The sequence below is a fragment of the Pezoporus flaviventris genome, unplaced genomic scaffold (assembly GCF_033815535.1).
Source record: "Pezoporus flaviventris isolate CSIRO_AGI_PZ_B2104156 unplaced genomic scaffold, CSIRO_AGI_Pfla_v1 ptg000135l, whole genome shotgun sequence".
NCBI lineage: Eukaryota > Metazoa > Chordata > Aves > Psittaciformes > Psittacidae > Pezoporus > Pezoporus flaviventris.
In genome coordinates, this window is record NW_026892683.1 from 187,920 (window position 1) to 332,098 (window position 144,179).

General features: G+C 49.0%; 1 long non-coding RNA gene across 1 annotated transcript; it reads left to right on the plus strand.

The window, feature by feature from the left end:
• Positions 1–145: 145 nt before the first annotated feature.
• LOC133282708 (uncharacterized) lies at positions 146–1,369 on the plus strand. The gene is made up of 3 exons (XR_009747698.1): positions 146–261; positions 1,042–1,102; positions 1,283–1,369. It is a non-coding gene; the product is annotated as an uncharacterized LOC133282708 (long non-coding RNA).
• The last annotated feature ends 142,810 nt before the right edge of the window (positions 1,370–144,179 follow it).

Below are 144,179 nucleotides of genomic sequence, written 5' to 3' on the forward strand. Positions count from 1 at the left end.
ATGCTGCAGTAAGCATTACTGAAGGCAATTCCATAGAACAGGGCAGTTTGGCAGGTGGCCTTTTTTCTTGCTTTCTGATTGCCCTGACTTTCCTTACCCTTCTCTACCCCCAGTGTGTCTTCTTTCCTTACAGCTTGGGTCTCAAAGTGCCCAGGCAGGTTTGTGACCTGCATTGATATTCAGGCTTCCTACAGATACAAACCCGATCAGTGGAATTACTTGAAGCAGTTCTGCAGACCTGGTTTTAAGAGTCCTCACAAGGTCTGTGTGTATCAGGAGGAGATGGAATCCATTTTGTTTCTTCAAGCAATGTGTAATAAGCATGATTTTACTGAGCTACAACAAAGCTTTGAATTATTCTGATCTCACCATATAAGGAGTTGTCCCATACATACGCTTTGACAGTGATTTGGTCGGGGATGAAGGTCTTGTATGCACATCCCATCCCTAACTCTTTCAGTGATTACTGTTTCCTTAAAGAGTATCTGCAGCTACCCATGTGGTTGCAGTACTGTTAGAAGTATCCTTTAGTACTTAAGTACCCCGCAGCAGTCGAGCAGAGTGTCTCAAAGCAGTTCTTAAGGCTCCTGTTATGTAGAGCTCCTCAGTAATTTAGCTAGGCAAAGAAGTCTTGTCTTTCGTGGAATTGATTTTGGACTCAAATGTACTGTGTGATTTCTCCCATCTCTAAACCGCCTTGCACTAAAGCTGTGTTAGTTGTGTTAAATTCTTACTCTTCTTTAGGAGAAAAGTAAGGGGGAGGCAAGGAGCAATTGCCCAGTCATTGCTGCTTTACCTGCCGATCCAAAGTGAAGAGGTCTTTTCTTTTTTGTCACTAGAAAAGTAAAGAATAGTCTTTTCCCAAATCTCATTGAGAGGCTGGATTCTCACATCATGAATGTGTCTTGCAGCTTCAGCAGTCAAATTTGGGGAGGAGGCTACAGAGTCCAGTTTGGGGCATTTTCTCAGAGTGGGTGGGAAACAAAACCCACGTATTTAATTCTGCTGTGTATTCAGCATTCCCGGTTTTCCCCTTTTCAGTCTGTTGCTCAAGCTCTACGTGATGAAGGTTGTCCTTTGATGATCATTCCAAGCAGGCCTTGTGAGTGGTTCTGTATCTTACACACATCTTAGCAGACTGTAAGCGTTCACATGAAATCACAACTCCAGCCTGAAAAGTGTTCTGTGGCAAGGTCACGAGGAGCTGGCTCTTACCTGGCAGTGGCCTCCATTCAGTTTTAAACAGTTTGAAAATATGAAGCTTTATCATCATTTTTTCTAGAGAGCCATCCATGGACACTTGGAGTGTGATTGGGTCAAGCTGAGCTCTTTCTTGCTCTTGAATCATTCCTGATAAGAAGCGGTTTACGGTGCAAACTGTTCCTTCCAGAACATGTGAGCACCCAACCAAACCCAAGCCAACCTGTTGGCAGGAAGGAAATGCCACGACTGCAGGAAAGCTCCTCTGGGCAGCTGTTGAAGTTCAGGTGGTACTTGAGCCCAGTTAACCGGGCAGCTTGCTTTTCAGGGCTGCACACAGTGCTGCCTATGGAGGGTGGCAGAGGAATTAAGGGGACAAAAAGCTGGTTTCGTCACTGTGGTCAGCAGGTGCTTTTGAGTAGACAGGCAGAGGTCTCAGAGCTCAAGAGTGTCTGTCACTGACCTAGAAGCTCATGCAAATAAGGAACTGCTGTTATTTTTTTCCATGCTTTAAAATAGAGATTGTGTAAAGCAGGCCCAGGCTGTCAAAAAGAGAAAATAATGGATGAAGCACTAAAGAATTAAAAATCTGTATGAAAAATGATGTACTGACCCAAAAGACAGAAAATCATTTGCAAAGAAGTTCTTACCTTCTTTTTGCCTACAGCCAGAGGTGAAGATCAGAGAGGGAAGAAAAGAGACAGGTTAGTTAAGTGTTTCCTGAGAATAAGTGGGGGAGTAGATATTGCAGACTGAATATTGAGCCCAGGCATCAGTGCTTATTGGAACCTGATAAGGAAAGTGCAGAACCAGTAGATAAAGGTGACGTACAGCTGGTAGGAGGACTGACCTACTCTTCCCTTTGGAATGAAACCAAGGATTTGGTGCCGCAAAGTGCAGGGCAACATAAATGAGTATGTGAACATCTGTCCTTGTCTCTCTCTTTTATAAACTCCTCCTCTCTCTGTCTTACCCATAGTTTCTGTCTTTTTTTCCATTGCTTTCCATTCCTGCTTTCTTTTGGTATTTTGAATAGTTCTGAAGAGATGCTTCCTGGACTTCTCCATGAAGAGTGGTGTGCTGGCTGTGGCAAATCAGACTACCTTCAAAGACGGAAGAGGGAAAACAAGAAACATAACCGACCTCAGGAGAGCTGCAAAGTAGGTTTTACCCTTCTTAAGTGCTTGTGTGTTGGATTCTGAGACTGTGAAATAATTTAGGAATTGAAAAACAAAGATCAGAATCTGTTGTATCAAATGGCTGAGGGTACCCGGACGAGACTTCCTGGTAGATGGTTTCTGTGCCTGAGCACTTGCAAAGTTCCAGTAGGGAAAACCAGCACTGTGGTATGCAGAAATGAACAAGGAGCCACAAGCTTTAGTGTTCCTCAGAATGACTGTCAGTTTTGAAAACATTCCACTTGGTTTTCCTAGCCAAAATTAATAGCAAGGGAAGTTAAAGGAGGTTCAAATTGAAGTCTTCATGCAGCAGGACTCAGGCCAGCCAGTGATGGCCTCAGCTCTTCCTTCCTACAGCAGCCTTCCTAGTACTGTGGATTGTCCTAGTACTTTTGCATCTCACCTCATCAGCATGCTCCTGGTTTTAGCACACGTCTGAAGGTCAAAAGGCAACGTCCTGGGCTCTGATGCCAGACAGCACCTCCCTTGCAGATGGACAGCAAGCATCTCCAGTGCTGGGTAGCAACTCTCCATCCTCAGGCAGTCTGGAGCACAGGGGTACCTTTTCTTACCTCTGGATCTGAGGCTGCCGCATTCTAGCACCTTCCCAGCAGTGCTAGCACCCGCACCTTAGGAAGTTTCCTTCTTCTGGCATCTACAACTACATTGTTTGTTCTTTGACAAGATGATTCTTCATTTCTTCTGAGGAAACGTTAATATGGGCAAGCACTTTTCAGGATAGGAAAACAACTCCAAGAAGTCCTCCTTTTGCTTCACTGAGCTGTTTTCTGCTTCTCTGCTATTAGCAGTCTTGTCTTTTCTCAGCAGCTTCAGTAATATCCTGGATGCAAGATCAATTGGAGTAAAGGGTTTTGAAGACTATGCTATTTCTTGGTACTGGATTTTAATGTAAGATTCTAATGGGTAATTTTATGTTTTTTCCAAACTCACTATGGAATGTGTAGGGAATTGAAGAATTGATCACGTACGTGTTTGTTACCAAACCTACTTTTAAGCTTTGCCATAATGTTGTTATGGTTCTGTATGTGAGGTAAGGATAGCACAGCATACATGCATACAGTATGGTCTGGAGTAGCTTTTTAATATCCTGCCAGGCAGAAACCCAAGAGGTGCTGCTGTGTTCTGTTGCAGGACCCATCTGCCTGGTAATTCCAAACCTAAAAATTCTTGATTACGAGACTTTCAAACCAATTGCAGTTGCTAAATGTCATGAATATCTATATAAAACACATCCCAATTTCCAAATTGATACTAGCAATATGTAGTTAAATTCATTGTAATACACAAATCCAGTGCAGCAGGCAAAGCAACTTAAAGAATAAAACCTACTGAACAGAGTTAGCTTTATCTTGCAATTCTTACTCAATAATGAGCAATTAGTAAAAATGCAGCACCAAAACAAAAGAAGTAGCTATTTTGCTGCAGCAGATCTGTGAGTATATATGCCTAAATGACCGTTCTCTCTAGATCTGTTATTGAAATCAGGCTTACGGTGAAGATTCTCTCAAAGGAGATACTGCTCAACAGATGGGCTGGCAAGAGAATTGACCATATTCTGAACAGACTTTCTCCATACTGAAGCCAGTTTCCACATTTCAAATAGGATACTTTTATAAGGGATTGTTACTTTTAAAGTAGTTGTGTAGAATTTTCCTCACACTTTTCACCAAATGACAGCATGCATCCAGTGATTTCTGGGCAAACATATGAAAGTGCCAGAGTTTGGGTGATGAGAGTGAAGGCCTGATGGTGAAAGGAGGTGGGATTAAAAATCTAATATGGAATTGCTCTGTTCTTTTTATCCTACTCCCAAAGAACTGCTGCTTTCAAGGCTCACTTTAAGGGAAGCACTCTATTAATGACAGTTGTTACCATGTATTCATTCAGTTTTGGTGTTACTAGAGCAAATCTGAAGCTAACCTTAGATAAAGGTATCTTACTACCTTGAAGAAGAGAGTCAGGAACTCCAAAATGGCAGTGCTTTTTTTGAGGAATGCATTCTGAATTTCAAACAAGCCATTCAGAAAGGGAACACGCATCATGCTGGGAAGCCTCTAAGGGGCTAGGACTTAAGACCAGTTTACAAAGGCTTAACTAAATAAACTGATGTTCTTTTTCTTGTCCCTCTGCCTGTCTGGCTTAGTTTGCCCAAGACATCCGGTTTTGATTGTTTGTGGTCAGGCTGACCCGTTTGTTATCTTTAGTCACTGGCTAAATAAACTGGGAACGTTCAGAAGAGAAGTTCCTGACCACAGGGAAGAAAAGGGTTTCATTTCTTTTGAGTCTGTTCTAACACAAAATTCTGATGTAACACCTCAGAGTTCTAGAGAAATGAAATGTTCTGTGAAGCGTCTAAGCTGGATCTTTGTTGGATGGAACCATTGTTCCCACTGCTTTATTTGCATTGCTTTAGAAGAAACCCGCTGAGTAAAGGCCTTTTGCAGTCATTCTTTCCTTTCTGACTTGCTTTCTGGGAGTGAAATGAAAGCAAATGTTTCCTTAGCACAGACTTGATAAAGACACTGGAGATGTCCATCCTAGGGCTCCCACTGATGGCTCTGAACAGGTTCTTTTTATGCATCACTATGCCCTGATCATTTTCTTCTCCGATGGGTAGAAAGGATCACTGGTTTTCCTCCTAAAATGAATTCTTTTTTTTCTAGGAAAGCTCCTCAAATGTTACTTTCATAATACTGTTTCTGTGCAAGCAGGGATTTTAAATGGAGGACATAAACCAGTAACCTCCCCACACACAGGTATGTCTCCCATTTAAGTTTGTGTGCTGTAGACTAGGCCATGGCCTGGAAAAGGCAGTGAGTTGGTCAGCCAGTGTAAATGACCAAACCAGACGTGTGCTGGTCCCATTCAGACACCCTGAGAACTCGGTGTACGCAGACAGTTCTGGCTGTGTCCAGATCATCATATATAATCTGTCTGTTTCTAACAGCAGAGAGCCGTGAGGAAATATTTCATAAGGAAGATTTTGAAATACATTTTTGCAAACCGTTCTCCTACACGAGACGAAGGGACCCTCATTTGGAGTAAGAGGCGTGCAAGAAAGATGCTCACACTTGTTCTGCCTGGGTTTCTGTTTCTTGTCTTTCTAGTGGGCTGTTCGTTGCAATGATTGTGAGCCTGCTCTTCCTTGTGTTATTGAGGTTCACAGCTGGGATTCTCTTCTGGATTTTCATCTTTGGCGTGACTGGAATTATAGGTTATGGTAGGTGTAATCCTCCAGGCTCTGAGGCTGTTTTTCCTTATTGCTTGATTTTGGGCAAGGAAAGCAAGTGATTACATCAGTTAAATGCTGTAGTTGGGAGAACTAGTGCCTAGGTTTAGACTCAATTAAATGAGAAGGGCCTAAATGGCAGCAAAATTTCGTAAGAATCCAGCTGTGCTGATACTTAGCCCCAGATGTAGTAACCCGAACTATTTACCCCCAGTGTACTTAGTCCACTTTCACTTGTACTGATCTTTCTTATCTGTAGATGTGATGTTATAGCTGGCTAGTCTCGCAGTAACGCGTGTTTAGTTTTGCTTCCCTGACATGCTGAGGACAAAACGCTTCACTTGTCAAAGATTTAAATAACCCCAACCTTGTCTTTGCACTCTTCAAAAACGCTCATTTGATATTGATTGATTTTTAACAGGCATCCGGCATCGTCGCTGGGAGTACGACCATCTTAAAGGAGTACCTGGATCTGAGCTCACTGTTTCTGGTGCTGGATTCCAGACAGACTTGAGAGTGCACCTGCAGCTGAGGCAAACATGGTTAGCATTTAGTAAGTGCCCTTTAAACTTGGTATCTGTTAAGGGATGTTCAGAAGATTCAGTCGCTGTCTTGCTACAGTTTCTGCCTTGTTAAATCTCCTCCTCTACATATGTTGCTCGTAGAAGTAATCAGAATTCACTTTCTTTGTATAGTACAAAAATCTACTTTTTCTGCAAAGTGACTGTGTAAGGGGCCAGAATGCAGTCGCACTAGTGATGAGAGTGAAAAAGGCTTGTGTTCCTAGCATTCTACTTCCCGTGTGTTCAGTCTTCCCAATGGGGAAGCAGAAGGCAAGAACTAAGTCCCGATGAAGATAAGGAGGGGCATTTTTGTCTCTCAGTCTGTTTATGCCCCCTCCTGGAGGGCCCCAGAAATGAGATGAATAACTCTGTGCATCTTTTGTAGACCTGTTTACATTCAGGTGACTGCATTTTCTTGGAGGCTGTCCTGAGGCTGTGTAATGAACCATCACAAATGTCATCACTTCTGGTTTTCAGAAGTGCTTCACTGCTTTCTCTTACAAGGGCAGCGTATTTAAAACAATCCTACTGGAACAAAAGACAAGGAGGGGCACAAGAGAGAACAAATACCTGTCAAACACTATTTGTGCTGCTGTTACTACTCTATTAGAAGGCACTAACTGATGATGAATGGCACATAGCCTAAAGCAGTGCTTCTCCCTATTGGTAGCTAAATGAATTGGTCATTAGTTTACTCCTTTAATCTGCTTCCTCTGCTTTGTGTCTTCAAGTAACTGTGTTGGATCATTGAGCTCAGGAGCATCTTTGCATATTGTTGAGGCAGAGCTTTTTAGCATGCTGGCCCTAGAGAATATTAGGATTTTCTTACATCTTTCCGTGTAACTCCCCTGCCTGATTCTTAGCAGCCAATGTACAGTTTATCCAGAGGTTAGTGTCACTTTCAGATGAGTGAATTGAGGTACTACTAATGGGGACAAGCTACGTTAACTTAAGAGATCTGAACTGGCCTGAGACCAACCGCAAAGCAACCTGCCTATGTATTCCTTCATGGAGAACCATATCAAAAATAGGTGCTGAAATGTGTGTAACAAAACCTTTGTTCTGAAGAAAGTCTGTGGCTCTGAGCACCCCAGGGGTCACTTGCCACGTGCGGTTCTGATGGCTAGGGGTACTGCTATCAGTACTGGGGATCGCAACTGAACATCATCTCTGACTATCTGGGTCTGGATTCTGAGGCTGTGTCAAAGCTGTGGGACCTGAAGCCAATTCCCCTGTCCCTGTGCAAACCTCCAGATGCCACGGCTGAGGGATACCTTCCCTTTGTCTTCCTCTCCCTCCACAGAACTCTTGGTTTCAGCTGGAGGAGACAGGGCCTGCTGTGTGTAACCATCCACCACCGCTGGGCTGGTTTAATTGTTGTCTAACCCTCTGAGGCACCCAGAATTAAGGGATGTGTCTCAGGGTGAGAGGAGGTGTGCTTCAGGCATTTAAGACTCTGCCTTCTCGAGGTGGAGTCCAGAGAATTCTTTTGCTTCCTATTGCAGCAGTAGGATTTGAAGTGACACAAATAGAAATCAGAGAGAAGCCAACTCTTTAAACAAGATCTGGGTTATGAATCAAACACTGCTCACAACTAAGAGAGGAAATGTTTCGGGACATGGTGCTCTCAGCTCTCTAACCTTAGAGCAAGTTTGTCATAATCATACTGATGCTGATCTTCCTAAGGAATCGGATCCTGATCGCCATTGCATTGTGCTTATAAGAGCTCTCTCGTTTGCAGTAAGACATTTCTTATCTCCCAGCTCCCTGCCTTAAGAGTACAGACGCTGTTAGCGGCCCCATGTATCCTGGGTGCAAGGAGGTGTGTGCCCAGTGTGGGGCACTGTTAATAGGAGCCTAAGAGCTACAGCTGCCAGCTTTGCTCTGTCATTGGATTGTCTCCAGAGAGACATATACTAGTGGTAGAGGAGTGGTGTTGTTTTAGCTGGGGCTTTTAATTTAGGAAAGACCTTTTTTTCTGGAAATGCATAAGTCTGCAGAGGGAAAAGGAGAATTCCACGACCAGACATTGTGATGTGGTGTGGTCCAAGGCTCTTCTTTTCAGCTCTGCTTACAAAGGAAAGCAGAGCAGGATGTGAGAGTTGGGAGGCCTCTTCATTTTGTGTTTTCTGAACTCTGGATAGGCTTTATTCACAGTGGTTCCTGGTTTGTCCAGTGCCAACTCTTAGTTGTGGTTTGAGTTTGGTTTGGGTTTGTTTTAATGGGAACATAAGAAAGGAGAAATGGACTTAACACGCCCTTGGATTTAATTGCAAATAAGCTAAGGCCTTGAGGGCCTCGGAAGTAGAGCTGTGTTAGAGCACATGGAGTTAGCTCTGAGTTTCTCTGTGTGCACTTGCTTGTAGTTTTCTGCCCTCTCTGTTGATGTTATGGTTCTCAGGAGTCAGGGTTTAGGATTTTTGTAATGGGATTGGGAAATGCTGAGGTTCTGCATTCAGCCAGGTACCTGTTTCCTGTCTTATGCTCCTGTGCAGTTAAAGCATTGCAATTAATTAATTATCTGTGTACCTCTCTGGAGGAAGAGTCTTCTGGTCTACAAGACCGGTTAAGTCTCTGCTTTCACCTTAGCCAAACCAGCGTTAAAAGGGCTATTTGGTCACTTGGCACTTGCTGCACCGGTGCACTCTTCCTCAGTGGCCATTTGCGTGTGATGTACCAACTGGATAGTGAATTCAATGTCATTAGAAAGAACTGGACTAAAACCCATGCCAAGGTAGAGGATCATACAAGGTCTTTTATACTACATAAGGTTGGCTTCAAGGGGTGAAAAAGGAACCTCAGCAAAGAGTGACTATGCCCTTTCTCGGCTGTATGCTCTGTGAACCTGCTGTTAATGGTCGCTTAGTTAGCTTGGGTGGGCTCCACGTGTGTTTTGTACAGAATAATGTAGGGAAGGAGTGAGAGAACACAGAGCGCCCGGAGTCCTCTGAATTGCCTGACAGCAGCCATTGTCTGTCCCTGGAAAGGCAAGGCTTTGGTAAAGTGTCAGAAAGGGGACAGTCACGTTTTGCAAACAAATTGTTCTTTGTCATGCAAAGAGGGCCATGGCATACAGCTCTGGGATGAAGTCTGCCTGAGTTCTGTAAGTAATGAAAGTATTCAGTCTTGTCTGTGGCCCTTCATACACATCTCTGCATAGCAAGAGCGTTTTTCTGTGAGCGGCACAAGTGTTTTAGAGCTTGTGGTTACCCCCTGCAGACTCCTGAGTTGCTCAAAGCCCACAGCTCTGGGATTCCTCCTTGAAAAACCTCATTCAGTTTTCTGGCTACATCAGGAGAACCTGTGTATAAAGTAATGGCTAATCCAACACCATGCAAGTATGCAAAGCTGACTTGTGACCCAGAGGGAGGTGTTACAAATACTTCCCTGCTGTGAGAGCTATCCTAATTGTATTTCTTAATTGCTGTTAAATGCAATGTGAGAAAGTGTGCGTACTTTAAGTAATGATTCCTCATGTTAAATCTGAAAATAGTGCTTCGTGTTCAGCTAAGACTCCTTTGTTCAAAGCAGTTTAGAGCTATGAAGCATTTTCTTTGTGCAGTGTCCTGTTAGCAGGTGAGTATCAACCAGCCTCATTTTCTGGGTGAGAAAAGAAGACGCAGAAATAGAGGTTTATTTGGAAAAGTGTTCCTGAATCCATGAGGATTTCTGGTTTTGTGGTTCTCAAAAGGCAGTGGAAGAATTTGAAAGCTGTGCCTCAGACTTGCCCAAAGAGCAGCCAGGTTTCAAAGCAGAGGCTTGGCTGCTTTTGCACAGTGATGACCTTTATGGAGCTCCAGAAATACTTGTCTTTTGACTTGAGTGTGGGGTTGAATTGAAGTGTTTCTTGAAAACTAGAATTATTTATCAAATGTTATAGCAAGGTTATTTTCAGGTGTTTAAATGTCAATGCACTGCTGTGGTTAGGTACATCCCTGACAATTCCCCAACATCCTGATACACGAACTCTAAAAAGAAAGGGATTAGGAACTGACTGGTTTTATTTAACGCCCAAACTGAGCAAACGCATGAATTGAACAAGAGAAGTGAGGAAGAGTAATTTCATGTAAAGACTGCTCCTGTTTTAATACCGTGAGATGGGTAAGGGAAGCTGTGGCAGCTTGTACAGAATGGCTCAGCTCAGTTGATTTCAGGTCGGTTGTGGTGATTTGCACAAGCCTCTGGTTTTGACTTACCCTCTGGTTTTCAATTGTTCTTATTTCCTCACTATTACTTTTTATGTGAGCAGCTTTTCTTTAATGAAACGGAAGCGTTTGTGTATCTTAAAAGTATATTTCTGACATTCAGATTCCATATCTCTAGGTTTCAGTCGTGTGGTAAGCAGCCCTGTTTGCCAACCGTATAGTTTAAAGTTAAACACCTGCACAGGACATGAGTCCTTATATATGCAAACAGGTTACATAGTACTGGAGTGCAGTGTTGAATGATCTAATGAGACATCAAGCAGAATGATGTGATTTGTATGAAGCTGCTAAATTTCAGAGCCTGTGAACACAGGATTCAGTGCTTATCATTGTGGTGTTGATTTCTCTTCCCGGACAGGCTTTTAGCACAACCAAGGTGACTGAACTGTGTGCAGGTGCTCAGCGTACTTTTGCTTTTTATGGAGGAGAAAGCCCGTACCTGAGTACCTCTTCATCTTCCAGGTAGCCGATGCCTTTGTCTTTCTCTGGCTGGTGAACTTTGCAGTTGCGCTGGGTCCACGGACCCTTGCTGGTGCCTTTGCCTCTTGTTCCTGGGCCTCTGGCAAACCAGCTGATGTTCCACTATGGCCACTCTTCATTGGAACAAGCAATGCGGTGAGACTGTGGGGCTGGACGTGAGCCCTGTCACATATCCAGCAAGTGCAGGTTTTACATGTAGGGAAGCCATTCTGCAGATGCTGCAGCCCCCCCGACCCGACTGCCGCCCCCGCAGCACGCGCACACACACGTGCGCACCTATGGTCTGAGGTGTCATGAGCCCAGAGGGCTGAAAAGCATTTCTCTTAGACTGTATGATTTATAATGGTAAGAGAGATATATAAGCATTTCTATTATTATTATGGATAATTTTAATTATGTATATTTTTATATAATTATATATATTTTATAATTATAAAACCTTCCTTACGTGTTCATGTGAAACTTTGAGCCTTGAGACTTTTGTTTGCATTTCATGATTTTTATGAGGGCACATTTCATTAAGGAGCCAACCCAAACCAGACTGGGATTCTGAGATTCTGTGATTTTGTTCCATACCTTTAGCACTGGATGTAATTCTTAAATAATGGGCAAAATGAACCACAGATTCCTTCCAGTGCCAGTTATGTTAGTAGGGGTAAGACTGGAAAAGTAAATTGTGTTTTCTTCACCGGTGTCAGGAAACATGACCAAATTCAGGTTCCTCTTCATGCTGCAACAACAACAACCACCGCATCTTCAGGACCTGCGCATGCATCTTGTTCCAGTGCTAAGTAGTGCAGTTAGTAACTACTGCTTGTGTCATAGCTACAGAAGATCCATCATGCCTGAAACCTTAAATGGTGGCAGGTGTGGGCATATATGTAAGAGCACCAAGTTTTCACAGTGATGCCTCTATCTTCTCTCTGGCTTTTTAATTTTACTGAGAACTAACTTAGTACCTTTCTGGCCTAGTTTTAGTTGTCAGTAAAGTCACTCTTTCCAGTTGTCTTCCTATTTTCTCAGTAGCCTTTGATCTGTAAGGATCCGTACCAGCAGCTGTGGCTATCAGCTTCAGTGTTTCTAGTGACTTTGCTGCTGCAGACTCTAACCAGGAAAATACTGAAAACCTCTTGATAGCCTTCATGACATGATGTGATGTGGCTTGTTCTTCAGGTGGCACCATGTCTTGAATGCAGACATCTGCTGCCAGTGACTACACCCACTTGCATTGGATGGGAGTCACCAATAGCTCCACAGGTGCAGCCCCAAAGCAACATCTGCATAAAGGTAATTGAGAATAAATCTAACAAAAGAGCAATTTACCTCCTGGCATGCATGTTTCTAACAGGTGACTTCTGTAAAAATAGTTTGATCCAGCTGGGGTTTCTCTAATTGCATTGTGAGAGCTTTAAGGGTTAATAGGATTCAAACCACCTTGAATAGAAATAAGCATTAAAGGTAAACCACGTAAGCTGAGGAAGGCATCTTGAAGAGCACAGGAGGCAGTTGTGTGAAAGACAGGACACGTGCACTTGTGTTCAGTAGGGAGGTATTCTGTGATTCTGTCATTTATGGCCTTAGTAGTACTGAGCATTTCATTAAATGCGTCCTCATTACTCTGCTTCCCTCAGTTGATTGTAAGTGCTTGGCACAGATGGGCTGGCAGGACTGGGGCAGTGGGGAGATGCCCAAAAGGCTCAAGCGCCGCAGTAGTCAGTGATCCAAAAGTGCTGGTGGGCTTAACTAGACAAAATCTACCCTCCAGAATGCTCCTTACCCAAGGAGCAGACTCATGATTCTCAGCTCTGGTGGAATCTGGCTTGTGAGATACAGTGACTGTGCTCGGGCACCCTCTTGAGGATATGAATCATTTTCCTTGCAGACAGTGGTCTTGCTGCTTTGTGTGAGTGCAGTGGCTGTTCACAGTTTGCAGATACCATGTGAAACGCATTCTTTCTCTACTCAAAAGGGCAAAGTAATTTGTCAGGCGTGTGGCACGTGAAATCTTCACCATAAACACTGTGTGACTTGTGCAAGCAGGCTGCCTGAAATACAGGCGCTGAGGCTTCTTGCATCAATCACAGCTGGGTTAATCAAATCAAAGCACAACATTCTTTTTCTCTGGAAAACTGAAGTCATAGCCCTGTGTCCCTGTTATAAAAGCAGAGATGGCCTCCCTCATGGGGTATTCAGGGCCCATACTCCCACAGAACCTCCATCACAAATGTCCAGCTCAACAGAAGCGTACCTTTGAGTTCCTCCTGTGGAAGTCAGGACTGTGTGTGCCACTGTGAAAGCTGAGAAGGCTCTTAGAAAATGGGTAGTCTTGGCTCCAAGAGTTTTGTTTTGTTCAGATTATTTTCAATTGCAGTAGAAATCTTGAGTGTCTGTATCAGGAAGACAATTTTGGTTGTTTTCCATTATTTTGTGAAAAGAAAATATTCTTTTACATTATTTTTCTTATCTCCATTTTCGTCTCCATCTCTATGTGCATACCGCTCCTGTGCTTGGATTTGGCTGTGACTGTAACGGATGGGAACCTCGCTGAGAGTTGATTCCCTCTCCTGACTGAGAGACAACCCAGTGTGGGTTTTTCACAGTGTATTTGGCAGAGTCCACGTGTGTCTGTTCATGGTGACTGTTTGTCGGAAAGAGGCAGGAAACCATGAGGGTGCAGCTGTTCCGTGAGCTTCCTGCTTGGGCACGCTGGGCCACCTGGCCAGTGCTGTCAGTGTGACCAACACTGAGATGATGAGGAACTGCACGGGCCCACGAGTAAACAGTGGCAGAGCTGGCATAAAGCCCCTTGTGTTTCTAAGGGTACAAAAGCAGGAGCCTCTTGTAGCTGACTCCGAGGCCTCACCTATGTGTGGATGGACCTCGTAGGAACTTTCCTGATTACCTGAGTCTCCCGGCAATGGCTGCAATGGGGCTTCCCAGCTGAAGTGTGGGCCTGGAGGATGGTTTGATGATGGCTGGTGATGTCTTTCTTCTAAGTCTCTGGTCTCTCTCTGCAGTATTGATTGGATGCACTGCTAATTGTCATCTGTACTTTACTTATATACATGTACACAATTTGTTTTACTGTACTTACTTACTGTATAGAATTATCTACCCACTTTGCTTTACTGTGCTTGTTTGCTTTAGTGTGCTGGTTTAATCCACTGTGCATGTTGTACAGCGAGTGTGTGATCATTTTGTTGAGTACCCTGCCTGTCAGCAGAACACTTGTGTACCCAGCAACCTCCCTGCCTCTCTTACAGACACCAGGTCCTGCTGCTTTCCCCAAGGTGGAACTGGACGTCTACGGAAAAGGACCTACCATGTACAGGATGGAACCAAAAGCAGCCTTGGAGGAGACAAAACAGCGAAGGGAGGGCCAGCAGACTGCCGCCCAGGCAAGGTAAGGCAGCCTGCCCACCTCTCCTCCTCTGCTTCGCAACTACCAGCCTTTGAGCATCCCCACCTTCTGTTGGGGCTTCTGAGAACACACGACCACCTTAGTGGAGTGACCAGGGACAGGACAGCAGGCCTGCTCCCCTGCCTTGGCCCAAAGCTGAGCAGAGGGAGGCCAAGCAACATATCTTTGCCTCTCCACTAGCTCAGCTGTTAATTAGTCTCAGCTATAAACATCATGCAGGCATGGGCTTAACTTTATTGAAGTTTGCACATAGACCTGCAACAAAATAAAGTGATTGAGATTGAGTGAAGTTTCCATCGAGTGACAACAAAACATAAAATGAAGCAGTGTGAGGAGGGGCATCTGTAGCAAAGATGGATTTTATTGTTTAAGTGAAAATTGGATGTTCTGGGCCAGTGGTGCCCTGTGGCAGCTTCTCACAGCTGCAGCTACATGACAGCTGACACAAAGGGCTGTGAGCAGCTGTAGCCTGTTAGGAGCAAGTGGAAGTGAAGCCAGAGTTAGTGTATGTAAGGAATGGAAGGAGAGCAGAGACAACTCCTAATTCAAGGGTATTGCCAAAGGTTAATGTTGCTAATTCAGGCTGTGGCTGATGACAAAAGGCCATGGAAGCAGTCCTGGCTCAGCTGGAGGAGTTCACCCTCTGGTTGCTCAAATGCATGGTGTATTTGGGTCACTGGTAATGCTGTCTTCTGTAAAGCCTGCTTGTTTCAGATGTCAAAGGGAGAAATAGAAATGTATGAGGACTTGAAAGGTGAACAGTGGCAGGGAACTCAAATTATCTACCTGTGAAAAAGATGAAAAGGTAAATATTAAGGTAACAAAAGATCCAAGAGATCTGAGGCTTTTTCTTTCTCCACCTGTGTTTCTCTGGGCAAATCATGTACTCCCCAATCTAGAGGTGTGATTGCACCAGTGAAAAATCCTAAGCTTGAGACAGTCAATGGTTAGTTGAGAAGCTTTCAAAGAAGTGTGTTGGTTAGCCAGTGCTTGGAACCAGCTGTGGAGTGTGGCAGACATGCAGGTATGACTAGCATAAGCAACTGTGGTTGATCAGAGAGTTTACTGTTTCTGCTTGAGTCATTCTTCTGGGTACTGTGAACCCAGGTGTAGCAGGGATGCTCTGTTGATATGAATCAACCCTACCAGTAGTTCAGTTTTATTAAAAATGAAGGTCACTGGACATTTGATGGTCAAGGGAATATTAGCTTCAAACTTGTCCAGACCTTGGGAAAACTTAGAATCATAGAATAGTTAGGGTTGGAAAGGACATTAACATCATCAAGTTCCAACCCCCCTACCATGGGCAGGGACACCTCCCACTAAACCATTCCACCCAAGGCTTCGTCCAGCCTGGCCTTGAACACCGCCAGGGATGGAGCATTCACAGCCTCCCTGGGCAACCCATTCCAGTGCCTCACCTGGAATTTCTTCCCTATATCCAGTCTAAACTTCCTCTGTTTAAGTTTGAACCCGTTACCCCTTGTCCTATCATTACAATTCCTACTGAAGAGTCCCTCCCCAGCATCCCTATAGGCCTCCTTCAGATACTGGAAGGCTGCTATGAGGTCTCCACGCAGCCTTCTCTTCTCCAGGCTGAACAGCCCCAACTTCCTCAGCCAATCTTCATAGGGGAGGTGCTCCAGTCCCCTGATCACCCTCTTGTCCCTCCTCTGGACTTGTTCCAACAGTTCCATGTCCTTTTTATGTTGAGGACACCAGAACTGCACACAATGCTCCAGGTGAGGTCTCACAAAAGCAGAGTAAAGTGGCAGGATCAGCTCCTTTGCCCTGCTGGTCACGCTCCTTTTGATGCAGCCCAGGATACGATTGGCCTTCTGGGCTGGGAGTGCACACTGAAGTCGGCTCATGTTCATTTTCTCATCGACCAGCACCCCCAGGTCCTTCTCCACAGGGCTGCTCTGAATCTCTTCTCTGCCCAACCTGTAGCTGTGCCTTTACTTCATAAGTAGTGATCAAATTCTTGGCCGGTTCATATTTGCATGAGTGTACTGAACTCCCCAGCTGCAGGTCTATCCATAAATTACCCCTTGAGCTTTCCTTGATAATGAAATCAACACTTTAAATGTGGACTTTTTAACCATACCATATTGATGTTGTCAGATCTAACTGATATTCGTACACAAAGTGGATAGTTAGATAAAAACTGAGAGGACTTATTCTCTATTACTGGCAGTTTTTCCAAAAAAGGTTTGCTGGGTTTCTAGTGTAAGGAAAGCAGTAGAAAACACTGTTGGCATATGTTGCCCCTACTTTGCAGCACGTTGAACCCCCAGGCAACTCTTAAACGTCAATAGCAATAGAAATTACTACTAGAAAAACAGCACTAAGAGCCAAGTAGTGGTGTATGAAACCCTCTTGATTCCAGAAACTGGTGATGTTTTCTCAAAGTTTTTAAGGTTTCCAGCAAATAATATATCGGATACCACAAATTGAGGAATGATAGTAAGGTAAATGTGGATTCCTGGATCAGAGAACCTGCAGTGTCTTGCAGGGCATGGAGAACTTTAATTTTGCATCCAAAAGGGATAGGAAGTTTTATATTTATTTTTCTTGAACTTTGATACAAATTGTTATTGTTCCAGAGCTTTTTTCCGGATCATATGGTACCTTTTCCAAGTGAGCCCCATGCAGCTGTAAGCCACTCTGGGATATTACAGGTGTGTAATCTTTGAATGCAGATGAGCCAGCATAGCTTAGAATTTCCCATTGCCTGTTTTTTTGTGAGCATAATTCTTTGCCACTGTTGGATCTGTTCCTAGGTTATGAATACCTCAAAATATGGTTACTACTTTTTTCCTTATGAGGTATGAGGTGGTGTGTCCCTGCCAGACAGTTACTGTATGACCGCACTTGGAAACTTAGGCATTCTTTCGGAGTGTCAAAACAGAAGATGAAGTAAAAATGGTTAATGCCTTTCTTGGGTATTTCAGGTGAAAGACCCTGTTTCCTTAAAAAGGTGGAGTGCTGCAGTACTTGGCACATACTTAACAGCAGGCATTGGGAGGATAATGAGGAAATGGGAATGTGATACAACCCGCTAAAAAAAAAGGCTTAAAAGGTTAAACTTAATGAGTAGAAAATTCAGAGTGACTAGTATGATTTGTTAGCTGGAAGGCTACTGTAGCCTTTGGGGAAAAACAAGGTAGGTCACTCAGTGTTAGTCATCTTTAAGTGGACACAAGATTTTAACTTACAGTGGGAATAGATTCACAGAATGACCATATCAGGGATCATGGTCTTACTTCCCAAAGAGGGGAAAAATGAGTAATAAAGGTGGAAACATACTCATCACTCTTGCTTGCTTGTCACTAGAAAAATTAATTAATAGAAGAACTTTCAGTGGTCTTAAGACAACAAGCTTATGTGTGAGTTTTGGGGATAAAGACTGGTTGGAAAGGCAACATAAGAACACAGGATTTTAAAGGTAAAACTGAAAGAAATATTAAAGCTAGGTTGTTGAGGTTTTTTTTTTAATTATATAATAAATTCTACTCTAGCATCCACCAGTAAAGGAAAAACATTAAATAAATAATTCTCAAAACATTCTTCTGTATTAAAAAGTTATATCCTTATAAAAATGGATGTTTAGTAGTCAGGAGGTTAAGCTAACCCCCAATGGATTAAAAATGTTTCAAATTAAATATAATTGACACATACAGAACTAGATTCTGTAAATAATTTTTACAAACCTAAATAAAAAGAATTAATTTCTACAGATGCTGCATATCCAATGAAAATTGGTTCACTTTTGCTACCCAAATATCAAGTAGATTTTGCAGTGTAACATAAACATTTGATTTGGATGCTCTTGCCCATATACGATATACAGCGAATGTGCAGAGCTTGTGGGTAAGATTAAGAATCATTCTAAAGAGGTAATGGTTACACCCCATTTTGATAGATGGAAAAATCTGTTGTGAACGCTCCTCTGTTGCTGTTTTATGGTGTATTGTCTGTTTAATTGTATTTTGTTCAATAAAACTTAGGAGGCATGAGGCAGAGAATACCTTTGTGAACTGTGCAGTCCTCACGCACGTTTCAGCAGGAGCTGTTGGGTCAGTTGTTCACAGCCAGTCGCTATATCCTTGGAAACTTTCATTAAGACAAGTTAACAGTCTTGGTTATTCTTTGTGATGTGCTTGGTCAAGTAGCAAGAGAGACATTAGTTTTAACAACTCAGTGCTTACAAGTGATTAAAAAATCACTTCTGATACTTTTATAGTTTTTTGTGGATTGAGCAGTGAGCGAGTAAAATATTTTTCAAGTATGTTTTTCTTGACTTTCATTGAAAGTGAGTATTTTGGCTGATGGCTTTAAGTCAGAACATCTGAATAACCTCAGAACAAAAAAACAGTTTAACTGCCTGCTATCCATTTAGCATGTGCTAAGTGAAATTACTGGGTCTGACCTACACCAGATGTCTGTGTGTACCGAAGAGAGGTTTGACCTATAGCCTAAAAATAAAGTGTGTCACTATTAGAATTAGAAGCCATATTTATTAGAATATGGTTTCTCTGAGACAACACTGTATGTACATGTCTAGTGGTAGGCAGTGTGAATAATCTGGAAGTCTTGCTGTAGGCTATTTAAGCAAATCGGATGCTTAAAAGCATTTCAAGAAGGAAGGTAGCATGAAGCTCTTTATCTGAGGCCTCTCTTACTCATGACAGCATTTCCAGTGAATAGACTGCATAGCCTAGAGTGTTGACAGAACTGAGTCGTTAGTAGGTGATATCCTACCCTCACTGAAGTCAATAAGGTGTTGGTGGGGTTTTTTTTTTAAAATTCCTTTGAAGGGTCAAAATTTTATCCTAGATTTCTTTCTTTTTTCTCCCCCCCCCCCCCCTTTTTTTTCTTTTTTTTTTCTTTTGGTTTGGGTTGTTTTTTCTCTGTGAATACCATTTCTCAAATTTTTAATGTTGGAGTTTTTTATATTTAATTGTATTTGTAACAGATTTTTTTCACTATGCAGTATGTCAGTGTTTTAAATTTAACAGTGACACCTTCAAAAACAGAAGATTGAAATTACTTGGGTAATTACAGTTCTTTCTGGTTTTGTTTTTAAGAATAAACCTATTCCCCTCCCACTGCCCACTGTTTAATAGATGCAACTGTTTGGTCAGTAGACTTGAAGTTCAGAGTTCTGTTGGCCAATTTCACAGCTTCTTTCTAATAGCTTTTTACATGTAATGTGAATACGTTAGAAAAACCTATTGTAGACAGCACACGTCCAGCCTGTCTTCCAGAGGAATAAAAAGAACCTTGCACCTGATGTAGGATATATTAAAGAAGAGAGCACATGCCTTTCCTAAATAAGCATAACAAAATAAATCTTATATATGCAAAAATTAAGTTAAAGACACAGCGGGCTTACCAAGACAGGCACTCATCCTTTTGTGAAAGGTAGAATTCCTGGTAGTGACTTTTCCTTTTGGCCTTCCCCATTGCCATCTCTTGCCCCACTCCCCCATGTTCTGAGTTGTTCTCATTCTCTGCCTTCACAGATTTCAGAGTTAAGCTTTCTTTCTCTAACCATTTTGCCACAGAAAGTCTCTCTGTCCCTGAGCAGTTTCCCATCTGATTCTGTTCCAGATTTCAGGCTGAAATAGCCGTGCACAGAACTTCAGTCTCTTGTCAATCTCCTCGGCATGTTCCAGTCTGCCTTTCCTCATTTTCCCTTCTAGGTTTTTCTGGCCTTTCTGCCAGTCTAAAGCTCTCAGACTGACTGAAGTCAACAGGAGACAATACTGAGAGTCAGTAACAGCTCTTCACTGGCACTGCTTGGGGCCCTAGAATTTGTCAGCAGGTTCAGGGCAAAATCCTGCTCATTCCCAGCAGCATTGGGCTGGATCACTGCCAACTGTCGTCACATCTTTGAAGAAATCAGTCATCAAATTCAAACTGGATTCACAGAGCCTTGGGAAAATGTTGGCTTCTTTGACTGTCAGAAATAGTGTGTAATGCTTGAGAAGCATCCACCTTAGCAAATATTTTCCATGCTACTGCAGCCAGTCTTTCATTCAAAATGTTGCAGATGCAGACAGAAAAAGTTTCTAGTTAAGAGTATGGCTCTCAAACTTCATTGCATTTAGTGACATCTAGAGTTTCTGATTTTTGTTGTATTAATCTGAGACAGTGCAATGTTTTTTTCCTGTTCTGTTTTCTCACCTGTTGATTGATTTGGTTTTTTACCAACAAAAGGCATTTATTTTGCTTTAGTTTTTTGTTCAGATTGGTTTTCATTTGTTGGCTTCACAGTTAAGCAAATCATAATTGAGTCCTTGGTGCTGTCATAAGCTACTCTCGGAAAGACATGGTGACGTTTGACACCAGCCTACAAATCATGTTATATATTTCACTGCATGGGAGAGAGGGTGCAAGTTTGTTTCTGTGTACCGTGTGACTGGTAATCCCTGCCTGCAGCATACCATCATTTAACTCTGCAATTCATCTTCCTATATTAAGGACTTATTTTTCTGATATTAGGCATATATTGGTTATCTGTTTGAAGAGGGATCCATTCCCCCAGTAGTAAATTTGCACGTACCTCCGTTAAATAAAAACAACCAACCAAGGAACAACCAAAACAACAACAGAAAACCCTTCCAAAACCAAGCCAGAACAAAAATCCCGAAGAAGGGATCTTTTCTCCTATCCTTAGTTCTAGGTGTTTGTTGCATTCAGTTCTGACTCTGAAATATTTTTACTGCGCATTCCTTCTGACGTTTACTAGTTTAACTTCAGCTTGCTCAGGTTGTACTTTCTCACACAGTCCTCAGCTGTCTTAGAAAGAAAAAGATGGATCTGGGATTGCGTTTTTCCTAGCATTATTGCTCCTTTATTTTAATTGATAGCATGGGCACAACGATGGCTGTTGAAGCTGAGCTTTGTATTTTGTATTCCACTTTGGTCTGCTGAGTAAGAAAAGCGTTTTTCATGACAGCACTTCTGGTTTGAAGCTCTTATGGCAGAAATCCTGGGAAAGACACTTGTGCAGGCTGCGAGCCAAGCACTCCTTTCGTGTTAAGCAGAGATACTAAAACCCAAAAAGATGCTGTTCTTTTTTTACATTGATTGACTCGTTTAGATTTTCGTAAAGCTTCCATTTGACGTTGTTTATGGAGTTAAAATACTTCTTCAACTCAGCCTTTATATTTGCTACCAGTGAACCTGTTCGTTCGTGGCAAATGGGGAGATGAACAGGCTGGAACACCTACCAGAACCTCCCCTTCTGCTTCAGTGTGGCTGAAATAGCTTAAACTGCATTTGCACCCAGGTATCACCCTGAAAAGCCTTTGTTGCCTATCTCTGTAGAAGTCTGGATAGAATTGATAATAGTACAGAGCAGCCTGGGGCAATTTTCCTTTAAGAGCTTAGTAATGACGTTGGTTCCTTTGCGTATATGGAAATTGAAGGATTCTAGGTTAGTATGCTTAGATGTGAGTCATTGTTCTGAGCAGTTTTATTGGAAGAAGAGGAATAAAAATGAATAATGCATTTCATGGAATGAGCATAAAGTTAATGTGGTTGCCAGCTTTTAATGGGTACTTCTGCAGTTTTGTCCTGCAGACTGAGTAGAACTGTGTACTTGCTCTTTGCTAAGATAACAGTGTCTTGCTAGGTAACAATTGTGTTGCGCTCTGACAATGTCTGGTTGAAATGGCTAAAGCAAAGCCATTGAATATCTCGAGCAGCTGTCTCGATGATTGGCCCAGCTTCTGCTTTTGGCTCCTAAAGCTCCTGCTCAGGCACCCCTTCAGGTGGCTCCTTTGTCTCCTCCTTTTGAAAATGGTAACATCTACCTGACCTGCATGGGTTTGTGATTCAGTTTTTGTGAGTTCTTTGCCGAATTAATTTTAGCTCAGATCGGTTCCTTTACCTGGTTTGTAACACAGGAGGAAGGAGAGGTAGCTTTGTTTTGTTTCTTCTTCATCTGTTGGTAGCGTTCATTTGCAGTTTTCTATACGTAGGGTCTGAGGCATGGGATCAGAACTTCTTAACACTGGTTTTGTTGCTGAAGTCAACATATTGCATAGTTAATACTCTCATTTCAAACCATACGTTCTATATAAATATGTAACTTGCTTAGCATACCTTGGAGCTGTGTGACATTCTACACATCTTAAGTCAGAAGTACTCTTAATGGGATTAGATGCAATCATAATTGAATTCCTGTGGTGTGATACTGGATTTAGGGGTTTATTCCCCTTAGTTCTGTCTGAGTATGTTAGTGAAATAGAAAGCTGGTTTCAGGTGGAAGGAGAAATGCATATCTGATGTTTTCTTTCAGATGTTCCTAAGCTCCAGCACATCCCCTGAGATTCACAGTTATTTGCATGCAAAGGAGCAGGGGGAAAAATCCCAGACAGAACTGTACTTTCTTTTGAGAAGATCTGGCCTTTATTTTTCCACTAAAGGTACATCTAAGGTAAGGGAAAATAAAAAAGGGAGAACATAGTAACATAACGAAGTTAGAGCAAAGGTGTATGTATTTAAAATCTGTTCTAATAAGAAAAAATTGAATTTCAACTTCCAACGATAAAAAGGAAGAAAAATATTTATTCTGGATAAAATGTAGAGCGATATAAAATTGGAAAAGTATTGTCTTAGAGTAATTTCCTTTTGCCTAACTTTGCTTCATTCTGATCAATATTTTTCCAGTCAGTTAACAGCGTACTCTTTTAAAATCAATTTTCAGCTGGTAGTTAAAATGCTGAAGTGGAAGTAGGTGCTTTGAAAAGGGGTTGTCTTACTTCATGATGTAAAATAAAAAACCCCTGTGTATAAAGGGATTTTACAGGAAGATTTTGCGAGTTCTCACGTTCTGTCACTGTACAGTTTTCCATTTTACTACTTCAACTTTTTGGTGGCGGTTCTTGAAACCTGATAATGTTAAACAGGATACACTGGAGTTGAGACACCTTTTACGTAAAGCACTTAAAGATTTTTCTTGTTCTGAATTTTCTGTGCTAACTGCCAGAGTAATCCTTGAGCTGCTTTTGTATCCTTCAGCAAACCTCTTTTGTTTTCTTCCTTAACTTGGTTCATCTTAGAGGATGGAGAGAATGGTTAGAAAGAGGAGTGGACAGTTTTCAGGTTATGAAAGTACCTTTTATTTTGATGTTTGAAATGCATACAGCTCTCAAAACGTGACTCCTACTGTAATATTATTGTGGCTTGAATTTAGCGGATGCTTTCCCAGAAGTGTCATCACTTGTACTTCGGTTTTTCTCCCTCTCTGACAGAATGAGCTCTTTGACTAGTTTGATGTGGTTTTTCTCTGCATTATGAAATTGCTGCTGAGTTGTCTCTTTCTAGATTTCACAATGTCAAACGTACAGTATGTTAAGACTATTTTGGACCAGGATAACCACTACATCTCCTGATTTTCTTATCTGGAGGGGCTGGCTAAAAATAGTCTAACTATAGTACATTGCTCTTCTTTTTAGGAGCCAAGGCATCTGCAGTTTTTCTGTGAATTCAGCCTTAGTGCTACGTACATGTCTTTGACAGGCAAAAAGATTTCTGGAGCACCAACAAACCATGGATTCTGCTTTAAGGTACAAGCTTATTATTCGGATACAGATTAAAGTAAACCACAATTTTTAAGTAAGCTGAAGATTCTTTAAGGTTTCTGAAAACAATATTCAGCTGTCTCTTATAAAATAGGACAATTAGTGGCTTTTATTTCAACAGGTATTGTGTTCAAGGTATGCATTAGTGCTAAAAAAATGTGCTGTGGCCGCCTAGCCTAACAAATCAGGAGGAAACCGAGACCTGAAACAGCTCTGTGCAGATGAGGAACAAAGTAGGACCTGATGGATGACAGCAATTTGGTTGCTGAAGGTAATTTTTCTGTGTGGAGTTAGCTTCTTGCCTAAGTTTACTCTGTGAAATGTTGCTGTTGTGTGGTAGAGGAGTATCTAGGTTCCCATGCAATCGCAATCTCAACTTTAGTCGTGGTTTAAAACCCAGTCAGCCACGCAGTCTCGCTCGCTCACCTCCCCCCCCTCCTTCTTCCCTTGCCCCCGCTCCTGGAGGGATGGGGAGGAGAATCGAAAGAATGTACCTCCCCCGGGTTGGATAAGAACAGCCCAGTAACTGAGGTGTAACACAAACCACTGCTGCTACACCAATAATAATAACAATAAGGGAAATAACAAGGGAAGAGAATACAATACCACCCGCCGACCGAGCCCGACCGAGCAGTGAGTGCCCTTCTGGGTAACTCCCTGTTACCTCCCGGGCATGACGTGCTGTGGTATGGAATACCTCTTTGGCTGGTTTGGGTCAGGTGTCCTGTCTCTGCTTCCTCCCGGCTTCCCTTCCTCCTCCCTCCATGTCAGAGCATGAGGCTCACAAAGTCCTCGGTCAGACTGAACATTTGAGCAGCAACGAAAAGCATCGGTGTTATCAGCGCTGTTCCCAGGCTGAAAGTCAAAAACTCAGCCTGCACCAGGTACCAAGAGGGAGAAAAAATGACTGCTGCTGCTGAACCCAAGATAGATGCCCTGCTTGTGGGATGCTCTGAACACCTATGGGATGCTCTGCTTGTGGGATGTTGTGAATCCCTGTGGGATGCTCTGCTTGTGGCATGCTCTGGAGCTCCCTTGTGCCACCAGCTCCTCCCTAAGTTCCCTACACCAGGGAACATCCACACTGCAGCACAGAGGTGTGGGATCATGGAGTCATGGAATCACGGAATGGGTTGGGTTGAAGGCACCTTAAAGCTCATCCAGCTCCACCCCCTGCCATGGGCAAGGACACCTTCCATGGAGCGGGATGCTCCAAGCCCCATCCAACCATGCCCACTTCCAGGAATACCACACAAACCCCATTCCTTCTGCACCAATCCCTTTCCAATCCCTTCTTTTCCCCATCCTCCCCCTCCTGGGCAAATTCCCTGGATTTGGCACCATTTGAACTCCCCCCCCACCCCCCCCAAAGTGGCTTTTAACAAGAACCTGGGCCCCATTCCACCTCTTTTTGGCCCAAAGAAGAAGCTGGGAAGCTGCTTCTGGGGCAGCAGCCATGTCCTTGGATCCGGGCCTGCACGGAGGCTCCTGCTGCCAGATCCCGCTTCCAGGCTCTGGGATATAAGGACAACCCCTTCACCACTCCTTGCCCACCAAATCCCAGGATTTTGGGTGCTTTTGAGGGGCAAACAGTGGTGGTTTTGGGATCAATGTGGGATAAATCCTCACCAGGGACCTTGCTCCATGGGGATGCTGCTTCTGCCCCCTGCATCCCTCATCCTTGCGGTTCCTTGGGCACCTTCCTGGTCCTTTTGGCGGGCTCCCATGTGCTTGTTTGAGCCTTTGGGTGCCCCCATCTGCTTCCATTGCCCTTTGGCGTGCCCCCATCCATTTTTGGGTGCCCCCCATTTGCTTCCATGTTTTGCATCCCACAGAGCTCCAGAGCATCCCATAGGGATTCAGATCATCCCAAGCCCATCAGACCCCCTCCATCTCCCCATGGAACCCCCCATGGAATCCCCCATGCCCCTCCCCCCCCCCCCCCCCCCCCATGAAACCTGCCTCTCTATGACATCAGCCGCAGCACCAAGGGACCTGTATGCAGCACCCGTATCCCTGGGGCAGTTGCGCTTTGGGCGCAGTGGTGGTAGCAGCTCCTTGGTGGCAGCTCCTTGGTGGCAGCTCCTTGGTGGCAGCTCCTTGGTGGCAACTCCTTGGTGGCAGCTCCTTGGTGGCAGCTCCTTGGTTGCAGCCCGCTGGTAGCAGCTCCTTGGTGGCAGCTCCTTGGTGGCAGCTCCTTGGTGGCAGCTCCTTGGTTGCAGCCCGCTGGTAGCAGCTCCTTGGTGGCAGCTCCTTGGTGTCACCCTCAGTGGTGGTGGCAGCACCTTGGTGGCACCTTGGGGTCACCCTCAGCGGTGATGACAGCGATGGCTTTGCTCCATGTCTTCATCCTGCTGGCATTGGCCTGGCTGGTGCATGGCTCCTGGGACAGCTGTGGGTGAGTGGCACCAGGCTCCGGGGCTCCTGGTATTCCATAGGGAGATGCTGCTGCTCCCAACCATGGTCACACCAGTGGGGTGGTGGGAGTGGGAGAGCCCCGCTTCCTCGCCATCACCCCATGCGGTGGCACAGCACAGCTATGGGGCACCCCATAGGGTCCCTTGTCCCTGCGTCACCCAGTGGGGCGGGATGATGCCCGCCCTTCATCCCTAACCATCCAGTGTTGGGCTTCTGCTTCCAGAGGGACCTGCGGTACCCGTCCCATGGCTGATTCCTATGGGGTGTCGCGCATCGTCGGAGGCGTGGATGCGCACCAGGGCGCCTGGCCATGGATGGTCAGCATCCAGTTCCCCACGGCCACCGGCTTCTCGCACATCTGTGGGGGGTCCCTCATCACCCCACAATGGGTCCTCACGGCCGCTCACTGCTTCGTCGGGCAAAAGTAAGGGGGAGAAGGGATTACAGCCATAGGGAATAGCCAAGGAGCAGCTCCCATCCTGTCCCCTTCCCCATCCTGGATGCACTTGGAGGAGCGCTCAGGAGAAGGCTGCTTCCAGCTTGACAGCCCTTGAGCCTAAGGCGAGCTGGGGCAGTGCTTTCCTTTGGGCAGCAGCAGGAATGTGGCTCCTTCCCACCCCTCCATAGAATAGGATGGGATGGGATGGAATGGATCATGGAATGGGTTGGGTGGGAAAGGAGCTTGGGATCATCCAGTTCCAAGCCCTTGCCATGGGCAGGGATGCCTTCCATAGAGCAGCTTGCTCCAAGCTGGCCTTGAGCACTACCAGGGATGGAGCATCCAAACCTTCTCCATCCATCCCATCCCAGTGCCCTCATAGGGAATCCCTTCCTTATCTCCAACCTGCAATTCCCAGTCAGAACCCATCACCTCTTGTCCTATGGCTCCAATCCCTGCTCTTCCGCTCCCTCCCAGCTTCACCACGGATTGGTACGTGATGGTCGGAATCACAGACCTGGCTTGGGCCAATTCCGAGACCCAGAAACGTTGGATCCAGAGGGTCGTGGTCCATGAATATTACACTAACGTCTCCGGCGGCTTCGACATTGCCTTGGTGGAGCTGGACCAGCCGGTGCAGTGCGGGTACCACGTGCAGCTCGCCTGCCTGCCCGATGCGACGCTCAGGGTGTCCCAGCTCTCCGAGTGCTTCATCAGCGGATGGGGCGCGAGGGAGGCCAGAAGTGAGTGCCCGACGGCCCCTTTGGCCTTGGGAAGCCGGGTCATGGATTCATGGAACGGGATGGAAGGGAGGGTAAAGCTCATCCAGGTCTATTGGATGTTGCTCCGACTGGGGATGGAGCATCCCGACCTTCTCCATGCAACCCATCCCAGTCTCCCACCACTTCCTTCTCTCCAACTTGAGCATCCCTGGTTCAGTTGGAACCCATCACCCCTTGTCCCATCGCTGAAGGTCCCTCCATGTCCTCCTTATGTTGAGGATGCAGAACAAAGGGGATGCAGCCCATGCCATGGGGCGGTGTTGATGGCTCCCATTGATCTTTTCAGCCCCAAATACCCCCATATCCGTTCCTTCTCCCCCCAGTCCTGACCCCCTTTGTGTCCCCACAGCAGGGGCATCGTCCCCATCTGCCCTGCAGGAGGCCAAGGTCCGCCTCATCGATGCCAAGCTCTGCAACAGCAGCCTATGGTACCGAGGGGCCATCAAGAGCCACAACCTGTGTGCTGGGTACCCGCAGGGTGGCATCGACACCTGCCAGGTAAGGATGTGCCACTGGGGCTCCCTTCTCCTCTCCCATCTGCAGGGCCTTGCTCTGCATCCCCCTTTATCCCAGCTTTGGAAGCGCATCCAGCTCCTGCTCCATCATCCCTGCGCAGGGACCATAGAGGTTGGAGCTTTAAGAGCATTGAGATTCCACCACTAAACCATGTCGTGAGCATGGATTCATGGAATGGGTTAGGTTGGGAAGGAGCTTAAAGCATCCAGTTCTAAGCAAGGGGCAAGGATGCCTTCCATTAGAGCAGGTTGCTCCAAGCCCCATCCATCCTTCTCCATCCAACCCATCCCAGTGTCCCACCGCCCTCATAGGGAACAATTACTCCTTATCTCCAACCCATAGTCCCTCGTTCCAGTGGGAACCCATCACCCCTCGTCTCCTATGGCTCCAATCCATGCTGAAGGTCCCTCTCCACACCCAAATGATGAAGGAGAACCCTTCCATCCACATAGGGTAACAGCAGTGGTCCCCTCCGGCATTGTCATAGCGACCCATCCCCATCCTCATCCTCTCCCGTTCTCCTCCATAGGGTGGCAGCAGTCGTCCCCTCTGCTTTGCCATGGCGACCTATCCCCATCCTCATCCTCTCCCGTTCTCCTCCATAGGGTGGCAGCAGTTGTCCCCTCTGCGTTGCCATGGCCACCCCTCCCCATCCTCTCCCGTTCTCCTCCAAAGGGTAGCAGCAGTGGTCCCCTCAGGCGTTGCCATGGCCACCCATCCCCATCCTCATCCCCTCTCTGTTTCTCCTCCATAGGGTGACAGTGGCGGTCCCCTCATGTGCCGGGACAACCATGCCAACTTTTTCTGGGTTGTGGGGCTGACGAGCTGGGGCCGCGGCTGCGCCAGGGCCAAGCAACCGGGGGTCTACACCTCAACAAGGCACTTCCATGAGTGGATCCTCCACCAGCTGGGGAGCTTCCACTCCGCGGGAGCCTCCGCGACGCCCTCGACATGGAGCCACCAGGACGTCTCGCATGCGTCCATCCAGCAGACGATGCCGGCTCCGACGGCCTCGAGCACCGGTGACATCTGCTCCTTCCCATACCGGGTGCTCCTGGAATTTGTCAGTCGGGTGCAGGAGTTGCTGCAGGCTCTAAGGGGGAAGAAGCCTTGAGGAGCGGCGTCGCTTGAAGTTGGCTTCAGCTTCAATACAGTTGCCTTATTTTCCCATAGAGAGGATGCTTTGCGTGCCCACCTCTTCTTCTGGTCCGTGCGCAGGGATGGGGATGAGGGATGGAGGGCAGGGAACAGTGGGAAGCGGGAGCTGGGAATCAGGGAATCAACCAGTTTGTGAAAGACTTTCAGGAGCATCAAGTCCAATCATTGCCCCACCATTAAAGCATGGCATGAAGAGGCAGGGGGGACAGCTTCCATTAGACCAGGTTGCTCCAAGCCCATCCGTTCTTCTCCATCCCACCCATCCCAGTGTCCCAGCACCCTCACTTCCTTATCTCCAACCTGAACTTCGCTGTTCCAGTTGGAACCCATCACCCCTTGTTCTATGGCTCCAATCCATGCTGAAGGCTCCTCTCCACACCCAAATGATGGAGAACCCAAACTTCCATGGTTCTGCTTCATCCCTGCATCCAGCTGGAGCATCCCACTTCATCCCTGTATCCAGCTGGAGCATCCTGCTTCCAGGCTTGGGATCTTCCCTTAGGACCTCACAAGCTTCAAGGTTGTATCCATCCCAGCTCCCAACACCCATCCCAGCACTCTTTGGACCTCTCCCAGATGCCAGCACTGGGGTCCCCAGTGCCTGGAGCAGGGACTGGGGCCAGGGCTCACAGCACCCAGTACACCCCCAGCACCCATAGAACCCACAGCACCCATAGCGTGCATTGCACCCATACCACCCCCACCACTGCCAGCAACCACAACAGCTCCAGTGCACCCAGTCAGCCCAGCACCTATAGAAACCCCAGCACCCACAGAACCCCCAGCACCCTCAGCACTATATAGCTCCGGTATCGGGGTCCTAGTGCCCGCCCGCTGCCTCCTCCCTGTCAGGAGCCGGTCCCAGTGCCCGCCCCCTCTAGCGCCGGAATCAGGGTCCTAGTGCCCGCCTGCTGCCTCCTGCCCCCCCCCCAATAACTCCGTGCCGCAGAAAACACATGGACTCAGTCAGAGATCAATATGATCAGACAAAAGCCATTTTTTACAAAGCCGTAACTCCTTATATACTATTTCTTACATGCACTTACAGTGATTTGGCATATTATGATTGGAGACATGTCTTGATTTGGCATATTATGATTGGATACATGTCTCAAAGACCCTTTGTAACTAACATAGAATTGGTTAAGCACAGGTGTGAGAACTTGACCTCGAAAACTTGCCAACAGTCCACAGTTCTCATTACCTCAGTGAATTCCAGCTTCTTCTTATCTTGCTTGTTCATGCTTCCTCGGGCCTCTCACGGCCTTGCTGCATCTTTCAGGATTATTCAGAATTTATGTACCAATTATCCACTCTCCTGTGAGAACACTGCCTCCACATCTCCCCCTTTTTGTTTTATATATGTTTTGGGTGACCCTACTTGAGCAGGGATTTGCCCTAGATCATATCTCCAATATATGCCAACTACAGGCTGCTGGGCCTGCCCCTTTTTTCTGCTGTATGGCTCTCTGGTAACAGGGGAGGCCATCCTTCACATCAAGGTCTGGCATGGCATGTGTCCCCACTGCCAACAGCGGAGCCCAAACAGCCCAAAAGCAGGACAAAAACACCCCAAAACCACCCCAGAACGGCCCCAAAACCACCCTGTCCTGCTTCTCCTAGGGGATACAGGGTCAGAGCCCCAAACTAGCCCCAAAAGAGGCCACAAATACCCCAAATACACCCCAAAACACCCTAAAACCACCCCCAAAACCACCTTGTCCTGCTTCTCCTATGCAATACAGAGTCAGAGTGCCAAAACAGCCCCAAAACAGAACAAAAACACCCAAAACCACCTTGTCCTCCTTCTCCTACGCGACACAAGGTCAGAATCCCAAAACAGGACATAAACCAAAACCACCCTAAAACCACCCCAAAACCACCTTGCCCTGATTCTCCTATGGGATACGGGGTCAGAGACACAAAACAGGACAAAACCAGGGCAAAAACAATGCAAAACATCCCCAAAACCACACCCAAAACCACCCTGTCCTGCTTCTCCTATGGGATACAGGGTAGGAGACCCAAAAGAGACCCAGAACAGAACAAAAACACCCCAAAACACCCAAAACCACTCCCAAAACACCCCCAAACCACCCAAAAAACACCTTGCCCTCCTTCTCCTAAGGGACACAGGGTCAGACCCACAAAAAGCCCCAAACCAGGCCAAAACCAATGAAAAACCAACTCGAAACACCCAAAACAGCCCCAAAACAACCCAAAACCACCCCAAAACCACCTTGTCCTGCTTCTCCTTTGGGATACAGCGTCAGAGCCCAAAAACAGGACAAAAGAATGCCAAAACATCCAAAACTCCCCAAACCACCCCAAAACCACCTTGTCCTGCTTCTTCTGTAGGATACAGGGTCAGAGTCCCAAAAAGCACCCAAAACAGGCCAAAACCAAACCAAAACCACCCGCAAAACCAGCCAAAAAACACCTTGTCCTGCTTCTGCTATGGGATACAGGGTCAGAGTTCCCAAACAGCCCCAAAACAGGACAAATCACTCCAAAACCCCCAAAACACCCCAAAACCACCTTGTCCTGCTTCTCCAATGGCATACAGGGTCAGAGCCCCAAAACAGGACAAAAACAGGAGAAAAGCAGGCCAAAACACCCCAAACAACCCCAAAATCACCTTGTCCTGCTTCTTCTATGGGACACAGGTCAGAGCCCCAAAACCACTCCAAAACCACCCCAAAACCACCTTGTCCTGTTTCTCCTGTGGGACACAATTTCTGAACCCCAAAACAGGCTCAAAAAAGGACAAAAACAACAAAAAATATTCAAACCCATCCCCGAAACAATCCCAAACCACCCTAAACCCACCAAAAAAACCCTTGTCCTGCTTCTCCTGTGGGACACAGGGTCAGAGCCCCAAAACAGACCCAAAACAGGCCAAAAAGAGGAAAAATACACGCCAAACCATCCCAAACCAGCCCTAAAACAGCCCAAGCCAACCCCAAAACCACCTGGTGGTCATGCTTCTCCTATGGGACACAGAGTCAGAGCCCCAAAACAGCCCTAAAACAGGACAAAAACAACCCAAAACACCCCAAAACCACCTTGTCCTGCTTCTCCTATGTGATACAGGGTAAGAGGCCCAAAATAGCCACAAAACAGACCAAAAACAGGTGAAAACCAGACCAAAACACCCAAAGCAAACCCCAAACCATGCCAAACCACCCCAAACCCCCCTTGTCCTCCTTCTCCTAAGGGACACAGGGTCAGAGCCCCAAAACAGACCCAAAATAGCCCCAAAAGAGGCCAAAAACAGGCGAAAACGAGGCCAAAACACCCAAAGCAAACCCCAAAACAACCCCAAACCACCTTCTCCTCCTTCACCTATGGGATACATGGTCAGAGCCCCCAAAAAACCAAAACAGGCCAAAAACAACCCAAAACCCCCCAAAACCACCTTGTCCTGCTTCTTCTAGGGGATACAGGGTAAGAGGCCCAAAGACCCAAAACAGGCCAAAACCACGCCAAAACACCCAAAGCAAACCCCAAAACACCCCCAAACCACCCCAAAACCACCTTGTCCTGCTTCTCCAATGGCATACAGGGTCAGAGCCACAAAACAGGAAAAAACAGGAGAAAAGCAGGCCAAAACACCCCAAACAACCCCCAAAATGGGCCAAACCCACCCCAAAATCACCTTGTCCTGTTTCTCCTGTGGGACACAAGTTCAGAACCCCAAAACAGGCTCAAAAAAGCACAAAAACAACCAAAAACTATTCAAAACCACCCCCAAAACAACCCCAAACCACCCTAAACCCACCCAAAAAAACCACCTTGTCCTGCTTCTCCTGTGGGACACAGGCTCAGAGCCCCAAAACACGCCAAAAAGAGGAAAAAAACACATCAAAACACACAAAACCACCCCTAAAACAGCCCAAGCCAACCCCGAAGCACCGGCTCGTGCTGCAGCTCTGCCTCATTCCAGAGCCTTGGATCATCTGGGAGCACGGGATCCCATTGGCATCACAGCTCCTGGTGCTTGGGAGCAGATCCTATGGGATCTGGATCCAGATCCGGATGCTCCACACATGGACACGGATCCAGGTCCGGATCCGATTGTAGGGGGGAGCGCGGACACGGAATTCCATGGGGCTGGAAGAGCAGAACTGGGCTCCCGGACGGGGGGCTCTGGGGTGGGGGGGAGAGACACCATTGCCCACCATTGTCTCCATTGACCCTATTGGCCCCCATTACCCCCTTTGCCCTCCCCATTAACCCCATTGCCCATTACCCCCAATGCCCCCATTACCCCCATTGCCCCCCATTGCCCATGTTACCCCATTGCCCCCCCATTACCCCCCATTACCCCCATTGCCACCCCTTACCCCCATTCCCAACTCACTTCCCACTGCTCCGCACTGGATCCAAAGATGGGGCTGGGGATGCCCCGGTCCCGCCGCACATCCGGTCGCGGCTCCCATTGAGGCTCCCGGGGCCGCCGGTTCGAGCCCCGAGCTCCCGGGTTCGAGCCCCGGTGCCCCCGGAGCAGCGGCGAGAGCCGGGGGGGGAAGCCCCGGTGCCCCCCCCCCCCACGGAGCCGCGCCCCCAGCACCGGGCGGCACCGCTCCCGTAGCAGCACCGGGGCCCGGTGCAACAGCGCCCCCAAGCGGGCGGCCAGGACCCGCGCTATTGGGTGTTGGGGGGCGGGCATTGGGACCCCCAAGTTATGGGGCGCCCCCTTTGTGCCCCCCAAGTTATGGGGCGGGGTCTGGGGGTCCCCCTTTGTGCCCTCCCCCAAGTTATGGGGCGCCCCCTCTGTGCCCCCCTCAAAGTTATGGGGCACCCCTATAGTGCGGGGGGTGCCGAGGCCCCGCCCCACGTGACCCGAGGTGACCTGGAGGGCGAAGAGCCCGCGGGGGTGGGGCAGGAGGCGGTGCTGGGTGATGACCACGTGACGCGGGGGGGGGAGGGGACTGCGGGGGGCGCGCAGGGGCCAGGATCGGGCCCGGGCCCCGCCCCCTCCCCCCGCGCCCGCCCCAGTTTGGTCCCGTCCGGTTCCCGCCAATTTCGCCCATCATGGCGGAGCTGGAGCTCCCCTCCGATCCCGACCTGCGCAGGTTGGAGCCCGCGGGACCCCCCAGTGGGGGCTTTTGGGGTCCTGGGGGGGTTGGGGTGCTCCTGACCCCCTCTCTTTGTCTCCCCCCCACCTCCAGGCTGTGCACGGGGCCCTGTGCCCCCATCCGGGAGTACATCATGGGCCACGTGCGGCACCCGCGGTGAGGGGGGCACCCCAACATCTGGGGGGGAGGAACTGCAACATCTGGAGGGACCCCAAACCTCGGATCGGTCCCTAAAATACATGGCGGGGGGGGGATTGTTCCTATAGGAATGTGAAGAAGATCAAAGGGAACCTGCTGTGGTATCCGCTGCACCCCAAAGTGGGGGCGGGACACCCAAGCTCATTGGGGAGCCTCCAAAAGCCCTCAGGACCCCCCCAAACCCCTTTGCTTGTTAGGACCCCCCCAAAATTGCATTGGGATCCCAACAGCCCCCAGCACCCCCCAGTTCCCCCTTGTGACCCCCTCCAACCCCTTTTCTTCTCCCAGATCCATGCACAGGAGCCCAAATTCCTTTAGGACCCCTCCAAATCCCATTGGGATCCCCAGGAACCCCCAGTTCCCTCCCATGATCCTCCCCGACCCCCCCCCAACCCTTCCTTTACCCCCCCCCCAGGTTTCCTCCTTAACTCGGGGCTCAGGTACCAGCACCTCAAGGAGATTCAGGTTTGGGGGGCAGGGTGGGGAGCGTTAAGAGGGTTTTGGGGGGGCTCTGTGGGGTTTTGGGGGATCCCACAGGGACCAAAACACACCTCTGCACCCCAAAACCATCCCCCCTGCATCCGAAAACACCCCCTCTGCACTCCAAAACCATCCCCCCTGCACCTCAAAACAACCCCCTGCATCCCAAAACGCCACCCCCGCACCCCGAAACCATGCCCCCTGCACACCAAAACACAACCCCTGCACCCTAAAACCACCCCCATGCATCCCAGAAGCCCCACGGCACCCCAAAACCTCCCCCTGCACCCCAAAAGCACCCACTGTGCACCCCAAAACAACCCCTCTGCACCCCAAAACCACCCTATGGATTCCCTCATGCACCCAAAACCCTCTCAAGGACCCCCCCCGAATACATCCTGCAGCCGGGTTTCCCCCCTTGCAACCCAAAACTGCCCTGGGCCCTCCCCCATGATCTTTTCCTCCCCACTCCTGAACCCCAGAACCCTTTAGGGACCCCCTCTATACTTTAAACCCCCCTGGGTTTCCTTCTGAAGTGGGTGCTGGGCTCATAGGGGTCCTTAAAGACCCCCCCCCACTCTCCCTAAACCCAGTACTGACACCTTTCGGGGTGCCCCCCCCCCAACCTCCATGGTCCCTGCAGCCCTTTTGGGGTCCCCAGAATGGGATCTGGACCCCTTTAGGCCCCCAAAACTCCCCTCAACGTTTGGCTTTGGGGCCCCCCTTGCCACCAGGTTGATGCTGGAGGCCGCGGGGCTCTCAGGGGCTCGGGGGGCCCAGATCCAGCAGGGCCCAGAGCTACGGGGCAGCCCCATGGACTCCCCAGAAACTGCCCTGGGGCCACTGAGGAGGCAGCTGCAGGAGGGGAAGCAGCGGCTGGTGGGTGCCAACGGGGGAATATGGGGATTTGGGGGGGTCCTGATGGGCTTGGGGGGGTCTGGGAAGTGGAATTTGATGGTTATGGGGAGGGGTTGGGGTCCCTAAAGGGTCCCAGCGCCGATTTTTGGGAGGGATGAGGGATATGTGGGGGTCCTGGAGGGGGATTTTGGGTCTATAGGGGATGACATGGGGGAGTTTGGGGCTTTAGGGGGAATTTTGGGGGTGCTGGGAGGGGGATCTGGGGGTTATGGATGGGTTTGGGGTTAAGGGAGAGGCTTGTGGGGAAATATGGGGCGATATTTAAGGTGTTTGGGGGTCTTGGGGGGTATTTGGGTCCCTCCCATGGCTTTGGGGGTCCCTCATTTCCTTGTGTCCCCCCCTCCATCCCTTCCAGTCCTGTCGCTGGATCCAGCTCCGGGCTCTGGGCGCATCCAATGGGAAGCTCCAGGCGCAGCTGCGCCCCCTGCAGGCCCAGGTGAGCAAAGACGGGGAGATAGAGGGAGGGGCGGGGGGGCGTGTCCTCATCCCTTTGGCCACGCCCCTTTCAGGCCCTTGGGAGAAGGGCGGGGGCTGCTGGAAGCGCTGAGCATGCTGGACTAAAAGGACACAAATTAAGTAGGCCCCACATTAATAACATGTAAATAAGGAAGTAACGTGTAAATAAGGTCAGCCCTACATGAAGTGCGTGTGGATAAAGCAGGTCCTACGCTAATTGCATAATAAATAAGGGGGGGGTAACGATGGTGGGATGAGAAATGGGGAGGGATGGAGAGAGAGGGGGAGAAATGGCAGGAATGTGGGGAATGGGGGTGGGAAAAAGGGGGAGGGGGAATGGGGGGCATAAGGGGGGGAGGGGAGAAAATGGGTATGCGGTGGGGGAGGGGAAGAGGGGACAAATGAGGGGGAGGGGCGAGGAAAGGCCCCATATTCAGCCCCATGGGCCGTAGCCTGGCAACGCGCAGGAAGCGGTACGCGGAGACCCTGTTGCTAGGCAACAGAGGCAACAAACCCGGAAGTGCGGAGAGCATCGCGGAACAGGGATGGGGAAAGGCCGAAACACGTGGGGGAGAGGGGGCCTCGATTTCCTGTGAAATCTTTATTTATTGGTTAAGTTTACTTTTTATACATTCTTAAGGTGACCCCTCCCCTCCCCCCCCCTGCGCTATTTACATCGGTGTCAATAAGGCTTTGGATAGACCCCATCCCCCCTTTATCCTCCCCTCTCCCATCCGGGGTATAAAGAGGGGGGGAGGTGCCACCCCCCAACACCCCCTGGTGGGGGATGGGAGGTTGTGTCCATTGGGTACCCTCCCCCACCCCCCTCGTTTTGGGGTGCTGGGGGGGAGGTGAGGCCCATCGCCCCCCTCCCCCACAGACAGCTCATCAGCAGGCACTTAATGATCCCCCCCCCACCTTCCCCACCCCCGTTTTTGGTTACATGAAGCCCCGAGGGAGGGGAGGGCTCTCCTCTGCACCGGTTACTGCAGGGCTCTCCCTCCTTAAAGAGCCCACGCTCAGCGTGGGGGCCCCGTCACAATGGGCAAATCCACAGCGACCGCCAGGGCTTTGGGATGGCGGCAGCATCGTGCCCATGGCCACTGGGCACCCAGGGGTGCGCCGGGAGTGGCTGCGGGGGGACCAGCCTCTGCCCAGCCGGCTCGGGGAGGTCCCTCACGGGCTGCTCTTCCTCAGTGCCTTTGGTCCGGAGGTGGAGCATGCGAGGGGTCACAGCTCAACGTGGGCCATGGAACAGGGCGTCACGGCCACCTACGAGGAGTGGAGAGGGACCGACGTTGGCACAGCAGAGAATCATGGAATCCCAGAGTGGGCTGGAAGGGACCTTAAAGCTCACCCAGCTCCAACCCCCAAAGGCACGGGCAGGGACACCTTCCACTAGAGCAGCTTGCTCCACGGCCCTGTGTCTCTGTGCACTCCCAGGGCATCCTGGGGATACCCCTAGAGAATCCCAGAGAATGCCTGCAGCACCTCCAGAGCACCCCATGGACCCAGTCAGAGCTCATGCGTCACAATGACCTTGGGGACATGGAGACCACAGGGGTGGCTGATTCTGGAACTCCCCGTGTTCAGGTGTGTGAGGTCACAGAACCCCACAGAACCCTCCAGCAGAGGCACCGGGAGACGACAGCTGCCCCACGGAACACAAGCTACCGGTGGAGGAGGCAAGAGCAGCTCCTCTGGTGGTTCCCGTCTTGGTGTCTCGGAGCCGGTGCCGCCTGTGGACACAGGAGCGTGGAAGGAGGTGGGTGGCGATGGCGATCTTGGGGTGCTGTAGGAGTTGCCAGAACACCTCAAGAGACTTCCCCAGAGTGGCTGCTTTGGACTCGGTGTGTGAGTTGGGCTGGCTGAGCCGGCAGCGGAGCGCTGCGGCTGCCGAGGGATGATCCTGGGATCTGCCCTCATTTCTTGTGGGGAGAGCAAGGGCCTGTGGGGATGGGCCAAGGGGGAACGATTTTAACGTGACAGAGAGGGGAGATTGAGATGAGATCTTAGAAGTTGTTCCCTGTGAGGGTGGTGGGACAGTGGCACAGGGTGCCCAGAGAAGCTGTGGCTGCCCCATGGCTGGCAGTGTTCAAGACGGAGCTGAAAATGCTCTGACTCTTTCCTTGGTACATGATTGAGTTGCAGGTTTTATTCCATTGTTGGCTAAATCTGAACTATTTATGGAAGTTTCTAGCCTATTTTAAGCTTTTCCTAGCTATTTCTTAACTGGTTCAGGCTGTTTCGAACCCTTTTTTCCCCAATTCTAACACTTTTTGAACCATTTTGACCTTTTCCAAATGTTTTTTTGTCCATTTCTTACTAATTTCTTGCCATTTCTAACCAATTTTTGCTCTTTCCTGACTCAGTTTGAGCCATTTTTGGCCATTCCTAACCCAGTGTTGCCAATTTCTAACCCATTTGAAGTCTGGCTATTTCGAAAAGAATTATGGCCATTTCTATCCTAATTTTGGCCATTTCTTACCAGTTTGAAGCTTTTTTTTTGGCTATTCCTAGTCCATTCTTGCCTGCTTGTCCCCTGTTTGAAGCATTTTTTACCACTTCTAAACAATTGATGACCATTTCTATCTTATTTTTGCCCATTTCTTACCAGTTTTAAGCCATTTTTGGCAATTCCTAAAGAATTCATGGCCATTTCTAGCCTGGTTTCAGCTTTTCTTAGCTATTTCTTAACTGGCTTGAGCTATTTCTTGGCCCAATTCTAACTCTTTTTAAGCCATTATGGCCATTTCCAAACTGTTCTTGTCCTGTACTTACCAATTTCTTTCTACCCCTTTTTTTGGCCTTCCCTAACTTGGTTTAACCCATTTTTGGACCTTTCTGACCCACTTTAACTTTTTTTTGGCTATTTCTAAACAATGGGTGGTCATTCTCACCTTATTTTTGCCCATTTCCTACCTGGTTTATGCCGTTTTTAGCTAATGCTTCCCTTTTTTTTGGGCATTTCTAGCCTGGTTTAAGATTTTCTCACCTATTTCTAAACTGGCTTGAGCTATTTCTAACCATTTTTTGCACAATACTGACTCTAACGTCATTTTGGCCATTCCCAAACCATTTCTGTGCAGTTCTTAGCAATTTTTTTTCTGTTCCTAACCTGGTTTTGCCCTTTCCTGACTTGGTTTAAACCATTTTTGGCTTTTTCGAACACATTTTAGGTCTTTTTTGGCTATTTCTAAACAATTGCTGGTCATTCTTATCTTATTTTTGCCCATTTCTTGCCAGTTTTAAGCCATTTTATGGCAATTTCTGATTTATTTATGGAAGTTTCTAGCCTGGTTTAAGCTTTTCTTACCTATTTCTAAACCGGCTTGAGCTATATCTTACCCGTTTTTGCGCAATACTGACTCTTTTTAAGTCATTTTGGCCATTCCCAAACCATTTCTCAACATTTCTTACCAATTTATTTCTATTTCTAACCTGGTTTTGCCCTTTCCTGAGTTGGTTTAAACCATTTTTGGTTCTTTCTAACCCATTTTAAGTCTTTTTTGGCTATTTCTAAGCAATTCCTGGTCATTCTTGTCTTCTTTTTGGCCATTTCTTGCAGGTTTTATTCCATTTTTGGCTAAATCTGAACTATTTATGGAAGTTTCTAGCCTGGTTTAAGCTTTTCTTAGCTATTTCTGAACTGGCTTGAGCTATATCTAACCCTTTTTTTTGCACAATACTGACTCTTTTTAAGCCATTTTGGCCATTCCGAAACCACTTCTGTCAGGTTGTTACCAATTTCTTTCTATTTGTAACCTGGTTTTGCCCTTTCCTGACTTGGTTTAAACCATTTTTGGCCCTTTCTAATGCATTTTAATTCTTTTTTTGGCTATTTCTAAACAATTGCTGGTCGTTCTTACCTTATTTTTGCCCATTTTTTGCAGGTTTTATTCCTTTTTTTGCTAAATCTGAACTATTTATGGAAGTTTCTAGCCTGGTTTAACCTTTTCCGTGCTATTTCTAAGCTGGATTGAGCTATATCTAACCATTTTCTTGCGCAATACTGATTCTTTTTAAGCCTTTTTGGCCATTCCCAAACCCTTTCTGTCCAGGTCTTACCAATGTCTTTCTATTTCTAACCTGGTTTTGCCCTTTCCTCACTCGGTTTAAACCATTTTTGGCCCTTTCTAACCCATTTTAAGGCTTTTTTGTCTATTTCTAAGCAATTGCTGGTCATTCTTATCTGATTTTTGCCCATTTCTTTCCTGTTTTAAGCCATTTTATGGCAATTTCTGAACTATTCTGAACTATACTGAACTGAATATTCTAAACTGGCTTGAGCTATATCAGACACTTTTTTTGCGCAATACTGACTCTTTTTAAGCCATTTTGGCCATTTTCAATCCATTTTTCAACATTTCTTACCAATTTATTTGTATTTCTAACCCATTTTGGCCCTTTCCTGACTTGGTTTAAACCATTTTTGGTTCCTTATAACCCATTTCAAATCTTTTTTTGGCTATTTCTAAGCAATTGCTGGTCATTCTTATTTTTGTCCATTTCTTGCAGGTTTTATTCCATTTTTGGCTAAATCTGAACTATTTATGGAAGTTTCTAGCCTGGTTTAAGCTTTTCTTAGCTATTTCTAAACTGGCTTGAGCTATTTCTAACCCTCTTTCTGCACAATACTGCTGATCAGATGAGGGCCTTCCAACAAGCTGTAGAGAACTTAATGGCCTTTTCAAACCAAAGGAGGACAAGCTTGAGAAGAGCTGGACTGAGGGCCCTGCAGTTCAGAAGCCTCAGTTCTGAGTGGCAGAGCCAGGAGAAGGGTGATGGGAGCTTCTGTTCAGTTGGAGACTGAAGGCAGTTTAGTTTAATTTCTTTTATTTCTTAGGACGAGAATGTGTTGAATTTTTCTTGCTTGCTAAATCAATAGAATCTCTCCTGATGCTGCTGAGACCACAGTTCTGCTATTGCACTGGAGGCACCTTGCTTCAGAGCTGGGCTCTGATTTTCTAACTGTGTCCTGTGTGAGTCCAGCAGCTGTGGGATCCCAACACCTTTGCTCCCCAAGATTGGTCTGAGCTTTTGTCAATGACTGGTGATGTGTTTGCCCACGGTCATTGTTTTTTTTTTCACTGGCATTAGTACAGCTATAAAATAAAGAGCCATTCATTTCATTCGTAGGAACAAAGCGAAGGCTTGGCAAGGAGTGGCAGTGACTTTGGTCTCCTCTTTGTGTGCATCATGGTGCTGCTGGGACCAGTGGAGAGGTTATAGGGGACTGGTTCAAAACATCTTTTCAGTTTCAACTCTGAAGGCTGCAGTGTGGCAGGGAGCCTGCAGTGTGCTGCAGAGCAGCCGCAGCACTGTTACAACCTTAGATTTCTTGTTTATTCCTTTATTTAGTTACTAGTGTCTGTGTTTGATCCAGAAGTCTCATTGTTCTGCCTGCCTGCAGGCGGTTGAGGGGACTGGTGGTTCTGGCAGGCGTGGAGTGGGCTGCTGGAGACAGGGCTGTCTAGAAGTGGGCAGTGGGGAGGAAAGCGTTCTTGTCTGCAGCAAGTCCCCTGCTTCTTAGGTTGGAGGGGCTGCTGCCCCTATGGAAGGGTGCACCAAGTCCCCCCAGGCAGCTCAGGTGTTGCTTTGCCACACAGGGGCCCGAGATGGGCTGGTGAGACTGCCCTGGCTGTTCTGTGGTGCAGGGTCTGTGCTGGCTCTGCGTTGTGCCGTGGCAGTCACAGGGGTGTTTCACACTGGTTCACTTTCTGACCGCATCTGTATTGGTTTGGTTTTGGGCAGTGAATGAAACTGTGCTTTTCTTATGGTCTGTAGAAGTGGCCACTTGGAGAAGGAGAGCAATGCTGGAGGGATGTTCACCTTCCTACCCTATTTTTTTTTGACACAAAGGGCAGCTCCCCAGAGAAGTTGTGATGTTCCAGGGACAGAATTCATTATCCTAAAATCATAGAATCCCAGCCTGCTTTGGCTTGCAAGGGATCATAAAGCTCATCCAGTTCCAGCCCCCTGCCACGGGCAGGGACACCTTCCACTAGAGGAGCTTACTCCAAGCCCCATCCAGCCTGGCCTTGAGCACTGCCAGGGATGAGGCAGCCGCAGCTTCTCTGGGCACCCTGTGCCAGTGCCTCAGCAGCCTCACAGGGAAGAACTTGTGGCTAAGACCTCATCTCAGTCTCCTCTCTGGCAGGTTAAAATGGATATTAAAAAAACTTCTAGAATGTCCCTCTGAAAATTCTGGGGGAAAAAACCACCTCACCAAGAAGCTAAATTGAAGCCTGTTTCTAGTTTTCCTAATCTATTGATTTCTGAAGGAAAATATTCATCACCTTGGTCATTGAACAGAATGAGTAGCTGGAAATTTGATTAAAAAAAAGCATTTCTGGGCTTTGATCTCCTTAAGAGAAATGGTGCAAAGTGTCTGAAGTCAATCAGCAGCAAAATGAAGAGGAATCCGCATGAATGTGTACGTGAGGCATCATCAGAGCTACTTTTGCATGAGCACAACTTTCACTGTGTGGTGAGCAGCCGGCAGTGCTTAGAGGGCTAAATAATCCTTATTGAGGACGAGCAGTTCTGAAGAGCATGGTTCATGTCCGCCTCAGCTCTCTCTTATAATATAGATAAATCAGTTCTGATGTGATCGCAATTGGAAAGAATCGTGTGCGTTATTTTCAAAATGATGAGTCTTGTTTTACATCAACCTCATCTTTATCCAAAATGCTCTGTAAACGGTTGTTTGGGGCTCTTCTCTTCTGCAAGAAACCTTGCAATATAATCTTTTCGGAAAATTGAGGGATAATCTGCTTCATTCAAGAGCTAGGTTTGCTTCAGCGCTCTGTTTTTCTACTTTGCCAAAACCCATGTGTGAATGATTATCGCATGATACTCTAAAGCCTTCTAATGTTGCATGTACACATATATGCTATTAGCTGCAGCAATGACATTTTTATGACCTTTAGGTGAGGTAGTTCATATCTTCACAGATTTGGGAAAACAGTAATGATGCTTTTCTTTCACTTGGCTTAACTACCTTTTTAACTGTGAGCCGTCAGCACATTCACTGAATTATGGCAGTAGAAAAGTATGCAGAACTTTGATCCTGGACTAGACAGTAATTGAGAAAAGCTAAAAGAGCTCTTCTGCAGTCACAGGGTATTTTTAAGAAAGGATGCATTCATGCCTGTCTTTCCTAGAACCAAGTATGAAGATGAAATAGAGCACTGTGGGCTTTCGGGAAAATAAGCAAGCCTGATGTTTTATCATCTTTCTTGGGTTTAATACATATCTCTACAAAGTCTGAGTCAAACATTTATTCTGACATGGGTTTAAATTATCTGTTAGTGTAGAAATAGCAGATAGTACACACTAAAGTTCAAGCCCTGCTGTTAAGCAGGTTTGATGCTTGAATGCTTCATGTAACCTTCAGGACATAGGTAATGTTTTAACACAAAAGTACTTTTGGGGAATACAAAAGGAAAGAGAAAAAAAAGCTTATGAGTGTTATTTTTGAAGGGTGTTATTTTTTTATCAGTAGACTGTTTTCACTTAAAGGGTTATTTTTCAAAACGCCCAAATAGAAGATGCCTTTTTGTTTGTATCCTGCATTTTTTTGAGTAAAGCTCTAATTACCTTACAATCCAAGGTTTTGAATTTAGTTTCACGTAGCTGAATTTCCATATGTCACAGATGAATCACAATTTTTATTGTTGAATTTGGTTACTACTCCTATATTTTCCCTTCTAAAGTGTAAGAGATCCTTCTATTCTGAGACTTGTACAAACAATTGAGCTCTCTTTGTTTTAAATAATAATGAACAAATATTTTCTTAATTTTGGTAACATTTATGTTTCATTGTCAGTTGTGTTTAAAGTTAATTCCATTTCCTTTTTTAATGCCATCTCTTATCCGGGCTTCATAAAAAGAAGTGTGGCCAGCAGGTAGGGGTGATTCTTCCTCTACTCTGCTCATGCAAGATCCCATCCAGAGTGCTGTGTTCAGCTCTGGAGTCCTCAGTACAGGTCCGGAGCAGAGGGCCACAAAAGTAATCACAGGGATGGAGCACCTCTGTTACGAGAAAAGGCTGCGAGAGTTGGGCTTGCTCAGCCTGGAGAAGAGAAGGCTCTGGGAACACTTTATTGCCCTTTTTCAGTACTTAAAGGGGGCTTATACAAAAGACAGAGGCTTTTTGATGAGCCTGAAGTGACAGGACAAGGGGCAATTTGTTTTTATCTGAAAGAGGGTAGGTTTAGATTGCATATAATGAAGATGGTTTTTACAAGGACCTACACACACCTTTTCACAAGGTGTTACAAGGTTTTTTCACAAGTTTGTTTTTTTTTTTACAAGGTTTTACACACACACACCTTTTTACAAGGGTGGTAAGAAACTGGGAAAGCTTTCCCAAAAAGCTGTTGATGCCCCATCTTTGGAAGTGTTCAAGGTCAGGTTGGATGAGCTTTGCACAACCTGACCTAGTGAAATGGTAAGCTCATGGTAAGAAGGTTGGACTAGATGATCTTTAAAAGCCCCTTCAAACACAAATCGTTCTTTGAGTCTACAATTTTGGTTGTTGTTTTTTTTTTTTTTTATATATAAAATGATGACCTTTTTTTTAGCAGATTAGTAAGGTGAAATCCCCCCTGCTTTAAATCTGGAAATCTGTAGGTGAAGTTGTCACCTCAGGTCACTTTATACTCAAAAAGGCAATACATGTCTTTTTGGCTCTGATTCATAGATTTTATTTTGTTATCTGTATAAAGTCAGTCTGCTTGGTTTGTTGTTATTTTTTTTTTTAGGTATCTAAATAAGAAAGTGGGCAAAAAAGAACGATTGCACTGCCATGGAGTCTGGTGGAATCCCAGAATCACACAGTGGCTGAGGTCGGACGGGAGCTCTGAAGGAAGTCTTGTCCAATCATAGACTATGTTTTTATTAATTTTATCTGATTTCACTGAACCATACCCAGCCAGCTTTAGAGGATCCGAGGATGGTTTCCACAACGCCTCTGGGCAACCTGCAGCAGTCCTCAGTCACCCTCAGGTTACAGAAGTGTTTCCTTTTCTTCAAATGGAGCCGGTGAGATTATTACCTTGTAAAAATACTCACTTTAAGTAGATCCTGACTAGTGATTGCCTATTTAACACATGAATGTATTCTAAAGTCTTTCATTGTTACGGCAAATATATTGTAATAATTTCTGAAAGATTAAATAACATGCAGAGTTAAAAGCTGAAGTATCACCTTGGAAAACATTTAAGAAAACTTCAAACGTTACCTGCAGGTTGTTACTTGTTTGAAATTGCATGGGGTTTGTGAAGAATTTGATCAAAATTTAAATATAAAAGCAAGATCACAAAGGTTTACTTTTTAAAGGTTCCGTGCACTGGAAATTCATTAGCTTTTTTTTTTAAATCCGGAGTTAAAATAGGTAAGGATGTATTTAAAGTACAGTGTGTGGCTGAAGTTAAACACATACTTCAGGGATCTGCTGGACTTTCACCTAAATCTGTAATCAGATTTGTGAAAAAGAATAGTTAAAAACCAGCTAGTTACAAGTGTCAATTTCAGGGGGCTTTTTTATTACTGTTGAGTAATCTCTTCCTCATACTATTCTCACTATTTCCTTTGCTTAATAAAAACCACGTGTTCATGTTATTAACGTTCAAAGCCCTCTTCTGCAGAACTCTCCTCTCCTCTCCTCTCCTCTCCTCTCCTCTCCTCTCCTCTCCTCTCCTCTCCTCTCCTCTCCTCTCCTCTCCTCTCCTCTCCTCTCCTCTCCTCTCCTCTCCTCTCCTCTCCTCCCCTATCTCTTGCCATCTCATGGCATCTCATTGCATCTCAAAGCATCCCATTGCATTGCATCTCAAAGCATCCCATTGCATTGCATCTCATCTCGTCTCATCTTTGCATCCCACCCCACCCAGGCCCACTCCATTCCATCCCACCTCAACCCATCCTAATCCCATTCGATCCCACCCCTTCCCATCCCATGTCAATCCCACCTCATCCTCTTGTGAGTGACTGAACTGGACTGAGCCTGAACTGTCCATGGTTTGACTGATTGCTGTGAGGAGCGGCCCTGGGACTCTGAACTATTAAATTGGACATGATTACAGAATTTGTTTGTAATAGACTGATTTGTGTTTGGACCCTACAAGGGTTTCAGTGGTTCAGTGCTGCTCTTCACAATGGGCTTTCAGCATTACAGATGGGAAAGTAATAGGAGATGAGGCTTATGGAATCTATGTGTATTCATTCATCCATTCATCCGTTATCCATCATCCATCCGTCATCCACCCATCATCCATCTTTCATCATCCATCATCCTTCCACTCATCCATTCATCCATCACCCATCATCCATCCATTCATCCATCCATCCATCATCCGTCCATCACCAAGCCATCATCCATCCATTCATCCATCACCCATCCATCCATCCATCTATCCGTCCATCTGATACAGGGTTAACAGTGTACAGGGGGGTTGTACAATGGGGTTGTACAAGGGGGTTAGAGGAATTCACTTGCTAAAACAAAAGTATGGTCTGTACCTATCATGCCTACTAAGCAGAACAAAGGCACTAACCATTGATAAGGAGAAGCAGACACCTGGTTTAGGGTGTTTTGGGTCTGTTTTGAATGATTTTGGGTTGCTTTTATCCTGTTTTGCAGCTGTTTTGGGGTTCTGACCATGTATCCCACAGGAGAAGCAGGAAGAGGTGGGCTTGAGGTGGTTTTTGGGTTGTTTTTGGCCTGTTTTGGGTCAGTTTTGGGGTTCTGACCCTGTATACCACAGGAGAAGCAGGACAAGGTGGGCTTGGGGGTGATTTTTGGGTTGTTTTGGAGCTGTTTTGGGTCTGTTTTGGGGCGTTGACCCTGTATCCCACAGCAGAAGCAGGACAAGGTAGTTTTGGGCTGGTTTTAGGTTGGTTTTGTCCTGTTTTGGGGCTCTGACCTGTGTCCCATAGGAGAAGCAGGACAAGGTGATTTTGGGGTGGTTTTGGGGGTTGTTTTGGGTGTTTTGGCCTGGTTTTGTCCTGTTTTGGGTCTGGTTTGGGGTTGTTTGGGGGCTGTGAATGTGTACCCCGGAGTAGAAGCAGGACAAGGTAGTTTTGGGGTTGTTTTGCCATATTTTGGTCATGTTTTGTGTCTTTTTGGGGGGCTCTGACCCTGTATCCCATAGGAGAAACAGGACAAGGTGGTTTTGGGGTGTTTTGGGTTGTTTGTGGCCTGTTTTGGGGCTCTGACACTGTATCCCATAGCAGAAGGAGGACAAGGTGGTTTTGTCCTGGTTTTGGGGGTGTTTTGGTGTGTTTCTGGCCTCTTTTCGGTCTGTTTTGAGGCTCTGACCCTGTGTCTCATATGAGAAGCAGGACAAGTTGGTTTTGGGGTGGTTGGGCCTGGTTTTGGCCTGTTTTGGGGCTCTGACCCTGTGTTCCATATGAAAAGCAGGACAAGGTGGTTTTGGGTTGGTTTGGGGGTTTTAGAGCTGGTTTTGGGGTGATTTGGGTTGTACTTGGCCTGTTTTGGGTCCGTTTCAGGGCTCTGACTGTGTATCCCACAGGAGAAGCAGGACAAGGTGGTTTTGGGGTGGTTTTGTCCTGTTTTGGTGTTTTTTTGGGTCTGTTTTGGGGCTCTGACCCTGTATGCCGTAGGAGAAGAAGAAGAAGGTGGTTTTGAGGTGTTTTGCGGCTTTTTGGGGGGTTTTGGAGTGTTTTTGTCCTGTTTTGGGGCTGTTTTGAGGCTCTGACCCTGTATCCTGTAGGAGAAGCAGGACAAGGTGGTTTTGGGGTAGTTTTGTCCTGTTTTGCGGTTTGCTTTGGGTGTTTTGTCCTGGTTTTTGCATGGTTTTGTCTTATTTTGGGGCTGTTTTGGGGCTCTGACCCTGTATCCCACAGCCGAAGCAGGACAAGGTGGTTTTGGGGTAGTTTTGTCTTGGTTTTGGGGTGTTTAGGGCCTCTTACCCTGTATCCCATAGGAGAAGCAGGACAAGGTGGTTTTGGGGTGTTTTGGGTTGTTTTTGTCCTGTTTTGGGTCTGTTTTGGGCCTCTGACCCTGTATCCTATAGGAGAAGCAGGACAAGAAGGTTTTCAGGTGTTTTGGGGGTTTTGGAGTGTTTCTGTCTTCTTCTGTGTCTGTTTTGGAGCTTTGACCCTGTATCCCATAGGAGAAGCAGATCAAGGTGATTTTGGGCTGGTTTTAGGTTGGTTTTGTCCTGTTTTGGGGCACTGACCTGTGTCCCATAGGAGAAGCAGGACAAGGTGATTTTGGGGTGGTTTTGGCCTGTTTTGGGGGTTGTTTTGGGTGTTTTGTCCTGTTTTTGTCCTGTTTTTTTCCTATTTGGAGGCTCTGACCGTGTACCCCAGTGTAAAAGCAGGACAAGATGCTTTTGGGGTGGTTTTGTCCTATTTTTGTCATGTTTTAGGTCTTTTTTGGGGCTCTGCCCCTGTATCCCACAGGTGAAGCAGGACAAGGTGATTTTGGGGGGGGGTGGCCTGTTTGTAGTTTGCTTTGGGTTTTTTGGCCTGGTTTTCGCCTGTTTTTGTCCTGTTTTGGGGCTGTTTTGGGGCTCTGACCCTGTACCTCATAGGCGAAGCAGGACAAGGTGCTTTTGGGGTGGTTTTGCCCTATTTTGCATTTTTTTGGGCCTGTCTTGGGGTTGCATCCCTGTATCCCATAGCAGAAGCAGGTCAAGGTGGTTTTGGGCTGGGTTTTTGGGTGTTTTGTTTTTTTTTTGCATTTTTTTTTGGCCTGTTTTGGGTCTGTTTTGGAGCTCTGACCATGTATCCCATAGCAGAAGCAGGACAAGGTGGTTTTGGGCTGGGATTTGGAGTGTTTTGGGTTGTTTTTGGCCTATTTGGGTCTTTTTGGGGCTCTGACACTGTATCCTATAGGAAAAGCAGGGCAAGGTGGTTTTGGGGTGTTTTGGGGCTGTTTTGGTGTTTTTTGACTGTTTTTGTCCTGTTTTGGGGCTGTTTGGAGGCTCTGACCCTGTATCCCATAGGAGAAGAGGACAAGGTGATTTTGGGGTGTTTTTTTGGTGTTTTGGGTTGTTTTTGTCCTGTTTTGGGGCTCTGACCCTGTATTCCATAGCAGAAGCAGTACAAGGTGGTTTTGGCCTGGGTTTTGGGGCTGTTTTGGGGTGTTTTGGGTTGTTTTTTTCCTGTTTTGGGTCTCTGACCCTGTATCATATAGCAGAAGCAGGGCAAGGTGGTTTTGGGCTGGGTTTGGCGTGTTTTGGGGTGTTTTTGGGGTGTTTTGGGTCTGTTTTGTACCTCTGACCCTGTATCCCAAAGGAGAAGCCGGACAAGATGGTTTTGGGGTGGCTTTTGGGGTGTTTTGGGTTGCTTTTGGCCTGTTTTGGGTCTTTTTGGGGGCTCTGACCCTGTATCCTGTAGGAGAAGGAGGACAAGGTGGTTTTGGGGTGTTTTGGAGCTGTTTTGGTGGTTTTTGACTGTTTTTGGCATTTTTGGGGGCTGTTTGGAGGCTCTGACCCTGGATCCCATAGAAGAAGCAGCACAAGGTGATTTTGGGCTATTTTTTGGGTTGTTTTAGGTTGTTATGGTCCTTTTTTAGGGCTGTTTTTGGGTTCTGACCCTGTGTCCCATAGCAGAAGCAGGACAAGTTTTTTTGGGGGCTGTTTTTTCGGGTGTTTTGAGGCTGTTTTGTGTCTGTTTTGGAGCTCTGACCCTGTATCCCATAGGAGAAGCAGGACAAGGTGGTTATGGGGTGGTTTTGGCCTGTTTTGAGGTCTGTTTTGGGGTTCTGACCCTGTATCCCATAGCAGAAGCAGGACGAGGTGGTTTTGGGCTGGGTTCTTGGGGTGTTTTGGGTTGTTTTTGGCCTGTTTTGGGTCTGTTTGGGGGCTCTGACCCTGTATCCCATAGCAGAAGCAGGACAAGGTAGTTTGGGGGTGTTTTGGGGCTGTTTTGGTGGTTTTTGACTTTTTTTGGCATGTTTTGGGGCTGTTTGGAGCCTCTGATCCTGTATCCCATAGGAGAAGCAGGACAAGGTGGTTTTGGGGTGGTTTTTGGGGGTGTTTTAGGTTGTTTTTGTCCTGTTTTAGGGCTGTTTTGGGGTTCTGACCGTGTGTCCCATAGCAGAAGCAGGACAACGTTGTTTTGAGCTGGGTTTTGGAGTGTTTTGGGTTGGTTTTGGCCTGTTTTGGGTCTTTTTGGGGGCTCTGACCCTGTATCCTTTAGGAGAAGCAGGACAATGTGGTTTTGGGGTGGTTTTGGGTATTTTGTTTTTTTTTTTTGTCCTGTTTTGGGGCTGTTTTAGAGCTCTGACCCTGTATCCCATAGCAGAAGCAGGACAAGGTGGTTTTGGGCTGGGTTTGGGGTGTTTTGGTGTTTTTTGGTCCTGTTTTGGGTCTGGTTTTGGGCTCTGACCCTGTATTTCACAGGAGAAGCAGGTCATGGTGGGTTTGGGCTGGTTTTTGGGGGTGTTTTAGGTTGTTTTTGTCCTTTTTTAGGGCTGTTTTTGCGTTCTGACCCTGTGTCCCATAGCAGAAGCAGGACAAGGTGGTTTTGGGCTGGTTTTTTGGGGTGTTTTGAGGCTGTTTTGGGTCTGTTTTGGCTTTCTGACCCTGTATTTCATAGGAGAAGCAGGACAAGGTGGTTTTGGGGGTGTTTTGGGGTGGTTTTGGCCTGTTTTGGGGTCTGTTTTTGGGCTCTGACCCTGTATCCCATAGGAGAAGCAGGACAAGATATTTTTTGGGTCTCTTTTGGGCCTGTTTTGGGGGGTTTTGAGTGATTTTGGCCTGTTTTGGAGCTGGTTTTGGGCTCTGTCCCTGTATCCCACAGCAGAAGCAGGTCAAGGTGGTTTTGGGTCGTTTTCGGATTTTTTTGGGTTGGTTCGGGGCTTTTTTGGGTCTGTTTTGGGGCTCTGACCCTGTATCCCACAGGAGAACTAGGACAAGGTGGTTTTTGAGTGGTTTTGCCATGGTTTGGGGTGTTTTGTGTGTGGTTTTGTGTGTTTTGGGGTGTTTTTGTCCTGTTTTGGGGCTGTGACCCTTTATCTCTTAGGAGAAGCAGGGCAAGGTGGTTTTTGGGTGGTTTGGGCTGTTTTTGTCCTGTTTTGGGGCTCTGACCCTGTATCTCATAAGACAAGCAGAACAAGGTGGTTTTTGGATGGTTTTTGTGGTGTTGTGAGGATATTTTGGTGTGGTTTTGTCCTGTTTTGGGGCTGTTTTGGGGCTCTGACCCTGTAGCACATAGGAGAAGCAGGACAAGGTGGTTTTGGGCTGTTTTGGGGCTGTTTTGGGTGGTTTTTTCCTGTTTTTTTTTTAATGGTTTGGGGCTCTAACCCCGTATCCCATAGGAGTAGCAAAATAAGGTGGTTATGGGCTGGTTTTTGGGCGATTTTGGGGCTGTTTTTGGTCTGTTTTGGGGCTCTGAGCCTGTATCCTACAGAAGAAGCAGGACAAGGTGGTTCTCCAGGTGGAAGTGGCCAAGCTGCGTCACAACAGCCGGCGCCTGGAGCAGGAATTGCACTTGGCCTCGCGCCATCTCTGTCGCTTCGCCCGCTTCTTCTCCGGTACTGTGGACAAGGAAGAGCTGTGACAACCCCCCCCCCCACCTTCCCCCGGACAATGGCATTCCATAGGGAACACCATCATTCCATAGAGAATGCTGCCATTCCATAAGGAATGCTGGGATTCCATAGGGAGATGCAGTTCCATAAGGGACACTGAGGATTTCACATCTTCTTCAGCACCATGGACAAGGAGGAGCTGTGACCCTCTCCCGGAACAATGGCATTCCATAGTGAGACAAAGGGGGGGGGGGGGGCACAAAGTCACAAAATGGAATATGGAAATCTTTATAATTAGCTTTAAGTAATGTTAAGTTTGATGGCTTTGTAACAGTAGCAATGGAAAATTACTGAGGTGCGTGACACAGGGAGAAAAAGATTCCATAGAGCAGCTAGAGAACATAGAGAACATACTGAGAATTGTCACAAGATAAATTGCTATAGTTGACATAGTTTTAAGGAAAAAAGAGTCTAGAAGAACAGGACACAGGTTTAAGGAGTATCTGGGAACCGCAGGTGTCCAGGATGGGCTGCAGTTAAACTACCTGATCAGTAGGAGGATAGGAGGATTGTTATGTCTCTGGTGCTAACGAACCAATTAAACTGGTATGAGCATCTACTGCGCGTGCTTCAAAGGCTGCCAGAAGTGATGAAGATCGTTGGAGGAAGTAAACGACCCTCAGAGACCACCCCCACAATTCTGTACGCATACAGGGAACTCTCTGGAAAAGGATGTAATCCATCCGTAGCCTCATGAATATGTATGTATGCCCAGTGGCTATAAAAGGACGGCTTGTGTGGCAATCGGGGTGATACACGCTACCCGTAGCTATCCCCCGTGTCTCCCGGCGCCGCAGTAAAGAATACCTGCTTGTCAGCTTGAAAACTTTGGTGGTGAGTTTGTTCCTGGAGTTTTCTCCGTATCAGCAGGGAGGTTGTAACTAGATGATCTTGAAGTCCTTTCTTGCCCTAACTATTCTACGACTATTTGCCCACCATTTGCTCTAGACACCTTAGTGATAGTAAGTACTACCTTAAAAAATGAGTTTGCATTCCCACCAGCTTCTCCCTTTGTTCTGACAGCAGCAGCCACTGCGTCTGTCAGCCTCTAGCATCCTCAGCAGTTGGAGCTGCTAATTTTTCAGTCACTACAGTAAGTCATCAGTGATTATTTTCAGACAACACTCAAATATGCATATTAGGTAATTAAATTTGCAGTAAGTGTTACTCCTCTATGCTAATATTAAACATGCAACTCTTTCCCTGTCCTTCTGTATTAAGCCTTTTCTAAAGTATATGTGAATAACTAATTTTTTCCAGCTGTTCTAGATCAACACTTTCTACATCACAGCTCAGTAAGTAAAAAGCACTTGCCTTATTTATACTCTATACAAAAGAAATGTACCAGCATCTTCAGAAGTCAATTATATTCGGGTGTAGTAGTCCAGTTTCTAAAATCACTTTTCTCCTTTAGTGAGGGGATTTAAGGCACGGAGTCCGATTGCTGGTCGAAGACCTTTTTACTTTAGATTACATGGTTTATGTATCTTTTTGATCATATCCACGCACTTAAAGCTACAATACACTTGGTTAGTTGCTGCTGTCCACGAGCATAATCTAAAATTATAATTGATTAGTCTGCTTTTTTGACACTATCCTTTCGACCTTCTCCTCACTTCTCAGTTCCTTCTTCTACTTCTCATTTTCATCCCCTTTTATTCTGCTTCTTTTGTTCCACTTTTCTTGCTTGATGTTAGTTCCCCACAGAGCTGAAATTGCAGAGTCTGGCTCAAAGTTAATTCCCCAAAGAATTAAGGTCGCTCAGCATCCTCTGACCACGTTCAAATGCCTCTTCTCCTAAATCTCCCCTTTTTGTTTTTCTAAAAACATCACTTGGTTTACCATGTTTTCTGACGTTCGCTGTAGGCAACTCAATAAACATGGAACAATCAGTAAGATACAAATAACAATAAATAGCATTATAAGACCTCCTTTGATCAATGAAACAAACCATGTCCCAAGTCCTAGAGAGTTAAGACAATTTCCTAATCCAAAAAATCCATCATTTACCTGTAACTTTGTTACTCCTTTTTTCAGTTCCTGAATAGTTTTAGGAATAGATTCCGAAAAGTCTGACAAATTCCTGCAGCACATACCCTCAAAATCTTTACAGCCATGGCCTTGTGCTAATAATAAGAAGTCTATGGCAGCCCTGTTTTGCAAAGAGGCAACTTAGCAAACGTTTCAGGTCTGGTTACAATGTTTTTTGATGGTTGATGTGACAAAAATTGGCACTCGAGAATTTTCAATTTCTCCTTATCAGATTCAACCAATTGCATGATTAATCCTACTGGCTGGAAATCATTACTGACAACCAAAAACTCAATAGGAACTCCATTCATCACACAATGTGCCTGTCTCTCACTTAATGCAGCTTCTACCATTGCTATTGCTCGTTTTGCTGCTGGTGTTAATTGTCTGGGTGCATTGAAGTCTGTGTCACCCTTCAACAATTCAACAATGGTTCTAAAGTTTTGCTGTCAATTCCCAATAATGTTTGAATCCAACTGATATTCCCTAACAAGACTTGCACATCATTAAGTGTACGGATGTTGACCTTGATGGCTAATTTCCTGAGGTTCAATGGTATGATCTAAGATTTTCCAACCCAAATATTTCCATGGTGTGGTATCCTGAACCTTTTCAGGGGCAATTTGCAATTTATGTTGTTGCAACACTGAACACAATTCTTGTTTAACAGCTTCTAGGTTACTTTCCCAGCCACCAGTATATCATCCATATAACGATACACTAATAATTGGGGGTGTCTTTCCCAAAATGGACGCAGTGCTACATCAACATAACCTTGACATATTGTTGGTGAATTTTTCATGCCTTGTGGCAATACCACCCATTGATATCTCTGCATGGGTCCTTGTTTGTTTGTTACAACGTGCTTCCAACTCTTCAAATACCAAAGACGACGGAGAGAATTTCCTCAGACGCATTGACACGAACCGGAGACACGTGGCTGACTTTAAAATTCATCACTGATTGCGAATTATCTACATAATTTTAAACTTTCCTTATTTGACAGACTTTAAAAGTAGGAAGGTATATTCTTATTTTGAGTCATAAATAAAAAACCGAGTGTGGTTTTCACTGTAGGCCAGTTTTTAATTTGATTCATTTTGACAATTCTGGCAGTAGCTGTTCAGAAACATTCCAAACCACAATAAGCAGCGCTGGAGGTCAGGACTGCGGTGCGTTTGCAGAGCTGTGTGTGAAGAGGAGCATCCTGACTGTGCTGTGCGTGACCATGCGCACCGAACGGGCCAGCTACCGTGAGCCGCAGGACCCGGCATGCTCTCTGCTGGCACTGGGCACTTGGGTAAGTTCATTTGGGAAACTGTTAGCAGGGCATCTGCACTGTAATGCTGATGTTTCGGGATCTTACTTCCTAGCTTTGGTTACCCATACCAGTACCATCTAGTTCTCTGGGTTTTCTGCAGAAGCAGAGAAGAGAAGGCTGCGTGGAGACCTCATAGCAGCCTTCCAGTATCTGAAGGGGGCCTATAGGGATGCTGGGGAGGGACTCTTCATTAGGGACTGTAGTGATAGGACAAGGGGTAACGGGTTAAAACTGAAACAGGGGAAGTTTAGATTGGATCTAAGGAGGAAATTCTTTCCTGTTAGGGTGGTGAGGCTGGAATGGGTTGCCCAGGGAGGTTGTGAATGCTCCATCCCTGGCAGTGTTCAAGACCAGGCTGGACAAGGCCTTGGGTGCCATGGTTTAGTGTGAGGTGTCCCTGCCCATGGCAGGGGGGTTGGAACTGGATGATCTTAAGGTTCTTTCCAATCATAATTATTCTATGATTCTATAATTACTGCCTAAAATTAGAGCCCCATTATTGATTCATAGTGCCCAATTATACCTCCATAGAGCCCCATTATATCCCCATAGAACCCCATTGTAGCATCATACAACCCATTCTAGCACCACAGAACCCCATTATTGCCTCATTGAGCCCAATTATTGACTCAAAAACCCCATTATAGCCTCATAGAGCCCCATTATTGCCTCATAGAGCCCCATTATAACCCGATCGAACACTTTTATTGCTTAATAGACCCCATTATTGCCTCATAGTGCCCCATTATTGTCCCATAGAGCCCCATTATAGCCTCATAGACCCCCATTATAGCCTCATAGACCCCATTATTGCCTCATAGAGCCCCATTATTGCATCACAGTGCCCCATTATTGCATCACAGAGCCCCATTATTGCATCATAGAGCCCCATTATTGCGTCATAGAGCCCCATTATTGCGTCACAGAGCATCATTATTGTGTCACAGAGCCCCATTATTATGTCACAGAGCTCCATTATTGCATTATACTGCCCCATTATAACCCCATAGAGCCTCATTATTGCCTCATAGAGCCCCATTATTGCGTCATAGATCCCCATTATTGTCATAGAGCCCCATTATTGCCTCATAGAGCCCAATTATTGACTCATAGAGCCCCATTATTGCGTCATAGTGCCCCATTATTGCCTCATAGAGCCCCATTATTGCATCATAGAGTCCCATTATTGCATCATAGAGACCCATTATTGCATCATAGAGAACCCATTATTGCATCATAGAGCCATATTGTTGCGTCAGAGTGCCCCATTATAACCCCATAGAGCCCCCTTATTGCCTCATAGAGCCCCATTATTGCATCATAGAGCCCCATTATTGCCTCACAGAGCCCAATTATTGCTTCACACAGCGCCATTATTGCCTCATATAGCCCCATTATTGCCTCAGAGAGCCCCATTATTGGGTCACAGAGCCCCATTATTGCATTATACTGCCCCATTATAACCCCATAGAGCCTCATTATTGCCTCATAGAGCCCCATTATTGCATCATAGATCCCCATTATTGTGTCATAGAGCCCCATTATTGCCTCATAGAGCCCCACTATAACCCCATAGAGCCCCATTATTGCCTCATAGAGCCCAATTATTGACTCATAGAGTCCCATTATTGCGTCATAGTGTCCCATTATTGCCTCATAGAGCCCCATTATTGCATCATAGAGCCATATTATTGCGTCAGAGTGCCCCATTATAACCCCATAGAGCCCCCTTATTGCCTCATAGAGCCCCATTATTGCATCATAGAGCCCCATTATTGCATCATAGAGCCCCATTATTGCCTCACAGAGCCCAATTATTGCCTCACACAGCGCCATTATTGCCTCATATAGCCCCATTATTGCGTCACAGAGCCCCATTATTGCCTCTTAGAGCCCCATTATTGCGTCATAGAGCCCTATTATTGCGTCATAGAGCCCCATTATTACTTCATAGAGCCCCATTATTGCCTCATAGAGATCCATTATTGCCTCATAGAGCCCCATTATTGCATCATACAGCCCCTTATAGCCTCATAGAACCTCATTATTGCCTCATAGATCCCCATTATTGCCTCATAGAGCCCCATTATAGCTTCATAGAGCCCCACTGTTGCCTCATAGACCCCATTATATCCTCAGAGCCCCATTATTGCGTCATAGTGCCCCATTATTGCATCTTACAGCCCTATTACAGCCCCACAGAACCTCATTATTGCCTTAGAGCCCCATTATAGCCTCATAGAGCCCCATTGTTGCCTCATAGATCCCCATTATAGCCTCATAGAGCCCCATTATAGCCCCATAGAGCCCCATTATTGCCTCATAGAGCCCCATTATACCCCCATAGAGCCCCATTATTGCCACATAAACCCCATTATAGTCTCACAGAGCTCCATTATTGCCTCATAGACCCCATTATAGCCTCATAGAGCCCCATTATTGTGTCATTATAGCCCCATTATTCCCCCATAGAGCCCCATTATTGCCTCATGGAACCCCATATTGCCTCATAGAGCCCCATTATAGCCCCATAGAACCCCATTATTATTATTTGATGAGAAAATGAACATGAGCCTGCAGTGTGCGCTTGCAGCTTAGAAAGCAACCGTTTCCTGGGCTGCACCAAAAGGAGCGTGACCAGCAGGTCAAAGGAGGTGATCCTGCCCCTCTACTCTGCTCCTGTGAGACCTCACCTGGAGCATTGTGTGCAGTTCTGGTGTCCTCAACATAAAAAGGACATGGAACTGTTGGAACAAGTCCAGAGGAGGCCACGAGGATGATCAGGGACTGGAGCACCTCCCGTATGAAGACAGGCTGAGGAAGTTGGGGCTGTTCAGCCTGGAGAAGAGAAGGCTACATGGAGACCTCATAGCAGCTTCCAGTATCTGAAGGGGGCCTATGGGGATGCTGGGGAGGGACTCTTCATTAGGGACTGTAGTGAAAGGACAAGGGGTAACGGGTTAAAAGTTAAACAGGGGAAGTTTAGATTGGATCTAAGGAGGAAATTCTTTCCTGTGAGGGTGGTGAGGCACTGGAATGGGTTGTCCAGGGAGGTTGTGAATGCTCCACCCCTGGCAGTGTTCAAGACCAGGTTGGACGAGGCCTTGGGTGCCATGGTTTAGTGTGAGGTGTCCCTGCCCATGGCAGGGGGGTTGGAACTGGATGATCTTAAGGTTCTTTCCAACCCTAATTATTCTATGATTCTATGATTGATTGAATGATGGGGTTGATTGAAGAATATGGTTGATTGAAGGATGGGGTTGATTGGTGATGGTGGTTGATTGAAGGATGGGGTTGATTGAAGACGTTTTGATTGAACAATGGTGTTGATTTGCCACTGGTGTTGACTGAAGGATGGAGTTGATTGAAGGGTGGGGTTGACTGAAGACGTTTTGATTGAACAATGGTGTTGATTTGCGACTGGGGTTGATTGAAGGATGGAGTTGATTGAAGGGTGGGGTTGATTGAAGGATGGGGTTGACTGAAGAATGGGGTTGATTGAAGGATGGGGCTGATTGAATAATGGGGTTGATTGAAGGATGGGGTTGATTGGCCACTGGGGTTGACTGAAGATTGGGGTTAATTGAAGGATGGGGTTGATTAAGGGATGGGGTTGATTAAAGGTGGAGTTGATTGAAGGATGGGGTTGATTTGTGACTGGGGTTGATTGATGTATGGGGTTGTAAATGATTAACTTCAAGGACGTTAGGCTTTGTTAGCAACTATTATGATGATGGCTTGACTTCATTTGGGAGGGGCTTTACCCACGCTTACTACAAGCGCGCTGATGACTAAAAAGCCAAGGAGCAGTGGGTTTTTTAGGTGAGGCACAGCATGCGCAGAACTGGCCTCGTCCTTTACGCCTGATGTTTGTCTGCCAGGGCCTAGCGAGCTTGGACGGTGACAGCAAAGTCCTCCGGTCGCAGGCTTGGTGTCGTGGTTTAAACCCAGTCAGGTAACTTGTTCACTCACTCCCAGTGAGTGGTGCCAAGCTGACAACAATCAAGGTCCGTGTTCGTCTCCCCCCCCTCCCTGCACCGGGGCTCTCCCCTTCCCCGCTCCCGGAGGAACGGGGAGGAGGATCGAGAGAGTGCAACTCCTACGGGTTGAGACAAGAACAGTCCAGCAACAAATCACCACCGCTACTATCAGCTAAAACAATGATAAGGGAAAATAACAAGGGAAGAGAATACGATACCACCGGCCAAGAAAAACGAGTTCCACCCGGAAGCCCCTGTCCTTCCGGGCAACTCCCAGTTACCCCCCACCCCGGGCATGACGTGCTGTGGTATGGAATACCTCCCCGGCTAGCCCGGGTCAGGCGCCCCGTCTCTGCTTCCTCACAGCTTCCCCTCCTCCCTGGCAGAGCATGAGCCTCACAAAGTCCTTGGTCAGGGTAAACATCACTTAGCAACAACCGAAAACATCGGCTTCACCAACGCTGTTCTCAAAACTAGAAGTCAAAACACAGCACTGCACCAGTTAACACAAAGGAAAAAACATGACTGCTACTGCTGAACCCAGGACATTATCCACCCCTTATTCCATACCATTCACGTCGTGCTCAGATCCCACATTTTCAATACACCATCGCTCTCCCACATATATACATCCATATACATACAGACCAAGAGGAAAAAAATCATTTTCTTAGTGCATGGACCAATCCCTATAATGCTGCCGAGTCCATTCGGTCCATGATGTTCCAAGTTCATTCTCTGTTGGGATGATGGCTGGAGGGAAGTCAGGGCCAGTCGCTGGTGACCTGGAGACATCTAGTTGATGGGCTATAAAAGCATTACACAGCAGGCAACAGCATACAATTGAGTTCACTGGCTGTTTTCCCCTAATATCAAATCCCTTTGAGGTATACATCGGACTTCCCCATCTTCCCGCATTACCCACCAAGTATATCCAGGTCCCTGAGCAAAAGCAATCCCACGAGTGGGTTTGCCTTTACCTGAAGCAGGAATAACCCAGACTGTCTTCCCCAGCAAATTCTTCATATGCACCACGGGAACTCTGTCCCCCTCTACAATATGTAAAAGTTCTGACTGGGCTGGGCCAGCCCTGTTGGCAGATCCTCTGGTGTTGACCAACCAGGTGGCCTTTGGTAAATGTGTATCCCAATGCTTGAAAGTTCCCCCACCCATCGCTCTCAGTGTAGTTTTTAACAGCCCATTGTACCGTTCGATTTTCCCAGAGGCTGGTGCATGGTAGGGGATGTGATATACCCACTCAATGCCATGCTCTTTGGCCCAAATATCTATAAGGTTATTCCGGAAATGAGTCCCATTGTCTGACTCAATTCTCTCTGGGGTGCCGTGTCGCCACAAAATCTGTTTCTCAAGGCCCAGGATGGTGTTCCGGGCAGTGGCATGGGGCACAGCGTATGTTTCCAGCCACCCGGTGGTTGCTTCCACCATGGTAAGCACATGGCGCTTGCCTTGGCGGGTTGGTGGCAGTGTGATATAGTCAATCTGCCAGGCCTCCCCATATTTATACTTCAACCATCGTCCTCCATACCAAAGAGGCTTTAACCGCTTGGCTTGTTTAATTGCAGCACGTTTCACACTCATGAATAACCTGGGCAATAGTGTCCATTGTTAAGTCCACCCCTCGGTCACGGGCCCATCTATATGTTGCATCTCTGCCCTGATGGCCTGAAGTGTCATGGGCCCACCGGGCCAAAAATAATTCACCTTTATGTTGCCAATCTAAGTCCATCTGAGCCACTTCAATCTTAGCCGCTTTATCCACTTGTTGGTTGTTCTGGTGTTCCTCAGTGGCCCGACTCTTGGGTACATGGGCATCTACATGACGTACCTTCACCACCAGGTTCTGCACCCTGGCAGCAATATCTTTCCACAGTGCAGCAGCCCAGATGGGTTTACCTCTGCGTTGCCAGTTGCTCTGCTTCCATTGCTTCAACCACCCCCACAGGGCATTTGCCACCATCCATGAGTCAGTATAGAGATAAAGTACTGGCCACTTTTCTCGTTCAGCAATGTCCAGGGCCAGCTGGATGGCTTTCACCTCGGCAAATTGACTCGATTCACCCTCTCCGTCAGCAGTTTCTGCAACTTGTCGTCCAGGACTCCATACAGCTGCCTTCCATCTCCGATGCTTTCCCACAATACGGCAAGAGCCATCAGTAAACAAGGCATACTGCTTTTCACTTTCTGACAGTTTATTATATGGTGGGGCCTCTTCAGCACGCACCACCTCCTCCTCTGGTGACATTCCGAAATCTTTGCCCTCTGGCCAGTCCATGATGACTTCTAGAATGCCTGGATGACTGGGATTTCCTATTCGAGTTCGTTGTGTAATTAGTGCAGCCCATTTACTCCATGTAGCATCAGTTGCATGATGTGTAGAGGAGACCCTGCCTTTGAACATCCAGCCCAACACGGGCAGCCGGGGTGCCAGGAGGAGCTGTGCTTCAGTGCCAATCACTTCCGAAGCAGCTCGAACCCCTTCATAGGCTGCCAGTATCTCTTTCTCAGTTGGGGTATAGCTGGCCTCAGATCCTTTGTATCCCCGACTCCAAAAGCCGAGGGGTCGACCTCGAGTCTCCCCTGGAGCTTTCTGCCAGAGGCTCCAGGTAGGACCGTTCTCCCCAGCTGCAGTGTACAGCACATTTTTTACATCTGGTCCGGTTCGGACTGGTCCAAGGGCTACTGCATGAACTATCTCGCGTTTAATTTGCTCAAAGGCTTGTTGCTGCTCAGGGCCCCATTTAAAATCATTCTTCTTCCGGGTCACATGATAGAGAGGGCTTACAATCGAACTGTAATTTGGGATGTGCATTCTCCAGAACCCCACTGCACCCAAGAAAGCTTGCGTTTCTTTCTTATTAGTTGGTGGAGACATTGCTGTTATCTTGTTGATCACATCTGTGGGGATCTGTCTACGTCCATCTTGCCATTTTATTCCCAAAAATTGAATCTCCTGTGCAGGTCCCTTGACCTTACTCCGTTTTATGGCAAAACCGGCTTTCAGCAGGATTTGGATTATTTTCCTCCCTTTCTCAAAGACTTCTTCCGCTGTATCGCCCCACACAATAATGTCATCAATGTATTGCAGGTGTTCTGGAGCTTGCCCCTGTTCCAGTGCAGTCTGGATCAGTCCATGGCAAATGGTAGGGCTGTGTTTCCACCCCTGGGGCAGTCGGTTCCAAGTGAACTGGACACCCCTCCAAGTAAAAGCAAACTGGGGCCTGCACTCTGCTGCCAAAGGAATGGAGAAAAATGCATTGGCAATATCAATCGTGGCATACCACTTGGCTGCCTTTGACTCTAGTTCATACTGAAGTTCTAGCATGTCCGGTACGGCAGCACTCAATGGTGGTGTGACTTCATTCAGGCCACGATAGTCTACTGTTAGTCTCCATTCTCCATTAGACTTTCGCACTGGCCATATGGGGCTATTGAAGGGTGAGCGGGTCCTGCTGATCACCCCCTGACTCTCCAGTCTACGGATCAGCTGATGGATGGGAATCAGGGAGTCTCGGTTGGTGCGATATTGCCGCCGGTGCACTGTTGTGGTCGCAATTGGCACTTGTTGTTCTTCAACTTTCAGCAACCCCACAGCAGAGGGATCTTCTGAGAGACCAGGCAAGGTGGACAGCTGCTCAATTTCCTCAGTCTCCAAAGCAGCAATACCAAAAGCCCACCGGTACCCTTTTGGGTCTTTGAAGTACCCTCTCTTGAGGTAGTCTATGCCGAGGATGCATGGAGCCTCTGGACCAGTCACAATAGGGTGCTTTTGCCACTCCCTCCCAGTCAGGCTGATTTCAGCCTCCAGCACAGTCAACTCTTGGGATCCTCCTGTTACTCCAGAAATATAGATGGGTTCCACCCCTTGACAGCTTGATGGCATCAGGGTACACTGTGCACCGGTATCTACTAGAGCCTTATACTTCTGTGGGACTGATGTGCCAGGCCATCTGATCCACACAGTCCAGTAAATCCGATTGTCCCCTACCTCCACCTGGCTGGAGGCAGGGCCCCTCTAATGGTCGTCACAGCATTGGACACTTAAGTCGTGTTGAAAGGGATTATTCTTCGTTATCACAGGAGCTGGAGTAAAATCAGCTCTTCCACTCCATCTGGGAAACTGCTCACCAGAGACTGAAGCTGTAGCTCTCATGGGACGATCAGTCTTGGCCCTTGCTCCCCTCTTCAGTTCACTCACCCGTTCCTCCAAAGCTGAAGTAGGTTTTCCATCCCACTTTGTCATGTCTTCTCCGTGATCCAGCAGGTAAAACCATAGGGTACCCCGTGGCGTATACCTTCTGTATCTCCTCTCTTGAACAATAGGACGTCTTTTGTTAATAGCTGAGACGCGTGTTGGTACACGTGAGGAGCTGGATAAATCAGATACATCGTCCCTCAATTTGTCGAGGTCCTGGGACAGTTTTTTCACAGCTGAGATGATGGAAGGAGTGAGATTGTCTTCGAACTCTCGGAGTTTATGAACCATTTCATCCACTGTTAGTGGTACTATGTCATTCCAGGTCACTGTTGCCAATGAATGGGCATATGATGACGGTGCATTCCGTGTAAGTTTTCGCCACATGGGTCGTGTACATTCAACTTCATCTGGATCTATAGGTGTATCCCCGTTATTCGGCTTGATGTGATAGATCATCTCTACGATGGCCGATTCCCTCAGAGACTGGATGCCTTTGTCTATAGTAGTCCACTTGGCCGAACGACTCGTAACATCGTCCTTGTACGGAAACCTTTCTTTCACAGCTGCCAAGAGCCTCCTCCAAAGGCTGAGGGACTTTTTCTCTCTTGCAATTGCTTTGTCAATTCCCCCTTCTCTAGCAAGTGATCCCAGCTGCTTGGCTTCTGTACCTTCTAGTTCGTGACCATCGGCCCCATTGTCCCAGCATCGGAGTAACCAGGTGATGATGTGCTCCCCTGGTTGACGGGTAAAATCTTTTCGCATATTCCGCAGCTCGGTTGAGGTCCGAGGTCGAGAAGTTACCTCTTCTTCTTCTTCTTCGTCATGTGATGATGACTCCTGATCAGATTCTGGACCGGGTGGTGAATTCATTGGTTCTTCATCTCGCTTCACCCTTTTTGCCTCCTTTTTGCTTGTTCTCTTGCGTACAGGGGCAACTGATATTGGTACGAATTGGTCCTCTGGTTTGGCTGCAGTGATTATCACTGTGGTTTGAGTAGCGACTGTACTTGTTGCTGGGGGTGGTGTAGCTACCGTGCTTGGAGCTGGGGTAACCGCGCTGTCTGTTGCAGTTGAAGTTTGAGCAGCTGCTGTACTTGCCACTGGGGTAGCTGCGCAGTTCATTGCAGCCAAAGTTTGAGTAGCGACTGTCACTTTGCCCTCAAATCCGCCGACATTCTTTTCCTTTTGAAGGTGCTGAATAGTGTTGAACAAGGCCCTGTAAGCATAGGCCAAGCCCCAGCACGTTGCCGTGATTTGTCCATCTCTGGTATGGCCAGAATGACCACACACCTCATTTAAGTGTTTTACTAATTCTTCTGGATTTTGCAGTTGTTCGGTAGTGAAATTCCAAAATACTGGAGGGGCCCACTGACCTAGATACTTGCCCATACTATCCCACACACCCTGCCACTCATGGCTGTCCAGCCTCTGGGAAAATCTCTCGGTCCTCCTACATCGTCGTTTGACCCCAGACAAGACCCAAACCTGAATCTGCTTAACTCTTGAAATCAGTAGTGGGCAAAACACACTCTGTATGCGTGTTAGCATGGTGATTCCCATCACCATCAGCAAACAAGTCTCAAGAGCATTAAAAGGCCATTTAAAAAATTCAAAACTCTCAAATGTAAATGGTCTGGGGGGACGACTAGGAGGGTAAAAGGATGTCTCCTTCACAGGTTGAGCACCTGAGAAGGAGAAAAAAGATGTGTAATTGCTAAGCACCTCCATCATATACCTCCCAAAGTATAAAGGTGGTGACCACACTGGGAACATAAACCAGATCAGTTTCATGATCAATGATTCTATTGTATTACAAGTCATTACCATAAAGTACAATGGGATAAAAACCTTAGCCCAAGCCCCACACTTGAAAAACACTAATACAGCCAATACCGGATGGACGTAAGATATGGTATACTGAAACTGTGAGATCAAGAGGAAAAACCTTGAGAGCCAATAAATCAGCATTGTGACGAGTGACTATCAATCCAGTCAGATCTGTTCTTATCTCAACCCCTCGTGCCCCACGTTGGGCGCCAAAAAGAACTGTCGTGGTTTAAACCCAGTCAGGTAACTTGTTCACTCACTCCCAGTGAGTGGTGCCAAGCTGACAACAATCAAGGTCCGTGTTCGTCTCCCCCCCCTCCCTGCACCGGGGCTCTCCCCTTCCCCGCTCCCGGAGGAACGGGGAGGAGGATCGAGAGAGTGCAACTCCTACGGGTTGAGACAAGAACAGTCCAGCAACAAATCACCACCGCTACTATCAGCTAAAACAATGATAAGGGAAAATAACAAGGGAAGAGAATACGATACCACCGGCCAAGAAAAACGAGTTCCACCCGGAAGCCCCTGTCCTTCTGGGCAACTCCCAGTTACCCCCCACCCCGGGCATGACGTGCTGTGGTATGGAATACCTCCCCGGCTAGCCCGGGTCAGGCGCCCCGTCTCTGCTTCCTCACAGCTTCCCCTCCTCCCTGGCAGAGCATGAGCCTCACAGAGTCCTTGGTCAGGGTAAACATCACTTAGCAACAACCGAAAACATCGGCTTCACCAACGCTGTTCTCAAAACTAGAAGTCAAAACACAGCACTGCACCAGTTAACACAAAGGAAAAAACATGACTGCTACTGCTGAACCCAGGACACTTGGTTAGAGTGTCCTTTTCTGAGATGGATGGCCTTACAGGGCCCAACGAGCTCCGTCTGCCCGGTTTGAAGTTAGAGCTGTCCTTCTCCTAGGATGGTTGCCCAAGGCTGGTGAGCCCATCCTGCCCATGGACACACTTTGTCTGCCCCTTCAGTTGAGACCGGTCTGGAATGGGAGACCCTACCGGAGGCATGAGCCACCACCAGCGTAGCTCCCAACCTCACTGGGGCATGCAGGCTCTTCCCCCACCACAGGGGGGTGTCCATGAAAGAGATAACCCCAGTATACCCCATTATACCCCATTATAACCGCATTATAATCCATTATAACCACATCATAACTCCATTATACCCCATTATCTCCCAATATACCCCATTGTACTCTATCATAACCACATTATAACCGCATTGTAACCCCTTTATACGCCATTATAACACATTATACCCAATTATAACTTTATTACAACGCATTTTAATCTATTATACCCTATTATACCGCCATTATACCCGGTTGTACCCTATTATAACCACATTATACCCCATTATAATCCCATTATACCCCATTATAACCCCATTATACCCCATTATTACTCATTATACCCCATTGTAACCCCATTTTACCCTATTATAGGCCATTATAACCCAATATAACCCCATTATACCCCATTGTAACCCCATTATAACCCATTATACCCAATTATAACCTTAGTACAACCCATTATACCCTCTTATACAACCATTATACCCCATTATAACCCAATTATACCCCATTATAACCCAGTATATGACCCTAAAAGTGCTGTTTTCACCCCAAAATGATGTTGACAGCAAAGGAGCCTTTAATGGTGGCGAGGTGGGCTCTCAGGCCGAGCGCCCACAGCAGCTCCAGGGTGCTGGGTCGGGGCAGCAGCAGCAGAGTTGGGGTGGGTCCGGATGGAGCTGGATTGGGGCTGGATGGATCCGGATTGGGTCTGAAGAGAGCCAGATCGGATCCGGATGGGGCCGGGATGGATCCAGATGGAGCCGTGTTGAGCCCCGATGGAGCTGGATTGGGTCTGGTTGGAGGCGGACCAGACCCGGATGGGGCCGAATGGGATCGGGATGGAGCTGAATTGGTTTGGGATAGGGATGAATCATATTGGGGAGACGAATGGGATTGGAATGGGACTGCACTGGGTCCAAATGGAGCTGAATGGGGTCAGGATAGGGATGAATGGGATCGGGATGGGACCGAATTGGATCTGAATGGAGACGAATGGGATTGGGATGTGGCTGAACTGGGTCCAAAAGGAGCGGAACTGGATCAGGATGGGACCGAATGGGATCGGGATGCAGCTGAGTAGGATTGGGATGGGACTGAACTGGGTCGAAATGGAGGGGAACTGAATTGGGATGGAGCCGAACTGGGTCTGAATGGAGAGGAATGGGATTGGGATGGGACTGAACCAGATCAGGATGGTGCCGAATTGGGTCTGACTGGAGCTGAATGGGATTGGGATGGAGCAGAATTGGGTCCAAATGGAGCCGAACAGGATCGGAATGGGACTGAATTGGATCTGAATGGAGCCGAGTGGGATTGGGATGGGACCGAACTGGGTCATTCCGGAGCTGTGGATCATGCCAGAACACTGGATCCTGTTGGAACACAAAAGGATCCTGATGGAGCCGAACCGGATCATGCTGGGATATTGGATCATTCCGGAGCATTGGATCACGATGGAGCCAAACTGGATCATCCTGGATTCCTGGATCATTCTGGAGCCATGGATCATTCCAGAGCTCTGGATCATTCTGGATCCCTGCATCATCCTGGATCCCTGGATCATTCTGGAACCTTGGATCATTCCGGATCCTTGAATCATCCTGGATCCCTGGATCATTCTGGATCCCTGGATCATTCCGGATCCCTGGATCATCCCAGATCCCTGGATCATGCCGGAGCTGCACCAGGCTCTCTGGGAGCATGGAATCATCCTGAAGCACCGGCTCATGCTGCAGCTCCCCCTCATTCCAGAGCCCTGGATCATCTGGGAGCACTGGATCCCATTGGTATCGCAGCTCCTGGTGCTTGGGAGCAGATCCTATGGGATCTGGATCCGGATGCTCCACACATGGACACGGATCCAGGTCCGGATCCGGTTGCGGGGGAGAGCGCTGACACAGACACGAAATTCCATGGGGCTGGAAGAGCAGAACCGGGCTCCAGGAGGGGGGCTCAGGGATGGGGGGGAGAGTCACCATTGCCCACCATTGCCCCCCATTATCTCCATTGACCTTATTGCCCCCCATTTCCCATTACCCCTAATTACCACAATTGCCCCTGTTACCCCATTACCCCCCATTACGCCATTGCCACCCCTTACCCCCATTCCCAACTCACTTCCCACTGCTCCGCACTGGATCCAAAGATGGGGCTGGGGATGCCCCGGTCCCGCTGCGCATCCGGTTGCGGCCCCCATTGAGGCTCCAGGGACCCCGGGTTCGAGCCCCGAGCTCCCGGGTTCGGGTCCCGGTGCCCCCGGAGCAGCGGCGAGAGCCGGGGGGGAAGCCCCGGTGCCCCCCCCACGGAGCAGCGCCCCCAGCACCGAGCGGCGCCGCTCCCGTAGCAGCACCGGGGCCCGGTGCAACAGCGCCCCCAAGCGGGCGGCCAGGACCCGCGCTATGGGGTGTTGGGGGGTGGGCACCGGGACCCCCAAGTTATGGGGCGGGGTCTGGGGGTCCCCGTTTGTGCCCTCCCCCAAGTTATGGGGCGCCCCCTTTGTGGCCCCCAAGGTATGGGGCAGGGTCTGGGTCCCCACTATGGAGCCCCCCTTTGTGCCCCCAAGTTATGGGGCGGGGTCTGAGGGTCCCCCTTTGTGCCCTCCCCCAAGTTATGGGGCTCCCCACCTGTGGAGCCCCCCAAGTTATGGGGCGGGGTCGGGGTCCCCTCTATGGAGCCGCCCAAGTTATGGGGCACCCCCTCTGTGCCCCCCTCAAAGTTATGGGGCACCCCTATAGTGCGGGGGGTGCTGAGGCCCCGCCCCACGTGACCCGAGGTGACCTGGAGGGCGAAGAGCCCGCGGGGGTGGGGCAGGAGGCGGTGCTGGGTGATGACCACGTGACGCGCAGGGGTGGGAGGGGGCTGCGGGGGGGGGCGCGCAGGGGCCAGGATCGGGCCCCGGCCCCGCCCCCTCCCCCCCCGCGCCCGCCCCAGTTTGGTCCCGTCCGGTTCCCGCCAATTTCGCCCATCATGGCGGAGCTGGAGCTGTGAAGATCAAAGGGAACCTGCTGTGGTATCCGCTGCACCCCAAAGTGGGGGGGGGGACCCCCAAGCTCATTGGGGAGCCTCCAAAACCCCTCAGGACCCCCCCAAACGCCTTTGCCTGTTAGGACCCCCCCAAAATTCCATTGGGATCCCAACAACCCCCTAGCACCCACCAATTCCCCCTTGTCGCCCCCCCCCCCCAACCCCTTTTCTTCTCCCAGATCCATGCACAGGAGCCCAAATTCCTTTAGGACCCCTCCAAATCCCATTGGGATCCCCAGGAACCCCCAATTCCCTCCCATGATCCTCCCCAACCCCCCCCAACCCTTCCTTTAACCCCCCCCCGGTTTCCTCCTTAACTCGGGGCTCAGGTACCAGCACCTCAAGGAGATTCAGGTTTGGGGGGCGGGGTGGGGAGCGTTAGAGGGTTTTGGGGGGGCTCTGTGGGGTTTGGGGGATCCCACAGGGACCAAAACACCCCCCTGCACCCTAAACCATCCCCCCTGCATCCCAAAACGCCCCCCCTGCACCCCAAAATCATGCCCCCTGCACCCTAAAACCACCCCCATGCATCCCAGAAGCCCCACGGCACCCCAACCCCCCCTCTGCACCCCAAAACACACCTCTGCACCCAAATCTACCCCCACTGCACCCCAAAACAACCCCTATGCACCCCAAAACCACCCTATGGATTCCCCCATGCACCCAAAACCCTCTCAAGGACTCCCCCGAATACATCCTGCAGCCTGGTTTCCCGCCCTGCACCCCAAAACTGCCCTGGGCCCTCCCCCATGATCTTTTCCTCCCCACTCCTGAACCCCAGAACCCTTTAGGGACCCCCTCTATACTTTAAACCCCTGTTTTTGTCCTGTTCTAGGGCTGTTTTGGGGCTCTGACCCTGTGTCCCACAGGAGAAGCAGGACAACGTGGTTTTCGGGTTGTTTGGGGGTGTTTTGGGGCTGGCTTGGGGTTCTGACCCTGTATCTCAAAGGAGAAGCAGGACAAGGTGGTTTTGGAGTGGTTTTCTCCTGTTTTGGTTTTTTTTTGGGGTCTTTTTGGGGGCTTTGACCCTGTATCCCATAGGAGAAGCAGGATAAGGTGGTTTTGATGTGGTTTGGGGGGGTGTGGTTTGGGAGTGGTTTTGTGTTTTAGGTTGTTTTTGTCCTGGTTTGGGGCTGTTTTGGGGATTTTGGACTGTTTTTGTCCTGCTTTGAAGCTGTTTTTGGGCTCTGACGGTGGATCCCATAGCAGAAGCAGGACAAGGTGGTTTTGGGCTGTTTTGGGGCTGTTTTGGTTTGGTTTTGGCCTGTTTTGAGTCTGTTTAGGGGCTCTGTCCCTGTACCCCACAGGAAAAGCAGGACAAGATAATTTTGGGGTGGTTTTGGCCTGTTTTGGGGGTTCTTTTGGGTGTTTTGGCCTGCTTTTGGCTTGGTTTTGTCCTGTTTTGTGGCTGTTTTGTGGCTCTGACCCTGTATCCCATAGGAGAAGCAGGAGAAAGTGATTTTGGGGTGGTTTTAGGGTGGTTTGGCCTTGTTTTTGCCTGGTTTTGGCCTGTTTTGGGGCTATTTTGGGTCTGTTTTGGGGCTCTGGCCCTGTGTCCCTTAGGAGAAGGAGGACACGGTGGTTTTGGGGTGGTTTGGCATGGTTTGGGGTTTGCTTTGGGTGTTTTGGTCTGGTTTTCGCCTGGTTTTGGTCTGTTTTGAGGCTATTTTGGGCCTCTTACCCTGTATCACATAGGAGAAGCAGGACAAGGTGGTTTTCGGGTGTTTTGGGTTGTTTTTGTCCTGTTTTCAGGCTGTTTTGGGGCTCTCACCCTGTGTCCCATAGGAGAGGTAGGACAAGGTTGCCTTGGGGTGGTTTTTGGGGTGTTTTGGGTATGTTTTGGGTCTGTTTTGGGTCTGTTTTGGGGCTCTGATCCTGTATCCCACAGCAGAAGCAGTTCAATGTGGTTTTGGGTTGTTTTTTTCCTGTTTTGGGGCTCTGACCTGTGTCCCATAGGAGAAGCAGGACAAGGTGATTTTGGGGTGTTTTGGCCTGTTTTGGGGGTTGTTTTGGGTGTTTTGGCCTGCTTTTGGCTTGTTTTTGTGCTGTTTTGGGGATGTTTTGGGGGTCTGACCCTGTATGCCATAGGAGAAGCAGGACAAGGTGTTTTTGGGGTGGTTTTGGCCTGTTTTTGTCCTTTTTTTTGGCCTGTTTTGGGGATCTGACCCTGTATCCCACAGGAGAAGCAGGACAAGGTGTTTTTCTGGTGGTTTTAGTGTGGTTTGGGGTTGTTTTGGGGGTGCTTTTGAATAGTTTTTTGTTGTTTTTGTACTTTTTTGAGCTTGTTTTGGGGTTCTGAACTTGCTTCCCACAGGAGAAACAGGACAAGGTGGTTCTGGGGTGGTTTTGGGGTGGTTTTCTCCAGTTTTGGGGTTCTGAGCTGTGTCCCATTGGAGAAGCAGGACAGGGGGATTTTGGGGTGGTTTTGGCCCATTTTGGGGGTTGTTTGGGGTGTTTTGGCCTGCTTTTCTCCTGTTTTTGTCCTGTTTTGGGGCTCTGACCCTGTATCCCATAGGAGAAGCAGGACAAGGTGGTTTTGGGGTGGTTTGGTGGTGTTTTGGGGGTTTTGGAGTGATTTGGCCTTTTTGGGGCTGTTTGGGAGCTCTGACCCTGTATCCCGTAGCAGAAGCAGGTCAAGGTGGTTTTTGGCTGGTTTTGCCGGTGGTTTCGGTTTGTTTTTGGCCTGTTTTGGGTGCTTTTGGGGACTCTGACCCTGTATCCTACAGCAGAATCGGGAAAAGGTGTTTTTGGGGTGGTTTGGGGGGTTTTGGATGTTTTGGCGTTCTTTTGTATTGTTTGGGGGCTCTGACGCTGTATCCCAAAGGAGAAGCAGGATAAGGTGTTTTTGGGGTGGCTTTGGCCTGTTTTGGGGCTGTTTTGGGGTCTGACCTATCTCACAGGAGAAGCAGGACAAGGTGGTTTTGGGTTGGGTTTGGGGTGGTTTAGGTGGTTTTGGGGCGTTTTGGGGCTCTGACCCTATATTGCATAGCAGAAGTAGGAAGGGTGGTTTGGGCCTGGATTTGGGGGTGGTTTTGGGGTTTTGTCCTGTTTTGAGGCTGTTTTGGGGCTCTGACACTGTATCGCATTGGAGAAGTAGGACAAGGTGGCCTTAGGTTGGTTTTGGAGTGTTTTGGGTGTGTTTTGGGGCTCTGACCCTGTATCAAAGAGAAGAAGTAGGACAAGGTGGTTTTGGGGTAATTTTCACCTGGTTTTGGGATGTTTCCGGGCTGTTTTGGGTCTATGACCCTGTATCCTATAGGAGAAGCAGGACAAGGGCGTTTTGGGGTGTTTTGGGCATTTTTTGTGGCTGGTTTTGGGTGTTTTGGTGTGTTTTTGTCCTGTTTTGGGACTCTCACCCTGTATCCCACAGGAGAAGCAGGACGAGGTGGTTTTGGCGTTGTTTTGGGGTGGTTTGGGGGTGGTTTTGTTTGGTTTGGGGTGTTTTGGGTCTGTTTTGAGGCTCTGATGCTGTATTCCATAGGAGAAGCAGGACAAGGTGGTTTTCGGGTCGTCCTGAGGTTTTTTTGGAGTGGTTTTGTCCTGTTTTGGGGCTATTTTGGGGCTCTGACCCTTTATCCCTCGTAGAAGCAGGACAAGGTGGTTAGGTGGTTTTCTGGGGTGGTTTTATTCTGTTTTTGTCCTGTTTTGGGGCTCTGACCCTGTATCCCTAGGAGAAGCAATACAGGGTCATTCTGGGGTCGTTTCGGGGTGTTTTTGTCCTGGTTTTAGGCTGTTTCAGGGCTGTTTTTGATCTCTGACATTTGTCCCATAGGAGAAGCAGGACAAGGTGGTTTTGGGGTGGTTTTTGGGTGTTTTGGGGGTGTTTCTGGCCTGTTTTTGTCCTGTTTTGTGTCTGTTTTGGGGCTCTGACCCTGTATCTCATAGGAGAAGCAGGGCAAAATTGTTTTAGGGTGTTTTGGGCGTGTTTTGTGGTGGTTTTGTCCTGTTTTGGGGTTGGTTTGGGGCTCTGACGTTGTATCGCACAGGAGAAGCAGGACAAGGTGGTTTTGGGGGTGTTTTTTGGGTGTTTTGGGGGTGTTTCTGGCCTGGTTTTGTCCTGTTTTGTGTCTGTTTTGGGGCTCTGACCCTGTATCCTAAAGGAGAAGCAGGACAAGGTCATTTTGGGCCGGTTTTTGGGTGGTTTGGGGCTGGTTTTGTCAAGTTTTTTGGCTCTGACCCTGTATCCCCTAGCAGAAGCAGGACAGGATGGTTTCGGGGTCATTTGGTTGTAATTTGTGGGTGGTTTGGGGGTGTTTTTGTCCTGTTTTGGGGCTGTTTTTGGTCTCTGAGCTGTGTCCCATAGGAGAAGCAGGACAAGGTGATTTTTGGGGTGGTTTTTGGTTGTTTTGGCCTAGTTTTAGCCTGTTTTTGTCTTGTTTTGAGGCTGTTTTGGGGCTCAGACCGTGAATGCCATAGGAGAAGCTGGAGAAGTTGGTTTTGGGGTGGTTTTGTTTTTTTTCGGGGCTGTTTTGGGGTGGTTTTTCGTTGTTTTTTGCCTGTTTTGGGGCTCTGACCCTGTATCCCATAGAAGAAGTAGGACAAGGCGGTTTTGGCCTCTTTTTTGGGGTGGTTTTTGGGCTGTTTTGTGTCTTTTTGGGGGCTCTGACCCTGTATCCCACAGGAGAAGCAGGACAAGGTGGTTTTGGGGGTGGTTTGGGGGTGGTTTTGGGGACTTTTGGGGTGTTTTTGTCGTTTTTGTGGACTGTTTTGGGGCTCTGAGCCTGTATCCCATAAGAGAAGCAGGACATGTTGGTTTTGGGGTGGTTTGGGGGTCGCTTGGTGGTGCTTTGTGGGTGTTTTTGCCCTGTTTTGGCCTGATCTGGCTCTCTTTTGGGGCTCCTAACCTGTATCCCACAGGAGAAGCAGGACAAGGTGGTTTGGGGGGTCGTTTTGGGGGTGTTTTGCATTGGTTTTGCCCTGTTTTTGTCCTGTTTTGGGGCTCTGACCCTGTATCCCATAGGAGAAGCAGGGCAAGGTGAATAATTATTCTGAATAATCCTGAAAGATGCAGCAAGGCCGTGAGAGGCCCGAGGAAGCCTGAACAAGCAAGATAAGAAGAAGCTGGAATTCACTGAGGTAATGAGAACTGTGGACTGTTGGCAAGTTTTCGAGGTCAAGTTCTCACACCTGTGCTTAACCAATTATATGTTAGTTACAAAGGGTCTTAGAGACATGTATCCAATCATAATATGCCAAATCAAGACACGTATCCAATCATAATATGCCAAATCACTGTAAGTGCATGTAAGAAATAGTATATAAGGAGTTACGGCTTTGTAAAAAATGGCTTTTGTCTGATCATATTGATCTCTGACTGAGTCCATGTGTTTTCTGCGGCACGGAGTTATTGGGGGGGGGGGGGGGGGGGGGGCAGGAGGCAGCAGGCGGGCACTAGGACCCTGATTCCGGCGCTAGAGGGGGCGGGCCCTGGGACCGGCTCCTGACAGGGAGGAGGCAGCGGGCGGGCACTAGGACCCCGATACCGGAGCTATATAGTGCTGAGGGTGCTGGGGGTTCTGTGGGTGCTGGGGTTTCTATAGGTGCTGGGCTGACTGGGTGCACTGGAGCTGTTGTGGTTGCTGGCAGTGGTGGGGGTGGTATGGGTGCAATGCATGCTATGGGTGCTGTGGGCTCTATGGGTGCTGGGGGTGCACTGGGTGCTGTGAGCCCTGGCCCCAGTCCCTGCTCCAGGCACTGGGGACCCCAGTGCTGGCATCTGGGAGAGGTCCAAAGAGTGCTGGGATGGGTGTTGGGAGCTGGGATGGATACAACCTTGAAGCTTGCGAGGTCCTAAGGGAAGATCCCAAGCCTGGAAGCAGGATGCTCCAGCTGGATGCAGGGATGAAGTGGGATGCTCCAGCTGGATGCAGGGATGAAGCAGAACCACGGAAGTTTGGGTTCTCCTTCATCATTTGGGTGTGGAGAGGAGCCTTCAGCATGGATTGGAGCCATAGAACAAGGGGTGATGGGTTCCAACTGGAACAGCGAAGTTCAGGTTGGAGATAAGGAAGTGAGGGTGCTGGGACACTGGGATGGGTGGGATGGAGAAGAAGGGATGGGCTTGGAGCAACCTGGTCTAATGGAAGCTGTCCCACCTGCCTCTTCATGCCATGCTTTAATGGTGGGGCAATGATTGGACTTGATGCTCCTGAAAGTCTTTCACAAACTGGTTGATTCCCTGATTCCCAGCTCCCGCTTCCCACTGTTCCCTGCCCTCCATCCCTCATCCCCATCCCTGCGCACGGACCAGAAGAAGAGGTGGGCACGCAAAGCATCCTCTCTATGGGAAAATAAGGCAACTGTATTGAAGCTGAAGCCAACTTCAAGCGACGCCGCTCCTCAAGGCTTCTTCCCCCTTAGAGCCTGCAGCAACTCCTGCACCCGACTGACAAATTCCAGGAGCACCCGGTATGGGAAGGAGCAGATGTCACCGGTGCTCGAGGCCGTCGGAGCCGGCATCGTCTGCTGGATGGGCGCATGCAAGACGTCCTGGTGGCTCCATGTCGAGGGCGTCGCGGAGGCTCCCGCGGAGTGGAACGTCCCCAGCTGGTGGAGGATCCACTCATGGAAGTGCCTTGTTGAGGTGTAGACCCCCGGTTGCTTGGCCCTGGCGCAGCCGCGGCCCCAGCTCGTCAGCCCCACAACCCAGAAAAAGTTGGCATGGTTGTCCCGGCACATGAGGGGACCGCCACTGTCACCCTATGGAGGAGAAACAGAGAGGGGATGAGGATGGGGATGGGTGGCCATGGCAACGCCGGAGGGGACCACTGCTGCTACCCTTTGGAGGAGAACGGGAGAGGATGGGGAGGGGTGGCCATGGCAACGCAGAGGGGACGACTGCTGCCACCCTATGGAGGAGAACGGGAGAGGATGAGGATGGGGATAGGTCGCCATGGCAAAGCAGAGGGGACGACTGCTGCCACCCTATGGAGGAGAACGGGAGAGGATGAGGATGGGGATGGGTCGCTATGACAATGCCGGAGGGGACCACTGCTGTTACCCTATGTGGATGGAAGGGTTCTCCTTCATCATTTGGGTGTGGAGAGGGACCTTCAGCATGGATTGGAGCCATAGGACGAGGGGTGATCGGTTCCCACTGGAACGAGGGAGTATGGGTTGGAGATAAGGAGAAATTGTTCCCTATGAGGGCGGTGGGACACTGGGATGGGTTGGATGGAGAAGGATGGATGGGGCTTGGAGCAACCTGGTCTAATGGAAGGCATCCTTGCCCCTTGCTTAGAACTGGATGCTTTAAGCTCCTTCCCAACCTAACCCATTCCATGAATCCATGCTCATGACATGGTTTAGTGGTGGAATCTCAATGCTCTTAAAGCTCCAACCTCTGTGGTCCCTGCGCAGGGATGATGGAGCAGGAGCTGGATGCGCTTCCAAAGCTGGGATAAAGGGGGATGCAGAGCAAGGCCCTGCAGATGGGAGAGGAGAAGGGAGCCCCAGTGGCACATCCTTACCTGGCAGGTGTCGATGCCACCCTGCGGGTACCCAGCACACAGGTTGTGGCTCTTGATGGCCCCTCGGTACCATAGGCTGCTGTTGCAGACCTTGGCATCGATGAGGCGGACCTTGGCCTCCTGCAGGGCAGATGGGGACGATGCCCCTGCTGTGGGGACACAAAGGGGGTCAGGACTGGGGGGAGAAGGAACAGATATGGGGGTATTTGGGGCTGAAAAGATCAATGGGAGCCATCAACACCGCCCCATGGCACGGGCTGCATCCCCTTTGTTCTGCATCCTCAACATAAGGAGGACATGGAGGGACCTTCAGCGATGGGACAAGGGGTGATGGGTTCCAACTGAACCAGGGATGCTCAAGTTGGAGAGAAGGAAGTGGTGGGAGACTGGGATGGGTTGCATGGAGAAGATCGGGATGCTCCATCCCCAGTCGGAGCAACATCCAATAGACGTGGATGAGCTTTACCCTCCCTTCCATCCCATTCCATGAATCCATGACCCGGCTTCCCAAGGCCAACGGGGCTGTCGGGCACTCACTTCTGGCCTCCCTCGCGCCCCATCCGCTGATGAAGCACTCGGAGAGCTGGGACACGCTGAGCGTCGCATCGGGCAGGCAGGCGAGCTGCACGTGGTACCCGCACTGCACCGGCTGGTCCAGCTCCACCAAGGCAATGTCGAAGCCGCTGGAGACGTTAGTGTAATATTCATGGACCACGACCCTCTGGATCCAACGTTTCTGGGTCTCGGAATTGGCCCAAGCCAGGTCTGTGATTCCGACCATCACGTACCAATCCGTGGTGAAGCTGGGAGGGAGTGGAAGAGCAGGGATTGGAGCCATAGGACAAGGGGTGATGGGTTCTGACTGGGAATTGCAGGTTGGAGATAAGGAAGGGATTCCCTATGAGGGCACTGGGATGGGATGGATGGAGAAAGTTTGGATGCTCCATCCCTGGTAGTGCTCAAGGCCAGCTTGGAGCAAGCTGCTCTATGGAAGGCATCCGTGCCCATGGCAAGAGCTTGGAACTGGATGATCCCAAGCTCCTTTCCCACCCAACCCATTCCATGATCCATTCCATTCCATCCCATCCCATCCCATCCCATTCTATGGAGGGGTGGGAAGGAGCCACATTCCTGCTGCTGCCCAAAGGAAAGCACTGCCCCAGCTCGCCTTAGGCTCAAGGGCTGTCAAGCTGGAAGCAGCCTTCTCCTGAGCGCTCCTCCAAGTGCATCCAGGATGGGGAAGGGGACAGGATGGGAGCTGCTCCTTGGCTATTCCCTATGGCTGGAATCCCTTCTCCCCCTTACTTTTGCCCGACGAAGCAGTGAGCGGCCGTGAGGACCCATTGCGGGGTGATGAGGGACCCCCCACAGATGTGCGAGAAGCCGGTGGCCGTGGGGAACTGGATGCTGACCATCCATGGCCAGGCGCCCTGGTGCGCATCCACGCCTCCGACGATGCGCGACACCCCATAGGAATCAGCCATGGGACGGGTACCGCAGGTCCCTCTGGAAGCAGAAGCCCAACACCGGATGGTTAGGGATGAAGGGCGGGCATCATCCCGCCCCACTGGGTGACGCAGGGACAAGGGACCCTATGGGGTGCCCCATAGCTGTGCTGTGCCACCGCATGGGGTGATGGCGAGGAAGCGGGGCTCTCCCAGTCCCACCACCCCACTGGTGTGACCATGGTTGGGAGCAGCAGCATCTCCCTATGGAATACCAGGAGCCCCGGAGCCTGGTGCCACTCACCCACAGCTGTCCCAGGAGCCATGCACCAGCCAGGCCAATGCCAGCAGGATGAAGACATGGAGCAAAGCCATCGCTGTCATCACCGCTGAGGGTGACCCCAAGGTGCCACCAAGGTGCTGCCACCACCACTGAGGGTGACACCAAGGAGCTGCCACCAAGGAGCTGCCACCAAGGAGCTGCCACCAAGGAGCTGCCACCAAGGAGCTGCCACCAAGGAGCTGCTACCACCACTGCGCCCAAAGCGCAACTGCCCCAGGGATACGGGTGCTGCATACAGGTCCCTTGGTGCTGCGGCTGATGTCATAGAGAGGCAGGTTTCATGGGGGGGGGGAGGGGGCATGGGGGATTCCATGGGGGGTTCCATGGGGAGATGGAGGGGGTCTGATGGGCTTGGGATGATCTGAATCCCTATGGGATGCTCTGGAGCTCTGTGGGATGCAAAAAATGGAAGCAAATGGGGGGCACCCAAAAATGGATGGGGGCACGCCAAAGGGCAATGGAAGCAGATGGGGGCACTCAAAGGCTCAAACAAGCACATGGGAGCCCGCCAAAAGGACCAGGAAGGTGCCCAAGGAACCGCAAGGATGAGGGATGCAGGGGGCAGAAGCAGCATCCCCATGGAGCAAGGTCCCTGGTGAGGATTTATCCCACATTGATCCCAAAACCACCACTGTTTGCCCCTCAAAAGCACCCAAAATCCTGGGATTTGGTGGGCAAGGAGTGGTGAAGGGGTTGTCCTTATATCCCAGAGCCTGGAAGCGGGATCTGGCAGCAGGACCCTCTGTGCAGGCCCGGATCCATGGACATGGCTGCTGCCCCAGAAGCAGCTTCCCAGCTTCTGCTTTGGGCCAAAAAGAGGGGGAATGGGGCCCAGGTTCTTGTTAAAAGCCACTTTGGGGGGGGTGGGGGGGAGTTCAAATGGTGCCAAATCCAGGGAATTTGCCCAGGAGGGGGAGGGTGGGGAAAAGAAGGGATTGGAAAGGGATTGGTGCAGAAGGAATGGGGTTTGTGTGGTATTCCTGGAAGTGGGCATGGTTGGATGGGGCTTGGAGCATCCCGCTCCATGGAAGGTGTCCTTGCCCATGGCAGGGGTTGGAGCTGGATGAGCTTTAAGGTGCCTTCAACCCAACCCATTCCGTGATTCCATGACTCCATGATCCCACACCTCTGTGCTGCAGTGTGGATGTTCCCTGGTGTAGGGACCTTAGGGAGGAGCTGGTGGCACAAGGGAGCTCCAGAGCATGCCACAAGCAGAGCATCCCACAGGGATTCACAGCATCCTATAGGGATTCACAGCATCCCACAAGCAGAGCATCCCACAGGTGTTCAGAGCATCCCACAGGTGTTCAGAGCATCCCACAAGCAGGGCATCTATCTTGGGTTCAGCAGCAGCAGTCATTTTTTCTCCCTCTTGGTACCTGGTGCAGGCTGAGTTTTTGACTTTCAGCCTGGGAACAGCGCTGATAACACCGATGCTTTTCGTTGCTGCTCAAATGTTCAGTCTGACCGAGGACTTTGTGAGCCTCATGCTCTGACATGGAGGGAGGAGGAAGGGAAGCCGGGAGGAAGCAGAGACAGGACACCTGACCCAAACCAGCCAAAGAGGTATTCCATACCACAGCACGTCATGCCCGGGAGGTAACAGGGAGTTACCCAGAAGGGCACTCACTGCTCGGTCGGGCTCGGTCGGCGGGTGGTATTGTATTCTCTTCCCTTGTTATTTCCCTTATTGTTATTATTATTGGTGTAGCAGCAGTGGTTTGTGTTACACCTCAGTTACTGGGCTGTTCTTATCCAACCCGGGGGAGGTACATTCTTTCGATTCTCCTCCCCATCCCTCCAGGAGCGGGGGCAAGGGAAGAAGGAGGGGGGGGAGGTGAGCGAGCGAGACTGCGTGGCTGACTGGGTTTTAAACCACGACTAAAGTTGAGATTGCGATTGCATGGGAACCTAGATACTCCTCTACCACACAACAGCAACATTTCACAGAGTAAACTTAGGCAAGAAGCTAACTCCACACAGAAAAATTACCTTCAGCAACCAAATTGCTGTCATCCATCAGGTCCTACTTTGTTCCTCATCTGCACAGAGCTGTTTCAGGTCTCGGTTTCCTCCTGATTTGTTAGGCTAGGCGGCCACAGCACATTTTTTTAGCACTAATGCATACCTTGAACACAATACCTGTTGAAATAAAAGCCACTAATTGTCCTATTTTATAAGAGACAGCTGAATATTGTTTTCAGAAACCTTAAAGAATCTTCAGCTTACTTAAAAATTGTGGTTTACTTTAATCTGTATCCGAATAATAAGCTTGTACCTTAAAGCAGAATCCATGGTTTGTTGGTGCTCCAGAAATCTTTTTGCCTGTCAAAGACATGTACGTAGCACTAAGGCTGAATTCACAGAAAAACTGCAGATGCCTTGGCTCCTAAAAAGAAGAGCAATGTACTATAGTTAGACTATTTTTAGCCAGCCCCTCCAGATAAGAAAATCAGGAGATGTAGTGGTTATCCTGGTCCAAAATAGTCTTAACATACTGTACGTTTGACATTGTGAAATCTAGAAAGAGACAACTCAGCAGCAATTTCATAATGCAGAGAAAAACCACATCAAACTAGTCAAAGAGCTCATTCTGTCAGAGAGGGAGAAAAACCGAAGTACAAGTGATGACACTTCTGGGAAAGCATCCGCTAAATTCAAGCCACAATAATATTACAGTAGGAGTCACGTTTTGAGAGCTGTATGCATTTCAAACATCAAAATAAAAGGTACTTTCATAACCTGAAAACTGTCCACTCCTCTTTCTAACCATTCTCTCCATCCTCTAAGATGAACCAAGTTAAGGAAGAAAACAAAAGAGGTTTGCTGAAGGATACAAAAGCAGCTCAAGGATTACTCTGGCAGTTAGCACAGAAAATTCAGAACAAGAAAAATCTTTAAGTGCTTTACGTAAAAGGTGTCTCAACTCCAGTGTATCCTGTTTAACATTATCAGGTTTCAAGAACCGCCACCAAAAAGTTGAAGTAGTAAAATGGAAAACTGTACAGTGACAGAACGTGAGAACTCGCAAAATCTTCCTGTAAAATCCCTTTATACACAGGGGTTTTTTATTTTACATCATGAAGTAAGACAACCCCTTTTCAAAGCACCTACTTCCACTTCAGCATTTTAACTACCAGCTGAAAATTGATTTTAAAAGAGTACGCTGTTAACTGACTGGAAAAATATTGATCAGAATGAAGCAAAGTTAGGCAAAAGGAAATTACTCTAAGACAATACTTTTCCAATTTTATATCGCTCTACATTTTATCCAGAATAAATATTTTTCTTCCTTTTTATCGTTGGAAGTTGAAATTCAATTTTTTCTTATTAGAACAGATTTTAAATACATACACCTTTGCTCTAACTTCGTTATGTTACTATGTTCTCCCTTTTTTATTTTCCCTTACCTTAGATGTACCTTTAGTGGAAAAATAAAGGCCAGATCTTCTCAAAAGAAAGTACAGTTCTGTCTGGGATTTTTCCCCCTGCTCCTTTGCATGCAAATAACTGTGAATCTCAGGGGATGTGCTGGAGCTTAGGAACATCTGAAAGAAAACATCAGATATGCATTTCTCCTTCCACCTGAAACCAGCTTTCTATTTCACTAACATACTCAGACAGAACTAAGGGGAATAAACCCCTAAATCCAGTATCACACCACAGGAATTCAATTATGATTGCATCTAATCCCATTAAGAGTACTTCTGACTTAAGATGTGTAGAATGTCACACAGCTCCAAGGTATGCTAAGCAAGTTACATATTTATATAGAACGTATGGTTTGAAATGAGAGTATTAACTATGCAATATGTTGACTTCAGCAACAAAACCAGTGTTAAGAAGTTCTGATCCCATGCCTCAGACCCTACGTATAGAAAACTGCAAATGAACGCTACCAACAGATGAAGAAGAAACAAAACAAAGCTACCTCTCCTTCCTCCTGTGTTACAAACCAGGTAAAGGAACCGATCTGAGCTAAAATTAATTCGGCAAAGAACTCACAAAAACTGAATCACAAACCCATGCAGGTCAGGTAGATGTTACCATTTTCAAAAGGAGGAGACAAAGGAGCCACCTGAAGGGGTGCCTGAGCAGGAGCTTTAGGAGCCAAAAGCAGAAGCTGGGCCAATCATCGAGACAGCTGCTCGAGATATTCAATGGCTTTGCTTTAGCCATTTCAACCAGACATTGTCAGAGCGCAACACAATTGTTACCTAGCAAGACACTGTTATCTTAGCAAAGAGCAAGTACACAGTTCTACTCAGTCTGCAGGACAAAACTGCAGAAGTACCCATTAAAAGCTGGCAACCACATTAACTTTATGCTCATTCCATGAAATGCATTATTCATTTTTATTCCTCTTCTTCCAATAAAACTGCTCAGAACAATGACTCACATCTAAGCATACTAACCTAGAATCCTTCAATTTCCATATACGCAAAGGAACCAACGTCATTACTAAGCTCTTAAAGGAAAATTGCCCCAGGCTGCTCTGTACTATTATCAATTCTATCCAGACTTCTACAGAGATAGGCAACAAAGGCTTTTCAGGGTGATACCTGGGTGCAAATGCAGTTTAAGCTATTTCAGCCACACTGAAGCAGAAGGGGAGGTTCTGGTAGGTGTTCCAGCCTGTTCATCTCCCCATTTGCCACGAACGAACAGGTTCACTGGTAGCAAATATAAAGGCTGAGTTGAAGAAGTATTTTAACTCCATAAACAACGTCAAATGGAAGCTTTACGAAAATCTAAACGAGTCAATCAATGTAAAAAAAGAACAGCATCTTTTTGGGTTTTAGTATCTCTGCTTAACACGAAAGGAGTGCTTGGCTCGCAGCCTGCACAAGTGTCTTTCCCAGGATTTCTGCCATAAGAGCTTCAAACCAGAAGTGCTGTCATGAAAAACGCTTTTCTTACTCAGCAGACCAAAGTGGAATACAAAATACAAAGCTCAGCTTCAACAGCCATCGTTGTGCCCATGCTATCAATTAAAATAAAGGAGCAATAATGCTAGGAAAAACGCAATCCCAGATCCATCTTTTTCTTTCTAAGACAGCTGAGGACTGTGTGAGAAAGTACAACCTGAGCAAGCTGAAGTTAAACTAGTAAACGTCAGAAGGAATGCGCAGTAAAAATATTTCAGAGTCAGAACTGAATGCAACAAACACCTAGAACTAAGGATAGGAGAAAAGATCCCTTCTTCGGGATTTTTGTTCTGGCTTGGTTTTGGAAGGGTTTTCTGTTGTTGTTTTGGTTGTTCCTTGGTTGGTTGTTTTTATTTAACGGAGGTACGTGCAAATTTACTACTGGGGGAATGGATCCCTCTTCAAACAGATAACCAATATATGCCTAATATCAGAAAAATAAGTCCTTAATACAGGAAGATGAATTGCAGAGTTAAATGATGGTATGCTGCAGGCAGGGATTACCAGTCACACGGTACACAGAAACAAACTTGCACCCTCTCTCCCATGCAGTGAAATATATAACATGATTTGTAGGCTGGTGTCAAACGTCACCATGTCTTTCCGAGAGTAGCTTATGACAGCACCAAGGACTCAATTATGATTTGCTTAACTGTGAAGCCAACAAATGAAAACCAATCTGAACAAAAAACTAAAGCAAAATAAATGCCTTTTGTTGGTAAAAAACCAAATCAATCAACAGGTGAGAAAACAGAACAGGAAAAAAACATTGCACTGTCTCAGATTAATACAACAAAAATCAGAAACTCTAGATGTCACTAAATGCAATGAAGTTTGAGAGCCATACTCTTAACTAGAAACTTTTTCTGTCTGCATCTGCAACATTTTGAATGAAAGACTGGCTGCAGTAGCATGGAAAATATTTGCTAAGGTGGATGCTTCTCAAGCATTACACACTATTTCTGACAGTCAAAGAAGCCAACATTTTCCCAAGGCTCTGTGAATCCAGTTTGAATTTGATGACTGATTTCTTCAAAGATGTGACGACAGTTGGCAGTGATCCAGCCCAATGCTGCTGGGAATGAGCAGGATTTTGCCCTGAACCTGCTGACAAATTCTAGGGCCCCAAGCAGTGCCAGTGAAGAGCTGTTACTGACTCTCAGTATTGTCTCCTGTTGACTTCAGTCAGTCTGAGAGCTTTAGACTGGCAGAAAGGCCAGAAAAACCTAGAAGGGAAAATGAGGAAAGGCAGACTGGAACATGCCGAGGAGATTGACAAGAGACTGAAGTTCTGTGCACGGCTATTTCAGCCTGAAATCTGGAACAGAATCAGATGGGAAACTGCTCAGGGACAGAGAGACTTTCTGTGGCAAAATGGTTAGAGAAAGAAAGCTTAACTCTGAAATCTGTGAAGGCAGAGAATGAGAACAACTCAGAACATGGGGGAGTGGGGCAAGAGATGGCAATGGGGAAGGCCAAAAGGAAAAGTCACTACCAGGAATTCTACCTTTCACAAAAGGATGAGTGCCTGTCTTGGTAAGCCCGCTGTGTCTTTAACTTAATTTTTGCATATATAAGATTTATTTTGTTATGCTTATTTAGGAAAGGCATGTGCTCTCTTCTTTAATATATCCTACATCAGGTGCAAGGTTCTTTTTATTCCTCTGGAAGACAGGCTGGACGTGTGCTGTCTACAATAGGTTTTTCTAACGTATTCACATTACATGTAAAAAGCTATTAGAAAGAAGCTGTGAAATTGGCCAACAGAACTCTGAACTTCAAGTCTACTGACCAAACAGTTGCATCTATTAAACAGTGGGCAGTGGGAGGGGAATAGGTTTATTCTTAAAAACAAAACCAGAAAGAACTGTAATTACCCAAGTAATTTCAATCTTCTGTTTTTGAAGGTGTCACTGTTAAATTTAAAACACTGACATACTGCATAGTGAAAAAAATCTGTTACAAATACAATTAAATATAAAAAACTCCAACATTAAAAATTTGAGAAATGGTATTCACAGAGAAAAAACAACCCAAACCAAAAGAAAAAAAAAAGAAAAAAAAGGGGGGGGGGGGGGAGAAAAAAGAAAGAAATCTAGGATAAAATTTTGACCCTTCAAAGGAATTTTAAAAAAAAAACCCCACCAACACCTTATTGACTTCAGTGAGGGTAGGATATCACCTACTAACGACTCAGTTCTGTCAACACTCTAGGCTATGCAGTCTATTCACTGGAAATGCTGTCATGAGTAAGAGAGGCCTCAGATAAAGAGCTTCATGCTACCTTCCTTCTTGAAATGCTTTTAAGCATCCGATTTGCTTAAATAGCCTACAGCAAGACTTCCAGATTATTCACACTGCCTACCACTAGACATGTACATACAGTGTTGTCTCAGAGAAACCATATTCTAATAAATATGGCTTCTAATTCTAATAGTGACACACTTTATTTTTAGGCTATAGGTCAAACCTCTCTTCGGTACACACAGACATCTGGTGTAGGTCAGACCCAGTAATTTCACTTAGCACATGCTAAATGGATAGCAGGCAGTTAAACTGTTTTTTTGTTCTGAGGTTATTCAGATGTTCTGACTTAAAGCCATCAGCCAAAATACTCACTTTCAATGAAAGTCAAGAAAAACATACTTGAAAAATATTTTACTCGCTCACTGCTCAATCCACAAAAAACTATAAAAGTATCAGAAGTGATTTTTTAATCACTTGTAAGCACTGAGTTGGTAAAACTAATGTCTCTCTTGCTACTTGACCAAGCACATCACAAAGAATAACCAAGACTGTTAACTTGTCTTAATGAAAGTTTCCAAGGATATAGCGACTGGCTGTGAACAACTGACCCAACAGCTCCTGCTGAAACGTGCGTGAGGACTGCACAGTTCACAAAGGTATTCTCTGCCTCATGCCTCCTAAGTTTTATTGAACAAAATACAATTAAACAGACAATACACCATAAAACAGCAACAGAGGAGCGTTCACAACAGATTTTTCCATCTATCAAAATGGGGTGTAACCATTACCTCTTTAGAATGATTCTTAATCTTACCCACAAGCTCTGCACATTCGCTGTATATCGTATATGGGCAAGAGCATCCAAATCAAATGTTTATGTTACACTGCAAAATCTACTTGATATTTGGGTAGCAAAAGTGAACCAATTTTCATTGGATATGCAGCATCTGTAGAAATTAATTCTTTTTATTTAGGTTTGTAAAAATTATTTACAGAATCTAGTTCTGTATGTGTCAATTATATTTAATTTGAAACATTTTTAATCCATTGGGGGTTAGCTTAACCTCCTGACTACTAAACATCCATTTTTATAAGGATATAACTTTTTAATACAGAAGAATGTTTTGAGAATTATTTATTTAATGTTTTTCCTTTACTGGTGGATGCTAGAGTAGAATTTATTATATAATTAAAAAAAAAACCTCAACAACCTAGCTTTAATATTTCTTTCAGTTTTACCTTTAAAATCCTGTGTTCTTATGTTGCCTTTCCAACCAGTCTTTATCCCCAAAACTCACACATAAGCTTGTTGTCTTAAGACCACTGAAAGTTCTTCTATTAATTAATTTTTCTAGTGACAAGCAAGCAAGAGTGATGAGTATGTTTCCACCTTTATTACTCATTTTTCCCCTCTTTGGGAAGTAAGACCATGATCCCTGATATGGTCATTCTGTGAATCTATTCCCACTGTAAGTTAAAATCTTGTGTCCACTTAAAGATGACTAACACTGAGTGACCTACCTTGTTTTTCCCCAAAGGCTACAGTAGCCTTCCAGCTAACAAATCATACTAGTCACTCTGAATTTTCTACTCATTAAGTTTAACCTTTTAAGCCTTTTTTTTTAGCGGGTTGTATCACATTCCCATTTCCTCATTATCCTCCCAATGCCTGCTGTTAAGTATGTGCCAAGTACTGCAGCACTCCACCTTTTTAAGGAAACAGGGTCTTTCACCTGAAATACCCAAGAAAGGCATTAACCATTTTTACTTCATCTTCTGTTTTGACACTCCGAAAGAATGCCTAAGTTTCCAAGTGCGGTCATACAGTAACTGTCTGGCAGGGACACACCACCTCATACCTCATAAGGAAAAAAGTAGTAACCATATTTTGAGGTATTCATAACCTAGGAACAGATCCAACAGTGGCAAAGAATTATGCTCACAAAAAAACAGGCAATGGGAAATTCTAAGCTATGCTGGCTCATCTGCATTCAAAGATTACACACCTGTAATATCCCAGAGTGGCTTACAGCTGCATGGGGCTCACTTGGAAAAGGTACCATATGATCCGGAAAAAAGCTCTGGAACAATAACAATTTGTATCAAAGTTCAAGAAAAATAAATATAAAACTTCCTATCCCTTTTGGATGCAAAATTAAAGTTCTCCATGCCCTGCAAGACACTGCAGGTTCTCTGATCCAGGAATCCACATTTACCTTACTATCATTCCTCAATTTGTGGTATCCGATATATTATTTGCTGGAAACCTTAAAAACTTTGAGAAAACATCACCAGTTTCTGGAATCAAGAGGGTTTCATACACCACTACTTGGCTCTTAGTGCTGTTTTTCTAGTAGTAATTTCTATTGCTATTGACGTTTAAGAGTTGCCTGGGGGTTCAACGTGCTGCAAAGTAGGGGCAACATATGCCAACAGTGTTTTCTACTGCTTTCCTTACACTAGAAACCCAGCAAACCTTTTTTGGAAAAACTGCCAGTAATAGAGAATAAGTCCTCTCAGTTTTTATCTAACTATCCACTTTGTGTACGAATATCAGTTAGATCTGACAACATCAATATGGTATGGTTAAAAAGTCCACATTTAAAGTGTTGATTTCATTATCAAGGAAAGCTCAAGGGGTAATTTATGGATAGACCTGCAGCTGGGGAGTTCAGTACACTCATGCAAATATGAACCGGCCAAGAATTTGATCACTACTTATGAAGTAAAGGCACAGCTACAGGTTGGGCAGAGAAGAGATTCAGAGCAGCCCTGTGGAGAAGGACCTGGGGGTGCTGGTCGATGAGAAAATGAACATGAGCCGACTTCAGTGTGCACTCCCAGCCCAGAAGGCCAATCGTATCCTGGGCTGCATCAAAAGGAGCGTGACCAGCAGGGCAAAGGAGCTGATCCTGCCACTTTACTCTGCTTTTGTGAGACCTCACCTGGAGCATTGTGTGCAGTTCTGGTGTCCTCAACATAAAAAGGACATGGAACTGTTGGAACAAGTCCAGAGGAGGGACAAGAGGGTGATCAGGGGACTGGAGCACCTCCCCTATGAAGATTGGCTGAGGAAGTTGGGGCTGTTCAGCCTGGAGAAGAGAAGGCTGCGTGGAGACCTCATAGCAGCCTTCCAGTATCTGAAGGAGGCCTATAGGGATGCTGGGGAGGGACTCTTCAGTAGGAATTGTAATGATAGGACAAGGGGTAACGGGTTCAAACTTAAACAGAGGAAGTTTAGACTGGATATAGGGAAGAAATTCCAGGTGAGGCACTGGAATGGGTTGCCCAGGGAGGCTGTGAATGCTCCATCCCTGGCGGTGTTCAAGGCCAGGCTGGACGAAGCCTTGGGTGGAATGGTTTAGTGGGAGGTGTCCCTGCCCATGGTAGGGGGGTTGGAACTTGATGATGTTAATGTCCTTTCCAACCCTAACTATTCTATGATTCTAAGTTTTCCCAAGGTCTGGACAAGTTTGAAGCTAATATTCCCTTGACCATCAAATGTCCAGTGACCTTCATTTTTAATAAAACTGAACTACTGGTAGGGTTGATTCATATCAACAGAGCATCCCTGCTACACCTGGGTTCACAGTACCCAGAAGAATGACTCAAGCAGAAACAGTAAACTCTCTGATCAACCACAGTTGCTTATGCTAGTCATACCTGCATGTCTGCCACACTCCACAGCTGGTTCCAAGCACTGGCTAACCAACACACTTCTTTGAAAGCTTCTCAACTAACCATTGACTGTCTCAAGCTTAGGATTTTTCACTGGTGCAATCACACCTCTAGATTGGGGAGTACATGATTTGCCCAGAGAAACACAGGTGGAGAAAGAAAAAGCCTCAGATCTCTTGGATCTTTTGTTACCTTAATATTTACCTTTTCATCTTTTTCACAGGTAGATAATTTGAGTTCCCTGCCACTGTTCACCTTTCAAGTCCTCATACATTTCTATTTCTCCCTTTGACATCTGAAACAAGCAGGCTTTACAGAAGACAGCATTACCAGTGACCCAAATACACCATGCATTTGAGCAACCAGAGGGTGAACTCCTCCAGCTGAGCCAGGACTGCTTCCATGGCCTTTTGTCATCAGCCACAGCCTGAATTAGCAACATTAACCTTTGGCAATACCCTTGAATTAGGAGTTGTCTCTGCTCTCCTTCCATTCCTTACATACACTAACTCTGGCTTCACTTCCACTTGCTCCTAACAGGCTACAGCTGCTCACAGCCCTTTGTGTCAGCTGTCATGTAGCTGCAGCTGTGAGAAGCTGCCACAGGGCACCACTGGCCCAGAACATCCAATTTTCACTTAAACAATAAAATCCATCTTTGCTACAGATGCCCCTCCTCACACTGCTTCATTTTATGTTTTGTTGTCACTCGATGGAAACTTCACTCAATCTCAATCACTTTATTTTGTTGCAGGTCTATGTGCAAACTTCAATAAAGTTAAGCCCATGCCTGCATGATGTTTATAGCTGAGACTAATTAACAGCTGAGCTAGTGGAGAGGCAAAGATATGTTGCTTGGCCTCCCTCTGCTCAGCTTTGGGCCAAGGCAGGGGAGCAGGCCTGCTGTCCTGTCCCTGGTCACTCCACTAAGGTGGTCGTGTGTTCTCAGAAGCCCCAACAGAAGGTGGGGATGCTCAAAGGCTGGTAGTTGCGAAGCAGAGGAGGAGAGGTGGGCAGGCTGCCTTACCTTGCCTGGGCGGCAGTCTGCTGGCCCTCCCTTCGCTGTTTTGTCTCCTCCAAGGCTGCTTTTGGTTCCATCCTGTACATGGTAGGTCCTTTTCCGTAGACGTCCAGTTCCACCTTGGGGAAAGCAGCAGGACCTGGTGTCTGTAAGAGAAGCAGGGAGGTTGCTGGGTACACAAGTGTTCTGCTGACAGGCAGGGTACTCAACAAAGTGATCACACACTCGCTGTACAACATGCACAGTGGATTAAACCAGCACACTAAAGCAAACAAGCACAGTAAAGCGAACTGGGTAGATATTTCTATACAGTAAGTAAGTACAGTAAAACAAATTGTGTACATGTATATAAGTAAAGTACAGATGACAATTAGCATTGCATCGAATCAATACTGCATAGAGAGACCAGAGACTTAGAAGAAAGACATCACCAGCCATCATCAAACCATCCTCCAGGCCCACACTTCAGCTGGGAAGCCCCATTGCAGCCATTGCCGGGAGACTCAGGTAATCAGGAAAGTTCCTACGAGGTCCATCCACACATAGGTGAGGCCTCGGAGTCAGCTACAAGAGGCTCCTGCTTTTGTACCCTTAGAAACACAAGGGGCTTTATGCCAGCTCTGCCACTGTTTACTCGTGGGCCCGTGCAGTTCCTCATCATCTCAGTGTTGGTCGCACTGACAGCATTGGCCAGGTGGCCCAGCGTGCCCAAGCAGGAAGCTCACGGAACAGCTGCACCCTCATGGTTTCCTGCCTCTTTCCGACAAACAGTCACCATGAACAGACACACATGGACTCTGCCAAATACACTGTGAAAAACCCACACTGGGTTGTCTCTCAGTCAGGAGAGGGAATCAACTCTCAGCGAGGTTCCCATCCGTTACAGTCACAGCCAAATCCAAGCACAGGAGCGGTATGCACATAGAGATGGAGACGAAAATGGAGATAAGAAAAATAATGTAAAAGAATATTTTCTTTTCACAAAATAATGGAAAACAACCAAAATTGTCTTCCTGATACAGACACTCAAGATTTCTACTGCAATTGAAAATAATCTGAACAAAACAAAACTCTTGGAGCCAAGACTACCCATTTTCTAAGAGCCTTCTCAGCTTTCACAGTGGCACACACAGTCCTGACTTCCACAGGAGGAACTCAAAGGTACGCTTCTGTTGAGCTGGACATTTGTGATGGAGGTTCTGTGGGAGTATGGGCCCTGAATACCCCATGAGGGAGGCCATCTCTGCTTTTATAACAGGGACACAGGGCTATGACTTCAGTTTTCCAGAGAAAAAGAATGTTGTGCTTTGATTTGATTAACCCAGCTGTGATTGATGCAAGAAGCCTCAGCGCCTGTATTTCAGGCAGCCTGCTTGCACAAGTCACACAGTGTTTATGGTGAAGATTTCACGTGCCACACGCCTGACAAATTACTTTGCCCTTTTAAGTAGAGAAAGAATGCGTTTCACATGGTATCTGCAAACTGTGAACAGCCACTGCACTCACACAAAGCAGCAAGACCACTGTCTGCAAGGAAAATGATTCATATCCCCATGAGGGTGCCCGAGCACAGTCACTGTATCTCACAAGCCAGATTCCACCAGAGCTGAGAATCATGAGCCTGCTATTTTGATGGTTGCCACCAAATAGTTCAGGGCTGCCTTTGCACCTGCATCAGGACTGCCAGAAAACACCCAGTCTGCGGCAGTGCCTATAATCTACCAGTTGTGGACATGCTGTATCAGTTCACTCCTTCTCACACCCTTTCCCCTGACTGCAAGGCTGAAGGACAGCCTCTACCTGGGTCCCAGTACCCTTGGGTAAGGAGCATTCTGGAGGGTAGATTTTGTCTAGTTAAGCCCACCAGCACTTTTGGATCACTGACTACTGCGGCGCTTGAGCCTTTTGGGCATCTCCCCACTGCCCCAGTCCTGCCAGCCCATCTGTGCCAAGCACTTACAATCAACTGAGGGAAGCAGAGTAATGAGGACTTATTTAATGAAATGCTCAGTACTACTAAGGCCATAAATGATAGAATCACAGAATACCTCCCTACTGAACACAAGTGCACGTGTCCTGTCTTTCACACAACTGCCTCCTGTGCTCTTCAAGATGCCTTCCTCAGCTTACGTGGTTTACCTTTAATGCTTATTTCTATTCAAGGTGGTTTGAATCCTATTAACCCTTAAAGCTCTCACAATGCAATCAGAGAAACCCAAGCTGGATCAAACTATTTTTACAGAAGTCACCTGTTAGAAACATGCATGTCAGGAGGTAAATTGCTCTTTTGTTAGATTTATTCTCAATTCCCTTTATGCAGATGTTGCTTTGGGGCTGCACCTGTGGAGCTATTGGTGACTCCCATCCAATGCAAGTGGGTGTAGTCACTGGCAGCAGATGTCTGCATTCAAGACATGGTGCCACCTGAAGAACAAGCCACATCACATCATGTCATGAAGGCTATCAAGAGGTTTTCAGTATTTTCCTGGTTAGAGTCTGCAGCAGCAAAGTCACTAGAAACACTGAAGCTGACAGCCACAGCTGCTGATACGGATCCTTACAGATCAAAGGCTACTGAGAAAATAGGAAGACAACTGGAAAGAGTGACTTTACTGACAACTAAAACTAGGCCAGAAAGGTACTAAGTTAGTTCTCAGTAAAATTAAAAAGCCAGAGTAGTTACTAACTGCACTACTTAGCACTGGAACAAGATGCATGCACAGGTCCTGAAGATGCGGTGGTTGTTGATGCAGCATGAAGAGGAACCTGAATTTGGTCATGTTTCCTGACACTGGTGAAGAAAACACAATTTACTTTTCCAGTCTTACCCCTACTAACATAACTGGCACTTGAAGGAATCTGTGGTTCATTTTGCCCATTATTTAAGAATTACATCCAGTGCTAAAGGTATGGAACAAAATCACAGAATCTCAGAATCCCAGTCTGGTTTGGGTTGGCTCCTTAATGAAATGTGCCCTCATAAAAATCATGAAATGCAAACAAAAGTCTCAAGGCTCAAAGTTTCACATGAACACTTAAGGAAGGTTTTATAATTATAGAATATATATAATTATATAAAAATATACCTAATTAAAATTATCCATAATAATAATAGAAATGCTTATATATCTCTCTTACCATTATAAATCATACAGTCTAAGAGAAATGCTTTTCAGCCCTCTGGGCTCATGACACCTCAGACCATAGGTGCGCACGTGTGTGTGCGCGTGCTGCGGGGGCGGCAGTCGGGTCGGGGGGGCTGCAGCATCTGCAGAATGGCTTCCCTACATGTAAAACCTGCACTTGCTGGATACGTGACAGGGCTCACGTCCAGCCCCACAGTCTCACCGCATTGCTTGTTCCAATGAAGAGTGGCCATAGTGGAACATCAGCTGGTTTGCCAGAGGCCCAGGAACAAGAGGCAAAGGCACCAGCAAGGGTCCATGGACCCAGTGCAACTGCAAAGTTCACCAGCCAGAGAAAGACAAAGGCATCGCCTACCTGGAAGATGAAGAGGTACTCAGGTACGGGCTTTCTCCTCCATAAAAAGCAAAAGTACGCTGAGCACCTGCACACAGTTCAGGCACCTTGGCTGTGCTAAAAGCCTGTCCGGGAAGAGAAATCAACACCACAATGATAAACACTGAATCCTGTGTTCACAGGCTCTGAAATTTAGCAGCTTCATACAAATCACATCATTCTGCTTGATGTCTCATTAGATCGTTCAACACTGCACTCCAGTACTATGTAACCTGTTTGCATATATAAGGACTCATGTCCTATGCAGGTGTTTAACTTTAAACTATACGGTTGGCAAACAGGGCTGCTTACCACACGACTGAAACCTAGAGAGATGGAATTTGAATGTCAGAAATATACTTTTAAGATACACAAACGCTTCCGTTTCATTAAAGAAAAGCTGCTCACATAAAAAATAATAGTGAGGAAATAAGAACAATTGAAAACCAGAGGGTAAGTCAAAGCCAGAGGCTTGTGCAAATCACCACAACCGAGCTGAAATCAACTGAGCTGAGCCATTCTGTACAAGCTGCCACAGCTTCCCTTACCCATCTCACGGTATTAAAACAGGAGCAGTCTTTACATGAAATTACTCTTCCTTACTTCTGTTGTTCAATTCATGCGTTTGCTCAGTTTGGGCGTTAAATAAAATCAGTCAGTTCCTAATCCCTTTCTTTTTAGTGTTCGGGTATCAGGATGCTGGGGAATTGTCTGGGATGTACCTAACCACAGCAGTACATTGACATTTAAACACCTGAAAATAACCTTGATATAACATTTGATAAATAATTCTAGTTTTCAAGAAACACTTCAATTCAACCCCACACTCAAGTGAAAAGACAAGTATTTCTGGAGCTCCATAAAGGTCATCGCTGTGCAAAAGCAGCCAAGCCTCTGCTTTGAAACCTGGCTGCTCTTTGGGCAAGTCTGAGGCACAGCTTTCAAATTCTTCCACTGCCTTTTGAGAACCACAAAACCAGAAATCCTCATGAATTCAGGAACACTTTTCCAAATAAACCTCTATTTCTGCGTCTTCTTTTCTCACCCAGAAAATGAGGCTGGTTGATACTCACCTGCTAACAGGACACTGCAGAAAGAAAATGCTTCATAGCTCTAAACTGCTTTGAACAAAGGAGTCTTAGCTGAACACGAAGCACTATTTTCAGATTTAACATGAGGAATCATTACTTAAGGTACGCACATTTTCTCACATTGCATTTAACAGCAATTAAGAAATACAATTAGGATAGCTCTCACAGCAGGGAAGTATTTGTAACACCTCCCTCTGGGTCACAAGTCAGCTTTGCATACTTGCATGGTGTTTGATTAGCCATTACTTTATACACAGGTTCTCCTGATGTAGCCAGAAAACTGAATGAGGTTTTTCAAGGAGGAATCCCAGAGCTGTGGGCTTTGAGCAACTCAGGAGTCTGCAGGGGGTAACCACAAGCTCTAAAACACTTGTGCGGCTCACAGAAAAACGATGGGTATGAAGGGCCACAGACAAGACTGAATACTTTCATTACTTACAGAACTCAGGCAGACTTCATCCCAGAGCTGTATGCCATGGCCCTCTTTGCATGACAAAGAACAATTTGTTTGCAAAACGTGACAGTCCCCTTTCTGACACTGTACCAAAGCCTTGCCTTTCCAGGGACAGACAATGGCTGCTGTCAGGCAATTCAGAGGACTCCGGGCGCTCTGTGTTCTCTCACTCCTTCCCTACATTATTCTGTACAAAACACACGTGGAGCCCACCCAAGCTAACTAAGCGACCATTAACATCAGGTTCACAGAGCATACAGCCAAGAAAGGGCATAGTCACTCTTTGCTGAGGTTCCTTTTTCACCCCTTGAAGCCAACCTTATGTAGTATAAAAGACCTTGTATGATCCTCTACCTTGGCATGGGTTTTAGTCCAGTTCTTTCTAATGACACTGAATTCACTATCCAGTTGGTACATCACACGCAAATGGCCACTGAGGAAGAGTGCACCGGTGCAGCAAGTGCCAAGTGACCAAATAGCCCTTTTAACGCTGGTTTGGCTAAGGTGAAAGCAGAGACTTATCCGGTCTTGTAGACCAGAAGACTGTTCCTCCAGAGAGGTACACAGATAGAAGGATACACAGCTGTCACAGCCTCATAGGAAATACAAATGGCAATGAGTATGAAGGTGACGATTGGCTAGAACAACATAGACATTATATAGCCAGCAGACCTGGGAAAGAAAGAAAACATGTCAGTAAGCTGTGGCAATTTAAGAAACAAGCTTTTTTTTTCAGTCCTCTTCTAGCATCATCCTTTTTACTCTGAGATACTCGGTGATAGTGGTAGCATAATCTAGAGCTGGGATCTCAGAATACTGCAGGCTCTTTCTTCAGATGTCTTTACATCTTCATGTTGCCATTTTTACCACACCACTTTTATCAGCAGCACTAGAATCAACATTATCAATTTGCCATGTTCCAGCCTGTCTTCTACTTCCTCCTTCTCCATTACTGCTTCACAGATCCAGCTCTTTCCACGCCACAAACCCATTTCAATCACATCTTCTTGCTGCAGTAATGACCCTTTATTTCCTTGTCCCATGCTGCTCAGCTCATATGCTCTTCCCTCGGCTCCTACACACCTGAAATTACCTCTCGCTATTTTGCATTTGAGGACTCTGTCCCCAGGCCCTTGCCTGCCTTAAGTACTGACTATTTTGGGGCACGACATTCAGTTTGTCTTCGTAATGCCAGGACGTGCTAACACCTTCCTGGACTATGTGACTTTCCTTGCATGTGCCCTAAATGAATGGTGCCTGCCCTTGGCTGCTGGCAGGCAGAAAGAAGAATGGCCTTTCACTGTTGGCAGGAACCTGAGCGCGTCGGCTGCTACTCCTCCAGGGACTCCTCTCTGTAAGCGAGTGAGTGGATACAGCCCCGCTGGGTAAACCGGACACAGCCACCTCAGAGGTGAGCGCCTCCAGCTGGGTTATCTCATGGGATGGGATTGCAGAGAGCAGGGGTTCAGTCACTCAAGCTTACAGGTTGGTTCTCTTCACATTCTGGCCACCTGCCTCTTCTGTTACTCTAAATTGTCTCTCCAGTGACTCTGTAAGCTTATCACAAGCCTTTCTGTCTCTTAGTATTTCCTGCAGGATTGACTTGTGGCATTTCTGACGCTATGTGTTTGGCAGAAGGCAGTTTCCAAAATGTAAAAGCAGACAAAGTTACCCAATTCCTGCTGCTAAACTAGTAAATGCTGGGAGAGAGCAAGGGAAACCTCGTGTGCAGTCAGGAGCTGAAGAGCAACACATCGATTTCTGTCTGAGTCTAGAAATGCAGAAGTCCAGTAGAGGCACACAGCAGAAACAGTCACTACGTACTAGCAGCGTGCAGCAGGTCACGATAGGCCCCTTGGTTTCCACAGACACCATGGATGGAGTAACGACTGTTAACTGTTTGCCCCTATGGATTTCAAGACAATTGCAGTAGTTTTGAAAGAGGAGTTAAAAGGCATTGAAAAATGCAATTTGATTTCCAGTCGTTAGCAGCTTGGTTTGCACCTTCCCGAACACAGGGCATGGGCTGTTAGGTTTCCAGGAATTGCACACAGAGCTTCACCTCATGCATTAGGCAGGAGAGTAAAACCATCACCCTCAAGTGACCTTTCCCTGCTGCTGAAAAACTACAGAATGTTAGCACTTCCCAGCGGGAAGTTTATGAACTTTCTGAAATCCTTCTACCTGTCAAGGTTGTGAACAAAAGTGCTGCAGAGCGTTAACAGTGTTCCTGTATTGTCATGAACAGGAACTAAAGAGGATAATTCAGCCCTGCCAAAATTAACTGCAAGGCTTTAACTGCACAGTAGCATAAGACAGGAAACAGGTACCTGGCTGAATGCAGAACCTCAGCATTTCCCAATCCCGTTACAAAAATCCTAAACCCTGACTCCTGAGAACCATAACATCAACAGAGAGGGCAGAAAACTACAAGCAAGTGCACACAGAGAAACTCAGAGCTAACTCCATGTGCTCTAACAGAGCTCTACTTCCGAGGCCCTCAAGGCCTTAGCTTATTTGCAATTAAATCCAAGGGCGTGTTAAGTCCATTTCTCCTTTCTTATGTTCCCATGAAAACAAACCCAAACCAAACTCAAACCACAACTAAGAGCTGACACTGGATAAACCAGGAACCAATGTGAATAAAGCCTATCCAGATTTCAGAAAACACAAAATGAAGAGGCCTCCCAACTCTCACATCCTGCTCTGCTTTCCTTTGTAAGCAGAGCTGAAAAGAAGAGCCTTGGACCACACCACATCACAATGTCTGGTCGTGGAATTCTCCTTTTCCCTCTGCAGACTTATGCATTTCCAGAAAAAAGGTCTTTCCTAAATTAAAAGCCCCAGCCAAAACAATACCACTCCTCTACCACTAGTATATGTCTCTCTGGAGACAATCCAATGACAGAGCAAAGCTGGCAGCTGTAGCTCTTAGGCTCCTATTAACAGTGCCCCACACTGGGCACACACCTCCTTGCACCCAGGATACATGGGGCCGCTAACAGCGTCTGTACTCTTAAGGCAGGGAGCTGGGAGATAAGAAATGTCTTCCTGCAAAGGAGAAAGCTCTTATAAGCACAATGCAATGGCGATCAGGATCCGATTCCTTAGGAAGATCAGCATCAGTATGATTATGACAAACTTGCTCTAAGGTTAGAGAGCTGAGAGCACCATGTCCCGAAACATTTCCTCTCTTAGTTGTGAGCAGCGTTTGATTCATAACCCAGATCTTAAGAGTTTGCTTCTCTCTGATTTCTATTTGTGTCACTTCAAATCCTACTGCTGCAATAGGAAGCAAAAGAATTCTCTGGACTCCACCTCGAGAAGGCAGAGTCTTAAATGCCTGAAGCACACCTCCTCTCACCCTGAGACACATCCCTTAATTCTGGGTGCCTCAGAGGGTTAGACAACAATTAAACCAGCCCAGCGGTGGTGGATGGTTACACACAGCAGGCCCTGACTCCTCCAGCTGAAACCAAGAGTTCTGTGGAGGGAGAGGAAGACAAAGGGAAGGTATCCCTCAGCCATGGAGTCTGGAGGTCTGCACAGGGACAGGGGAATTGGCTTCAGGTCCCACAGCTTTGACACAGCCTCAGAATCCAGACCCAGATAGTCAGAGATGATGTTCAGTTGTGATCCCCAGTACTGAGAGCAGTACCCCTAGCCATCAGAACTGCACGTGGCAAGTGACCCCTGGGGTGCTCAGAGCCACAGACTTTCTTCAGAACAAAGGTTTTGTTACACACATTTCAGCACCTATTTTTGATAGGGTTCTCCATGAAGGAATACATAGGCAGGTTGCTTTGCAGTTGGTCTCAGCCCAGTTCAGATCTCTTAAGTTAACGTAGCTTGTCCCCATTAGTAGTACCTCAATTCACTCATCTGAAAGTGACACTGACCTCTGGATAAACTGTACATTGGCTGCTAAGAATCAGGCAGGGGAGTTACACGGAAAGATGTAAGAAAATCCTAATATTCTCTAGGGCCAGCATGCTAAAAAGCCCTGCCTCAACAATATGCAAAGATGCTCCTGAGCTCAATGATCCAACACAGTTACTTGAAGACACAAAGCAGAGGAAGCAGATTAAAGGAGTAAACTAATGCTCAATTCATTTAGCTACCAATAGGGAGAAGCACTGCTTTAGGCTATGTGCCATTCATCATCAGTTAGTGCCTTCTAATAGAGTAGTAACAGCAGCACAAATAGTGTTTGACAGGTATTTGCTCTCTCTTGTGCCCCTCCTTGTCTTTTGTTCCAGTAGGATTGTTTTAAATACACTGCCCTTGTAAGAGAAAGCAGTGAAGCACTTCTGAAAACCAGAAGTGATGACATTTGTGATGGTTCATTACACAGCCTCAGGACAGCCTTCAAGAAAATGCAGTGACCTGAATGTAAACAGGTCTACAAAAGATGCACAGAGTTATTCGTCTCATTTCTGGGGCCCTCCAGGAGGGGGCATAAACAGACTGAGAGACAAAAATGCCCCTCCTTATCTTCATCGGGACTTAGTTCTTGCCTTCTGCTTCCCCATTGTGAAGACTGAACACACGGGAAGTAGAATGCTAGGAACACAAGCCTTTTTCACTCTCATCACTAGTGCGACTGCATTCTGGCGCCTTAGACAGTCACTTTGCAGAAAAAGTAGATTTTTGTACTATATAAAGAAAGTGAATTCTGATTACTTCTACGAGCAACATATGTAGAGGAGGAGATTTAACAAGGCAGAAACTGTAGCAAGACAGCGACTGAATCTTCTGAACATCCCTTAACGGATACCAAGTTTAAAGGGCACTTACTAAATGCCAACCATGTTTGCCTCAGCTGCAGGTGCACTCTCAAGTCTGTCTGGAATCCAGTACCAGAAACAGTGAGCTCAGATCCAGGTACTCCTTTAAGATGGTCGTACTCCCAGCGACAATGCCACATGCCTGTTAAAAATCAATCAATATCAAATGAGCGTTTTTGAAGAGTGCAAAGACAAGGCTGGGGTTATTTAAATCTTTGACAAGTGAAGCGTTTTGTCCTCAGCATGTCAGGGAAGCAAAACTAAACACGCGTTACTGCGAGACTAGCCAGCTATAACATCACATCTACAGATAAGAAAGATCAGTACAAGTGAAAGCGGACTAAGTACACTGGGGGTAAATAGTTCGGGTTACTACATCTGGGGCTAAGTATCAGCACAGCTGGATTCTTACTGAATTTCGCTGCCATTTAGGCCCTTCTCATTTAATTGAGTCTAAACCTAGGCACTAGCTCTCCCAACTACAGCATTTAACTGATGTAATCACTTGCTTTCCTTGCCCAAAATCAAGCAATAAGGAAAAACAGCCTCAGAGCCAGGAGGATTACACCTACCATAACCTGTAATTCCAGTCACGCCAAAGATGAAAATCCAGAAGAGAATCCCAGCTGTGAACCTCAATAACACAAGGAAGAGCAGACTCACAATCATTGCAACGAACAGCCCACTAGAAAGACAAGAAACAGAAACCCAGGCAGAACAAGTGTGAGCATCTTTCTTGCACGCCTCTTACTCCAAATGAGGGTCCCTTCACCTCATGTAGGAGAACGGTTTGCAAAACTGTATTTCAAAATCTTCCTTATGAAATATTTCCTCACGGCTCTCTGCTGTTAGAAACAGGCAGATTATATATGATGATCTGGACACAGCCAGAATTGTCTGCGTACACTGAGTTCTCAGGGCGTCTGAATGGGACCAGCACACGTCTGGTTTGGTCATTTACACTGGCTGACCAACTCACTGCCTTTTCCAGGCCATGGCCTAGTCTACAGCACACAAACTTAAATGGGAGAAATACCTGTGTGTGGGGAGGTTACTGGTTTTGTCCTCCATTTAAAATCCCTGCTTGCACAGAAACAAGATTAGGAAAGTAACATTTGAGGAGCTTTCCTAGAAAAAAAAGAATTCATTTGAGGAGGAAAACCAGTGATCCTTTCTACCCATCGGAGAAGAAAATGATCAGGGCATAGTGATGCATAAAAAGAACCTGTTCAGAGCCATCAGTGGGACCCCTAGGATGGACATCTCCAGTGTCTTTATCAAGTCTGTGCTAAGGAAACATTTGCTTTCATTTCACTCCCAGAAAGCAAGTCAGAAAGGAAAGAATGACTGCAAAAGGCCTTTACTCAGCGGGTTTCTTCTAAAGCAATGCAAATAAAGCAGTGGGAACAATGGTTCCATCCAACAAAGATCCAGCTCAGACGCTTCACAGAACATTTCATTTCTCTACAACTCTGAGGTGTTACATCAGAATTTTGTGTTAGAACAGCCACAAAAGAAATGAAACCCTTTTCTTCCCTGTGGTCAGGAACTTCTCTTCTGAACGTTCCCAGTTTATTTAGCCAGTGACTAAAGATAACAAACGGGTCAGCCTGACCACAAACAATCAAAACCAGATGTCTTGGGCAAACTAAGCCAGACGGGCAGAGGGACAAGAAAAAGAACATCAGTTTATTTAGTTAAGCCTTTGTAAACTGGTCTTAAGTTCTAGCCCCTTAGAGGCTTCCCAGCATGATGCGTGTTCCCCTTCTGAATGGCTTGTTTAAAATTCAGAATGCATTCCTCAAAAAAAGCACTGTCATTTTGGAGTTCCTGACTCTCTTCTTCAAGGCAGTAAGATACCTTTATCTACGGTTAGCTTCAGATTTGCTCTAGTAACACCAAAACTGAATGAATACATGGTAACAACTGTCATTAATAGAGTGGGTCCCTTAAACTGAGCCTTGAAAGCAGCAGTTCTTTGGGAGTAGGATAAAAAGAACAGAGCAATTCCATATTAGATTTTTCATCCCACCTCCTTTCACCATCAGGCCTTCACTCTCATCACCCAAACTCTGGAACTTTCATATGTTTGCCCAGAAATCACTGGATGCATGCGTCATTTGGTGAAAAGTGTGAGGAAAATTCTACCCAACTACTTTAAAAGTAACAACAATCCCTTAGAAAAGTATCCTATTTGAAATGGGGAAACTGGCTTCAGTATGGAGAAAGTCTGTTCAGAAAATGGTCAAGTCTCTCTCCAGCCCATCTGTTGAGCAGCATCTCCTTTGAGAGAATCTTCACTGTAAGTCTGATTTCAATAACAGATCTAGAGAGAATGGCCATTTAGGCATATATACTCACAGATCTGCTGCAGCAAAATAGCTACTTCTTTTGTTTTGGTGCTGCATTTTTACTAATTGCTCATTATTGAGTAAGAATTGCAAGATAAAGCTAACTCTGTTCAGTAGGTTTTATTCTTTAAGTTGCTTTGCCTGCTGCACTGGATTTGTGTATTACAATGAATTTAACTACATATTGCTAGTATCAATTTGGAAATTGGGATGTGTTTTATAGAGATACTCACGACATTTAGCAACTGCAATTGGTTTGAAAGTCTCGTAATCAAGAATTTTTAGGTTTGGAATTACCAGGCAGATGGGTCCTGCAACAGAAGACAGCAGCACCTCTTGGGTTTCTGCCTGGTAGGATATTAAAAAGCTACTCCAGACCATACTGTATGCATGTATGCTGTGCTATCCTTACCTCACATACAGAACCATAACAACATTACGGCAAAGCTTAAAAGTAGGTTTGGTAACAAACACGTACGTGATCAATTCTTCAATTCCCTACACATTCCATAGTGAGTTTGGAAAAACATAAAATTACCCATTAGAATCTTACATTAAAATCCAGTACCAAGAAATAGCATAGTCTTCAAAACTTTTTACTCCAATTGATCTTGCATCCAGGATATTACTCATGCTGCTGAGAAAAGACAAGACTGCTAATAGCAGAGAAGCAGAAAACTGCTCAGTGAAGCAAAAGGAGGACTTCCTGGAGTTGTTTTCCTATCCTGAAAAGTGCTTGCCCATATTAACGTTTCCTAAGAAGAAATGAAGAATCATCTTGTCAAAGAACAAACAATGTAGCTGTAGATGCCAGAAGAAGGAAACTTCCTAAGGTGCGGGTGCTAGCACTGCTGGGAAGGTGCTAGAATGTGGCAGCCTCAGATCGAGAGGTAAGAAAAGGTACCCCTGTGCTCCAGACTGCCTGAGGATGGAGAGTAGCTGGTTGCTACCCAGCACTGGAGATGCTTGCTGTCCATCTGCAAGGGAGGTGCTGTCTGGCATCAGAGCCCAGGATGTTGCCCTTTGACCTTCAGACGTGTGCTAAAACCAGGAGCATGCTGATGAGGTGAGATGCAAAAGTACTAGGACAATCCACAGTACTAGGAAGGCTGCTGTAGGAAGGAAGAGCTGAGGCCATCACTGGCTGGCCCGAGTCCTGCTGCATGAAGACTTCAATTTGAACCTCCTTTAACTTTCCTTGCTATTAATTTTGGCTAGGAAAACCAAGTGGAATGTTTTCAAAACTGTCAGTCATTCTGAGGAACACTAAAGCTTGTGGCTCCTTGTTCATTTCTGCATAACACAGTGCTGGGTTTCCCTACTGGAACTTTGCAAGTGCTCAGGCACAGAAACCATCTACCAGGAAGTCTCGTCTGGGTACCCTCAGCCATTTGATACAACAGATTCTGATCTTTGTTTTCCAATTTCTAAATTATTTCACAGTCTCAGAATCCAACACACAAGCACTTAAGAAGGGTAAAACCTACTTTGCAGCTCCCCTGAGGTCGGTTACGTTTCTTCTTTTCCCTCTTCCATCTTTGAAGGTAGTCTGATTTGCCACAGCCAGCACACCACTCTTCATGGAGAAGTCCAGGAAGCATCTCTTCAGAACTATCCAAAATACCAAAAGAAAGCAGAAATGGAAAGCAATGGAAAAAGGAAGCAATGGAAAAAAAGACAGAAACTATGGGTAAGACAGAGAGAGGAGGAGTTTATAAAAGAGAGAGACAAGGACAGACGTTCACATACTCATTTATGTTGCCCTGCTCTTTGCTGCACCAAATCGTAGGTTTCATTCCAAAGGGAAGAGTAGGTTAGTCCTCTTACACAGCTGTACGTCACCTTTATCTACTGGTTCTGCACTTTCCTTATCAGGTTCCAATAAGCACTGATGCCTGGGCTCAATATTCAGTCTGCAATATCTACTCCCCCACTTATTCTCAGGAAACACTTAACTAACATGTCTCTTTTCTTCCCTCTCTGATCTTCACCTCTGGCTGTAGGCAAAAAGAAGGTAAGAACTTCTTTGCAAATGATTTTCTGTCTTTTGGGTCAGTACATCATTTTTCATACAGATTTTTAATTCTTTAGCGCTTCATCCATTATTTTCTCTTTTTGACAGCCTGGGCCTGCTTTACACAATCTCTATTTTAAAGCATGGAAAAAAGTAACAGCACTTCCTTATTTGCATGAGCTTCTAGGTCAGTGACAGATACTCTTGAGCTCTGAGACCTCTGCCTGTCTACTCAAAAGCACCTGCTGACCACAGTGACACAACCAGCTTTTTGTCCCCTTAATTCCTCTGCCCCCCTCCATAGGCAGCACTATGTGCAGCACTGAAAAGCAAGCTGCCCGGTTAACTGGGCTCAAGCACCACCTGAACTTCAACAGCTGCCCAGAGGAGCTTTCCTACAGTCGTGGCATTTCCTTCCTGACAACAGGTTGGCTTGGGTTCGGTTGGGTGCTCACATGTTTTGGAAGGAACAGTTTGCACCGTAAACCACTTCTTATCAGTAATGACTCAAGAGCAAGAAAGAGCTCAGCTTGACCCAATCACACTCCAAGTGTCCATGGATGGCTCTCTAGAAAAAATGATGATAAAGCTTCATACTTTCAAACTGTTTAAAACTGAATGGAGGCCACTGCCAGGTAAAAGCCAGCTCCTCGTGGTCTTGCCACAGAACACTTTTCAGGCTGGAGTTGTGATTTCATGTGAACGCTTACAGTCTGCTAAGATGTGTGTAAGATACAGAACCACTCACAAGGCCTGCTTGGAATTAACATCAAAGGACAACCTTCATCACGTAGAGCTTGAGCAACAGACTGAAAAGGGGAAAACTGGGAATGCTGAATACAAGTTACCTGACTGGGTTTAAACCACGACAATAGCAGAATTAACTACGTGGGTTTTGTTTCCCACCCACTCTGAGAAAATGCCCCAAACTGGACTCTGTAGCCTCCTCCCCAAACTTGACTGCTGGAGCTGCAAGACACATTCATGATGTGAGAATCCAGCCTCTCAATGGGATTTGGGAAAAGACTATTCTTTACTTTTCTAGTGACAAGAAAGAAAAGACCTCTTCACTTTGGATCGGCAGGTAAAGCAGCAATGACTGGGCAATCGCTCCTTGCCTCCCCCTTACTTTTCTCCTAAAGAAGAGTAAGAATTTAACACAACTAACACAGCTTTAGTGCAAGGCGGTTTAGAGATGGGAGAAATCACACAGTACATTTGAGTCCAAAATCAGTTCCACGAAAGACAGACTTCTTTGCCTAGCTAAATTACTGAGGAGCTCTACACAACAGGAGCCTTAAGAACTGGTTTGAGACACTCTGCTCCACTGCTGCAGGGTACTTAAGTACTAAAGGATACTTCTCACAGTACTGCAACCACACGGGTAGCTGCAGATACTCTTTAAGGAAACAGGAATCACTTGAAAGAGTTAGAGATGGGATGTGCATACAAGACCTTCATCCCTGACCAAATCACTGCCAAAGCGTATGTATGGGACAACTCCTTATATGGTGAGATCAGAATAATTCAAAGCTTTGCTGTAGCTCAGTAAAACCATGCTTATTACACATTGCTTGAAGAAACAAAATGTATTCCATCTCCTCCTGATACACACAGACCTTGTGAGGACTCTTAAAACCAGGTCTGCAGAACTGCTTCAAGTAATTCCACTGATCGGGTTTGTATCTGTAGGAAGCCTGAATATCAATGTAGGTCACAAACCTGCCTGGGCAATGTGAGACATAAGCTGCAAGAAAAGAAGACACACTGGGGGTAGAGAAGGGTAAGGAAAGTCAGTGCAACCAGAAAGCAAGAAAAAAGGCCACCTGCCAAACTGCCCTGTTCTATGGAATTGCCTTCAGTAATGCTTACTGCAGCATTTGGAAAGGGACACAATGCATTTGCCAGTGCATTTTGAAGGGTACGAATTTTAAAATCAAACAAATGTACGTCTAGTTTTTAAGCACCATGACTAAGAGACATCTTTCCCTCCTGAGCAGGTATTTCCATGCAGAAGTGCTCTGTTGAGATCAACCGATTCACTTAATTCTCACAATTCAGGATTTAAAACCACTGGGAAACAGAGATAAGCAAAGCAAGCCGCTCCGCAGGTATCCCAGGAAGGTGTGCTTACAGCTGCCTGCTCCCAGACCTCTCAGTCTCCTCTCGAATGGCACTGCCTAAACACCAGAAATAAAACCCCAAGAGCTTCTCCTTCGGGTCTTTTCTGTTACTTGGTGCATGTTGAGAACAACTAAGAACCAGGCAGCAATGCTTTAGGACTACTCTTGCTCCAAGGTGGAGAAAAGAATTAATGATCCAAACTTGGGTACTTAGAAGCTGTGCCATTAGCGATGCCATCTGTAAGCTGCGCTGATCCTTTACCAAAAAGATTCTCTGAATGATGAAAACAACTGCATTTACTGTGAGGGTGGGGAGGCCCTGGAACAGGTTGCCCAGAGAGGCTGTGGATGCTCCATCCCTGGCAGTGTTTAAGGCCAGGCTGGACGGAGTCTTGGACGACACGATCTAGCGTGTGGTGTCCCAGCCTGCGGCAGGGGAATTGGAAGTGGATGATCTTAAGGTCCTTTCCAACCCAAACCATTCTATGATTCTGTGAAAAGAAAATGGCAGGCTCCCTACGGGGAAAAATCACGCATGAGAGAGAAACACTGTTGGGTTTGCACATTTGGGATGAGGCTTTGCAATATTAAGGTTTTGTAATACTAAGACTTTGCAATATTGGGGCTGGGGCTAAGTTACTCAGGGAACGAAACATAGGGTTTGAAATACCGTGACTTAAACAGGCACACTCTGTGCTTAAAGACAACGGCATCTGTGGGCAACAGACACGCTCTGTGGTGCAAAAGAACGCTATCTTTGTACAGCCTATGAAGCTAAGCCGGTGCAAACCGCTGCTGTAGTTAAGCAGTAAGTTGGGGTATCATGTGCCTGCCAGAGAGTTATGAAATCAAACCCTAAAAGGAGAGAAAGAAAGAAGTAAGAGGAAGGGGTGTACGAAACTGAGTAAGGGGAGGTGTAACCAGAGGCGGGACAGTTAGCACGTAGATTATACACGTCGGAGAGGCTGTAAACCTTGGAGTCCCCAACCAATGGGGTAACAAGGGAGGGAACTTGAGGATGGGAAAGGAAATACAAATCAAAGTTCTGCCTTTGCTGTGTGTGCCTGCTTGCCAGGACACCCGTTTGTGCACAAACGTTAAATAAATAGCTGCTTCACTGCTGTGTCTGACCGAGGCCTGCCTGAACCTAGAGACTGCTTCTCACCCTTCAACTTATCAGTCACCAAAACCCACGACCCATTCCCTCAGCAGGAGCTCACCTGAGACTCCAACTTCTCGCCGCCTTCCTTTTTCTGGGACGCTGCTCTGGGAGGGGCACTTTCTCGCCTGACCTGCTGGAGGCTGCTGCTTCTCTTCTCCCTGCTCTTCACTGGCACCTTCCGCACTGCTTCTCTGGGCTCGTTTCTTCCCCTTTCTCTTCTTTACCCGTCTCTGCCAGACATTCTCCTTCTCCTTCCTACTCACCACAGGCAAGCAGAGGGGGAAAACAAAGCAGTTGTGTATTTTTTTAACTACAGAAATCCCATGCAAACGTTTCACAGAAGAGACAATCCCCTGCAAGAAAACGTGTTTACAAAAACCAGCACTCACAGCGACTGCAGCCGTTGGCGAGGGCCTGTGCTTGAGCTACGGCAGTAACTAAGAGTCACCTCAGTGCAGGACGCGACTCCGTGACGAAGCACGGAGCCTCCCGGACACCTGCACAGACAACACATGGCCAGAAGCCTGTCCACAGAGCACCAGGACAACCTGGGAACGAGAGACTTCCCCAGAAACAAGGCCTGGAACATTTCCAGTTCATCCTCAAATAACCTCCTGTGACACCACACTCATTTTCAGCCGCACACAGGGACCAGGAAGGTCATACATATTTTGTACTGTAGGGTGCTGTACGCGTAGCCTGTGTACCGGGCCATCCACAGCTATCTCATACATTAAAAGCGCTAGGATTTAAAGGGCATTTGTAGAGCTTTAATGAGAGAAACTCCGTTTAGTTTTTAGATGGCATAAAATTACATGAACAAGCCCTAGATCAACTGCTCCCACATCTAAAGCCTTCAGCTCGATGACCACAGTAAATCAGCAGCAGGGCAAATAAAGGTTCTGGCCCTTCTCAACACACTGAGACTTGAAATGGAAATGGTACAATGGGCTGCTGAAAACCACACTGAGAGCAACGGGTGGTGGGACTTTCAAACACTGGGATACACTTAGCAAAGGCCACCTGCTTGCTCAACACCAGAGGATCTGCCAACAGGGCTGACCCAGCCCAATTACAAATTTTACATACCATAGAGGGAGATGAAGTTCCTGGGGTGCACATAAAGGATGTGCTGGGGCACATAAAGGATGTGTCTGGGTTATTGACGATTCAGGCAAAAGAAAACCCGCTTGTGGGATTGCTTTTGCTCAAAGAGCTGGGGGCATTTGGTGGGTATTGCGGGAGGGTGGGGAAGTCCGGCATGTACCTGAAGGAGATCTGATTTGGGGTGAAAAGAGCCAGTGAATTGAACTTTATGATGCTGTGTAATACTGAATTCCATGATCGCTTCCATGGCGGCTGAACACCCATCACTGCGCGGGACACCTTGCGGCCCCTGTCCCCACCACTGTGGGTCTGAGGATCTGAACCTGACTCCCTTGATCACCATTAATGAAGAATGGACTTTGATCAAACTGGACAAGGGTCGCAGTGATGGAATCGGAACTGGCTTCAGCATCCAACAACCCAACACCACACACCATCCATCTTTCCTGCCTGGAGACACTGCTATGGCAGATGGAGCCCCAGGTCAGGGCCTGAATGAATTCAACGGACTTTTGTATGGACGGTCCATAGACTAAGGGAATGATAACTCTGTGTGTGTGTGTGTGTGTGTGTGTGTGTATAGGTATAAGTCTCAAAAGACAGGAAGGATGACAGTGGGAAGTGTGAGGCCTGGCATGACATAAATGGTATGGAATAAGGGGTGGATACTGTCCTGGTTGTGGCTGGGACAGTGCTCGTTTGCTTTCTAGTACCTGGTGCTCTGCTGTGTTTTGGCTTTATTCCGAGAGCAATGCTGACAACACACTGACGTTTTAGTTGTACATAAACTGGGGGGAGTTATCTGGAAGGGAAGGATCACTGCTCGGGTCGGGCTGGGTATCACTCAGTGGGTGCTGAGCAATTGTATTGGGCATCACTTGTGTTTATTGCGTTTTTTTTTTTCCCTTTCCCTTTTTTTTTTCCTCTTCTTATTATTTCCCTTATCATTATTATCACTATTACCAGCACTAGTACATTGTGCTTCGGTTATTAAACTGTTCTTATCTCCACCCTCGGGTTTTTCATCCTTCCCTTCCTGCTCCCCATCCCGCTCCAGGAGCCAAAACCCAGCTCAGAGTCAACGACACCTCTGCACCATCCCCCCCCCCTACCCCCCCCCCGGGGTGCCGGGGATCGGCTGCCCCAGCAGCACCTCCCCCCCCGGGGGGAAACAGCCCCCAGGGCCCCCCACAACAGCCCCGCTCCATCCCCAGGGCCGGAAAGCTGCGGGACCCCCACAGCTCCCAGCCCCCCATGCCCCGGCTTCGCAGCACCCCACACTCCCAGCCATCTCGCAGCCCCACTGCCCAGCGCTCGCACCCGCCCCCCGCATTCCCCCGCAGCGCCCGGCCCCACTGCCCAGAGCCTCGGGGGGCCGCAGACCCCCAGCCCCGCTCCCCGGGCTCTGCAGCGCCCCCCAGACCCGCGCCGCGCCCGCTCACCCTCACCTCCTCCCGCTCGGCCGCCGCCATTGCCGGCTGCAGCTCCGCCTCACGCCCTGGGCCCGCCTCCGACGCAGCCAATCAGCGCACGGCTCCCCCGCGCGGGGCACGCTGGGACCTGTAGTCCGGCCTCCGGCACATGCGCACGGGGCAGTGGGCGGCGGAGGGGGGGGCAGCGGGACCCCCGTGAGGGGCGGGGCCTTTCCTCATGGAGGAGCCGCCCCCCATGGGATCCCAGAGGCACCGGATGGGCTGGGGTGAAGGGACCTTAAAGCTCCTCCAGCTCCAAGCCCTGCCACGGGCAGGGACACCTTCCACATGGAAGGAGCAGCTTGCTCCAAGCCCCTGTGTCCAACCCGGCCTCCAACGCTGCCAGGGATGGGGCAGCAACAGCTCCTCTGGGCACCCTGCGCCAGCGCCTCAGCACCCTTACAGGGAAGAGCTTCCTGAGAGCTTGTGAAATACGAACTCACTCCTCTAAACGAGGTAACGAGGGTTTAGTGAGGGACAAAGGCAAGAAAGCAAAAGCAACAGCGCTGGGCGCGTGACCACAGCCAGAGGCGCAAGGGATTAGCATTTGGTACAGGTTTATATACTTTCAGTATTACATTAGTTACACGCATATTCATAATTCCTGCATATAGGCGGGGGATATTATAACTAGCTTCGAGAATTTATCATCACAAGTCTCCTCCTCTTGGCGTCTGCGCACTGCTCTGTGGTGATTGTGAGCAGGGGGCCTGAGGATGAAGTAAACAGTCTTCCTCTTGTGAGTAGGGGTCTTCAAGATGAAGTAAGCAGTCTTCCTCACGGTGTACTTTTCACCTCTGGCACAGTTGGACCCCCCAGCAACCACACAACCAGCTGTATCTGTAATTATTCTGATAACTAGCAAGGATTTAAAACAGTGTGACCTTCCTGCAAAATTTGTTGCAGGATGGGCAGACAAGGAGTATCCCAAGCTAGCAGAGCCTTGGGAGGCTCTGTCTCCAAACTAACTGATAAGGATGGTGTGAAATAACTTGTTTTTAGTGGGGCCACTAAAGCCTGTTATCTCACCACAGGCTTACAACACAAACATTGCTCTTTAAAACTACTTTAGGAGACCAGCGTGAAACAATTAACTCATGTTTAAGTGGGGCCACTACATCCCACAGACTTACAACATAAACATTGTTCTCTTTCTACAGCCTAAGTTAGGCTAAAAAGTACTTTAACCCTATGTTTTCCAGGCACTAGCTTTCCTTACACCAAGCTTCACCCCCCACCTTCTTTTGCCTTTACAAATTCCTTTGCTATGTGACTCCATTTAGATCAAGAGATCTGAACCTTTTTAACTTGCTGTCTGGTCTGGTATCTTTAGCGTGTTTTGTTTCTGTTACTGTAAACTCGTACAGTTACATCCAGCATGTGAGCACACCTATGATTTGAGAAAGCCAATACATTTATGTGTTCATCACAATCTCACCTCAATCCACCTGTGTGGAAAGGAAAAAGGGGATAAAATAAGCAGTAAATCGCAGCCTCCTTGTGACTTCCCAAAGCCTCCGGTTTCAGTTCTAAAGCCTCGTTCGCAGGGTCCCAAGGCTCAGGTTCAGTTTCCAAAGGCTCGGCCGCGGGGATGCTGCTGCCGGGCGGGGGGCGCACGAGCCCGGCCGCGGGGCTGGGCAGGGCCCGCTCCGCCGTTCCCCGGGCTCCCGCGGCCGCGAGACCCCCCCCGCCGGCCGCTCCGCCCGGTGGCAGCGGGCGCCCGGGGCGCGCGTGGACAGAGCCGTTGACAGCGAGGCTGCGGCGGCGGCGGCAGCAGCGGCTTTTGAGCGGCTTCTGAGCGGCTTTTGAGCGGCAGCGACTTCGGCAGCGGCTTCTGAGCGGCAGCGGCTTGGGCAGGAGCAGCGGCAGCAGCACCAGGTGAGGCGGCGGCGGCAGCTCTCGGCGGTCCGGAGCCCGCCCTCCGCCGCTCCCCGCGATGGTGCCTCCCCCGTCCCCCCAGCGTCCCCCCGCAGGGGCTCGCGGCACCGCTCCCCTCTCCCGGTACTGGCAGTGGCGGCGCTGGGCGAGCCGCCGCCGCTGGGTCTGGGTCTGGCGAGGCAGCGCCGGCCCCTGGCGCTCCCCGGCCCGCCCCCAGGCCCCGCCCCGCCTGGGGCCGGCCGGGGGCCGCCACCACCCACAGGTGCCCGGCGGAGCGCGGACCGGCGGCGGAGCGCGGACCGGCGGCGGAGCGCGGACCGGCGGCGGAGCGCGGACCGGCGGCGGAGCGCGGACCGGCGGCGGAGCGCGGACCGGCGGCGGAGCGCCCGCTCCCTCCCCGCCCCGCAGCCTCCCGGCAGCCGCGACCCCCGAGACCCCGGAGCGCGGTGCTGCTGCGGGGGTGCCGTCACCGGCAGCGCGGTCGGGCAAGGTGCCCGTGCTCCTCCTCACCCGCATTGACCCGTCGGCCTATCTGCGCTCCGGGACCGGCGGGGAGCGGCGCGCCGCGGAGCCTCGGCCGGGAAAGGCCGGGAATGATGCGGCTCCGCTCGGCCCGGAGCGCCCGGTGGGGGCCGGCGGGGACCCCGCGCGCAGAGACAGCGGCCGCGTCTGTCGCACGGGGCACGACAAGGAGAGCTTCGAGCGGCTTTACCGCGTGGGACCGCTGCTGGGGAGAGGCGGCTTCGCGTCCGTGTACTCGGGGCTCCGCCTGTGTGACAACAGCCCGGTAAGGGCGGGCCCGGCGGCGGGCCGGGGAGGCGGCGGGGCTCGGCTCAGCTCAGCTCAGCCCAGCGCTGCCCTTGGCTCGCAGGTGGCGATCAAACAAGTGGCTCGGGAGCGCATCTCCTCGTGGGGGGAGCGGGTGAGTGCGCGGGGCCACCGGGACAGTGCGGGGCAGAGCGGGTGGGGGTGAGCCGGTGGGGCCGGCGGGGGGGAAAGTGGGACAGCGAGAGGGGAGTGGGTGTGGAGTCACCAGGGGACACGGGCCGGGTAGGGGTGCACCAGAGCATCCCTGGGGATTGCGGGGGTCACCTGCAGGAGGGCATCAGAGCATCCCAGGCAGGGAGGCACAGGAGCCCCGGGCCAGCATCGGCCCTGCTGACAGTGCCGTGGTCCCCCTGCAGCCCAGCGGCACTCGCATTCCCTTGGAGATAGCCATGTTGAGGAAGGTGCGCTCCGGCTGCAGTGCCATCATCCAGCTCCTCCATTGGTTTGAGCTGCCCCACTCCTTTGTGCTGGTTCTGGAGCGTCCGGAGCCATCGCAGGATCTCTCCGACTTCATCAAAAAATGGAGGTTCCTGCCCGAGGATCTGGCGCGGGGCATTTTCCTCCAGGTGCTGGTGGCTGTGCGGCACTGCCACAGCCGCGGTGTCCTGCACAGGGATATCAAGCCCCAGAACATCATCATCAACTTGGCCACCAGAGAGGTCAAGCTTATTGACTTTGGTTGCAGCACCCTCCTCAGGGACACGGTCTACACCAAATTTAGCGGTGAGCCCACAGCCCAGGGTGCTTCCCGTACCGGGCAGTTTGTGAACAAGAGTCACGTGCTGATGACGAGGTGGCGGGTCACACCGAGTGTGCGTCCCCACGTCCGTGGGGCCACCGGTGCGGCCCCTGCATCCCTGGGGATCCGCGGGCGAGAATCCAGGAGCAGGCGGCATCTGCCTAATGAGGTGCGCCCGTATCCTGTTGTAGGAACACCTTTGTACTACCCGCCGGAGTGGTTCCGCTGGCGCTGCTACCACGGCCGTCCGGCGGCGATCTGGTCCCTGGGCGTGCTGCTGTATGAGATGGTGTGCGGGGTCCTCCCCTTCCGGTGCTGCGAGGACATCGTCAGCGGGCAGCTCTTCTTCCAGCGCCGGATCTCTGTCGGTAGGTACCTGGCTTCGCAGCAGCAGGGGAAGGTCGGGGTTTAGGGGGTGGCAGCTGATCTCCCTTGGTCAGCTGGAGGAGGTGGCCCATGTCCTGCCATCCTGCTCTCCTCCAAACCGAGTCATGGAGCAGGAGGTCTGGGTGCAGCTCTGAGCGCACCCAGGCCTGGGCGCTGCGGACGGTGGCACGAGGTAGGCAGGAGCCTCCTGCAACTGAGCGGCAGTTCCCGGATTCTCCCCAGAATGCCAGCACCTCATCAGGTGGTGCTTGTCCATGAGAGCTCGCGACAGGCCATCCCTGGACGATGTGTTCAACCACCCTTGGCTGCAAACATCCACTGCCCCAGGAGACAGCCGCCCTCCACCCTCACAGCCTGAGCCAGCAGCTGGGCAAGTAAGCTGGGGGTGCCTCTTGGGGGGAGCGTGGGGTTTGGGGGTTTTGGCAGGTTGGGTTTTGCGGAGAGCGGGTGGTTTTGGGTGTTTGGGAGTTTGGTGAGGTTGGGTGTTTTGGGGGGACTTTTGCAGTTATTGGGGGGCTTGTGGGGATTGGTTTCTGGGTTCTTTGGAGAGCAATAGGTGTCAGAGGGACACCTCATAAGAGTTATATCTCCTCCTTGTAGCTGGGGCAGTGGTGAGGTTGGGCTTTAGTCTGAGGATAACGCTGGTAACACACCGATTGTATAGTGGTTTCTGGTTAGCACTTACCCTGAGCAAGGCTGATTCAGTCTCTCACGCTCTGCAGTGAGGAGAGACAAGACGTAACAGCAAAGCAACAGACAAAGCGGCTACTCCAACACCAGCCATGAGCACTGCAGTAACTCCAACACCAGCCGCAACCACTGCAGTGACACCAACAATGGCAACAGGCACTGTGGCTACTCCAATGGCAAGGACTGTCACTACAGCTACAACTCCAGCAACATGCACTGCTGCTATTCCAACCAGGGCAAAAAAAGCAGTGTGGCTACTCCAAACTCAGAGACAAGCAGTGAGGCTTCTCAAACCCAAGCCACAAGCACTGCAGGTACTACAAATACAGCGACAGACACATCGGCCACTCAAACGCCGAGGACAGGCACTGTGGCTGGTGCGACCCAATTCAACATGCCCTGCAGTTAATCCAGCCCCAGGCACAAGGACTGCAGTTACTCCACCACCAGTTTTAAGCTCTGCAGCTACTCTATCTCTGGGAAGGAGCAATGGCACTACTCTAAGGCCTGCTATGTATACAGTGGCTACGACAACCCCAGCCACAAACACTGCAGATACTCCAGTGCACGCCACAACCACTGCAGCCTCTCCAACGCCAGTGACACGCACTGCTGCTCCTGGAGCCCCATCAACAAGCAGTGAGGCTTCTCCAGTGCGAGCCACAAGCACTGCGGCTTCTCACTGCCATCCACAAGCCCTGCGGCTACTGCAACCCCAGTGACTGGGACAGAGGCTACTACATGGCAACGATAGGCATAAACACTGCAGCTATTCCAGCCACTGCAACAAGCACAGCAGCTACTGCAGTGCCAGCCACAGCAACGGGGCTACTCCAATGCTTGAGACAGACACTGCCGCTACTGCAACCTCATTGACGAGCAGTGAGGCTTCTCCAAACCAAGCCTCATGCTCTGTGGGTACTCAAAGTACCGTGACAGACACATCAGCCACTCGAATGCAAAGGACAGGCACTGTGGCTACTTCAGCCCCATCAACAAGCACTTTGGAGAATCCAACCCCAGGCACAAGTACTTCAGTTGCTCCACCAGCAGTTTTCAGGTCTACAGCTATTCCAACTCTAGGAAGATGCAATGGGGCTACTCTAAGGCCTACACCATAGGCAGTGCCTAGATCAACCCCACCCAGAAGCACTGTGGCTTCTCCAACGCCACTGACAAACACTGCTGCTCCTCCAATGCCATCGACAAGCAGTGAGGCTTCTCCAACCCAAGCCCTAAGAACTGTGCCTACTGCAACCATGGCAGCAGGCCCATGGGTTACTCCAATGCCAAGGACAGGTGCTGTGCCTGCTACAGCTCCAAAGACAGGCACTGCAGGTATTCCAGCCACATCAACAGTGAGGCTTCTCCAGTGCAAGCCACAAGCACTGCAGCTTCTCATTGCCAGCCAGAAGCCCTGCGGCTACTGCAACCCCAGTGACTGGGACAGTGGCTACTACATGGCAACCATAGACATAAACACTGCAGCTATTCCAGCCACTGCAACAAGAACAGCAGCTGCTGCAGTGCCAGCCACAGCAATGGGGCTACTCTAATGCCTGACACAGACACTTCCACTACTGCAACCTCATTGACACGCAGTGAGGCTTCTCCAAACCAAGCCACATGCACTGCGGGTACTCAAAGTACTGTGACAGTCACATCAGCCACTCGAATGCAAAGGACAGGCACTGTGGCTACTCCAGCCCCATCAAGAAGCACTTTGGACAATCCAACCCCAGGCACAAGCACTGCAGTTGCTCCACCACCAGTTTCCAGGTATGCAGGTATTCTAACTCTAGGAGGGAGCACTGCCGCTACTCTTCAGGCCTGCAACGTTTGCAGTGGCTAGATCAACCCCAGGCACAAACACTGTGGCTACTGCAAATCCTACCAGAAGCACTACAGCTACTCCAGTGCCAGCCACAACCACTGCAGCCTCTCCAACACCAGTGACCCATCAACAAGCAGTGAGGCTTCTCCAAACCAAGCCCTAAGAACTGTGCCTACTGCAACCATGGCAGCAGGCACATGGGCTACTCCAATGCCAAAGACAGATGCTGTGGCTCCTACAACTCCAGTGATGGGCACTGCAGGTATTCCAACCACATCAACAAGCAGTGAGGCTTCTCCAGTGCGAGCCACAAGCACTGCGGCTTCTCATTGCCATCCACAAGCCCTGCGGCTACTGCAACCCCAGTGACTGGGACAGTGGCTACTACATGGCAACGATAGGCATAAACACTGCAGCTATTCCAGCCACTGCAACAAGAACAGCAGCTACTGCAGTGCCAGCCAGAACAATGGGGCTACTCCAATGCCTGAGACAGACACTGCCGCTACTGCAACCTCATTGATGAGCAGTGAGGATTCTCCAACCCAAGCCTCATGCTCTGCGGGTACTCAAAGTACTGTGACAGACACATCAGCCACTCGAATGCAAAGGACAGGCACTGTGGCTACTCCAGGCCCATCAACAAGCACTGTGACTAATCCAACCCCAGGCACAAGCACTGCAGTTGCTCCACCACCAGTTTTAAGCTCTGCAGCTATTCCGACTCTAGGAAGATGCAATGGGGCTACTCTAAGGCCTGCAACATAGGCAGTGCCTAGATCAACCCTACCCAGAAGCACTGTGCCTTCTCCAACGCCACTGACAAACACTGCTGCTCCTCCAACGCCATCGACAAGCAGTGAGGCTTCTCAAACCCAAGCCCTAAGAACTGTGCCTACTGCAACCATGGCAGCAGGCACATGGGTTACTCCAATGACAAGGACAGGTGCTGCGGCTGCTACAACTCGAAAAACAGGCACTGCAGATATTCCAACCACATCAACAAGCAGTGAGGCTTCTCCAGTGCGAGCCACAAGCACTGCGGCTTCTCACTGCCAGCCACAAGCCCTGCATCTACTGCAATCCCTGCGACTGGGACAGTGGCTACTACATGGCAACAACAGGCATAAACACTGCAGCTATTCCAGCCACTGCAACAAGCACAGCAGCTGCTGCAGTGCCAGCCACAGCAACGGGGCTACTCCAATGCCTGAGACAGACACTGCCGCTACTGCAACCTCATTGATGAGCAGTGAGGCTTCTCTAAACCAAGCCTCATGCTCTGTGGGTACTCCCCATACCCACAACTCCCCCCAGGTGACCCTCAAGTAACCTTCTACACCCAAAACTGCTCCCTAGTGACCCCCAGACCAAAAACAGTTCCCCAAGTGTCCCCCAAATGAAATCCCAGACCCACAAGTGCCCTCCAAGTGCCCCCAAAGACCCAGAGCTGCTCTCCAGTCATCTCCCAGACCTACAACAGCCCCACAACTGCCCCCCGAGTGACCACTCAGACCCACAACTGCCCCCAAGTGAACCCCCAGACTCACAACTGCCCCCAAGTGACCCCCCAGACCCACAACTGCCCCCAAGTGACCCCCCAGACCCACAATTGCCCCCAAGTGACCGCCCAGACACACAACTGCCCCCAAGTGACCCCCCAGACACACACCTGCCCGCCAAGAGAGGTCGCAGACCTACCTCTGCCCCCCAAGTGTTTACCCAGTGACTCCCAGAGCCATAACTGCCCCCAAATGATCCCCTCAGCCCTAAAATTGCCCCCCTAGTGGCCTCCCGGACCCACAACTGCCTCCCAAATGACCCCCCAGTGATTCCCCAGACCCAAACCTGCCTCCCAAGTGACCCCCAAGTGTCTCCCCAGACCCACACCTGCCTCCCAAGTGACCCCCAAATGACTCCCCAGACCCACAACGTCCCCACAAGAGATCTCCCTGACCTACAACTGTTTCCCAGCTGACACCCCAGTCAGCCCCAGACCCACAACTGCCCCATGTGCTGCCCAAGTGATCCCCAACACCCACAACTGCCCCTCACTGCCCCGCTCCCATCCCGTTCCCATCCCATTCCCACCCCGCTCCCATCCCGCTCCATCTTGCTCCCATCCTGTTCCCATCCCGCTCCCATCCCGTTCCCATCCCGCTCCCATCCCAGCTCCATCCTGTTCCCATCCCTCTCCCATCCCGGCTCCATCCCATTCCCATCCTGTTCCCATCCCGCTACCATCCCGCCTCCATCCCGTTCCAATCCTGGTCCCATCCCGGCTCCATCCCGTTCCCATCCCACTCCCATCCAGCTCCCATCCCGCTTCCATGCCGCTCCCATCCCGTTCCCATCCCGCCGCTCCATCCCGCTCCATCCCTTTCCCATCCCATTCCCATCCTGCTCCCATCCCGTTGCAATCCCACTCCTATCCCGTTCCCATCCCATTCCCACCCCGCTCCCATCCCGTTGCCATCCCATTGCTATCCCGTTCCCATCCCAACTCCATCCCGCTCCCATCCCGTTCCCGTCCCGCTCCATCCCGTTCCCATCCTATTCCCGTCCTGCTCCCATCCCGTTCCCATCCCGCTCCATCTCGTTCCCATCCTGTTCCCATCCTGGCTCCATCCCGCTGCCATCCCAGCTCCATCCCTCTCCCATCCGGCTCCATCCCGCTCCATCCCGTTCCCATCCCAGCTCCATCCCGCTCCCATCCCGCTCCCATCCCGTTCCCATCCCGCTCCCATCCCGTTCCCATCCCGCTCCTACCCCGCTCCCACCCCCTTCCCACCCCGCTCCCATCCCGCTCCATCCCGTTCCCATCCCGGCCTCATCCCCCTCCCATCCCCCTCCCATCCTGCTCCCATCCCGTTCCCATCACGCTCCCATCCCGGCTCCATCCCGCTCATATCCCGCTCCATCCCGTTCCCATCCCGGCCCCATCCAGCTCCCATCCCATTCCCATCCCGGCTCCATCCCGTTCCCATCCTGCCCCCATCCCGGCTCCATCCCGTTCCCATCCCGCTCCCATCCTGGCTCCATCCCACTCCCACCCCGCTCCCATCCTGGCTCCATCCCGCTCCCATCCCGCTCCCATCCTGTTCCCATCCCGTACCCATCCCGCTCCCACCCCGTTCCCACCCCGCTCCCATCCCGTTCCCATCCCGCTCCATCCCGGCCCCATCCCGCTCCCATCCCCCTCCCATCCTGCTCCCATCCCGTTCCCATCCCGCTCCCATCCCGGCTCCTTCCCGCTCCCATCCCACTCCATCCCGTTCCAATCCCGGCCCCATCTCGTTCCCATCCTGCTCCCATCCCGGCTCCATCCCGTTCCAATCCCGCTCCCGTCCTGTTCCCATCCCACTCCCATCCCGCTCCCATCTCGTTCCCATCCCGCTCCATCCCGTTCCCATCCCGCTCCCATACCGCTCCCATCTCGGCTCCCATCCCGTTCCCATCCCGACTCCGTCCCGTTCCCACCCTGCTCCCATCCCGCTGCCATCCCGCTCCCATCTCGGCTCCCATCCCGTTCCCATCCCGACTCCGTCCCGTTCCCACCCCGCTCCCATCCTGCTGCCATCCCGTTCCAATCCTGCTCCCATCCCGGCTCCATCCCGTTCTCATCCCGCTCCCATCCCGTTCCCATCCCGCTCCCATCCTGGCTCCATCCCACTCCCACCCCGCTGCCATGCCACTCCCACCCCGCTCCCATCCCAGCTCCATCCCGCTCCCATCCCGCTCCCATCCCGTTCCCATCCCATTCCCATCCCACTCCCACCCCGTTCTCACCCCGCTCCCATCCCGCTCCATCCCGCTCCCATCCCGCTCCCATCCCGTTCCCATCCCATTCCCATCCCACTCCCACCCCGTTCTCACCCCGCTCCCATCCCGCTCCATCCCGCTCCCATCCCGTTCCCATCCCGCTCCCGCTCCATCCCGGCCCCATCCCGCTCCCATCCCCCTCCCATCCCGTTCCCATCCCGCTCCATCCCGGTCCCATCCCGCTCCCATCCCGTTCCCATCCCATTCCCATCCCGCTCCCACCCCGCTCCCATCCCGCTCCATCCCGCTCCCATCCCGTTCCCATCCCGCTCCATCCCGCTCCCATCCCCCTCCCATCCCGTTCCCATCCCGGCTCCATCCCGCTCCCATCCCGCTCCATCCCGTTCCTATCTCGGCCCCATCCCGCTCCCATCCCGTTCCCATCCCGCTCCATCCCGGCCCCATCCCGCTCCCATCCCCCTCCCATCCCGTTCACATCCCGCTCCCATCCTGGCTCCATCTCGCTCCCATCCCGCTCCATCCCGTTCCCATCCCACTGACATCCCGCTCCATCCCGTTCCCATCCCGGCCCCATCCCTTTCCCATCCTGCTCCCATCCCGGCTCCATCCTGTTCCCATCCCGCTCCCATCCCATTCCCATCCCACTCCCATCCCGCTCCCATCTCGTTCCCATCCCACTCCATCCTGCTCCCGTCCCGCTCCCATCCCGCTCCCATCCCGTTCCCATCCCGCTCCCACCCCGTTCCCACCCCGCTCCCATCCCGCTCCATCCCACTCCCATCCCGTTCCCATCCCGCTCCATCCCGGCCCCATCCCGCTCCCGTCCCCCTCCCATCCCGCTCCTGTCCCGTTCCCATCCCGCTCCCATCCCGCTCCCATCTCGTTCCCATCCCGCTCCATCCCGTTCCCATCCCGGCCCCATCCCGCTCCCATCCTGCTCCCATCCCGTTCCCATCCTGCTCCATCCCGGCCCCATCCCGCTCCCATCCCCCTCCCATCCCGCTCCCATCCCGCTCCATTCCGTTCCCATCCCGGCCCCATCCCGCTCCCATCCCATTCCCATCCTGCTCCATCCCGGCCCCATCCCGCTCCCATCCCGTTCCCATCCTGCTCCCATCCCGGCTCCATCTCGCTCCCATCCCGCTCCATCCCGCTCCCATCCCGCTCCCATCCTGTTCCCATCCCGCTCCATCCCGTTCCCATTCCGGCCCCATCCCTTTCCTATCCTGCTCCCATCCCGGCTCCATCCCATTCCCATCCCGGCCCCATCCCTTTCCTATCCTGCTCCCATCCCGGCTCCATCCCGTTCCCATCCCACTCCCATCCCGCTCCCATCTCGTTCCCATCCCGCTCCCATCTCGGCTCCCATCCCTTTCCCATCCCGACTCCGTCCCGTTCCCATCCCGCTCCCATCCCGCTCCATCTCGTTCCCATCCCGTTCTCATCCCCCTCCCATCCCGTTCCCATCCCTTTCCCATCCCTTTCCCATCCCGTTCCCATTGATACAGAGGGTTGACCAATGTACAGGGGGGTAGTACAGGGATATTGTACAAGGGGGTTGTACAGGGGGGTTGTACAAGGGGGTTAGAGGAATTTGCTTGCTTAAACAAAAGTATTGTCTGTTGTAAATGCCTGCTGAGCAGAACAAAGGCACCTGGTCCTATTGATAAGCAAAAGCAGACACCTGGTCCTATTGGTAAGCAGCTATTGATAAGGAAAAGCAGACACTTGGTCCTATTGATAAGCAGCTATTGATAAGGAAAAGCAGACACTTGGTCCTATTGATAAGCAGCTATTGATAAGGAAAAGCAGACACTTGGTCCTATTGATAAGCAGCTATTGATAAGGAAAAGCAGACGCCTGAATCTACTAACAAGGGGAGAAGCAGATGGTTTATGGCTGGGATACCGGGCCAAACCCTGAGGCCATATGTGAAGACTGAAAGGTGAAAAGTGCAAGGAGAGGAAGACTCATTTACTTCATCTTGAAGACCCCTACCCACAGGAGGAAGACTCAGTTACTTCATCTTGAGACCCCTGCCCATGACCAGAGGGGGCGATGCGCAGGCGCAGAGGACCTTCTGGCTCATTATAATACGAAGGGGGGATAGGACATGAATATGCATAGGCGTGTTGTGCAACCTTATGAATATGTATAACTTTAGAGGATAAATGTAGAGGGAAACAACACTGAGGTACGCATGACTTTGAGGAATTATCCCCATGCGTCTCAGCGCTGAATAAAAGCATACCTACTTTACAACTTTTAACGAGTTGTGGAGTTTATCCGCGCATCACCATCCCTCTCCCATCCCGCTCCCATCCCGTTCCCATCCCGCTCCCATCCCGCTCCCATCCCGTTCCCACCCCGTTCCCACCCCGCTCCCATCCCGTTCCCATCCCTCTCTCATCCCGCTCCCATCCCACGTTTTCCTTTTCACATCCCCCCCCCGCTCCCCCCAGTCTCGGCGCGCCCGGCCCCTTCCCGCCGTCCCCTCCGTGGCGCCGGCTCTGACGTCATCCCCCCGCGCCGCCCGCTGTCATGGCGGCGGTGCAGGCGGAGGATCCTGTCGAGGGCTGGAGCTCACCCGCGTCTGCCCCGGGAGCAGGGTCAGGCCCCACAGCTCTGCTCCTGCCAGCGCTGCCGAGCCCTGCACTCACTCGATGGTGCCATCGGAGCGCCCCACACAGCGCAGCACGGGCTGGGCCGTTGCTCTGGCTCCGGCAGAGGCACAACTGCCTCGGGAAGCTGCCAGCGAGCAACGAGAGCTGAGAAGCGGCTGCAGAAGGGCTCTGCTGTGGGGCTGAAAGCCAAGGGTGCTGCAGGGAAAGGAAAGGAAGGGAAAGGAGAGGAGAGGAGAGGAGAGGAAAGGAAAAAGACTGCAGAGCCTCAGCCCTTGGGCTTCCTTCAGAGGAGGTGGCGGTGCTGCCCTCCATCCTGGCTGTTCTCCAGGCCTGACCTGCCCTCAGGGGGCTGCAGGGGCCTCTGCCGAGGCCAGCAGCAGAGACAGGATGTTCTGCACAAATGTCTGCCCCTGATCCTGGGCCTGACTCGGTGCTGAGAGCTCTTCTGCAGCCAAATGGGGATCGTGTTTTGCAGTCACGCGGTCACAGCCTGGTTTGGGGTGGAAGGGACCTTAAAGCTCACCCAGTCCCAACCCCTGGGTGCCCAGTGGCCATGGGCACGATGCTGCCGCCATCACCAAGCCGTGGCGGTCGCTGTGGATTTGCCCGTTGTGACGGGGCCTCCATGGTGAGCGTGGGCTCTTTAAGGAGCGAGAGCCTTGCAGAAGAGACCCCTCTCTCAGGAGGCTGCATCTCCCGTGGCTGCCCTGCGCATCCAGGTCCGTGTTCTTTGACTTTGCAATCCTGTTTTAGTGTTGGCCTCAAACACATTGTGGGTGCAAAGCAGGAGCCGTCTGTGTGCAGGAGCTGCTGGTGTCAGAGGAGATGAGAAGGTGTCAGGGCCCACCGGGCTTAAAAGCGTTTATATTAGTGTGTATAATTTGTAATGATAATACATATGTTACCGTTACAGTCATTCAGAAAAACTAAGACACACACACACACACACACACACACACATATATGTCTGAGCCTGTAACGCTGTGGCAGTTCTGTAAAGTCCACTTGCCAGCAGTCTTGTGGACAATTGCCTTTGTTGTTCCAGGTGGGGGGCCTCTTAGCATCGTAAACGAGGTTCACACTTCTTTATAACACTTTTATAATTCCAGTCATTTGCATACTCAGAACTTGGAGCTTTAAAGCCTCAGTCATTGATTTTGTTCCCCCTTGTGTTGCCTGGTGGTTTTCTTCTCATAAGAGGTTGGGCAGCTATTACTTGCCTGTTTGGTGTAACCCACCATCCTTCATCGTGTTTCTTGGCTCCTAAGACTAGGTAATTTTCCATCCTCTGTTTGATAACTTGGAACTTCATTATCCAAGCTCTGATACTGATGAGGCAATATTAATGAAAGGTCCCCACCCACAGCTTCTTTGGCTGCTTTGTCAGCAATGTGATTACCGATATTCACTGGAGTGTTATCAAACTGATGTGCCTTAAAAGCAAATTTTGACTTTCTGACAATTTCGGAAGTCTCAGTAGCACCACCAGCTCAGCTTTCTGTGCTGATGTGTTGGGGGAGGAGGAATGCAGGGCTTTAGTGTCTCTTATGTTTGGTTTAGCTCTATTATGTTATGGTCTGTAAACAGTTGTGAGTCAGCTCTCCTGCTTCTGGATCTGTTGTCAAAACCACTGCTGGTTCTAAAGGTTTGATACTTTCAACTCTACGTCCTCTTGTCATAGAAGCGCAGCCTGCCTGGGGAAAGCCACTGACTACTTTTCTGTTCCAGAGTGGTTATTAGCATGTGAAGTACAAATACAGACCATTTTTGTCCCAATGTATTCAATACATTTTTCTGTTAGAGGCTCTAGTTCTTTTCTTGCTTCCAGTTTTATAGGATACTGTTTCTGTCTTAGCAGTGTGATGTTTGGTTTTAGAAGAATAGTTACTGCTGCTGCATCTCGTGATTGTCCTGGTGCTCTGGCAGCCCATACTTGCAGATACACCCGCTTCCTCTGGGATATCCGGCTCAGTACCTGGTTTCTGTAACATAAAAACTCGGGCCTCCACAGCCTTTTCATCAGGAACATGTACCTGAATTTTCTTTCTTTAACCCTAATTGCTGCATGTAATTTACTCAGTGTGCTGTTATCCAATAGCAGCACAGGGCACTCAGGCATGCAAAGGAATTTATGGGTCAACATCTGTTTGCAGTTTCTCAAATGTAAAGGAAGGCCGGGTTCCTGTCCGCCTGTGGCACCAGTGCCTGAAGCTGTTTGTTTGCTTATTTGCCCTTTACAAGTATTTATAACAGAATAAGTAGTTTCTGTTTCTACAAGAACTTTTACCTTCTCATTCCCCAACCTAACTGTAGCCAGGGGCTCTGCTGGGCTGGGATTCAAATCTTCCCCCGCTCCTCCTCAGTCTTCCTCTAAAGTAATAATTCTCTCTGCCTGTCCTGACGTTCCACTAAATCTCCGCTGTTTATTTTGATTCTGAGGGCATTTTCCCTTTGAGTGCAACCTGTGGAGTCTGTTCACAAACCTTTCCATGTAATCCTTGTTTCCTCCCCTCCCTTTCTTGGGGGATAGCTACAGGCAGCAATTTTTCTCTCTCTTCTTTCCCCTAAAGATTCCAGTTTTACTCTGGAGCTTATCTTATGCTCCCTGTCCTGGGTTCAGCAGTAGCAGTCATTTTTCTCCTTCTTGGTAGCTGGTGTAGTGCAGTGTTTTGACTTTCGGCCTGGGAACAGAACTGATAGCGATGTTTTGGTTTGGCCAAGGACTTTGTGAGCCTCATGCTCTGCCAGGGAGGAGGGGAAGCCAGGAGGAAGCAGAGACAGGACACCTGACCCAAACTGACCAAAGAGGTATTCCATACCACAGCACGTCATGCCCAGGATGTAACTGGGAGTTAGCCGGAAGGGCTGGGAGACTGCAGGGTTGGAGGAGGTATCGGTCGGAGCTTGGTCGTGCTTGTGGGGGCGAGTTATCGGTCAGCTGGTGCTGAGGTGTTGTATTCTCTTCCCTTGTTATTTCCTTTATCATTATTATCATTGGTGGTAGCAGTAGTGATCTGTGTTATACCTTAGTTACTAAACTGTTCTTATCTCAACCCGTGGGAGTTGCATTCTTTTCGATTCTCCTCTCTGTCCCTCCGAGAGCAGGGGGAGGGCAAGAAAGGGGGGGGAAGTGAGCGAACGAATTACCTGACTGGGTTTAAACCACGACACTCCTGCATATATATTAACAGATTCCTAGTTGAAACCTGACACACTATAACCCACAAAACACAATATTGTATTATATTAATAATTGTATTAATTCTATCAATAATATATATATTAATAATCAGGGACTGAAAGCCCTCCCCAGTACCACTGAACCATTTGAACCATTGCAGAGAACTTGCACCAGAGCAATACTGGTCCAATTGTGATAAGTCTCCAAAGCCACATCCATTATTTTTACCAGATCACATTGGTCCTCCCCCTTAAGCTTTTGTACCTTTTTCCTTATGTTTTCCATGGATTGACTTTTTGTTAACTGGCCTAACTCTTTCCTTCCTTCCTCTGATTCGGGATCAATATTAGTATATTTAGACATCACCTCTTTTAATCTTCCCATGAATCCAGCAGTTGATTCATTTACATCTGGCTTTATTTCATATAGCTTAGACCAGCTCACTGCCTTGGGGACCGCATTCCTAGTACTGACTAAAATCTACCTCCGATATTGTTTCAAAGCTTGCCTGTCCCAGTTAGGATTGGGGTTAGGAATGTGAAGATTCACTGTACCTATCGCTGTGCCTGCTGTTATTTGTTGCTCTACTGCGGTCCGAGCCGTACGAATAATCGTATTTCTGTCAACACTCTGAAAGCATGATGTGTAATTACCAGCCACTTGTTTCCAACTCTTCAAATCTACAATGGTAAAGGGAATCTTCATCATGAGCAGACCATCATTGAGCACAGCTTGTCTTAAAGGTGCAGTCACAGTTTCGCCTCATTTTCCCCTAGTTTGCCTTGCTGTAAGGCAAAATCCTTCAGCCCGACCCCCCTATATCTCAGGTGCCTGTGCTGGTGCTTGTGCTTGATCCTCATTGTCAGCACCTTCAGCCCCCTTATTCACAATACCCCTTCTCCAGGGGCCTACCATCAAATCCAAATCCTCCTCCACATTCCTCAGATGTTTAGTGCATAACTGCCCTGTGGTGCACAAAGACCAATAGCATTTAAGCAAATTTTAGTGTCTTTCTCCAAGGACAATACTGACAGGTCCTGGAGTGCAAAATGAAAACTGCAATCCTTTTGCTGTTCCAGATGATATCTCAAAGTAGAAAACATTTCTGCATAAGCTACTTCATCCCACTTTCCTTCTCGTCTCAAGAATGACATGTGACAGTATTTTACCAGAGTCTCCTGAGTAACCGAACCCCTCGGGGCTCCACCGCTTTGTTCCGGTCTCCCGAGTGACTGAACTACGCAGGGGTTCACCGATTTGTTTCCAGTGTTGTGAAATGCAACCCAGTGGGGATTTCTTCAGACCCCCCTTTGGAGGCAGTGGTACCCATGATCCTGACCTCCACCAAATACCAAAGTCCAGACAACCAAAACTAAACTGCCTTTTACCCACCGCGCAGGGCGTCCCTCTCTGCCTTACGTGGAAAGGGGCCAAAAAGAATGCCTTTTTAAAGACATTAAATCGGGGTCTCCCCGAGGTCCCGCGTTGGTCCTTCAGGCAAACTCCCCCGATGCCAGCGTGAAGGTCCCAGGGACTCCCCGGATCCATGGGAAACACGGCTGAGTGTCCCTGTTCAGGCGCCAAATTGTTACCCTAAAAGTCGGTCAGAGAAACTCTCTAAGGCTCAATTTGGACTTTCAGAAAGCAGCATTCTTTATTGCAGCGCTGGGCGCACACACGAATCCTTTCACAAGGGTGAGCACACCTGGTACTTGCCGACAGCAGCTCTATATTTAACATACTCATGCATATTCACAGCTTTTCCAGCAACTGGTTCTAATATTTGCATCCTAATTACGCATGCGCTTTCTTGCTGAGTGGGGTCTTTGGTGGGCACCGATAGTCTTCCTCACTGTGTTTACTGAATGACCTCAGTGCTTGCTCAAGCTCGCAAGGTCCTAGTGCCCAGTCAGCAGTTGCTATGTCCTTGCTTCTGCTCTGTTCCGGTCTCGCCCCACGCTGGGCACCGCTCTGCTGTCTTGAAGGCTGGCATCCGTGGTCTTATTTACTGTCTCCTTAGGTGTTACCAGTCCCATGATGTTCCTTCCCCCATCAGCCAAACCTTCCTTTCTCTCTACATGTTAGTAAGGTAGAACAATTTGGCCTATTCTCCTATGCTAAAGGCGCACACACTGTTGTTAGTGTAAGATTTAAGGTTACAACGCAGTGACCACAGGGACACGCTGGGGACATGGTGACCGTAGGGACATGGTGGGTCACATGGAGACCATGGGGACACAGACATCACAGTGACCATGGGGACATGGGGACCACAGGGGTGGCTGATTCTGGAACACCCCATGTTAAGGTGTGCAAGGCCACAGAACCCCTGCATCAGCCCTGCACGATGGCTCCAGGGTTTGTGGGGAGCTTCCAACCTCTGCCTGGGAGTCCCTGTTCCAGAGGCACCCACAGTTCCTCTGGTTGCTGCAGCCCTGGCTTGTCTTGGGAACTGGAGCAGTTACTTGGTGTGAAGGGTTTCAAGGCTGCCTGGGGAGGCAGCGGGACTGGTGCTGGCCTCAGGGCTGAGCTCCCATCCCCTGGTCAGGCAGCAGGGCTGGTGCTGGCCTCAGGGCTGAGCTCCCATCCCCTGGTCAGGCAGCAGGGCTGGTGCTGGCCTCAGGGCTGAGCTCCCATCCCCTGGTCAGGCAGCAGGGCTGGTGCTGGCCTCAGGGCTGAGCTCCCAGCCCCTGGTCAGGCAGCAGGGCTGGTGCTGGCCTCAGGGCTGAGCTCCCATCCCCTGGTCAGGCAGCAGGGCTGGTGCTGGCCTCAGGGCTGAGCTCCCAGCCCCTGGTCAGGCAGCAGGGCTGGTGCTGGCCTCAGGGCTGAGCTCCCATCCCCTGGTCAGGCAGCAGGGCTGGTGCTGGCCTCAGGGCTGAGCTCCCATCCCCTGGTCAGGCAGCAGGGCTGGTGCTGGCCTCAGGGCTGAGCTCCCATCCCCTGGTCAGGCAGCAGGGCTGGTGCTGGCCTCAGGGCTGAGCTCCCAGCCCCTGGTCAGGCAGCAGGGCTGGTGCTGGCCTCAGGGCTGAGCTCCCATCCCCTGGTCAGGCAGCAGGGCTGGTGCTGGCCTCAGGGCTGAGCTCCCATCCCCTGGTCAGGCAGCAGGGCTGGTGCTGGCCTCAGGGCTGAGCTCCCATCCCCTGGTCAGGCAGCAGGGCTGGTGCTGGCCTCAGGGCTGAGCTCCCAGCCCCCTGGGTGGTGTTTTGGCTGGGATAGAATTAATTCTCTACCCTGTATCTGGTGCAGTGCTGTGTTCTGGCTTTATTGTGGCAATTAACACTGGTAACACACTGATGGTTCAGTTGTTGCTCAGCAGCACTTACCCTGATCAAGGACTTTTCAGTCTCTCACGCTCTGCAGTGTGGAGGGCACAAGAAGCTGGGAGGAAGCAGACAGGACACCTGACCCAGACTAGCCAAAGGGGTATTCCATCCCACAGCACGTCATGTCCAGTACAGAAACTACAGGGAGTCACCTGGAAGGGATGGGATTGGGTCAGGCTGGGTGTCGCTCAGTGGGTGCTGAGCAATTACATTGGCCGTCACTGCTGGTTAGCATTTTCCTTTCCCCTGTTTAGTTTTATGCCCTGTCCCTTTTAAACCACAACAGTTGTACAGGAGCAAAGTTTGCTGTACAGCTCTTAATAGTGATTTTAGTGATGGAAGATTTTACCTTTTCTGTTGTTGCTCCAGGTTTGGTTTTTCACTTATTTTCATGACTTTGTTCTTGTTTTTTTCAAGAGCTCTGGCTGGTGGGTGAGTTATTTCTCTCTTCATAATTCCTGCAGGTTTCCAACCCGTGCCTTGCTCCTTCAGCTGCTGATTGCCAGGTTTTCCACGTGGGTCCTTCCCTCCGTGTGTGTCCTGTGCCTGTCCCGGGTCCGTAGCGTTCTGTCAGCAGCCTGGCGGAGGTGCGGAGCGGTTCCTGCTCCCCAGCTCCCTGTGGCCGTAGTTGTGGTCGCTGCCGTTTCCCTGCCATGGACAGATTCTCAACCTGCAGCTGAGGGTTGTTTTCCACAGGGCGGTCTTGTCTGGAGCTGGGGCACGGGGAGCTGGCCCAGCCGGTCTGCGCTGTCGGGTCGGGCCGTGGGACCGCATGTTGAGTCGGTGGGATTTGTGCTCACAGTTAATAGTGCACAGTGTAGGGAACACAGGAATCTGGTTTGTTTTTCATGCGGATTGAAACAAAAGGAAGCACTTGATGGGATGGAGCCATCCCTGTATTGTGGGGTTGCGGGATGAAGAATGCTGCGAGCGTGCGGGGGAGCACAATGTGGCTGGCTGCAGGGCCTGGAGGTTTTTCTCCCACTGAGACCGAGTCTGCGGCTCTGGCAGCAGAGAGCAGAGGCTGGTCCCCCCGCGGTGACTCCCGGAGCACCCCTGGGTGCCCAGTGGCCATGGGCACGATGCTGCCGCCATCCCAAAGCCGTGGCGGTCGCTGTGGATTTGCCCATTGTGACGGGGCCCCCACGGTGAGCGTGGGCTCTTTAAGGAGGGAGAGCCCTGCAGTAACCGGTGCAGAGGTGAGCCCTCCCCTCCCTCGGGAGGCTGCATCTCCCGGGGCTGCCCTGCGCATCCAGGTCCGTGTTCTTTGACTTTGCAATCCTGTTTTAGTGTTGGCCTCAAACACATTGTGGGTGCGTGCTGTGAAGGGAGGAGAAGCTGTCAGGAGATGAGCTGGTGCCATCCCAGCTGTAGGAGCAGGGGATGGATGGGTGAGGAGGAGGCACTGGGTTTGTTCGTGTGCTTGGAGCTCCCCTCTGCCTGCAGAGGTGCTGGGGGAAAAGCAGGAGCCTTCTGTGTGCAGGAGCTGCTGGTGTCAGAGGTGCTGAGAAGGTGTCAGGGCAGGGGAACTTCCACCTCCCTGTCAGAGCCTGGGGGAGTGAAAGGGTCACCCCAGCTCCCAGGAACACCCCTTAGTTGCATTCCCCGCCCCGGGCAGAGGGATGAGCTCATCGCCAGCATCCTCACATGTATGATTTAGGGGGACTCCCCCAGGTGCACCCACAAAATCTGGCAGGGTCCCCCATATCTCATGTTTCCACCTCCCCAATGATCTGTGGGTGATCTCCCTGATGTAGCCCCTGTTTGAAGCCGCCATTGGTCCCCCAAATTACTCTGTCCCCTACAGAGCTTGAGCACATTCCCATGAACCTCCTAATCCCCCTAAACCTCCAGTTCCCTTCTGAAGCCCAGATCCCCCCCATTTACTGCCATGGGCCAACAGGAGCACTGAAGAGTCAGGGTACTTTGGGTCAAATGTAACCCCTAGTTTTGGGACACTGGCTGTTCCCCAAATCCCTGCATCACCCCGGGGAGCTTTGGGGATGTCCCCCAGTGCCGAAATCCCCTCTGAACCCCCAAACTCTTCCCCTCAATGCATCTCCACCCTGAGAGAATGTTGCTCACCCAAAAGCGACTCAGGGTGCCCTGGGACCCAGGAACATGGGAGATCTCCCAATATGTTGTGCCTCCTACAGCGTGTTTTGGCCCCCCCCCCCCCGAACCTCAAAATGTTCCTTGAACCCTCAAATCCCTCAGAACACCCAAATTCCTTCTGCTTGTGTCAGCGGGGCTCCCTAGGGCATTCAATGAGAATCGGCTGCCCTGGGATTGATGGACCCCCCCATTCTTGGTAGACGGGGAGTCCCTCAGAAAACTTAGCCATCCTGAAGAGTTCTGGGGACCAGCCTGAATCCCAAAATCCTCCCTGCATCCCCCCAGACCCAAAGCCCACAGCTCCAAAGCCGCCCCGGCTCAGCACAGTGGCACAGACTTGCTAAAAAAGGGGTGTCCCAAAAAGTGGTGTTCCCCCAACACCTGCCCTGGGGGCCCATCAAGATGCGAACACACAGGGGGGACCCCAACATTGCTTTTGGTTCAGTAGTGAATGAAGTGGGCCAGAGGGGGTGGATCCCCCAAAAGGGGCACCCCAATAAAGGGGCAAACCAAAACCACTCTGCACCCCAAAGGGCCCTGGAAGCACCCAAAGCAATCGTGGTGCCCCCTAAATCCTAGGGTAACCCCAAATCTCCCTGAAGCAGGACAAAAGCAGGCAGGACCCCCAAGTGGGGGCCTGGGGCAGCACAAAAGTCACCCACACCCTTCCATCACCCTGGCCCCCCCAGATGAACCCAGGGACCCAAAATCCTGGAGGGGCTCCACCAAACACCCACCCCCAACTGAGGGTACCCCAGAAAAGCTGCTCCCCCCCTCCAATGCCACCCAGCCCCAAATTGCTTCTTGTTGCTCCCAAACCACACCTCATGGGGCACCCCAGCTCCCCCATCTCTGGTATCAGTGAGATGGGGGGGGCAGCCCCAGAGTGGGGGTTGCCTAATTTGGGATGTCCCATCAAAAGACCAAGGAGGTGTGGTGGGGGATGGAGGGTAGGAAGCTCTGCAGAGGGATCTGGGCAGGCTGGATCCATGGGCTGTGGCCAATGTGTTGAGGGTCAAGAAGGCAAAGTGCATGGTCCTGCGCTTGGGCCACAACAACCCCCTGCAACGCTCCAGGTTTGGGGAAGAGGGGCTGAAAACTGCTCATGGGAAAGGAGCTGTGGGTGCTGATTGATGGAGCTGAACATGAGCAGCTTGTGCCCAGGCAGCCAGGAAGCTCCCAGCATCCTGGCCTGGATCAGCACCAGTGCGGCAGCAGGGCCGGGGCAGTGGTTGTGCCCCTGCACTGAGCACTGCTGAGGCCGCACCTCGAATCCTGGGTTCAATTCTGGGTCCTTCACTACAAGAGAGACATTGAGGTGCTGGAGGGGGGCCAGAGAAGGGCAGTGGAGCTGGTGCAGGGCCTGGAGCACAGGGGTGATGGGGAAGGTCTGAGGAACCTGAGGGGTTCAGTCTGGAGAAGAGAAGGCTCAGGGGGGACCTGGTTGCTCCCTACAACTGCCTGACAGTAGGATGGAGCCAAGAGGGGCTGGGCTCTGCTCCCAAGGAACAAGGGATGGGAGAAGAGGAGACGGCCTCAAGCTGCACCAGAGGAGGTTTAGATGGAGCTGTGGAACAATTTGTCCAGGAAGCTAGGGACCAGGTTAGAAAAGCTGAGGCCCAGTTAGAATTAAAATAGGCTAGGGAAGTTAAGGAAAACTGGAAGGAATTCTTCAGGTGCGTAGCAAATAAAAAACAGACTCAGGAAGCTCTCAGGAGAACTGGCTACACAGGATTTGGAGAAGGCTGAGGTTCTGAATGACTTCTTTGCCTCAGTCTTCACTGGCCAAGGCTCTGACCGCACCACCCGAGTCTTGGAAGGCAGACGCAGGGACTGTGAGAATGAAGACCTTGCGCCCACTGTAGGAGAGGAACTGGTTTGAGACCATCCTAAAAATCTGAACGTGCACAAGTCCGTGGGTCCTGATGAGATCCATCCGCGGGTCCTGAAGGAGCTGGAGAATGAAGTTGCGAAGCCGCTGGCCATCGTATTTGAGAAATCATGGCAGTCAGGTGAAGTTCCCGATGACTGGAAAAAGGGAAATATAACCCCCATTTTCAAGAAGGGGAAAATGGATGACCCGGGGAATTACAGAGCAGTCAGTCTCACCCCTGAGCCTGGCAACATCTTGGAGCAGATTCTCCTGGAAGGCATGCTAAGGCACATGAAAGTCAACAAGGTGCTTGGTGACAGCCAGCAGGGCTTCACTGAGGGGAAATCCTGCCTGACCAATTTGGTGGCCTTCTATGATGGGGCTACAGAACTGATGGACAGGGGTAGAGCAGTTGATGGCATCTACCTGGACTTGTGCAAAGCGTTCGACACCGTCCCACATGACATCCTTGTCTCTAAATTGGAGAGACATCAATATGATGGACGGACCACTTTGTGGATAAAGAACTGGCTGGATGGCCGCACACAAAGAGTTGTGGTCAATGGCTCAGTGTCCGGCTGGAGACCAGCAACGAGTGGCGTCCCCCAGGGATCGGTGTCGGGACCGGTCTTGTTCAACATCTTTGTCGCTGCCATGGACAGTGGGATTGAGCGCGCCCTCAGCAAGTTTGCCGATGACACCGAGCTGTGTGGTTCGGTTGATACCCTGGAGGGAAGGAATGCCATCCAGAGGGACCTCGACACGCTTGTGAGGTGGGCTGATGCCAACCTCATGGAGTTTAACCATGCCAAGTGCAAGGTCCTACACCTGGGTCGGAGCAATCCCAGGCACAGCTACGGGTTGGGCAGAGAAGAGATTCAGAGCAGCCCTGCGGAGAAGGACTTGGGGGTGTTGGTTGATGAGAAAATGAACATGGGCCAGCTTCAGTGTGCGCTTGCAGCCCACAAAGCCAACCGTATCCTGGGCTGCATCAAAAGGAGCGTGACCAGCAGGTCGAAGGAGGTGATCCTGCCCCTCTGCTCTGCTCTGGTGAGACCTCACCTGGAGCATTGTGTGCAGTTCTGGTGTCCTCAACATAAAAAGGACATGGAACTGTTGGAACAAGACCAGAGGAGGCCACAAGGATGATCAGGGACTGGAGCACCTCCCGTATGAAGACAGGCTGAGGAAGTTGGGGCTGTTCAGCCTGGAGAAGAGAAGGCTGCGTGGAGACCTCATAGCAGCCTTCCAGTATCTGAAGGGGGCCTATGGGGATGCTGGGGAGGGACTCTTCATTAGGGACTGTAGTGACAGGACAAGGCGTAACGGGTTAAAACTGAAACAGGGGAAGTTTAGATTGGATCTAAGGAGGAAATTCTTTCCTGTGAGGGTGGTGAGGCACTGGAATGGGTTGTCCAGGGAGGTTGTGAATGCTCCATCCCTGGCAGTGTTCAAGACCAGGTTGGACGAGGCCTTGGGTGCCATGGTTTAATGTGAGGTGTCCCTGCCCATGGCAGGGGGGTTGGAACTGGGTGATCTTAAGGTTCTTTCAAACCCTAACTATTCTATGATTCTGTGATTCTAAAATCAGCCCCAAAACACCCCAAAACTAACTTGTCCTGCTTCTCCAAGGAGATAGAGGGTCAGAGCCTCAAAACAGCCCCAAAACAGCCCCAAAACAGGACAAAACCACCCCAAAAACACCATGTCCTGCTTCTCCTGTGGATACGGGGTCAGAGCCACAAAACAGACCCAAACCAGCCACAAAACATGACAAAAACCAGGCAAAAAACCAGCCCAAAACACACATAGCAAACTCCAAAACAGGCCAAAACCACACCAAAATCACCTTGTCTTGCTTCTCCTATGGGATACAGGGTCAGAGCCCCCAAACAGACCCAAAACAGGCCAAAAACACTCAAAACCCACCAAAAGAGACCCAAAACAGTCCAAAACCTCCTTATCCTACTTCTCCAATGGGATGCAGGGTCAGAGCATCAAAACAGAACAAAAACAGGACAAAAACAACCCTAAACACCCCAAAACCCAGCCCAAAACCACCTAGTCCTGCTTCTGCTATGGGATACAGGGTCAGAGCCCCCAAAAAGCCCCCAAAAAGAGAAAAAAGCATTCCAAAACCACTAAAGCAGCCCCAAAATACCCCAAAACCACCCTGTCCTCCTTCTCCTATGGGATACAGGGTCAGACCCCAAAACACCCCAAAAACAGGACAAAACCACTCCAAAACCACCTTGTCCTGCTTCTCCTTTGGAATAGAGGGTCAGAGCCCCAAACAGACCCAAAACTGCCTCAAAACACCCCAAAAACCACCCCAAGACCACCTTCTCCTGCTTCTACTATGGGACACAGGGTCAGAACCCAGAAACAGCCCCAAAACAGGACAAAAACAACACAAAACACCCCCAAAACCACCCTAAAGCCACGTAGTCCTCCTTCTCCTTTGGGATACAGGGTCAGAGCCCCAAAACATCCCAAAATCAGGACAAAACATCCTCAAAACCACCTTGTCCTGCTTCTCCTATGGGATACAGGGTCAGAGCTGCAAAACAGCCCTAAAAAACGCCAAAAACAACCAAAAACACCCCAAAACCACCCCTATGGTGGTTTGCTTGTCCTGCTTCTGCTATGGGATACAGGGTCAGAGCCCCCAAACAGCTCCAAAACAGCCCCAAAACAAGCGAAAACCAGCCCAAAAGACACAAAGTAAACCCCAAAACAGGCCAAAAACAGCCCAAAATCACCTTGTCCTGCTTCTCCTGTAGGATACAAAGTCAGAGCCCTGAAACACACCCAAAACACACCCAAAACGACCCCAAGGTCACATTTTCCTGTTCTCCACTGGGACACAGGGTCAGAACCCGAAAACAGACCTAAAACAGGACAAAACACAAAACCATTCCAAACCAACCTTAAACCACCCTAAAACCACCCCAAAATCACCTTCTCCTGCTGGATACAGGGTCAGCGCCCCAAAACAGACCAAAACCAGGCCAAAAACAACCCAAAACACGCCAAAACACACCCCCAAACCACCTTGTCCTCTTTCTCGTATGGGATGCAGGGTCAGAGCTCCAAAACAGATCCAAAACAGCCTCAAAACACCCCAAAAACCACCTTGTCCTGCTTCTGCTGTGGGATACAGGGTCAGAGCCCCATAACATCCACCAAAAAGAGAAAAAAATACCCCAAAACCCTAAAACAGCCCCAAAACACCTCAAAACCACCCTGTCCTGCTTCTCCTATGGGATACAAGGTCAGACCCAAACCACCCCAAAACCATCTCCAAAACCCCCAAACAAACCCAAAACCAACTTGTCCTGCTTCTCCTATGGAACACAGGGTCAGAGCCCCAAAACAGGCCAAAACCAGGCCAAACCACCCCAAAACCAACTTGTCCTGCTTCTCCTATGGGACACAGGGTCAGCACAGGGTCAGAGCCTCAAAACAGACCCAAAACAGGCCAAAAAAAGCCCCAAACACCCCAAAAACCAGGACAAAACCACCTTGTCCTCCTTCTGCTATGGGATACAGTGTCAGGGCCCCAAAAAAGACCTAAAACAGAACAAAACCACCCCAAAACAACCCCAAAACCACCTTGTCCTGCTTCTCCTATGGGATACAGGGTCAGAGCACCAAAAAAGACACAAAACATGACAAAAATAGGACAAAACCACCCCAAAACCACCTTGTCCTGCTCCTCCTGTATGATACAGGGTCAGAGCATCAAAACAGACTCAAAACAGGCCAAAAACTGGAAAAAAACAGGCCAAAACACCCAAAGCAAGCCCCCAAACAGGCCAAAAGCACGCCAAAACCACCTTGTCCTGCTTCTTCTTTGGGGTACAAAGTCAGAGCCCCAAAAGTGACGCAATACAGGACAAAAACAACCCAAAAAACGCCAAAACCACCTTGTCCTGCTTCTGCTGTGGGATACAAAGTCAGAGCCCAAAACTGACTCAAAACAGGACAAAGACGACCCAAAACACGCCAAAAACCACCCCAAAACCACCTTCTTTTGCTTCTCCTGTGGGACACAGGGTCAGAGCCCCAAAACAGACCCAAAACAGGAAAAAAACAACCCAAAACACCCCCTAAACAGCCCAAAACCACCCTGTCCTGCTTCTCCTATCACATACAGGGTCAGAGCATCAAAACAGACCCAAAACACGCCAAAAAACAGCCCACAACACCCCCAAAACCAGGACAAAAGCACCTTGTCCTCCTTCTGCTATGGAACACAGGGTCAGAGCCCCAAAACAGGCCAAAACCAGGCCAAACCACCCCAAAACCACCTTGTCCTGCTTCTCCTATGGGATACAAGGTCAGAGCCCCCAAAACAACCCAAAATAGAAAAAAAAGAGGCCAAAAACCAAGCAAAAAACCCCCAAACAAACCCCCAAAACAGGCCAAAAGCACCCCAAAATCACCTTGTCCTGCTTCTTCTATGGAACACAGGTCAGAGCCCCAAAACAGGACAAAACCAACCTAAAACCAGCCCAAACCACCTTGTCCTACTTCTGCTGTGGGATACAGGGTCAGAGCCCGAAAACAGACCAAAACAGGTCAAAAACACTCCAAAACCCCTCCAAACACCCCAAAACCACCCCAAACCCACCTTGTCCTGCTTGTCCTATGGGATACAGGGTCAGAGCCCTAAAAAAGACCCAAAACAGACCAAAAACAAGCCAAAACACCCCAAAAACGACCCCAAGGTCACATTTTCCTGCTTCTCCTATGGGACACAGGGTCAGAACCCCAAAAAAGCCCTAAAAGAGGACAAAAAAAACCCCAAACCTTCAAAATCACAACGAAACCACGCTAAAATCACCCCAAAATCACCTCTCTTGCAGGAATACAGGGTCAGAGCCACAAACCAGACCCAAAACAAACCAAAACCAACCCAAAACACCCCAAAGCCACCCTAAGGGCAACTTGTCTTGATTCTCCTATGGAACACAGGGTCAGAACCCCAAAACAGCATTAAAACAGGACAAAAGCAACCCAAAATGATTCAAAACCACCTCCAAACCACGCTAAAACCACACCAAAATCACCTTCTCCTGCTTCTCCTCTAGGATACTGTGTCAGAGACCCAAAACAGACCCAAAACTGGAAAAAACAAGCCAAAACACGCCCAAAACCAACCAAAAACCACCTTGTCCTGATTCTCCTATGGGATACATGGTCAGATCCCCAAAAGAGACCCAAAACAGACCAAAAATAACCCAAACACCGCAAAACACCCCAAAACCACCTTGTTTCGCTTCTCCTATGGTATACAGGGTAAGAGCCCCCAAACAGCTCCAAAACAGGCCAAAACCAGTCAAAAACCACCAAAACAGCGCAAAACCACCCCAAAACCACCCTGTCCTGCTTCTCCTATGGGATACAGTGTCAGACCCCAAAAACACCCCAAAACCACCTTGTCTCGCTTCTCCTATGGGATACAGGGTCAAAGCCTCAAAACAGCCACAAAACAGGCTAAAACCAGTCAAAAACCCACCAAAACAACCCCAAGACACACCAAAACCACCTTGTCCTGCTTCTTCTATGAGATACAGGATCAGAGCTCCAAAAGAGACCCAAAAGAATCTCAAAACACCCCAAAAACCACCCCAAGGCTACCTTGTTCTGCTTCTCCTATGGACGTCAGAACCCCAAAACAGCCCTAAAAGAGGACAAAACCAACCCAAAACCATTCAAAACCACCCCGAAACCACCCTAAAACCACCACAAAATCACCACCTCCTGCTTCTCCTGTGGGATGCAGCATCAGAGCCCAAAACCAGACCCAAAACAGGCCAAAACCAACCCAAAACACCCCAAAACCCAGCCCGAAACCACCTTGTCCTGCTTCTGCTATGGGATACAGTGTCAGAGCCCCCAAACAGCCCCCAAAACAGGACAAAATCAGTCAAAAACCCCCAAAACAGCCCCCCAAACAGCCTCAAACCCACCTTGTCCTGCTTCTCGTATTGGACACAGGGTCAGAGCAACAAAACAGAACCAAAAAAGGACAAAAACATCTCAAAACCACCTTCTCTTGCTTCTCATGAAGAATACAGGGTCAGAGCCCCAAAACAGCCCCAGAAACGGCCAAAAAAAACAAAACACCCCAAAACCCAGCCCAAAACCACCTTGTCCTGCTTCTGCTATTTGATACAGGGCCAGAGCCCCAAAACAGACCCAAAACAGCCCCAAAACAGGCCAAAACCAGACGAAAACCAGACCAAAACACACAAAGCAAACTCCAAAACAGGCCAAAACCACCCCAAAATCACCTTCTCCTGCTTCTCCTGAGGGATACAAAGAGCCCTGAAGAAGACATAAAACAGAACAAAAACAACCCCAAAAAAATCCAAAACGACCCTAAGGTCACATTTTCCTCCTCCTCCTATGGGACACAGGGTCAGAACTCCAAAACAGCCCTAAAACAGGACAAAAAAACCCAAAACCATTCAAAACCTCCCCTAAACCACCCTAAAACCACCCCAAAATCAACTTTTCCTGCAGGATACAGGGTCAGAGCCCCCAAACAGCCCCAAAACACCTCAAAACCTCCTTCTGCTTCTCCTAGGGGATACAGCGGCAGGGCCCAAAAAAAGACCCAAAGGACGTCAAAAACAACCCCAAACACCCCCAAAACACCCCAATACCACCTTGTCCTGCGTCTCCTATGAGATACAGGGTCAGATCCCCAAAACACCCCCAAAACAGGAGAAAACCAGGCAAAAAACAGGCCAAAACACCTAAAGCAAACCCCAAAACCACCCCAAAATCACCTCCTGCTTCTCCTCCAAAATCCCCCAAAAGGCCCAAAACACCTCAAAACCACCTTCTTCTGCTTCTGCTATGGGATACAGGGTCAGAGCCTCAAACCAGCCCAAAAGAGGACAAAAATACTCCAAAACCCTCCGAAAGGCCCAAAACACCTCAAAAACACCTTCTGCTTCTCCCTATGGGATACAGGGTCAGAGCCTCAAAATAGACCTGAAATATGACAAAAACATCCCAAAGCCACCCGCAAAACAGTCCCAAAACCACCTTGTCCTGCTTCGCCTAGGGGATACCGGCTCACAGCCCCAAAGCAGACCCAAAACCCCTCAAAAAGCAGCCCAAACCACCTTGTCCTGCTTCTCCTACGGGATACAGGGTCAGAGCCCCAAAACAGCCCCATAACACTTCAAAAAACACCCCCAGAACACCTCAAAACCACCCCAAACCACCTTGTCCTGCTGCTCCTATAGGTGCCACCCAGTGAGAACCCAAAACAGCCCCAAATCACCCCAACCCCCCCAAAATGGAACCTTCTGGAGGTCGCTGTGGAGCTGCTTTAGCCTGGCCTCGAGCTGCGACACCTTCTGGGGTAGGTCCAAGGATGGGGGGGGGGGGCACTGGGGTGTCCCCAATAGGGGGGAGGATCCCAGACCCACATGTGGGGGTCCCAGCCCCACATACAAGGGGACATGGGGGGGGGGTCTCCATATGGGGGGGGGGGTCCCTGTACCTGATGGGGGGGCGCCCACCCGCGGCCTCTCCGGGGGGGGTGTCAGGGCTCATCACCGGCTCCATGAGGGAGAGCAGGGACACGGCCCTTGGCACTGGGGGGTGGCACGTCAGCACCCCAAAACCAGACCAAAACAACCAAAATACCACAAAACCAGCCCAAAACAACCAAAATACCCCCAAACCAGCCCAAATCATCCCAAACCAGCTCAAAACACCCCAAAACATCCGAAAACCAGACCAAAACACTCAAAACACTCTGAAACACCCCTACAACACCCCAAAACACTCTGAAACACCCTCAAACCAGCCTAAAATATTCGCAAAACAGCCCAAAACACCCACAAAAGCAGTCTCAAACACCCCAAACCACCCCAAACAGCCCTGAACAGCTCAAAGCACCCCAAAACCAGCCCAAAACCCCCTCCACAACAGTTTAACACCCCAAAAACATCCTGAAACAACCCCAAAACTACCCCAATCAACCACGGGCATCTCCATCCCTCCCTACACTGCTGGCACCCCTAAATGACCCCAAACCCCATCTTTCTTGAGCCCCATAAGGAAGGGTGCCCACACCCAGCATGTTGGGTGCAGGGATGCTGCTTTGGGTGACAGCCCCAGCTCATGGCCCTGCAGCAGGCTCTCCCCCAGCCTCAGTCTAGAACCCAGGTGGGTCACCATGGCAACGGGTCAAAACGGGGGCCCTTTGTGACCTCATTTGTGTCACCCTACTGAGTGCTTTGCTCAGGGGAGCAGACAGTGACAGGAAAGAGCAGGAGGAAGGAGCCACTGGGTTGCTGCTGAGCTCAAGCCCTGTTGGTTTGGTCCAAGCTTTCCCCTTCGCTACCCCCTGTTTGGAGGTGTTTGGGTTGTTTCAGGGTGTTTTGGGGGTGTTAAACTGTTGTGCTGAGCCCCAACCCCCCCCCCCCCCGCAGAGGCCGCGGGGGGGCACCCCCCCCATCGGGTCCAGGGACCCCCCCCATGTCCCCCCTTGTATGTGGGGGCTGGGACCCACACATCTGGGTCTGGGATCCCCACACCAAGATGGGGACACCCCAGTGCCCCTCCCCATTGCCCTTTAACCCACCCCCCCATCCTTGGACCTACCCCAGAAGGTGTCGCAGCTCGAGGCCAGGCTAAAGCAGCTCCACAGCGACCTCCAGAAGGTTCCATTTTGGGGGGGGTTGGGGTGATTTGGGGCTGTTTTGGGTTCTCATTGGGTGGCACCTATAGGAGCAGCAGGACAAGGTGGTTTGGGGTGGTTTTGAGCTGTTTTGGGGTGTTTTTTGAAGTGTTATGGGGCTGTTTTGGGGCTCTGACCCTGCTCCCGTAGGAGAAGCAGGACAAGGTGGTTTTGGGCTGCTTTTTGAGGGGTTTTGGGTCTGCTTTGGGGCTGTGAGCCGGTATCCCCTAGGCGAAGCAGGACAAGGTGGGTTTTGGGACTGTTTTGCGGGTGGCTTTGGGATGTTTTTGTCATATTTCAGGTCTATTTTGAGGCTCTGACCCTGTATCCCATAGGAGAAGCAGAAGGTGTTTTTGAGGTGTTTTGGGCCTTTCGGAGGGTTTTGGAGTATTTTTGTCCTCTTTTGGGGCTGGTTTGAGGCTCTGACCCTGTATCCCATAGCAGAAGCAGAAGAAGGTGGTTTTGAGGTGTTTTGGGCCTTTTTGGGGGGTTTTGGAGGAGAAGCAGGAGGTGATTTTGGGGTGGTTTCGGGTTTGCTTTAGGTGTTTTGGCCTGTTTTTTGCCTGGTTGAGGGTGTTTTGGGGCTCTGACCCTGTATCTCATAGGAGACGCAGGACAAGGTGGTTTTGGGGTGTTTTGGGGGTGTTTGGGGTTGTTTTTGACGTCCTTTGGGTCTTTTTTGGGCCCTGCCGCTGTATCCCCTAGGAGAAGCAGAAGGAGGTTTTGAGGTGTTTTGGGGCTGTTTTGGGGGTTTTGTCCTATTTTTGTCATTTTTTTGTCTTTTTTGGGGCTCTGAACCCGTATCCCATAGGAGAAGCAGGACAAGGTGGTTTTGGGGTGGTTTTGGGGTGTTTTACGGGTTGTTCTGGGTGTTTTGCCTTGGATTTCGCCTGGTTTTCTCCTTTTTTTGTCCTGTTTATGGCTGTTTGGGGGCTGTGAATGTGTACCCTGGAGTAGAAGCAGGACAAGTTGGTTTTGGGGTGGTTTTGTCCTATTTTTGTCATGTTTTGTGTCTTTTTTTTTGTGGCTCTGACCATGCATCTCATAGGAGAAGCAGGAGAAGATGGTTTTGGGGCATTTTTGTTCTGTTTTTGGTCTGTTTTGCGGCCCTGACACTGTATGTCATAGCAGAAGGAGGACAAGGACGTTTTGTCCTGCTTTTTGGGGTGTTTTGGGGTGTTTTTGGCCTGTTTTGGGTCTGTTTTGAGGCTCTGACCCTGTGTCCTACAGAAGAAGCAGGACAAGGTGGTTTTGGGTTGGTTTGGGGGTTTTGGAGCTGGTTTTGGGGTTTCTGGAGTGTTTTTGTCCTGTTTTGGGTCTGTTTCAGGCCTCTGACCCTGTATCCCACAGGAGAAGCAGGACAAGGAGGTTTTGGGGCTTTTTTGTTCTGTTTTAGGTCTGTTTTGGGGCCCTGACACTGTATCTCATAGCAGAAGGAGGACAAGGTGGTTTTGTCCTGCTTTTTGGGGTGTTTTGGGGTGTTTTTGGCCTGTTTTGGGTCTGTTTTGAGGCTCTGACCTTGTGTCCTACAGAAGAAGCAGGACAAGGTGGTTTTGGGTTGGTTTTGGGGTTTTTGGAGTGCTTTTGTCCTGTTTTGGGTCTGTTTCAGGGC